This window comes from Nuphar pumila, chromosome 4 (genome assembly GCF_984573655.1).
Source record: "Nuphar pumila chromosome 4, dmNupPumi1.hap1.1, whole genome shotgun sequence".
NCBI lineage: Eukaryota > Viridiplantae > Streptophyta > Magnoliopsida > Nymphaeales > Nymphaeaceae > Nuphar > Nuphar pumila.
In genome coordinates, this window is record NC_143252.1 from 115,061,224 (window position 1) to 115,183,989 (window position 122,766).

Sequence of the window (122,766 nt, forward strand, 5' to 3'; positions counted from 1 at the left end):
TGTTTTTTCAAGCATACTTCAATCACCATTATTTTTGTGCTTATTTAAGTTGATGATATCATCATCATCAGAAGTTCATTGCTACAAGTTCAACGTCTTATTGATGATTTGACTTCAGAATTTTCTATCAAACTTCTATTTAGTCCTCCAAGTTGTGCAAACAAAGGAAGGTTTAATACTTTCTCAATGCAAATATATATATATATATATATATATATGACCTCTTGAGTCTACAAGGAAGAGACCAAACCCATTTTCACTCCTATGGCAGCCAATACTGTTATTTCAAAATTTTCAAGAGAACCACTTGCTGATCCAACTCTATACCGGAGTATCGTCGGAGCTTTACAATATGTCACTATTTCTCGAACATACTTGAGTTATGTGGTTAACAAATCTTGCCAATCTATGCACTCTCCAACCCAAGAGCATTGGAGTGTTGTTAAGAGAATCCTTCGATACTTAAAATATACCATCTCATATGGTTTTGTCATGCAGTATGTCCTTGGAGGAAATCTTTTTTCATGAAGCTCTAAAAATCAACAAACAATTGCTCCTTCAAGCACGAAAATCTGAGTAGCCTTCAACAAACAAAGGCTCTTGCAAGAGCAGCCTTTGAAGTCGTTTGGCTAACAACATTACGACAGAAGCTTGGTATTTCCAACAATCAGCCTCCAGTTCTTTTGTACAACAAATTGGGAGCAGCATACCTTGCTGCTAACCGTGTTTTCATGCTCACACCAAGCATATCGAGATCGACTTTCACTTTGTATTGGTTCAGCGAATATTCCTTACCATTTAATTTATTTTAAGTGAGGATCAAGTTGCGGACATACTTACTAAGCCTCTACCATTCTTTAAGTTCTTCCTGTTTAGTGATATGCTTCCCGTCATTGATGGCACGTTCAGCTTGAAGGAGGATATTGGAGCAGCAACTGTGAACACCCGATCCAATGAAGCCAATCCGAGTCTGCGTGAGGAAGATTTGGATAAGCATGAAGAGGATCAACATGAAAGGCAACAAAAATCGTTTTCTGATATGTCTTCCTATGATAAAGGGATTTCTGATATGTTAAAGGGAAAAATCCCTTAAAAGAAGCAAATGATAAAAAGGAAATCCAAAATGTAACAGCTTCTCCCAAACGTTGTAAACACAGTGTTAAATAGCCTTATAGAAGGGAGACACTCACGGCAGATTTAACGTGAGTGTGTTTAGGCCGTGGACGCAGGTTCTTTGAACCAAACCACGTAAACTGCGACCTACGTTTTCTTGCTACTTTTTTATCAATTGACTTCAGTTGGCTTATTAAAATGACATTTTATTTATTTTTTTTAAATGGTTGGATGCCACTTTTTGTATTTGTATTATAGTTAAGGCTAAATAAGTAACTTTAGCAAATCCAGATGACCCATAAAATGACACTTTAACCATTTATTTATTTTTTAATGATTGAATGTGACAGTTAATGTTAAACCAGTGACTTCCGCAAGAAAAGTGATAAAGGGGGTTATATCAGCAATATGCTGAAAACACAGGTGCATACTGGAAAAATTTTAAACATGGCAGTTAAATATAGTTTTGTTATAGGTTAAGCGGTTAAACATAAAATTTAATAATATATTGGAATAGTAGAAATGGCTATAACAGAACTTTCTTATATTTATGTTTAATAACTACATTTGTAGCGCTATTTTTTGTTTTCAGGCAAGCTGGGGTTAGGTAGACCCCTACCAGATTCATTTCACTGCAAATTTTGTGTACATTTAACAATCAATCTCAATGGGGGACCAATTATGCTATGGAGTTCGAATTAGAGTGAGGTCTTTGTCCATAGAACCTATCTATGCTATACAAAAACTCCCTCACTGGTTGAGGATGACCTTCAATAAACACTACAACAAAGCAGTGGATTAGCGATGACGTCATTCCGTCGCTAATTCGTCACTAACCAACTTAGTGACGGATTAGCGACGAAGTAGAGACGGATATCTTACATCATGAATTTTTCGATGCTAACTGGCGACGGCATAAATCCGTCGCCAGTTTCGTCGCTAATTGCGACGGAATAACGAACGACGGATTCTGTCGCAAATCCGTTGGTACTAACCGACAACCTCGGCTTGGCGACGGATTTACAGTCGTCGCTAAGCCGTCGCTAAATTATATGTATAGCGACGGATATATCCATCGCTAATCTGTCGCAAACAAGAAAAAAAATGGAAAAAATAAAAAAATATTTAAAAATTAAATATCGAGAACGCTACAATTTATATTTCCTGTACAATTTATATTTCCTGTAAAAAAAAAACAAAGTACACATAAAATTACATATTAAAGGAAACTAAAACAATTAATCATTCCACTTTAAAATTCACAAGTTTAATTATTTACAATTCAACAATTACATTTTCGAAACAAAAAAAAATAGAACAAATTCAACACATTAATCTAATCATCGCCAAGATTTTATGCGTCTTCTTGTTCATTGCCTTGATCTGTCTCTTCAGCTCCGCTACGCTGATTATCGCCAACAACCTACACAAGAAAAGAACAGTCAGTATTGATAAACAAAATATATTGAAATAAATTATACACTATATGTGATTCTATCATGTGCTCATATGTGTTCTAAGGCAGTAAAAAAACTCTATATGTGATTCTATCATTCTCATATGTGCTCTAAGGCAGTCAAAAAACTCTATATGCGATTCTATCATGAATGATATGTATTCTAAGGCAGTAAAAAAACTCTATATGTGATTATATCATGCTCATATGTGTTCTAAGGCAGCCAGAAAAACTGTATATGTGATTCTACCATACTCATATGTGCTCTAAGGCAGGCAAAAAGCTATATATGTGATTCGATCATGCTCATATGTGTTCTAAGGCAGTAAAAAAACTGAATATGTGATTATAGCATGCTCATATGTGTTCTAAGGCAGTCAAAAAAACTTTATATGTGATTCTATCATGCTTATATGTGCTTTAAGGCACGCAAAGCAAAAAAACTTTATATATGATTCTATCATGAATGATATGTGTTCTAAGGCAGTAAAAAAACTCTATATGTGATTCTAGCATGCTCATATGTGTTTTAAGGCAGTAAAAAAACTGAATATGTGATTATAGCATGCTCATATGTGTTCTAAGGCAGTCAAAAAACTGAATATGTGATTATAGCATGCTCATATGTGTTCTAAGGCAGTCAAAAAAACTTTGTATGTGATTCTATCATGCTCATATGTGCTCCAAGGCAGGCAAAAAACTTTATATGTGATTATAGCATGCTCATATGTGCTCTAAGGCAGACAAAAAACTCTATATGTGATTCTACTATTCTCATATGTGCTCTAAGGCAGGCAAAAAGCTATATATGTGATTCGATCATGCTCATATGTGTTCTAAGGCAGTCAAAAAACTAAATATGTGATTATAGCATGCTCATATGTGTTCTAAGGCAGTCAGAAAAACTTATATGTGATTCTACCATGCTCATATGTGCTCTAAGGCAGGCAAAAAGTTGTATATGTGATTCTAGCATGCTCATATGTGTTCTACGACAGTCAAAAAACTGAATATGTGATTATAGCATGCTCATATGTATTCTAAGGCAGTCAAAAAAACTGAATATGTTAAGGCAATCAAAGTTACATGAATATGTGTTCTAATATATTATAAGATATGCAATAATTGAAAATGAAATACTTACGGTCGATTATCAATATACACTATTCGAATGAGTCTTCTTGTGCCAGTCTGAGAAGACCCTGCATCTTGTGTTGGCTCTTGACTTGTGTGATCAACTGGTGTAGGTGGGTCGTGTACAGGGGAAACATCATCTGTAAAAAAAATATGTTAGAAATTCTCAGAATGCGTATTTCAACTAATCAAGCATCTAATTAGTTAAATGATATACCTATCACAGGAGTTCGTGAAGATGAAGGTTGGGCCTTACTATTACTGGATGAACGACCACTGTAACCTCCACGAACCATATTCTAACAAATAACAAATGTCATACAATACATTCAAATAATTCGCATCAAGTATTACAATACATTCAAATCATTCGCATTAAGTATTGCAATACATTCAAATGATTCGCAACAAGTATTACAATACATTCAAATCATTCACATCAAGTATAATACAACTCATTCATTCGCATCAAGTATTACAATACATTCAAGTCATTCACATCAAGTATTACAATACATTCAAATCATTTGTATTAAGTATTACAATACATTCAAGTCATTCACATCAAGTATTGCAATGCATTCAAATCATTCACATCAAGTATTGCAATACATTCAAATTATTCGTATCAAGTATTACAATTCATTCAAGTCATTCACATTAAGTATTGCAATGCATTCAAATCATTCACATCAAGTATTGCAATACATTCAAATCATTCGTATCAAGTATTACAATACATTCAAGTCATTCACATCAAGTATTGCAATGCATTCAAATCATTCACATCAAGTATTGTAATGCATTCAAATTATTCGCATCAAGTATTCAAATAATTTAAATAATTCAAATCATTCACATCAAGTATTGCATTGCATTCAAATAGAGGTTTGTATTACAAGATTTTGCTCATTAGCTTGAGAATTCTTCCTCGTCACTTGTTTGACTTTCATATTCTTCTTCTTCTTCGTCTTCATTGTTTACCTATCCACTTGGTATATCATTTGGATCACATTCTTCTATGAATGTTTCATCGACCAATTGAGATATGACATGCATATCATGCGCAACATCGTGACCATAAGAGAAGTCATAGATATCATCTGATTGATAGTAATCACTGTCTTCAGCTAACTTGTCTTCCTGTAACTGATCATACTCAGGGTATAGTTTGGACTTCACTTTGCAAACTTCCCACCATTCATTTCTATCTGACTTTTTTATACTCAGATATGAAGTATAATAAACATGTTGAGCTTGCAAGGCTAATATGAATGGTTCATATGTTCCAAACCTTGATTTATGATTCACTTCCACAATGCCTGAGGCTTTGTCGAGTCTTGTTGCAGTTGGATCAAACCAATGACACTTGAATAAAGTTACCCTATTATTTATGCCTAAGTAAGTCAACTCCATTATTTCCTCTATAACACCGTAGTAATCATGTTCATTTTCACCGTAGCTGCTACCCTTGACACACACGCCACTATTCATCATTGATTTGTTTATACCATAATCTTTTATATGGAATCGATAACCATTTACGATGTACCCGTTGTAGCATTGCACATCTTTGGTCGGACCATTTTCTAAATCACATATTCCTTGATCTTTAATATCACCATGGCAGACCTACGCACAAACATAAACAATGATTGTGATCACGGCCAATTAAGTAACTTAGTGTTGTTTACAAGTACAAAATTTATGTTAGCATCCTTACCAACTGTTTCAACCACTCCACAAACTTAGTTTCACGTTCTTTTTGTACTTCTACATTAGTGAGATATGAAACTTCTCTTCGCAACTCCTGATTAAATCGTCTGCAAACCACAAATACTTATATTATCGAACCATGTGTGCACGTATAGAACATAAAAGGATTTATAATTGTATTGCGTCTACATATACTTACTCGATGTATGGGTTGATCGCTGAGCAATTAAAAAGAATATAGATGTGTGTTGTGTCTTGCTCTCAATCTGTCAAGAGCCTTGATCGACAACTACCAAATGCATGCCCAAGTGGTTGAAATATCGACAGCTTGTCAGCTACAGTTACTTGTTCTCTATCATTGTTATGAGGCGGGCATGTGTAACGTGTTGGAATGTGAGGTTCAAAGTACATAGATGAGAAATTTGAAATCTCTTCTAAAGTGTACGCCTCACAAATAGAGCCTTTTACTCTTGCTTTATTACGAACCTTTTTTTTGAGGTCAAACATGCATCTATCAAAAATATACATTTCAAATTTGAAATATATGTCATTAAAGAGACAAATATAAAAAAACATATACCTTTCAAATGGGTACATCCATCGATATTGCATAGGGCCACCAACCCTTAGTTCATATGACAAATGTATAATCAAATGTTTCATAACATCGAAAAATGATGACGGAAAAATATTTTCTAGCAGACAAACAGTGGTGATGACAAAGTCTTCGAGATTATTTACATCAGATACTACGACTTCCGATGCGCACAATGTTCTAAAAAATTTACTCAACTCAGACAATACTCCCCATATAGGTTTATCTAACATATCATGAAATGCTAAGGGTATCAATCGTTGTATAAGGACATGACAATCATGGCTCTTCAACCCATATAACTGTCCATCATCAATCTTCACAGCCCGAGCAATGTTAGAGACATATCCATCTGGAAATCTCAATTATCTCAACCATTGACATACATGCTTTATTTGATCAGGTTCAAGCACGTACTTTGCCTTAGGTTTCAGTACTTTGCCATTATACTCTTTGAGTGCCAATTCTAGTCTTTTACATATTACTTTTAAATCCATACGGGCCTTCAGATTATCCTTTGTTTTTCCTTTAACATTCATTATTGTATTGAACACATTATCAAACACATTTTTCTCCACATGCATCACATCCAAATTATGTCGTATCAATAGGGTCGGCCAATATGATAGTTCTCAAAAAATAGATTTCTTTGTCCAATTGTGATCCTTCTCAAATCCACGGAAGGCTATTGGATTGCAGACATCTGTTAATACATCTGGAAAGTATCACAATCTTCTTAAAATCTCTATGCCAGACAATCTTGTGGATGGACCTTTCATTTCAGTTGTGCCTGCTCTAAACACATTCATTTATCGTTGGAACGGATGGTCGCTGGATAGAAATCGACGATGACACTCAAACCAGTAAGGCTTTCTTCCATGCGTCAATCTAAAAGCTTTGGAATCCTCCATGCAGTACTGACATGACAACCTCCCATGTGTGCTCCAACCAGATAACATACCATATGCAGGGAAGTCACTGATTGTCCATAGAACAACGACCTTCATATTGAAATTTTGTTTTTTGTGGGCATCATACGTGGTAACACCGTCATCCCACAGTACTTTTAGTTCATCAATCAATGGCCTTAAATATACATCAAGATTTTGGCCAGGTGAGGTCGGACCAGGGATCAACAGAGACAAGAAAAGATTTGGACGTTTCATACACAAGCTTGGTGGAAGGTTGTATGGAGTTACAAATACTGGTCAACATGAGTATGAAGTTGATCTACCCCCAAATGGATTAAATTCATCTGTACATAGATCGAGTCTAATATTTTGCACTTCCATTACAAAGTTCTGATGAGTACGATCAAAGTGCTTCCAAGCTTCAACGTCAACAGGATGTGTGATCTTGTTTTCATCGTGTCGAACTTTATTTGCATGCCATCTCATGTGTTTAGTTGTCCTTGAAGACATATACAATCGTTGCAATCTAGGAGTGATAGGAAAGTAGTGAAGCGACTTGTATGAAACTTTCTTTGATCTCGTGCTATCATTGCCTCTTGTCTTTGGCTTGAACCGAGGATGCCCACATGACGGGCATAATATGTTGTTTTTCTGATCCTTGAAATACAACATGCAGTGATTTGGACAAGCATCAATCTTTTATACCCCATACCTAGAGTGTTAATAATAACTTTCGCACAATAGAAATTTTGTGGCAATTTCTCATCTTTGAGCAACATACTCTTCACAATCATGCACAAATGATCAAAACATGATTGACTCAAATTATACTCGAACTTCAAACTCATTAGTTGAAGAACTGCAGACAAGATAGTGTGACTCTCGCAACCGTTCCAAAGTGGCTCATCAGCATCTCTAAGTAAATCATAAAATCTACTAGCTGCATTGTTTGGTGATTCTTCATCTACTGCAGTTCTTACATCACTAGGACTCATAGCAGAACCTAGTTCTGTTTCTGCGACATCAAATATCAAATCCACATATGGATTTTTGTGCACCATATTCACCTGTGCATCAAAATTGTTTCTAAATTCTTCTCCATGAAACATCCAATTCTGATAATCACTCACAAAACCCTTCCTGTATAGGTAATGTCTAACACCATGAGGTTCTACAAATCGATTATTCTTACAAATCTTGCAGGGACACCTAATCTGACATGTGGGATCTACTGTACTGACACTTGCCATTGCAAATTCAATAAAACTTTCAATACCATGCATATATTCATGCGATAACTCATTGTCCACTATCCTACGGTACATCCATTCATGGTTTGCAGTCATTTTATCGTATGATGTTACGAATAATAACCTAACTAGTTAAAAGAGAACCATCAGAATGCTATGATGAAGAAAATATCAAATTTATCATGCAATATATGATGTCATATAATAACAAGAATTATGATGCTTGCATTGATAACTTAATATTTTCATGTGCAAACTATTAATGACACGATACATTCATTTGAAGCATGCTTTCATTATACAATTTCACATGGAAGCCATAATCAAATTAAAAGTAATTACATGCAAGCATGGATACAATTACATCAAACATTGCAATACATTGAAATCATTCATATCAAACAAATGTCAAAAATGTACCTGCAACAAACACACTCCAATATTTCACTAACTACTACCATGCCTAGCATGGAATCCGTACTCCAAAAATAAGAACACTTCTATTCTCATACATTAAAATCATGCTCAGCATGATCTCCGAACTCCAACAAAGCAGCTCTAGATATTAACAACTAAGTGAGTGTGTGAACAATAAAGTGTTACATCCAATAAATTAAATAACATGTAATGCGCTTGCATCACTTACTCACCACGAGTATTTACCCGATTTGCATTGTTTTTGTCACTTACTTACCACAGGTGACTGAGCACAAGCGGGTTCCGTTGAGAAATCTGCAAAAAACACTGTTTTAAAATGAAGTCACCACCTGCCGAAAAAAAAATGAGGCAAAGGAAAACATCTTGCATAGGCCTTGAGAAGCCAAGCACCCAATGACCTACCAAAACTGTAGGGGGTTGATCCCCTGCCGGAAAACAGAAATTACCTGAGCGTCTCCGGGCGATGGCGAAAGGCTGACGAGGATCGGTAGTCGACGAACAGTGGACGGTGGGGGCCGGAGAGAGACCGACAGGACAAATAGGGCGGCAGGAGGAAGAGGGCAGCGAGAGGGAGAGGGCGGCGAGCGAGAGCGGGAGCAGCGAAAGAAGAAAAGAAAAAGAGGGTTGGGATTAGGGGTTATGCGATATTTAGCGACGACTTAGCGACAGATTAATTTCGTCGCTAAGCCATCGTAAATCAAAACACGAAAATGGCGACAGAATATATTTCGTCGCCAATTTCGTCGCTAAATCGCGATGGAATATTTTATGTCACAAAAGACGTTGCTAAATGGTGCATCCATTACAACAAAACATTCCCTCGCAAAATTTGTCGCTAATTAGCAGCAGATTTTGTGAGGGGATATATTCCGTCGCTATTTTCGTAAATTTCATTGATTATAGCGACGAATGTATTTCTCTCGTTAATCCATCACTAACTAGCGACAAAATTATTCTGTCGCTAAATTCCGTCGCTAATCACCTATTTTCTTGTAGTGAAACTTGATAAGGTGTACTGCATTGTCCTATTGACCAGTTTCCAAAATAATTCTGGACTTAGCATCGATCAATTCAAAAATGTTGAGCCCCCCGCACTGATTTTTAAGGACTTCCCAAATTTGTTGGCTGGCCCACCGACGTCCTAGGCCTCTAATATTCTAAGTGATTATCTTCATCACGGTGAGGAGAGGGTGGGGAATCAAAATCTACTTGAATGGCTCGACGTCGATGCAGGCAGGTTATATGTGCCCATGCCCCCCCCCAGGAACACGCACTGTAGCTCCAGTGCGTGTTCCTGGGTCCCCACTGAGCACCATGCGATGCTCAGTGGGGTGTACGGGGGAGCCATACACCGCCATATATCCTATGTACGACTCCCCCATACACCTCACAGTGCGCCACACGACGCTCAGTGGGAACCCCAAAACACGCACTATAGCTACAATGCGTGTTCTGGGGGTGCACACACAACACCCTCTCCTCGACGATGGTCTTCTTCGACATCTAGTCTACTCGCATTATCTTTATCTTCAACTAACATTGGTATTGAGGGCTCTCTGTTAGGTGGTGGAATATCCTGTCTCTGATGGCCACTCCATTCTTGGTCCATCTCAAGAGACTTGAGCTTCATTTTATATAGTTATGATCTCTCCCCTATAAGCTTTCGTTTGAAAGAAGTTTCTCTCTTCTTGAAAGTTTCAGTTGAGAAGGACTATAGCAGACTCAATCGCATCAGCCAAGGTAGTAGGCATGCTCATCAACGCTCGAGTCCGCAGTCTGTCCATCAACTCGTGCACGAACTTAGCTGCCATCGCCTTCTCCTTAGCGAACAAGTTTGGACAGTACCGCTCCAAGCTCCTAAATTTAGTAGCGTAGTCCATCAAACTCATGCTTCCTTGAGCAAGCTCAAGGAATCGATGTTGCATTTGTTTCCGAGCATAGGAAGGAAAATAGGTGTCTAGGAACTCCTCCCTAAACACCTCTGAGGGAATCATGTCCAAATCGGAGTACTTCACCCTTCGTAGAGTGTCCCACCACTTTTTGGAATCACCCTTTAGATAGTACATATCAAACACAGTCTTCATGTCCTCAAGGACAGGTAGGACGTTGAACGCTCGCTCGATCTCCTCAACCCAGCTCTTAGCTGCTTCTGGATCGGCCTTCCCTAAAAAAGTTGGCGGGTCCAACTTCAGGAATCTCTTGAAGAAAACACCACTTGTGTTCGGAACAACCTTGGGTGAGTATTTTTTGTCATGAATATACATGCATTTACATGTGTGCATGGGCATGCTCCATAATACGAATATATTTTTGGTAAAAGATCTTGATTAACTGATTCATGTTATCACCATAGTGATCTGAGTCGTGTTGATTAAGGATTTTTTGGACCGTATTAAGATTCATTATTATGCTTGTATGTGAATTTCTGAAATATCGATTCTACCAAAAGGTAGGTCGTTATGTTTCAAATTTACACAGGGTGTGATAGTAGATGTATATTCCAACTATGAAGCATGTTCGTACCCAAAGGTACAATGCTGAATTGCTTCTGGTTACATGATCTGTTAGTTTCACCAATTAAAGTCAATTCCTTGATAATTGAAGAGACAAAGCAACTATGAGTATTATCGTTTTCACTAAAGTGGAATGATAATGGCTCAACTATGCTTATCTCAGAAAAGGCAAATAATAAGGGGGTCTCATATTTACCTTTTCAATATAAATCTCGTATAGAGCGATTTAGCTTCCACTCATGGTATATGCCACAAAAAATATGAGCCATCAAATCATCTTCAAAAACTGGTTTGGCGGCAACTGCCAGTTGATATGAGATTCTTTTTGCATCCTGAATATATTCTTCAATGCTTTGAGTGCCTTTCTTTAACTCAAATAATCTATTTTTCAATTGCATAATTCAAGCTTGAGACTGAGCAGCATATGCAAGTTTCAAAGAACTCTAGACCTTATAGGACGTGGAGAGACCCACAAAAAGAGTGTTGACAGATTCAAATAGCGATGATAAGATTTAACTGAGTAAAAGTTGATCTTGACGATTCCACAATATGAAATCTGGATTGATTTCTTCTGAATTAATTTTGAATTTCATAGGACATGACTTTGATCCATCAACAAGATTAATAAGGTCATACAATTTTAAAATAGGCAGAAATTGGAATTCCCATAACAAATAATTGTCGATCATTAATTTGATAGTTAAAAATGATGAAGGTTGGATTGAAAATTTGTTTTGGGTAAAATCATACCGAGATTACCTGAAGCCTCTGACTGATTTCTGGACTGTTGAGTATTGTTGGAGAACGAAGTTGAGTTTGCCATTGATGCAAACGACTATAGCTATGATACCATAAAACCAATCAACACTCACACAATGAAAATAAAATACAGTAAAGAAATTGCACAGATGTACCAACGATTTAACGTGGTTCGGTATAAACCTACGTCCATGATAATATCTCTTTATTCTAAACTCATGAATATAGGTTCTCTATTAATCTCTTTATATGTGTTATATTGAGAGTCCAATATAACTAACATGATATGAGGATAAGGAGTCTTAGTCTTAGTCTTAGCCAATGGTTTAGCATCATTATCATACGATTTTGATGAAACCGACTGTACACTAGACAATTTGTGCACTCCTCTCAACAGAATTATCATAATCTTCAGGGAGGACATTTGCCTTATCTTGTTCTTCATCAGGACTCTTAGAAACCATTTTTCTCAATGAGACTCTGATGGAAGAATCTGGAATCATAACTCTAATAGGAAAGATAGGTGATGGTGGGTGGTGGTGGTAAAAAGTTATCATGGGGTGGTGGTGGTGAGATAGATGGTGGTGATGGTTAGTGAAAATCATGGGGAGGGTGGTTTTCTACGAGGTGGGTGGTGGTGGGGGTGATGGTATGGATGGTGGTGGGTGGTGGTGAGACGGAGAGAGGGCTCACAAAATTTTTCTAAAAACATTCATCCACCTTCCCCCATAGAGGAATATTTTATATCAAAAAGTGTATTTTTTAGAAAAACTCCTATAGTGAAAAGTCTCTCGTTTGAAAGGGTTAAAGAATCCATACAAATTTTTTTTATTTTGTATCAATTTTCCTACATCTTTCTCACTTTCAAATGTGCCCCTTCATGGCTGCATTAAGGAAAATGTGACGGCCAAGAAAACCACATTCTAGTGAGCTCCACACATTTGAAATGAGGACCAAGAATGAACTAGACACCAAATTAAAATGCTAAATAAACCAAAAAAATAGTTTTATGTTATGTCATATCTTTTGAGGTACTCTTGAGGCACGTTTGGAAGTGAGAAAAACTTTGATAGAAAAAGAGATTTTTTTCTATGAGAAGTTTTGATATGATAACTTTTCTAAATGAAAAGTTTTCTCGTGTTTGTGCAGCATGAGAAAAAAAATTCGTATCGTCGATGGGTGGTGGTGGTGATGGTGAGATGGTGGGTGGGCGGTGGTGGTGGTGGTGAGATGGGTGGTGGGAAGTGTAAATCACCATTTTCTCTAGTAGAAAACATTCTTTCACCCTCTTAGAGGAATATTTCATATCAAAAGTGTACTTTTTAGGAAAACTCTCAGCGAAAAAGTCTCTCCTTTGAAAGGATCGAAAAATCCATACAAAATCACTTTTCCTGCATCTTTCTCGCTTTCAAACGTGCCCTTGGTGCAACTTTTATTTTTAGCTTTTAGGCTAGTTGAACTAGTTGTTGGATGAGACTATCCACACCCTAACGGCTAGCGTTCCAACTGTTAATTTGACTAGATGTTAGCTAGTTTGACTAGCCGTTATAGTGAACTAGTTGTTAGAAGTTCTTTATAGTTATTTTGTGCATTGTGAGTTAAAAAGTTAGAACTCTCTAATTCTCTATCAGTTATTTTGTGCATTATTAGTAATTAATAAATTATATATATTTTTAATTTTGCGCCTTCTTGCCCTCACTGGCTTGTGTTCTTTTGCCATATAGGATTGGGTTTGTGCCCTTAATGACTTTGTGTGCTCACTTTTATTATTTCATTACTCTCTTTATCTCGAAGGTCTCTCGTATGATAATCTACGTTGAGAAATGATAAAATCAATCATGCTAAACACTTAAAAATGTGATGTTTTTTAGCTCATAAAATCATATTTTCTCATCGAAAAATGTGATCCAAAAGTAGATTCACATTAAATCAATCATACTAAACACATCTAACGGTTCAGATCTATCATAAAACACTTAAAACCTATAGAAAAGAAAGGGGCAGAACGATAAATGAGCCTAATATGTTCAGAGTATATGTATATATAGGAAAATGGGTCCATGCTAAACCAATTTGGTGCTAAACTGCATGCTAAATGTGTTTTTCGGGCTTCTCCAGTGTTTTTTATGCGGCTCCGGCCCCATAAATGTGTTGGGCATGGTCGATTTACTAAGAATCCACACCTGGATCATGTGTTTTCGATAAAAAAAAATGATGTTTGGATCCTCTAAAATTTACAAAGATTTTGGACAGTTGATTTTTGGAACTTTATAAAACCCACGTTGAAATCAAACGCTTCAAGAGCTGATCCCTCTCAAATCAAGTACATAGATCACATCTTAACGGTCAGAATTTAAAAATAAAATAAAAAAGCCTAAAAAACATATTTATCACACGGTTTAGCACCAAATTGATTTAACACCTCTCTCTCTCTCTCTCTCTCTCTCTATATATATATATATATATATATATATATATATATATATAAGTCTGGGGTGGGCCTTTCAGGACTTATGCAGCCCCCTTTTGACATTTTGGCCATCTGTTTAACTATTGGAATTAAATTGGGATTTTTGTATACAAAAAGCATCAAAACTATACAAAATGATACTTTCATGATTTGTCTGTGTGATGCCCCAGCCCCTCACATTCCATGTTAATATATTTGTTTAGAAGGGGGGGGGGGGAGTGCTGTAGAGGAATTTTCTGTTCGGGTTTCGAAAATAGCGGCGGGTTCCGTAGCTAATGAATCCATCACCTCTTCTCTTGTGAGACTAGTTGTGTGCTGTTTGGGTCATTTTATCAGCCACCAGCCACCGTTTTCTCTCTCGGTTTCAGATATATTTTAATCCAAAAATAATTTGTATTAATTAAAAATAAAAAATTATGTGTCCTCGTGTTTTATTTTTTCAAAAAAAAAATTGAATTTGCAAGTTGGTGTCACGTGTACGTGTCCATGTATCTTTTGACATAGGTATCATTAGTTCGAAAAGGAAATTTCTATCATTCTTAAATGTAAACCAAGTTTCTGACCTTTTGAATTGGTTAACTTGCAAGCTTGATCTCCAGCTTTAATTAAAGTCGCCATAAAGCAGTATGAAGCAAAAGCAGAAAGTACCATTTGTCCGGTAGGAGCAGCCAGTGCACGTCACCTTGTGTTGGAACGTTGCAGTTTCAAAACCCAATGATATAGTTGTAACTGGTAACCCCAGCTTGCCTTTAAAAAAAAAAGTCTTAACAAATAAAAAAAGGGGTAAAAAAAAAAAGGTATATGGTATATAATTAAATTCCTTTTGTTTCTAAGTTCCTCTATTGGTGGATAGGGACATGTATTCCTCCAGCCAAAGTTATGCCTGTGGATTCCTTCCCCAAGATTGTTGCAATCTATCATTCCTGAGTAACCTAGGATGCCCTTTAGTAGTGGTGTCAAAGGGTCAGGTTTACCCCGACCCGACCTGAACCAAACCCTATAGGGTCCGGGTATGGTGACAAATAAGAAAATTGATTAAGACTCAGGTTTGAACCTGAAGGTCCGATTAATACATGAATCCGGTTATAGTTTGTGAAATTTTATACCTGACTCAGGCCTGACCCGAGTTCCGATTACGACTCACAAATTTTTAATGTAAAAATGATAAAAAATATTAATTTATCGGGTCCGGGTATGATTTTTCTTATAGTAAACCCAATTAGATCCGAGTTCAGACCCAATACCATACTAAAAAATCTGGTCTAAGTCTAGTTCCACCTGAGTCCGAACCAAACCCAACCCGTTGACACTCCTACCCTTTAGTTGAACAAACGTTACATGCCCAATGCGCCCGATTATATTATATAAAGGCTTTTAGTAGCTGTCGTGGCTGCCACTGAAAGCCTTTTTTTTTCTTAAAGCGGCACACGCTGTTGACTCTTTATGAGTTTGAGGTTACGCCCTTAGCTATATATATATATATATATAGTATTTCTAGCTAATAGAAGCTTTAAATTTTTAAAAATTTTAAGTTTTTTTATGACCAAACCCTTTATATGATCTACAATCATTATTTAGTGTAAAACAAGTTTTGGATCATGTGATTATTTCTTACATGTAGATTTTTTAAAATTTTAAAAAATCAGTGGTTCACAATATACCAATTTTTCATGACTTAAAAAACTTACCTTTTATATAAAAAAAACTCGATCCAAAACATGATTCCTATCCAATAAACTATGTTAATTACAAATATAAGATATAAAAATCCCAAACTCATATCCATATAATTTAAAGAGTTTATATTCACTAAAAATGCATGTAAAATACTTGGTTCAAGCCGGGTGGAGTTGGATATTCGATAAACTAACCAAACCGGGCATGCATATTTCATGGGCCAAGTTTGAATCGACTAGAATAATATTCAGGCCTGCTTTTTCTTATACCCACACTGGGTATTTAGGTTCGGGTTACGTCATATACTCGTTACAAATACATGAGCTAGGCCCGGGTTGGACCACGGCAAACGAGCTGACTCGATGGACCTGAGCTGCTTAATTAGTTTTTTAGCAGTTGGTTGCATAGCAACTTCATAACTATTACAATTTACCTAATTAATTGCATCGATTATATGAAAAGTAGAAAAATAATTAGATGGATACATTTAATTCATTATTTTTGGTATTATAGAAATTAATTTATTAACTTCATTAAAAATAACAAATAAATGGGTTCGGGGCTGGCTGGTTCGACCCTTTAAACATTGGGCCGGGTCATAGGCTGCTCTTCAAACCCGAGTTAGTCAAGAACCGGGACAAAACCTGACCCTTTAATAGATGGGTAAGACCATCTTAGCTTGGCCAGACTTAAAACCTGACGAGCCGAGCTCTAAATGGGCCTGGGCAGGCCGGATGCCCATCCCTATTACTCAATTACCTGACATTCAATATTTAGAAAACGGAAGTCCCTTTTCTCAGATCTATATGGGCAAAGAGATAGGATTCGGTCAGTAGTATTTTAGAGGAGACCGGGTCCAGTCTCGGATCAGGATATGGATGCGGATCCGGTTTACGTGGCCTGCGGGATCCACCAACCGCGTATGGACGGAGAAAATTTAAAAGCGGGACGACAAGAGGAACCTTATAACCTCGACGTCTACGGTAACGAAAACGTGGCAGCGCGGGAAAGCCCCACTAGGGTGGGCCCCACAAATCCACCTCACCGACTCTATCGAAGCCATTCGGAACGAGGGCCAAGAAGGAACCTAACACGCCAAACTAAAAAAATCGAAAAAGAACCAAAAAACTACCGATAGCCATCAAAGCTGGAAGAAGCGATTGTTCCTTGAAGTGGCTGAAAGGAAAATAATATCGAATTCGATGGTTAAAATGAAGCGCGGCTAAGCTTAAAACTAACGGAAACAACCCGCGTGTCTTCCCTCGGAGTTCCTTCCTACCGATACTCGCCGGATTCCCACGCTCTCTCTCACCGGGAAACCACCATGGCGACGGCTCCGGCGTGCCCGGAGAACGCCTTCCTCGTCAACTCGACGGTGTGCGCCTGCCTTCCGGGATACCTGATGGACGCCTCCGGCCGGAATTGCACTCTCTTCCCGAGCTCCGGCGTCAACGTGACGGTGGGGACGGGGGTTGACTACTCGAGAATCTTCCCCAATTCGATCCTCTCGTTCAACTCCCTCAGTAGGTTCACCCAATCTCAGGCCCTCTTCCTCGAGATCACGTTCTTCGTCGCGCTCTCGTGGTTCGTCTTCTGCGTCGCCCTCCGTTTCGGGAGGATCGACGGTGGGAAAACGCTGTGGTTCCGGTTGAGGCATTGGATCAGTCAGATGGACGTCTTATACTCCACGCTGCACTGGCTGGTCAGGTTCAAATTTTCCTATTCGTTTTTCCTCTTTACGGGGTCGATTTGCACCTGCGATTGCTCAATTAGGTGAATTTTTAGGGTTAGGGTGCTCAATTTGGATACGTCCGTTTATGGGTTTTCTTGTTTCTTGAGAGTAGCATTTGTTTGTGCGGCGGATAATTTCGTTGATTTTGTGGAGAAAATTCGCTATTCTTTGTGGCTGTGGTCGTTGGTTTTAGAAGGGATGCTTTTGAAGTTGTTATTTCGAAGTGAAAAATGGAAGTTCCAGGTAATGTTTAAAGGGAAACGGCGGATCAATTACGGACGGAAGAGTATCTCCATATAGCATATGCAACTTTAAAGCTTCCAAGTTTCACTCCTCTCACTTTCAATTGAAAGACATTACCTTTGCATAGTTTTTCTGAATAACCGCTATTACCGTAGGGTTGTATGATAAAAGATTCCAATTTGATATCATTCAGTTGACATACCTAGATTTGGGAGCTGCAAATTTTGCAAATGGTCGTTATTGAGTAGGCTAGAAAAGTATCAAGCATTATTTTGTGAGACCTCCAAACTTACAGTACAGTGCTTTGAGTTTGTTATAGCAGTCATTCTAGTGCTCCTTATCTGGAAATGGTTGTATTTGACTATTTATTCCTGCTTCACAAGTTGTGTCATAGAGAAACTTCTAGCTGTTTAACTTCTTTCTGTAGGCTCTGAAATCCTAGAAAATTTTTGAAGGCTTCTGTATGTTATTTGCAACATATGAATGATGATATATTTTATTACATAAAAAAACACTACTTTTTGCTGCTTATACTTACATCTCTTTTTTCTGTAGTTGCCTTCTTTCCCAAAATTTGTCTTGGTTACACAGTTGGAGCCAATGTTATTATTTGTGACATTAGAAAGCCCTTCTAGTTAGCAAAATTCTGCCTTTGAGTTTTGATTTTGATTAGTATTTTGGAGTTCCATGTGGTCTGTGGGAAGCTATTGACCTTCGCTTGCCTGATATTGTTGCTGGTTATTGTTTATGAGAGAAGCTCATTGACTTATTTCATTAAAAACCTTATTTTTTTAGAGGAATGTTTGACTGGCCATGTTATTTTTAGTAATCTATATGATTTCTATTTGGTTGATTGTATCTGATTGCGGTATTCAGCTGGAGTACCGCCTCTAATGAACAGTGACATTTGCTGCAGGATGATCAGAAGCCTGTAATTAAGCACAAGACAGAGATGGGGGGGATGTTTTCTATTGCTGGTGCAATATTGTTTTTTGGTTTAGTTTCTACGTGAGTAAATGCAATGGTTTTAATATAGCCTTGTGTTTCAATGACATTTATGCATATTGGCTTTGGAGTTTTGCTTTTTTTGACCTTTGAGTTATTAATTGCTGCATCTGTGACTTACTTGGCCGTGCTATTTCTCTTTGCAGATTACTTTACCAGATTATTAGCAAAAGGACAATTGAAGTTCACAATGTTAGACCTGTAAATGCACCGGATTTGATGTCCTTCGTCAATGACATGGAATTTAATCTTACAGCTATATCTAGTATGACTTGTTCTCATCTACGTGGTCTTGGAACTTTGGTATCAGGAACTCCTGGCTTCATTGACTACAGAGTTTCACCTTTGTCTAAATTTGTGAATGCAAACTGCTATAACACAAGTTTAGGACCTACAGTAAACCTTAAATGCAACAGTTGTAGTGTTACTAGAGACAGGTATTTCATTTCATGGCAGTTTGTTGATCTTCCAAGTGAACCAGCTACTGCTGTTGGTTTCCAGTTTAATATTACTGCAAAGGGTTCTGGTGACTCTAAGCATATTAGTTTTGTCAGTGGGACTCTGACTTCCGACAACAATACAAACCAGCCAACAACATTCCGAGGGGTGGAAGGGAACATATTTCAATTCCACTTGATTCCTAGAATATATCACAATTTGCATAACCTGAGGCTTATTCAGCCACTGTTTCGTGAATTTATTCCTGGTTCAAATTTTATTGAGGCAAGCCAGCTCCAGAGGTCGCTACAGAATCCAGGTGATGGATTAATTAATATGACACTATTTATCAACTTCCTTTCTGATTTCATTGTTGAGGTCAACAATTCAAACATTGTTGGGCCAGGTGAGGATTCCCATGATCATGACTATTATTTGCAGATCTTTCTTTGTTAGTCTGAAGAACAAAAAATGTTCTATTTTGTGTTTTTTGTTATCTATGACATTGAAATACTGTGGCACAAAGTATTTTGCTTGTTTTTTTTGTTTTTGTTGATAAATTTGTGTTTTTTTTCATGTTATGTCAATTCATGATGTTAAGAGTATGTTGGTTATATGGCTTATCTCAATTCTCAATTGATATAGTTCTTGCTATCTCTGCAAGCAGTTCACCAAGCATTCTAAGGATAACCCTTGATCATGCCCATTGCATATCAACACTGTCTGATTGATTATTTTCTAGTTACAACCAAAACCTATGTTAAGATATTTTGGAAACTAAAAATCATAGTTGCTATAGTGGAAATCAGAAGTGGGAAGAGCTGCAAAATTAGAAGTGAGAAATGATGATTATAAATTATAGTACGATTCTGGAAGTGAGAAATGGATAGGAAGTACTATGGGATCATTTGATAAGCGACAAAGTTTTTCGGAAGAGACATAACATTTGTGTGTGAAATACTGAGAAATTGATCGGAATAAGATCAAAACTTTAAGAAATGGTGATAATAGTTAATAGGCTATATTAACCTATTAGACAATATCTAAATCACTTAATTTAAAAGAATAACATGAAAACATACATCTAACAAAGCATCTAAGGGAATAATTATGTGTGCAACATTTCAGATAAAAATGGCATTTATAAGAGTAAGCTTACTTTTGACACCAAACATTGAAATGATAAGAAAAATTTGTGCAACAAGTACTATTACACATTCTATAACATATATTCAAAATCTAAGAAATTTCCAATGAGTCCAATAACACTAGTTACTTTATGACATGAACAACAAAAAAAGATCTCGTGGACTTAGACTTTCATAGTTCCACTCCTCGTAACAATATGACATCGATGCCAATCTAAAGTAGAAAATCTGTTCATATTTATAAAGAATACATATGGGTACTTTTAGAACTATCGACTTTTTTAGGCTATTAATACTTTGATTTAATATGAAAAATTTGCTTTTAACTTTTAAAAAAATTGGGATCCACTTTCCAGGAGTTGCAATACTTGGGTATGAGAATGACGATTCATGTATGTGAAGAATCGTGATTTCTATACCCCATATTTTACCAATCTTGTCTTTGTCACAAAATGGTACGGATCCCAATGCACTCCAGATGAGACTTGTTTAAGTATTGAAAAATCTCAAACTTCACATATCAATTGGTATGCTGTGACAGTTGAGGTTCAGGAACATCATGTGCATGTCTAGTATCCTATACAAAAATACAGAGAAGGCTTGCTTTGAGCAGACTCGATTAAGTTAATTTTTCACATAATCAGTTCATTGAGAATTTCATCATCATTACATGAAACAAAAGCTTATTTAGTAAAATGCAAATGAGCAAGAAAGGGAAAGTAACGCTTTAGAGGATGTATGCGATGAACAAGCAATACAAGTTAGTAAGACGGAAGAAGGGAAGTGTTACAGGAGGAAAAAGAAAATGCAGAAAACACCTGAGCAAGTTTTTTCCTCCAATACAGCCTTCAATTGTCAAGCTGCAAACATTGTTGAGTGATCCATTAATGGATGCATCACTTCTTTCATGCAAGGTGCTAGTTAATTTATCATCTTCAAGTACTTCTTTAGCAGACTGCCAGAAATCCATGACTGCAATTGCCAATGAGCGAGCTACTTTTCTCATCTGTCCAACTGTAGGATTTCTAAAAGCAACCCAACGGCAAACTTGGGCTGCAGCAGCTATCTTCCAAATACGTTCCTAATCAATGCATGAGAAAAAAACAATCAGTTATCTTAAGAATGTTCAATACATGAGAAAACAATGATGAAAGCTGCAGATTACAGATCTAAAAGGTGTTATATGGAAGCAACCATACTTTACAGAAAAAACTAAGTGGAAATGCTGAAAATAAGCAAAAAATTACACAATACAAATCCAACCATAAAGAAGAAACCTGCAACTACCATCCTTGAAAAAAACAAACCTGCATGAAGTCATTCGCTAACCATGCCATTTCCTAAAGAACAAAATCCCAGTGAGACTTCTTCCTTTCCATTAGAAATGTATAATCTGTTGACAACTCCCCGGTCCTCTTTAATGTAGCCTGTCTATCAACTTTCCAGTTACTTCATGCCTAAAAACAACTGTAGTTGACATGGGTAGAAGAGTTTCCGACTTTACCTTTATGGCCTGGGACTCTTCCGAAATAATGTCTTGATGCATTTTCTTTTCCAGCTCTGTTTTACTGCTTCCATTATCAAGCACTATAACAGCTGCTGAATGCTCCTCAGCAAGAATAGCCCCAGGAGGTGCAGAGCTGGAAGGTACAGAAGTGCAAGGAGGTCTAACCTCAGAATTTGACATATACATACGTATATAAATATAATATATAAATATATGAATATATAAATATATGAGGATATATATATATATATATATATATATATATATATATATATATATATATATATATATATATATATATATATATATTACATCCATCTTAGCAGTCTCTAGGGGATTGCAATTCCTGTGCTCAAAGTGGGGATGCTTGTGTCCTTAGAATCATGATTCCTAATTGATTCCTCTTAATTTTGAAGTGGAGTGCATTGGTTCAAAATCCCAATGACTTGGAATTTGACTTACTTGGGGTTGACTTGAGATTTTGGCAAGTAGAACTCACATTTGTTTTGTAAGTTTATAGTTTGTGTATGTGTGTGCATCTATGTCACAGGGATTCGGCTAGCAGGGTGCCGTACCCACGTCGACGTGACTCGACGCGGGTGCGACACCGGGTGCGGTCAACCCGATCCTGGGTGCGTTGACCGCACCCAGGGTCATTTCGGTTCATTTTTTTGGATTTTTTTTTTTAAAAATTGCCCTACGAAATGGGTTGCGGAATTTAAAAAAAAAAATCTGCTGACAGCTGCTTGATGCTGCTCTTGTTTTATAAAGGGGCATTTGTGTCCACAACATCTCACGAGCTTTGTTGGCATCCCAGATTCCCATGCTATTCCTGCCTCCAAACAATTAATTTGCAGCGTTGGAAAACACACTGTTAACTTGGAAATGATGATCCATCTTCCTCAAAAATTAAAACCAAAATTCAAGAGCCTTTTGAAGTCTTTATCCTTCAAGGCTTCAACGATCCAGATCCTTCTTCGTCAAGGATTTTCTCTCTCCATAATAAATGATAATGATGGTGGTAGCCTTGGTGGCTATTAGTATTCACTTTTCTCCTGACGAGATGTTGTAGCCTTGTGTAGACCTCTCTTTTCCACATGTCAAATCCAATAAATTTCTTTTAGTTGTCATCTGTGTACAACTGTATATAAAATGAAATTTGAAGAACCCTAAGCAGTGGCGTGGCAGTGGAGCCGTAGGCCTCGTAAAGACTCTCTCCAACAAACCACATCAAACCTTTGCTAATATTTTTTTTCGTGAAGACCAGGGAATTTCAGACATGATTGAATCATGACAGTCAGCAGAACGCAGCAGGCTGGGTCGATAACTGGACCCCGACCCGCGCCGGGGGAACCTACGGTATATATATATATTTTACATTTTTGCCCCTGATGCACCCCCGCAACCCCGCACCCGGGTTTTTTGGAAGTGCCGAATCCCCGCACCCGCACCCGCACCCATGTGACATAGGTGTGCATATAGTATATGTTCAGCTAGTTAGTATTTATGTGATAACCCGAGTTAAAAAAAAATGTTGGACCCGGGTCGGATCCAGATTTGGACCCGACCCGGATCCAAAAGGAGAAGCGGTCGGGCAAAGCCTTACCGCCTCCCTCGGGTCTTCAATAAACAGCGAGATAGGGGGGGGCTCAAATACGAAACCCCTTCCCCTCTCCTGCTCTCTCATTCTCCCCCCGACTCGTCTCTGCACCCTCTCTCTCGTTGGAGACCCCTGTCAACCCGCCACCGCCTGCGACCTCCCTCCGATACCGCTGTCGATGATCTCCAGGTACACTCTTTTTCTTTCGTCTTTCTTCTTCTTCTTCTTCGTTTCCCTTTCTCCTTTTCCTTTCTTTTCTTCGGCAGGGGGCTCCGCCCCCCTGTCACTTGTTGTGTCGATAGGGGGCTCCGCTCCCCATGTCCCTCTTGTTTTGTTGGCAGGGAGCGAAGCTCCCTGTGTCGGCCCACCTTTTTGACAGGGGCTTCCGGCAGGGTCCTCAATTAACTAAAAAGGACCGTTAAATATATATATTTATACGAGTACGCATTTAACTCAAGGACGCGGTTTCGCGATCCTTGTCCTTTACTTTGTCGTCGTGCATCGCGCAAAGGTTTTCCGTTGCACTCCTGCTTACAGTCTTTTACTTTGCCATCGTGCATCACGCAAAGGTTTTGCGTTGCACTCCTGCTTATAGTCCTTTACTTTGCCGTCGCGCATCGCGCAAAGGTTTTGTGTTGCACTCCTGCTTATAGTCCTTTACTTTGCCATCGCGCATCGCGCAAAGGTTTTGCGTTGCACTCCTGCTTACAAGCCTTTGCCTTGCTGTCGTGCATTGTGCAAAGGATTTTGCGTTGTACTTCTCCTTACTGTCTTTGCTTTGCCGTCGCGCTTTGTACTTAGGCTCTTGCTTTTGCATGTGTTATTACTGTCTTGCTATTACAGATGACGCGCAGGTTTTCGCTCTTTGCGTATGCCTTAAAGGCATATTCGGGCATTCACTGTTCTTTCTCTCCCTTTAGCGACAAGAGTTCAATCGGGAGCTGGCGATACACCTTCGTCTAAGGAGAGGGATACCTCGCAAGGATCCTGACTCTTCGTGTACGCAATCCTGCAGAGTCGACTTGAGATTTTAGGGAGCTGCACAAAAGCATCAAAAACTGCCCCAAATCGAAGCATTTGGAAGGATGTGATTGGCTGGTTCTGTTCGTTTATTCGGCATATCTCGGGTAATCCCGAATTGGGGGTTCGAGCGAACTTCTTAACAGGGGTTCTGTTGAGAAATCTGTATCCCGTCTATCGAGCCCAGTATCGAGTCATGCGAGGCATGTAGATACCCCGATAGCGGATGAGATTCTAGAAATCACATGCATAATGTTAGCACAAGGTACTGCTGTTTTAAAATATAAACATTACATCTTTGTTAAACACTCCTGTTGAGGCTTCTATTGAGGAGCTATACTCCTTTCATCCTAGAGTACTTGTAGTCGTGCACAACACGTCTAGTACTGCGATGATCGGATGAGACGGTCGTGCGACCTCGAATAATGCTAAATGCACAATGTTGTAATCACATAAATGACCTCACATTCGCCTTCACAGGCAAGATGCTCGAGTGGTTTAAAGACCACAACATAGGATGAGTCGTTAGTTAAGCAACCCCTAACGCACCCATTCGCTTCTGGTTGTTCTGTCAAGGGAGAGGACAGAGCGGTACAAAACTCCAATGGACAGGTTGTTAACAACCACCCCATGGGCAATGATTCAGCCTCCCCAGTCATTGGAGTTAAGGGGAAATGGGCTACAATAGTTAGCTTAACACTTCTGCAGAAGTTGGATGCATCTGTGACACTGCTTTTTAGCCTTTGGGGAATCCTCTCTCGGCTAAAGCCGTCCACTTTGGAGCAGACTCAACTAGCTATTCGGGTTATTGAAAATACATAGAATAACAGATGCCCGAACTAGTCTCAGTTGTTTCTACGTTTTGGTTGCGCGTACCCGCAGGCCAGTAATATTGAAACATAAAGTCTGTTCACACTGGTCGCTTGCTTGCTTGCTCGGTAGTTCAGTATGCTACTTGTTGAGTTGTACCCGCCTGTCGAGGCGTTACTCTAGTTTGTTAAACTACTTACGCAGTTCTTTGCTAAGTAACATCTAGCTTCTCATATTAGTTAAATGCTTATAATAATAACATTATGCCAGTTGCTACATATTAGCATCTGATTTGCTTTACTCCTTGGTCGAACTGTTTGGTGCTTATTATAGCGTAGCACTTGTTGGCTTGCATCTCTTATGATTGATGTGATTGCATACAACTCGTAATCTACGAACTGGTGACAACTAGGATTGATGTGACCGCTTGTCTTATAAGCTGCTTACATATTGTGATATAACTATTGTCGTATGATTGCTTATGTATGGCTTGTGATGCCATGGTTTATGCCTTACGATTAATTTAATTACTTGTTGATGGACTGAGCTGTTTGATGGTAATTGTATGTATTACGAGCATTGTTATGAGTGCTTGTCTTATTCAGTTGTTTTGTTTGGCTGTTGGATAGAGTTAGTTACTCTTCGCATATAAAATCAGCTGGATTGCCATATCTGCATGTTCTCGTGTGTCGTTTCCGCATGCTTTGAGGATTGTAATGTTCCTTGTGGCAATAATACGATGCATAGTGTTATATGCTTCTGTGTGATGTGATTGATATGCCACGTGATAAGAAATGTTGGAAGTATGCGATAATATGTTCATGGCTCATGGAACCTTATTGGAGGAATGGGTGATCTTGTGTTTTGTTTTACCATGTAGAGTGATACGCTGCATATTGCTGATATACATGCTTGTGCCCATATTGGTGGCTATTGAGCCCAAGAGCGGTCAATTGTTCGGAGCAGTCGATTGTATTGATGCATGTATCACTGAGTATGATATCTGTTGAGAACCTGATCTCAAAAGGATTATCTGCGTGGGCGTATATGATCAAGATCAGGTAACTGGCTAGAGTGGTAGATTCTCTATGAGGATGTACACTGTCCACGAACGGGTAGCCGCAAAGACGGTGAACTCCTGTGAGAAAGTGTATGGTCCGAGACCAGATATACCATCTAGGGCGGAATTCCTTGTGAGGTTATACATTTCCCAGACCAGGTGATTCGACGTTGATCTTGTTGATGGTAATAGTGCCTATCGACCCTAAGAGCGGCCATTTGTTTTGGTGCGTGTATCGCAATGATTTTCATTGGATATGTTATTTGTTGAGGACCGGTTTCCCAAGGGTTTCGTTGTGAGGGTATGTATGATCAAGACCAGGTGATCCAGCTAGAGCGGTAGAATCTCTGTGAGGATGTACACTGTCCACGAATGGGTAGCCGCAAAGACGGTGAACTCCTGTGAAGAAGTGGTGTATGGTCTAAGACTGGGTATACCCTCTAGGGCGGTAATTTCTTGTCAGGTCGTATATCTCTCGGACCGAGCGATCCGACGTGGATCTTGTGTTTTTGCTTACCATAAAAAGTTATGGTGAGCTGTGATGATCTTCTGAGATTGTTTGAGTTAGCCAGTTATAAATCTATAGTTTGACTTTCTGTTTTAGCATGATGACATGCAAGACTCAAATGTGAAAATCAGATAGTTAGCGATTTTAGATCATGATCATGTTTTGGACCTTCTACGAAAGGGTGTGGTTTTTGAGAAAGTATGACGCCTTAGTGAGTCATAGCCGGTGACAGTTGGCCGCGTAAGGTCTTGAGAGATGAGAATAGATAAAGTTTGTTCAGGACAAAGCGTTTGTTAGAAGTAGTGAGAGCGACAAACGATGTCCTGATAATAATTAGATGCGGAAACCCCGTTCCAGGAACGAGAACAAGCTTGTTGCGTGGTAGTTCACAGCTTACGATAAAATGGATCGTATGCTGCGTTTGTCAGTTGCATTGCTTCCTTGCTTTGAATTTCTTACTCGCTTGCACTACTTACGCGTTTGCACTGCTTACTCGCTTGCACTACTTACGCGTTTGCACTACTTACCCGTTTGCACTGCTTACCTTGTTGTACTGCTTACCTGTTTAACTGCATATCTGCTTTAAACTGCTCAACATACTGAATTAAATGTACTTAATTCAGTTTCCTGTAGTCTCTCTTGTGCACCTACTTGTTTTTCGCGAAACTAGCTCATTCTATTGGTACATGTGATGATTAGGTACACTACGGGCGATGACACGATTGCAAGATAACTTCAAGACTTCTTCTTCCTGCTCTTAGCTCGCGTCTTGGACGCTTTGGGTTTGTAACAAATTTTTCTTAGGATACCCTAACTTTGTGAGTTTTGGTTCTTTTAGCTAACGTGCCCAAAGTTGTCAGCTTGCGTCTGATTTAACAAAAGAAAAATCTTTCGTTGATTTCATAAACAAACTCTGAAGGAAAGAGATATTTCTAGTCTCTTGCCTGTTTTTCTGAAAAGGTTCACAAGTTTGAAATTTGGGGCGTTACAACTTAGTATCAGAGCTAAGGGAAGCAAGGATTCTTGACCATTGAGCATCCGCATCGTGCTATGAGTATACCTTTCCTCTTGCTTTATAGATGTTTTTAGCGTTGTTAAGCTAAGTGGCTTGACGTGTTTTCACTTATGTACCAACGTTGCTGTGTTTTTTGTAAACTACTCATGTTACGCATGAATAGTACAAATGTTTTTGGCTTCTTTTTTCGAGTTTCCTGAGATTTTTGATCTTTGGTATCCCTTGTGTTACTTCAAGGATGGTAGGAAACTCGAACGAAGATTCTGCTGATGTATGGTCAGATATCAGGGAAAAATACCCTGACTTGTATTTTGACCAATATATGTAATAGAAATTTCGCGGACGAAATTCTTTTAAGGAGGGTAGGATGTGATAACCCGAGTTAAAACAAATTGTTGGACCCGGGTCGGATCCAGATTTGGACCCGACCCGGATCCAAAAGGAGAGGCGGTCGGGCAAAGCCTTACCGCCTCCCTCGGGTCTTCAATAGACAACGAGACAGGGGGGGTCCAAATACGAAACCCCTTCCCCTCTCCTGCTCTCTCGTTCTCCCCCCGACTCGTCTCTGCACCCTCTCTCTCGCTGGAGACCCCTGTCAACCCACCGCCACTTGCGACCTCCCTCCGATGCCGCCGCTGCCGCCGTCGATGATCTCCAGGTACGCTCTTTTTCTTTCGTCTTTCTTCTTCTTCTTCTTCTTTCCCTTCTACTTCTTCGTTTCCCTTTCTCTTTTTCCTTTCTTTTCTTCGGCAGGGGGCTCCGCCCCCCTGTCACTTGTTGTGTCAACAGGGGGCTCCGCTCCTCATGTCCCTCTTGTTTTGCTGGCAGGGAGCGAAGCTCCCTGTGTCGGCCCACCTTTCCGGCAGGGGCTTCCGCCCCCTGCCTCCTGTGGATTTTCCGGCAGGGGCTCCTCTTCGTTGTTCTTCCGGCAGGGGACAAAGCCCTTTGCCTTCTGCTATTTTTCGCCAGGGGGTTTTGCCACCTGCCTCCTGTGGTTTTCCGGCAGGGGGCTTTGCCCCCGTGCCCCCCATCTTGTTCCTGGCAGGGGGCTTCGCCCCCCTATCTTGTGTTTCCCGGCAGGGGGCGAGGCCTCCCTGCCGTTGTTTTGTCTTCGGCAGGGGGCGAGCCCCCTGCCAATGTTTTTTCTTCGACAGGGGGCTTCGCCTCCCCTGCTTTCTTTGGTTTCCCAGTAGGTGGCGAAGCCCCCTGCCTTCTTCTTGATTTTGGGCAGGGGTGAAGCCCCCTGCATCTCCTTTGTTTTCAGGAAGGGGGCTTCGCCCCCCTGCCTTGATCTAGTGGCCGGCAGGGGCAGAGCCCCTGCCTGTCTCGTTTCCAGTTGGGGGCTGCACCCCCTATCCTGTTTCCGGTTGAGAAAGGTTCGGCAGAAAGCCTCTGCTCCCTCCCCTACCTTTTCTGTCCTAGCAGGCAGGGAGCATGAGCCCCTGCCTCTGTGGCTTTTTATCGGGAAGGGTGAGGCCCATGCCTCTTGCACCCTTGCAGGCAGGGTGCAGTGCCTCTGCCCGTGCCTTTGCATCTCTGGCGTCTGAGAGCAGGCCTCCCTGCCTCTGGCACCTTGGTCAGCAGAGTGCAGAGTTCTTGCCTCTACAGCCTGCAGGCAGGAAGGCGTGCTGCCTCTGTTGCTCTTCTGCATTCTGCATTCTGCAGGGAGTTGAGCTCCCTGCCTACCCTCATATCGGGGTCTGATACTGCTGCAGGTCTTACCAGACCCACTTCTCATTTGTATTTTGGCATGCTAACCTTTTTAGCATCACAGGTTGAACGGTGGATCTTTCTTGCCTTTTGTGGCTTGAGCTTGTGCTTACCTACGCCGCTGGCATACGAGGACCGCAACCCCTCAAGGTAGGGGAAGATTGCATAGAAGAATTGGACAATTGAATTGAGTTCAATTAACTAAAAAGGACCGTTATATATATATATATATATACAAATATATATATTTATACGAGTACGCATTTAACTCAAGGACGCGGTTTCGCGATCCTTGTCCTTTACTTTGCCGTCGCGCATCGCGCAAAGGTTTTGCGTTGCACTCCTGCTTACAGTTTTTTACTTTGCCATCGCGCATCGCGCAAAGGTTTTGCGTTGCACTCCTGCTTATAGTCCTTTACTTTGTCGTCGCGCATCGCGCAAAGGTTTTGCGTTGCACTCCTGCTTATAGTCCTTTACTTTGTCGTCGCGCATCACACAAAGGTTTTGCGTTGCACTCCTGCTTACAAGCCTTTGCCTTGTTGTCGCGCATTGCGCAAAGGATTTTGCGTTGTACTTTTCCTTACCGTCTTTGCTTTGCCGTCGCGCTTTGCGCTTAGGCTTTTGCTTTTGCATGCGTTATTACTGCCTTGCTATTACAGATGACGCGCAGGTTTTCGCTCTTTGCGTATGCCTTAAAGGCATATTCGGGCATTCACCGCTCTTTCTCTCCCTTTTGCGACAAGAGTTCAGTTAGGAGCTGGCGATACACCTTCATCTAAGGAGAGGGATACTTTGCAAGGATCCTGACTCTTCGTGTACGCAGTCCTGCAAAGTCGATTTGAGATTTTAGGGAGTTGCGCAAAAGCATCAAAGACTGGCCCAAATCGAAGCATTTGGATGGATGTGATTGGCTGATTCTGTTCGTCTATTCGGCATATCTCGGGTAATCTCGAATTGGGGGTTCGAGCGAACTTCTTAACAGGGGTTCTGTTGAGAAACCTGTATCTCGTCTATCGAGGCCGGTATCGAGTCGTGTGAGGCATGTAGATACCCCAATAGCGGATGAGATTCTAGAAAATCGCATGCATAATGTTAGCACAAGGTACTGCTGTTTCAAAAGATAAACATTACATCTTTGTGAAACACTCCTGTTGAGGCTTCTATTGAGGAACTATACCCCTTTCATCCTAGAGTACTTGTAGTCGTGCACGACACATCTAGTACTGCGATGATCGGATGAGACGGTCGTGCGACTTCGAATAGTGCTAAATGCATAATGCTGTAATTACATAAATGGTCTCACATTCGCCTTCACAGGCAAGATGCTCGAGTGGTTTAAAGACCACTACATAGGATGAGTCGTTAGTTAAGCAACCCCTAACGCACTCATTCGCTTTTAGTTGTTCTGACAAGGGAGATAACAGAGCGGTACAAAACTCCAATGGACAGGTTGTTAACAACCACCCCATGGGCAATGATTCAGCCTCCCCAGTCATTGGAGTTAAGGGGAAAGGGGCTATAATAGTTAGCTCAACACTTCTGCAGAAGTTGGATGCATCCGTGACACTGCTTTTTAGCCTCTGGGGAATCCTCTCTCAGCTAAAGCCGTCCCCTTTGGAGCGGACTCAACTAGCTATTCAGGTTATTGAAAATACATAGAATAACAGATGCCCGAACTAGTCTCAGTTGTTTCTACGTTTTGGTTGCGCGTACCCGCAGGCCAGTAATATTAAAACATAAAGTCCGTTCACACTGGTCGATTGCTTGCTTGCTCGGTAGTTCAGTATGCTACTTGTTGAGCTGTACTCGCCTGTCGAGGCGTTACTCTAGTGTGTTAAACTGCTTACGCAGTTCTTGTTAAAATATGTTGTATATATATATTTATATATTTAGATTATGACATATACACATATATATTGACATATATATGTCTATATGTCTATCTATATATATAAATATATATATTTATATTGTAATACCCGATAGGGGTATTTATGTCATTTCACATGTACACGCATATCCTAGATATGCTTCCTTTTCTTTTTCCTTTCTTATTCTTTTTCCTTTTTTTGTTTTTTTTATTTATTTCTTTTTATTGTTAAAGGGGGTCTCACATAGAGACGTTGGACCCCCCTCCAACGGTCATAAATATGATCGTTGGAGGGGCTCCAACGTCCCTATGGGAGCCCTTCCTTGGGTCCCTTGCTGTGTATAAATAAGGGGCATGGCCCCATGTATCTCTTAAGCTTCTTGTGAAGCATTTAGTGAATGAAATATATTTTTTTCTTCTTTGTGTGCTTGACCACCTTTTGTGGTTTATTGTGTGCCCTCTAGTGGCCTCTTGTGTATGTGCGTGCTTCCGTGCTTGCTCTTGGAGTTCTTGCCTCTCTCGATTGACACTTCATTACATGATATCAGAGCCTTGGTTGAAAAAGCTTCATCGGATCCTCTTTTGACAAGCAATATCCTTCTCCTTCTTGCCTTCATAGTCTTCTTCTACAAATGGCAAACAAGGATGCAAAAATCGATCTCTCATTCAAATTGGATGGGACCAATTATCGCATGTGGGCAGCCGCAATGGAGAACAATCTCAAAGGTAAGAAACTTTGGGGTTATGTATGTGGAACCGTTCCGGAACCACAATTGAAGTTGACTAAATTTGAAGGTGATGAGGAAAAAGCATTAAATGAAGAAGAAAAGGAGAAGGCTATCCTTGACTATTCTTCTAAAATAGAAGATTGGGAAAGTGAGCATGCTAAAATCTTAGCATGGTTCATGAACAATGTCGAATTGAAGATTTGTGCAAATCTTGCCAAATTCAAGAAGGCTAATGAAGCTTGGTCGTTTATGAAAGGCATGTACACTCAAAGGGACCTTGCTAGACACTTTTTTCTTCAAGAGAAGGTAAGGGCTACCAAGCAAGGTGATATGAGTATTAGGGACTACTATAGTGCCCTATCCTCTCTATGGGATGAACTTGTCCTTCTCGAACCGCAATGGGAAGGTAGTGCTATTGCCATGAGGCAAGAGCAAATGGAAAAAGAAAGGTTCTTTCAATTTATTCATGGGCTTCGCCCCGAATTTGATCAACTTAGAGGATCCCTTCTTCATAGGGCCTCTACTCCTCTAAGTGATATTTTAGCCGATTTATGTCAAGAAGAAACTCGTTTGGCTTTAAAACGAGATGTTGATGAAGTTCATGCCGTGTCTAGACCCGGCAACAATGTAAGAACATATAAACCACCACATTTTTGGAAGAATAATGGTGGTGGAGGAAGGAAAATCGTTTGTCATAATTGTAATGAACCGGGCCATATTCGTCCGGATTGCCCCAAGTTCAAGAAGAAGGTGGCTTCCGTTGGTGAAACTCCTCCAAACGCCAATGAAGATTCAAAGAAGGATGGAGACATAAAGGAGTCCATCGCTCATCTAACTGAAACTCTTCAACAATTCATAAAGATGAACTCTTCATCATCGTCTTCACCCTCCACGTCCGGCGCCGCCATCTCCTCTTTTCCAGGTATGACCTCTTGGATTCTTGACTCGGGTGCCTCATTTCATATGACCCCAAATGCATCACTTTTGTCAAAACCAAGTCTCAATAAATTTAAATCATACGTCTCCACTGCCGATGGGACATCCTTGGGTGTTGAAGGCATTGGAAATCTTGAGAAAATCTATGACCAAAATAAAGAATTTTTTGTTCCCAAAATCCGCATTATTCCAAAGCTTAACCTAAATCTTTTTTCCGTGTCTCAAATTACCGATTTTGAGTGTAATGTCTCCTTTTCACCTACTCATTGCTATGTGTAGGATCTCCGGTCCGGGAAGCGGATTGGGCAAGGCCATAGAAGAGGGGATCTTTACTATATGGATTTTTTGTCTTTGCCATCCAAATCATTTTGTAATCATGTCCAAACTAAAGATATTGAGACTTGGCATAAGAGGCTTGGACATCCTAGTATTTCCAAGTTAAATCTCTTTCCATTTTTGGAAAAATTTTGTAATACAAATACATTTACATGTAATGATTGCATTCTTGGAAAGATTCACTCTCTTCCATATTCACATAGTAATTTTGTGTCAAAAAGACTTTTTGAACTTGTGCATTCCGATGTATGGGGGCCGGCACCCGTTATGTCCAAAGGAGGTTATTCTTACTATGTCTCTTTTATTGATGATTTTACTAAATAAATCCGATGTCTTCACTAATTTTAAAGAATTTCATGTTCTTATTCAAAACCAATTTTAAAACAATATAGCCATATTTAGATCAGACTCGGGAGGAGAGTACATGTCTAAAGATTTTCAAAATTACTTTAAAATAAATGGAATTGTGCACCAACGTTCTTGTCCTAAAACTCCGCAACAAAATGGTCTTGCGGAAAAGAAACATAGACATTTAATTGAAACCACAAGAACTCTTCTTGTGTCAAAAAAAGTTCCCAAAAACTTTTGGGCCGAAGCCCTTCTTACCGCAACATATCTTATAAATCGTATGCCTTCCTCCTCTTTAAAAAATATTTCACCTTTTGAAAAACTATTTCAAATTACTCCATATTTTAATAGACTAAGAATCTTTGGATGCAAATGCTTTGTACTTAGTCAAGGACAAGACAAATTGTCTCCTAAAGCTCTTGAATGTGTATTCATTGGCTATGGTGAGAATAAAAAAGGCTATAGATGCTATGATATTCGAAATAATAAATTGTATGTGTCAAGAAATGTGAACTTCATTGAAGAACAAAATGGTTTCGATATCCACACATCTAGGGAAGACATTGATTATTCTTTTCTATTTGACTTAGCTCCTAGACTTGAATCCCCTGAGGCAATTATTTGTGATACTACTTGTGATGGCATCTTACACTATAATGATATCTCACAACAAGATAATGGTTCCCAAAATGAAAGTCTAAATGATATAAATGTATATACCCGGCGGTTAGGAAATGAACATCAACCTGCTATTGACAGATACTCTCAAGACTTCTCCTTAGAAGAATCTATTGACAACAATCCACCTAGGAGATCTTCTCGTACTAGTAGGCCACCACAAAAATTTGTGTCTTATGAATCCTTTTCTCCGAATTATAGGTCTTGCCTTATGTTAATACATTCATACCATGAACCTTCGTCATTTAAGGAAGCTAAAGATCATCCACATTGGATTGAAGCTATGAAAATTGAGTTAGAGGCTCTTAATAAAGCCCAAACCTGGAGCATTATTCCTCAACCACTAGGAAAAAAGGCAATTGGGTGTAGATGGGTATATAAAGTCAAAACCAAATGTGACGGATCCCTAGAAAGATACAAAGCTCGCTTGGTTGCAAAAGGCTACGCCCAAGAATATGGGATTGATTATGAAGAAACCTTTGCTCCTGTAGCTAGGATGACTAGTGTACGAACCTTAATTGCTCTAGCTTCCATTAAGCAATGGCCGATATATCAACTTGATGTTAAAAACGCGTTCCTAAATGGAAATCTGTGTGAAGAAGTTCTTATGGATCCTCCGCCGGGTCTTGAAATTGGGAAAGGAAATATTCTAAAGTTGAACAAAGCTCTCTATGGTCTTAAACAAGCACCAAAAGCGTGGTATGATCTTTTTAGCAAAGTAGTGCTTGATAATGGCTTTTCTTCATGTTACACCGATACTGCTTTGTTTGTTAAATCCTCTAATGGATACATAACTATCTTATTGCTATATGTTGATGATATGATTATCACAGGTAATGATAAGAAAGGTATTGACCTTATTAAAAATATTCTTAAGAAAAATTTTGATATGTTTGACCTGGGTTTTCTAAGGTATTTCTTAGGTATTGAAGTTGCATACTCCCCCAAGGGGTATGTCCTATCTCAGATGAAGCTTGCCTCTGACATTATTGCTAGGTCTGGGCTGACAGATGACAAAAGGGTGGAGACTCCAGAAGTCATCAATGCCAAGATGAGAGCCAGTGATGGCACTCCTTTAGCAGATCCCACGCCTTACCGTCAACTGATTGGATCTCTAACATATTTATCTATCACCAGGCCCGACATTTCTCATGCAGTTCATAGTGCAAGCCAATTTCAGACTGCTACCTCTACTATTCATATGGCAGCAGTAATGAGGATTATCAGATACTTGAAAAATTCCATAACTAAGGGAGTATTCTTATCCTCTTCTTCACCTCTTACTTTACTTGCGTATACTGACTCCGATTGGGGGGGTAACCCCGATGATCGTATTTCTACCACAGGTTATTGTGTGTTTCTTGGTGATTCACTTATCTCATGGAGGTGTAAGAAGCAACATAAAGTCTCTCTCTCGTCTACCGAAGCAGAATATCGTGCGATGGCCACTACCACAACTGAAATTGTATGGTTAAGACGCTTGCTTAAAAGTATGGATGTCTCCTTCTCAACTCCTTCAAAGTTGTGTTGCGACAACAAGAGCTCTATCTATATTGCTAGCAATCACACCTTTCATGAACGAACAAAGCACATTGAGATGGACTGTCATTATGTTCGTGATGAGTTCTTACGGGGCACCATTCAACTCCCATATGTTCCTACTGAATATCAGCTGGCGGATTTCTTCACCAAAGCCTTGCCATCGCCTCGCTTCTTATTTCTCCTTAGCAAACTCTCGGTGATTTCCCCTTGTGTTTGAGGGGGGGTGTTAAAATATGTTGTATATATATATTTATATATTTAGATTATGACATATACACATATATATTGACATATATATGTCTATATGTCTATCTATATATATAAATATATATATTTATATTGTAATACCCGATAAGGGGTATTTATGTCATTTCACATGTACACGCATATCCTAGATATGCTTCCTTTTCTTTTTCCTTTCTTATTCTTTTTCCTTTTTTTGTTTTTTTTTATTTATTTCTTTTTATTGTTAAAGGGGGTCCCACATAGAGACGTTGGACCCCCCTCCAACGGTCATAAATATGACCGTTGGAGGGGCTCCAACGTCCCTATGGGAGCCCCTCCTTAGGTCCCTTGCTGTGTATAAATAAGGGGCATGGCCTCATGTATCTCTTAAGCTTCTTGTGAAGCATTTAGTGAATGAAATATATTTTTTTCTTCTTTGTGTGCTTGACCACCTTTTGTGGTTTATTGTGTGCCCTCTAGTGGCCTCTTGTGTATGTACGTGCTTCCGTGCTTGCTCTTGGAGTTCTTGCCTCTCTCGATTGGCACTTCATTACAGTTCTTTGCTAAGTAACATCTAGCTTCTCATATTAGTTAAATGCTTATAATAATAACATTATGCCAGTTGCTACATATTAGCATGTGATTTGCTTTACTCCTTGGTCGAACTGTTTGGTGCTTATTATAGCGTAGCACTTGTTGGCTTGCATCTCTTATGATTGATGTGATTGCATACAACTCGTAATCTACGAACTGGTGACAACTAGGATTGATGTGATCGCTTGTCTTATAAGCTGCTTACATATTGTGATATAACTGTTGTCGTATGATTGCTTATGTATGGCTTGTGATGCCATGGTTTATGCCTTACGATTAATTTAATTACTTGTTGATGGACTGAGCTGTTTGATGGTAATTGTATATATTACGAGCATTGTTATGAGTGCTTGTCTTATTCAGTTGTTTTCTTTGGCTGTTGGATAGAGTTAGTTACTCTTCGCCTATAAAATCAGCTGGATTGCCATATCTGCATGTTCTCGTGTGTCGTTTACGCATGCTTTGAGGTCCTTTTTGAGAATCGTAATGTTCCTTGTGGCAATAATACGATGCGTAGTATTATATGCTTCTGTGTGATGTGATTGATATGCCACGTGATAAGAAATGTTGGAAGTATGGGATAATATGTTCATGGTTCATGGAACCTTATTGGAGGAATGAGTGATCTTGTGTTTTGTTTTACCATGTGGAGTGATACGATGCATATTGCTGATATACATGCTTGTGCCCATATTGATGGCTACTGACCCCAAGAGCGGTTAATTGTACGGAGTAGTCGATTGTATTGATGCATGTATCACTGAGTATGATATCTGTTGAGGACCTGATCTCAAAAGGATTATCTGCGTGGGCGTGTATGATCAAGATCAGGTAACTGGCTAGAGTGGTAGATTCTCTATGAGGATGTACACTGTCCACGAACGGGTAGCCGCAAAGACGGTGAACTCCTGTGAGAAAGTGTATGGTCCGAGACCAGATATACCATCTAGGGCGGAATTCCTTGTGAGGTTATACATTTCCCAGACCAGGTGATCCGGCGTTGATCTTGTTAATGGTAATAGTGGCTATCGACCCTAAGAGCGACCATTTGTTTTGGTGCGTGTATCGCAATGATTTTCATTGGATATGTTATTTGTTGAGGACCGGTTTTCCAAGGGTTTCGCTGTGAGGGTATGTATGATCAAGACCAGGTGATCCAGCTAGAGCGGTAGAATCTCTGTGAGGATGTACACTGTCCACGAATGGGTAGCCACAAAGACGGTGAACTCATGTGAAGAAGTGTATGGTCTAAGACCGGGTATACCCTTTAGGGCGGTAATTTCTTGTCAGGTCGTATATCTCCTGGACCGAGCGATCCGACGTGGATCTTGTGTTTTTGCTTACCATAAAAAGTTATGGTGAGCTGTGATAATCTTCTGAGATTGTTTGAGTTAGCCAGTTATAAATCTATAGTTTGACTTTATGTTTTAGCATGATTACATGCAAGACTCAAATGTGAAAATCAGATAGTTAGCGATTTTAGATCATGATCATGTTTTGGACCTTCTACGGAAGGGTGGGGTTTCTGAGAAAGTATGACGCCTTAGTGAGTCATAGCCGGTGACAGTTGGCCGCGTAAGGTCTTGAGAGATGAGAATAGATAAAGTTTGTTCAGGACAAAGCGTTTGTTAGAAGTAGTGAGAGCGACAAACGATGTCCTGATAATAATTAGATGCGGAAACCCCGTTCTAGGAACGAGAACAAGCTTGTTGCGTGGTAGTTCACAGCTTACGATAAAATGGATCGTATGCTGCGTTTGTCAGTTGTATTGCTTCCCTGCTTTGAATTTCTTACTCGCTTGCACTATTTACGCGTTTGCACTGCTTACTCGCTTGCACTACTTACGCGTTTGCACTACTTACCCGTTTGCACTGTTTACCTTGTTATACTGCTTACCTGTTTAACTGCATATCTGCTTTAAACTGCTCAAATACTGAATTAAATGTACTTAATTCAGTTTCCTGTAGTCTCTCTTGTGCACCTACTAGTTTTTCGCGAAACTAACCCATTCTATGGGTACAGGTGATGATTAGGTACACTACGACACGGTTGCAAGATGGCTTCAAGACTTCTTCTTCCTGCTCTTAGCTTGCGTCCTGGACGCTTTGGGTTTGTAACGGATTTTTCTTAGGATACCCTAACTTTGTGAGTTTTGGTTCTTTTAGCTAACGTGCCCAAAGTTGTCAGCTTGTCGTCTGATTTAACAAAAGAAAAATCTTCCGCTGATTTCATAAATAAACTCTGAAGGAAAGAGATAGTTTTAGTTTCTCGCCTGTTTTTCTGAAAAGGTTCACAAGTTTGAAATTTGGGGCGTTACAATTTACATCTGAAAGCTGTCCTTAGGTACCCATATAAAAGAAATAAATGAAGAAAAGGGTAGAAGGAGAGGAGAGAAATAATAAGATGAAGAAGAGGAGTATGGGAGAGAAGAACAGGGTCTCTTTTGGTCTATCCCCCTCATTCCATTATTTGTTTAATAATAAGTATAAAAAATAAAAACAAAACCATCATACATTTGTATAATACATGTTTACACAAAGTTCAAACTACCTTCAAAACAGTCAACTCAAATAGGGTAAGAATGTCCCTCTTTCAACATTTTGGGGTAGATAAATTGTTAAATTATATGTATGTAATTTCCTTTTCGAGTCAAGGGTATTTTGGTCTTTTCTCCTTGTAATAAAATATCCACTAGGGATAATAGTTCTAGTAGTTTTATTTTTAAATTTTTCTTTTTGTCTTTTATTAAAAGACTAGGGGCTCTTTGGGCATTGACCCAACGAGTCGTTGGGAGCTCCCAACCACTCTTTGGAGCTCCCAACAGCCCCTCCTACATGGGCTTCTTTGTGTATAAATAGGGGTTAAAACCCCTTTGTTCTTTAATGTTTGTGTTAAGCATTTGATGAATAATATCCTATATTTTTACACTCTTGTTATTGCCTTATTGGCTTTTGTTTAGTTCCATAGTGGACTTGTGAATGTGCACGTGTGTAAGTGTGATCTTGTAAGCCCTTGGTGGCTAGTGTTTTGTGCTTCCGCGTATTTCATTACAAAAAACATATATTATTCCCAACTTGCTAAGAAGTCCTATGTGGCCTCGTTTTGTTGACTGCCTTTGTAAGAATCTCAACTAGTTGATCTTGACTTCTCACATATGCAAATCTTGAGTACCCTTTGTTCAATTTTCTCCCAAATAAAATGACAATATTTGAATGCTTTGTGCTTTCGTGATGCACCGAATTTACGGCAAGATGTATGGCTTATATCTTATTGCAAAAGAGGGTCATGGCTAGAGCTACCTCAATACCATCTCATTCAGGATTTATCTTTATCCATGTTCCTTCACTGGCACCAAAGGCCGGGTTCCATACTCTGACTCCACACTTGGTCTAAATAGCACATTTTGCTTTCTAGTCCCCTAGGAGGCAAGATTTCTATCCATAAAGGCACAATAACCAGTAGTAAAACTTCTATATCTAATTATCCAGCTTTTTTATTTCAAGCTTGCATCTTTTCTTTTAATATGCAGAAGTTGTCATACACTTGAATTTAATTTAAGTAATGTTCATAATAAATTGAAAGATTGTATTTGCTGTTCTGATAAAGTTTATGGTTTTTGCTTTTCTATTTTCAATCTTAATGCTGTTTTTTGTTAGCGTCTTTCTGGTTTTACAAGACTTATAAGTAGTGCTCTTATTTTGTTAGGTGTTACCATTTTTTATGTTTTCAATCTACATTTATTACTTGAAGTTTCTTATGATTTCTTAACATATGCAGTCGGCTTTCTTGCGGATGTTGGTGGCCTCTATACCTTCAGTACTGCTATTTTCTTGTTCCTTTTGTTGAAAGTAAGTTTCTGACTCTGATGTCATCTGTTATGCTATCCTTATTTGTTTCTTCATATTCTATATATTTGTGGTCATGGTAAGATATTGTTCGTGATCATGGTAATACATGGATTTGCATTAGAATTTTTTGTGGTAGGCTTGAGGTCTGAATATGGAATTACTGTTGGGAGACGGTTTGGTCCAAAATGGGGAAATTGGTTTTACTTTCAAAGCATATTTTGCACTTGGAGGTGAGAGCTTAGTTCATGGAAATCAAGGGCTTCTTTTGGTAAATTAGATGAAATAGGGAATCTATTTCTGTAAGAGCTCAGGATTCTAAAATGGACTAGCATTTCTAGAATCCATGAAACTAGCAAAATTGTGAATTCCTAAATTTGCTGGATTGCTCTTTTTGATCATTATCAAACTCGTAAGTTCTAAAATTTGAAAGTGTCTTGTCTAACGTTCATTTGTTATAGTTTGAATACAGATTCAAGAAACTCCGTCATGAAGATGTTAAATTTCGAGATATTAGAGCAAGGCGAAGAGCCCAACGGCATTGGGATAAGGTATTTATTTGGAATGTGCGGCAACTAATATTAGTTTGAAAAATACTTTATAGGTAACATTTGTGTTTTCTTGCATTATACAACTAACTAATACCTACATTTGTCTAGTTGAGGAAGTATGTAATGTACACATGGGGACGCAGCATGCCTGATGGAAGGAGTCAACTTTCTGGACAAAAAAAGGACTCTCTTCGAAGCGTGATGCTTGAATCTGTTCAGGGCCTTGGATCTTTGCAAAAGAGAAAGCAACAACCTGCAGGGATTTATTTGGATCCTTATAAACAGGTAACTGCATCTTTTAGTTGTGCCTCTGTGTGTATTCTAAATTGTGATGCTTAATATTTTATATACAATCTCCTTCGGTTGAGAGGTCTGAAAGCTCCTTGTGTGTGTACAGAATACTCTCCCAGAAAACACTCTTATTGAAGGATGTTTACCATCTTCAGAGGTTGCCTATGTGAGTTTCAGCTTCTTTATGCTTCTCTTTTATCATTTCTCTTAATTATGTGTCATCTATGTGAATACAATCAGTATATTATAATGTAGAGTGAGAGTTTTCCTATATATAGGATGTTTATGTCCTTTTTCTTATTTCTTTATATTCTTTATTGAAATGTTGATAAACTAAAAATTTTGGTCCTCTTTTTATTGTAATCTAGCTATTGGCTGTGCCAAATATTACATATTCATTTTTTATCTAATAAAGTACCTGAAAGAATAGAAGTTAGGGACATAGACACCATTGTCCTTTGTCTTATGTAATTTATTGTAGTTATAAATTAGAAGATATTAGTCATTTTTGTTTATTCTTTGTGATAAACCTCATCATAGCGGTTGACACTCTTGTAATAGTATATTGAAACACACACCAGATACCACCGTTTATTAATGCTCTCAGAACTTCACACTTGGAGGCTGTCAAGAGAATCTTGAGATGCATAAAAAAGGACAATTGCAGAGTATTTATAAGTGTACAACAAAATTATGGTTCTGTTCCATGGGTGAGTCGTATATACATATTCTTGTACCGACTGCTCATGTGACTTCAGGATAAGGCATTTTGGTTCCCGGTTTCTTATGCTCACATTTAGTGTCTTGAAGTAGTGAAAAGCAAAGGACCATAGCAAGATCCAGCATGGAAGCCAGGTATCGGGCCATGGCTTCAGTAACTGTAGAGATTATCTGGAGCCAAAATTTGCTTACATACTTGCACTAGAATATTGGATGATCTATGCTGTATTATGATAACAAAAGGATAATCCAGTACAGCACAACAAGGCCAAACATATTGAGATCGACAAGTATCTTATGCATGAAAAGATTGAGGATCAAGAATTAAAACCACAGTTTGTTAGCACACAATTTTAAGTAGCTGATATCATGACAAAGCCACCAACTACACAATTGCAGGATTGACAGCAAACTGTAAATAGCCTCAACTATACTCAGTTTGATGGGAGCTGTTAGGGATAGCATGTTGAGACGTGATCCAAATCCAGAACCAGATCAGACGTCCATCTAGGCAGACCGGTAGCATTTACCTCATATTGGTATTTGGTATAACTTGTGGTGCGAAGTCAAAAGTTGGATAGAGGTTGAATTAATAATATATTGGTTTTTGTAAAGGTAGGTATATTGGGAAAATGAGATCAAGTTAATAATGGCTTAACTAGCCATGCACCTAAAGGATCGTGCATCCTTGTCCCGGACATAACCATGTTTGCTTAGGTCTATAATTAGGCCAGGCTTTTTGCTTAAAGCCCATGCTAGAAGGTATATGTATAGGGCCAAAGTCTGTATGTATGATGTGCTTGTCTCTTTTATCGGATGACATTGGGAACTCTCCATTGCAACAATTTGTGTTCTTCTTTTCTTCCCCTTATTTTCCATTGTGCAATTTAGATGGAAAAAAACACATGGTATTAGAGCTGTTTCAACAATATGAAGGTTCTCCTTGATCTTTGACATTCTCAACTCTTCTTTTCTGTCCAAATCCTTCTGTGTCCCATTTTTCTATCTCATTTTCCTACTTTCCTTCAACCTAATAGCTTTGCTTCTTTCTTCTGTTCTTCCTCTTTCGTCGTCATCTGAAATATGATTTTCTTTTCTTGAAATTTCTTTTGTGCCTGCCCCTTTTCTCAAGTGATCACCCTATGAAGCTGTATGTCAATTGCAATTGGGTTTCCCAAACATGGTTGTTGCCCAATGCAATTGGGCTTCCTCAAATATTCATCTTTTTTTATTAGCACTCTGAATCATGGATCATCATCTTTGTTTGTAACACTATATGCAATAGCGCACTAAGACTTATTGATCTCAATTTTTGTTCTCTGATTCGTGTTTTTTTTGTTTTTCTCATGTGATTATTGCTAAATGTATCTGAATGTCCTTTTTAATTTGACAGCTGCTTTGATTAGTTAATTAGATGGCTAATCTACTGATATTTCTAGTTATGAAGTTGATTGTTTGAAAAACCCAAGTCCAGTATTCTTGTTTGCTGAAGAGGAGGTCTGAATTTGCTTTATGTATTGTCTGATACCTTTCATCTAATTACTTTGTATGTTATCTAATGCCGTTCATCTGATTACCTATTGATGCATCTCAAGGTTGCATCACATGAAGTGCTTGACATGAAGAAGGTGAAAGAGAGGGAACATACCTCTAACGAATGTAAGAAGGATCCTCTACCTGAGCTGCTGCATTCTAACGACTTTGTGCAACCCCTTCCACCTGTTCCAGGTAATCCTGTACAGTGAATTGCATTGGTTGCCTTCTTCGATAGCAGCTTCTTTGAACCTTTTTGTCCAACTTTACTAGATTCAAAATAATATGAAATGATCGCATCTACTAAAGTTTCAGCATAGGTTATAGCTAAAACTTGTTAGCCTTGCTTTATGTGTAATGTACAATATGGTCTTTGAGAATATTTTAGAGGGGCTTGATCACACACACATAATCTTAAGAAACAATGATGTGATTCATGCTTTAAACAAATCTATTTGTAGTGTAAAGGAAGCTTCAAGGACTTGCTTCCAAAGCTTTCATTAATACACTTAAGGTGAGATAATGCCAAAGGGCTGCAACTGACCGTTCTCTTTTCCTGGATAGAGGTGTGGTGGTAATTCTTTGATATGTTGATATTATTAGAATTGGTAGTTTGATTGCCTTGATCAATGATATTAAAAGGTTTTTGCATGAAAAATTTCTAATGGACCTGGGAGTGTTGGGATATTTTTCAAGTTTTTAAGTGGACTGACAAGATAACCAAATCAAGATGTCACAACAAAATTATGCTATGGACATCTTGAAAAGGTTTAATGTGGCTTCATGCAAACCTGTGGGGTACTATGTGCAACGAATAAGCGGCTTTTCAAGTATGAAGGTAAACCATCGAAAGATCCCTAAAAGTATAAAAGCATGGCAGGAGCTTTTCACTACCTTGCTATTATGAGGCTAGACATTGAATATGTTGTAAATGAAGTTTGCTAGTTTATGCATGCTCCGAGCAGGTCTAAATGACACTGAACAAACACAATCAAGATCTTGTAAAGAGCAAGAAAAGTCTGAAAATAGACTAGATCCCAGCAGATTTTCCCTTTCAGCAAGTTTTAAGGTCGCAGGTACTTCTCCTATGCAAGAACATGGCTCTGATACCGTATTTGAGTCAAAGGATGCATAGAAGAAGCAACGAGGGTGAGAGGATGAATATGTAAAGAGACTTCTATTTCTTTTTTTTAGGGATTACAAAGTATATAGGGGTCAACTTCCCCTTTACAACATTCTTCTTGACTAAAGTACCCTTTACAACATGAATAAATACAATAGAGAATAAAGCACTGAAAGCGGACATATTTGACCTTTATTAACTTTGACTCTATTCACATACATATACAACTTTATATTACAACTTTTAACTCATAGTGATGCATCTCTCGTATCTGTTATGGTGACAACATATCAAGCCACCAATTACGCCTCGATCTGTGAAACAAATTTCCTTTACCAAGTCACACTCATATTTGGGCAGAAGCATCTTCCTCAACAAATGGTACATACACTTCTATCTTCCTCTCGGACCAAATACATGTGTTTGATCCACATTGTGCATTCTTAACATATATTCCAAACCATTGTCGTTATAGAACCATAATGTCTCATAGTCTGATACACTTCTGATGCCTTCAAACATATCGCTCCCATACATTGTTGGAGGAAGAACAAAGCAAAAACCTGATCCACTATTTTGCATGGGTTATTGAAGAATGCAACAAGATCTACCCCAATCAATACCAATTCTTCTTCTTTAGTAGGATTAAAAATGAAAGATCCAAGGTTAGCTTAACAAGACTCTTATGTGCCTCCACACATTTTTCTCTTATGCTAACGAATAATGAAGCCAGTTCAACTTCTTCCAGGACCCTGTCCATGGCCTCTCTGTAACGACCCCAACTCATACCCCTTAAAAGAGTACGGATTTTTTTTTAAACCATTGCGGAAACATTCTCAGAGACCCGAAGCCTTTACAGTTCCACTCCTCATTGGATAACCCAACCAACCACAAGGGATCTTACACTTATCATTCATACCATAACAAACCAAATTTTATTAATTAAGAAATAGTAGTTTCGAGACAATTGCATAAAAAGAATCAGAGTGCATGAACAATTAAATGTAAATAGAAAGTAAGGAAAAACAGAGTCACGTTGTCCATCTGTGAAGCTGTCTAGCAAACGTGTAACACTCTAGCTCTCTCAGAAGTGATTCGCTTAACTGATCCCCTAGGGCTGTGAAAAACAACAAAAGTAAGGTGTCAGAAATTCGAGGAATTCTGCGTACGAATCTCTCTAATGAACTAAATGAGCATAAAGAATACATATAAGAATTCATGCAATAACTTAGAGAAAATGCAATTACGACAAATCAATAATTCAATTAAGTATTCATGCAATAGAGACAATTATTAAGTATGAGAAAACATTTAATAAATAACATAGATCACAATTTAAGCAATACAACCATTTAACATCATTAGTGAACAACATTATGCATTCACCAACATTTAATAGTTAAGGAAACAGGTACACATACATGATCTAATGCATAGTAGGAATATGCATGGTTTCAGTGTAATGCATGAGTAAATTATTACCTCTTATTAGAATTTTCTTTTTATATGCATGTCCCTATTAAATACACACAATTTAAGTTTTTTTTTTTAATTTTCGTTACCCGCGGATACACCAAACGGGTAAAATTCTTGAAGTCAAGTTAGGTTCCCAAGGTAGCTTAGCACACAATTTGTATTTTATTACTGGGTTCCAAACTTAGCCCTCAACCGAAACAGCCTTCGAAATATTAGACCGCCTATCTAATGCCGGGGACACCAAGGACCACCCATCCACAAGTGTCACTCTTCTTTGTATACCAAAACAACTGTGTCTATACACCACTCCCAGGCAAAGCGACAGACTCTCCCTAAAACCGTGGCTAGGAGAAAGAACCTCAATATTGGGTTCAGGGGCAACAACAATACACATGGAGTTTTTGTGTTCTTTCGGTTTCTCCAAAACCGTAACTTGAAGAATCCCGTACTCCCGACAAGACATCTCAGAAAGTACATTATGTTAAAATGTAAAGCTGTACATATATGTATATATAATAATATTATATATATATATATAAATACATTTTTCATTTCTTTCTTTTCTGTAATTTTTTTTCCTTTATTTTTAGTTTTTGTCTTTATGTCATCTAGTTCAGTTTGAACTAGAATGACAGACTTGACTAGCAATAGAGTTGTTGGACTGTGTCCAATAGCTCTATTGAGTCCTCTTTCAACTGTGTATATAAAGGGGTGCAGCCCCTCTTGTATTTTATTCCAATGCTTCTTAAGCAATTGGTTTTTCATATCAATAAAGAATATATTTTTATTTTTATTTTCTTTCCAATTATACCCTTTTTAAGGGTTATGCTTTAGTGTCATTCTTGACACTTGCCCTTGTTAATCTAAGCTCGTGTTTCGAAGATCCCCATTTCATTTCATGGTATCAGAGCCGCGGAAGTACTAAATCTTGAGGAAAAGCTGCCTCGGTTTCCGTGCCCGTTTGCAAAAGTGTTCGTCACTTGAAGAGAAGTGTTTTATCACTTCATTGGAGAAGATTTCACATCTTGTTGTATTGTTTTTTTTTCTTTCTTTTTCATTTTCCTTCTTGTTTCTCTTCTATCCCTATTCTTTCTCTCCTTGTAATCGATGGATGACAATGATAAAGTCACCATCATGCCTATGAAACTAAGCGATACTAACTATGTAACATGGGCTTCAATCATGAAGCACCATATATGGGGAAAAGGCTTATGGGGGATTGTGGATGGTTCCGATTCAGAACCTAAGCTATCTCTTACTAAAAAGGAGGGAGATAAAGAGGTCCCTCTATCGGAAGAAGAGAAAATCAAGGTTATTGCCTCATACGAGAAGAAATGAAAAGAATGAAGAATATCTCATGCGAAGATAATGTCATGGCTTATCAATAGCTTTGACATTAAAAAATGCTGAAGTCTTGCCAAATTTGATCATGCCGATAAGGCATGAGAATACCTTAAGAATATGTATTCCCTTAAAGATATTGCACACGTGTGCAACCTCCAAGAAAAAGTTCGAATGCTGACACAAGGAGACAAAACTATTTGTGAATATTACAATGGGTTGTTCGAACTTTGGGAAGAACTTTCCCTTTTAGAACCAAAGTGGCATTGTGCCGAAGACATTGAGCTTCGTCAGAAACAACTCGATGCTGAACATTTTTACCAGTTTATCACTGGATTAAGGCCAGAATTTGAAACCACTAAATCGGCCCTACTTCATCGGGGAAAAATTCCTTCTATTGTTGAAACTATTGAAGAGTTAACAATGGAAGAAAATCGTCTCCGGAAAGGTTCTTTAAAAATTGAAGATGATTCCGTTTTAGCCGTGTCTAGACCAGGAAATCATGTTCGATCATATAGGCCTCCTCACTTTAACCGACAAAATGGTGACTATGATAAGAAGAAAGTTATTTGTCATCACTGTCATGAACCGGGACACTACAGGCTACAATGTCCCAAACTTAAGAAGCTGAGAGAAAAAAGAGCTGCAATTGCTGGATCGGAGCCTAAAGATCAGGATGCACCAGTTTTCCTGGCCCAACTAATGAAGATTCTTCAGCCTCTCATCAAAGGTGCCTCTTCCTCATCTGAAGCTTCAACCGGCGCAGCAACCTCATCTTTTTCTGATCTAGGTAAAATTTCTTGGCTTCTTGACTCTGGTGCATCTTTTCATATGACCCCAAATAATCAAAGTCTATCCAAATGTGTTAAAAATAAAACAAGTGTGTCAAAGGTCTTTACTGCTGATGGGACTTTTCTTGAAATGGAAGGAATAGAAAATTTTGAAAAAATTTATAAAACAATTTTTTTTTTATTCCAAAAATTAGACATGTTCCCAAATTAAATTTAAATCTTTTATCTGTATCTCAAATTTCTGATTATGGGTGTAATATTTTTTTTTCTTCTCATGGTTGTTGGGTACATGATCGCCAGTCAGGCAAGCTGATTGGGGAAGGCCATAGAGAAGGATGACTCTATTACATGGATTTTTTGGAAATGCCGAAGAAAGTTTTTTGTTATAATATTCAAAAAATAGAGTTGGAACTGTGGCATAAGAGACTTGGTTACCCACATATAGCCAAAATCCAATATTTTCCAAATCTAGGAAAATTTTGTAACTCTGAATCATTTGATTGTAAAGATTGTATTCTCGGCAAAATGAAAAGATTACCATTTCAGAACAGAACCTTTTTCTCTTCAAGACCACTTGAATTAATACACTCGGATGTTTGGGGTCCTGCACCAGTAATTTCTAAAGGAGGATTTGTTTACTATGTTATTTTTGTCGATGATTTCTCCCGACATACGTGGATGTACTTTCTCAAACATAAGTCTGAAGTATTTTCATACTTTCAAACTTTTCATAATATGGTTAAAAACAAGTTTCAAAATGATATTATTATTTTTCGCACAGATTCAGGGGGAGAGTTTTTATCCACAGATTTTCAAAATTATCTTAAATTGCATGGCATCACACATCAAAGATCTTGTCCTTATACACCTCAACAAAATGGACTGGCAGAACGAAAACATCGCCATATTATAGAAACCACTAGGACTTTATTAATAGCAAATAAAGTCCCGAAAGACTTTTGGGCAGAAGTTGCCTTAACTGTCACCTATCTCATTAATCGGATGCCATCTTCTTCGTTACAAAATATCACTCCCATTGAAAAACTTATGAACATTTCTCCAGATTACTCTAGACTAAGAATATTTGGGTGCAAATGTTTCATATTTACTGACAAAAATGATAAACTTTCCCCTCGTGCGATTCCCTGTGCCTTTTTAGGATATGCTGAAAACCAGAAAGGTTATAGATGTTTTAACTTCAAAAATAATAAACTATATGTGTCTAGAAATGTTTCCTTTCTTGAAAAGGAGAGCTTCTTTGATTTTAGAAAATTAAAAGACGTCACTGAGTACTCCTTTTTGCTAGATCTAACATCAACATCTGATGAATATGACCTTGACTGTAACTTTGATGATGATCAAAGAATTATTGATCTTAATGTTGAAAATGAAGTTCATAGAGATACTAGTATTCAATATTCCAGGCGACAAGAGTCTAATCCTCCATGTGCACTTGAGAAATATTCTAACATTCCAACTAGACAATCATCCCAAATCTCGAGGCCTCCAGGAAAGTTTGTATCATATGAGTCTTTCTCACCCACATATAGGGCAATTATTGCATTAATTCACTCATATGAAGAACCATCCACATATTTTCAAGCAAAAAACAATATCAAATGTATAGAAGCCATGAAAGCTGAATTAGATGCACTTGAAAAGGCTTCTACATGGAATATTCAAGATCTTCTTCCAGGGAAGAAAACTATAGGATGTCGATGGGTTTATAAAATTAAAACCAAGAGTTATGGTACTCTTGAAAGATATAAAGCCCGTTTAGTAGCCAAAGGTTATGCCCAAGAATATGGGATTGATTATGAAGAAACTTTTGCTCCGGTGGCTCGTATGACTACTGTCTGAACCTTAATTGCCTTAGCTTCTATCAAAAAATGGTCTATTTTTCAAATGGATGTCAAAAATGCTTTTTTAAATGGAAAGCTAGTTGAAGAAGTATATATGGAACCCCCTCCTGGTCTAAGTATTCCTAAGGGTAAAGTCCTTCGCTTAGAAAAAGCTCTTTATGGACTTAAACAAGCACCAAAAGCTTGGTATGATAGGTTTAGTCGTGTTATGATTGATATTGGTTTTCAATTCTGTTTAACTGACTCTGTTTTGTTTATTAAGAATTCTGATGCAGGGATCATTGTGCTTCTTCTCTATGTGGATGATATGATCATCACCGGAAGCGATAAACAGGGAGTTGAAACAATCAAAACACTTCTTAAATCTCATTTTGAAATGACTGATTTGGGCTTGTTGAGATATTTTTTAGGCATTGAAGTTGCTTATTCTCCTACAGGATATTTATTATCTCAGACTAAATTTGCTTTTGATATTGTTTTCAGGTCTGGTATTACTGATGATAAGAAAGTTGACACTCCAGAAGTTGTTAATGTTAAAATGAAGATTGATGATGGAGAACTTCTTGCAGACCCTACTCCTTACAGACAGCTTGTCGGGGCACTTTCCTATCTATCCATTACCCGACCAGATATAGCACATGTTGTTCATACAGCAAGTCAATTTCAACATGTTCCTACTTCTGTTCATATGGGAGCAGTCATGTGTATTATCAGATACATCAAGTCCTCTCTTTCACGCGGACTTTTCTTATCTTCCTCTTCTTCTCTTGATTTAATTGCATATACTGATGTTGATTGGGGAGGTGATCCCAATAATAGACACTCAACCACTGACTTTTGTGTCTTTTTAGGGGAATCATTTATCTCGTGGAGGTGTAAAAAGCAGCAGAAGGTATCTCTCTCATCCACCGAAGCTGAATACAAAGTCATGGCAACCACGACCATGGAAGTAGTTTGGCTCCGACGACTGCTTGCTGACATGGGAGCTGAAGCAACAAAGACTTCACAAATGTGTTGTGACAACAAAAGTGCGATCTACATTGTCAGTAACAGAACATTCCACGAACGCACCAAACACATCGAAATGGATTGTCACTACGTCAGAGAGGAATATCTACACGGGATAATTGATCTGCCATATGTCACTTCAGAATATCAGTTAGCAGACTTCTTTACAAAGCCTCTCGCTGCTCCCCGATTTCACTTTCTCTTAGACAAACTTTCGCTCATTGTACCGTAAGTTTGAGGGGGAGTGTTAAAATGTAAAACTGTACATATATGTATATATAATAATATTATATTATTATATATATATAAATACATTTTTCATTTCTTTCTTTTCTGTAATTTTTTTTCTTTTATTTTTATTTTTTGTCTTTATGTCATCTAGTTCAGTTTGAACTAGAATGACTGTTGCTAGTCAAGTCCTGTCCAGACTTGACTAGCAATAGAGCTGTTGGACTGACACAGTCCAACAGCTCTTAATAGAGTTGTTGGATTGACACATTCCAACAGCTCTAAATAGAGTTGTGTCCAACAACTCTATTGAGTCCTCTTTCAGCTATGTATATAAAGGGGTGCAGCCCCTCTTGTATTTTATTCCAATGCTTCTTAAGCAATTGGTTTTTCATATCAATAAAGAATACATTTTTATTTTCTTTCCAGTTATACCCTTTTTAAGGGTTATGCTTTAGTGTCATTCTTGACACTTGCCCTTGTTAATCTAAGCTCGTGTTTCGAAGATCCCCATTTCATTTCACATTACACTGTTCATTTTTCTTTGTCTTATTACTAATAGTTTTTTCATTAATTTGCAATTCAGTATGCCAAATTAATATCATAAATTTGCATTTCCAAATGCGAGACTCATCGTGGGACTCCCGCCCGTGAAAGAATGCAGAACAATACAATATAGAGAAAAAAATGTCCAATGTGATTTTTGCGATGCATAAACACAAGTAGAGGAGCAATCCCAGCTCAGGGCTCACCAGGCTTGGGATGATCCATTGATCATTGATGCATCATATGCAAAAATCAAAAACAATCATGCTATAAATGCAATGATGTCTATGCATTTTTAATATACACACTCATACATATCGAATAACAATGTGCATGCATTAAACATCTATATGCATATGTTCACAATATTCGTATGCATGTGCCTTCATAAAATCAATCCACATACAGGCTTTCATCCATGAATCATCTCGATTTAGAACAAGTGAAGCATTTATGCACTTATGTACATGCGAAATACACATGCAAAATACACGTGAGTTCACGTGTATATATATATATATATGTATTTGAAACAACATTCAAATCACATAATACTTAAGCATATCACATAAATTCAAACATAAGGTAATTCCTCATTCATGGCATGTAGCATAACATAATTTGAACGTTTATATGCATATAGACTCTAAGAATTCCAGATTTACGAAGAACACAATGTAAAACCCACGTAATATATATATATATATATATATATATATATATATATATATATATATATATATATATATATATATATATATCGAGTCTGGACCCGACTCGGGCCCGTCCTCGTTAGGATTTTTAAAACCCAATGCAGGGGAGGATTTGTTTAAAAACAAACCTTCTCCCCTGTGCGCCGCACCCCCCACCCTTGCCGCTCCACCTCCCCCCTCGACAGGATAAGGGAAACCCCTTGAGGGTTTTCCCGAATTTCACCCCCCCCCCCCCCCGAGCTCTTTAAAAGCATCGCAGGAGGGCAGAGAGGGCATGCCTCCCTCTCGAGTCTCCACCTCCTCGCGCCTGCCATCCTCTCGTTCCTTGATGCACAACGCCGATGCCGATCGGCAACGCCGACCACTGCCGTCGATCCTTCCCCAGGTACGCCTTTTTCCCACTTCTCCTCCCCCGCCTTCTGATCCTCTTCCCTCTCCCTCTGTTGTCCCGTTGGATGGACAACGGGAGGTCGACAACCATGCCGCGCCCTCCCGCTCCCTCTGAATCAATCGGAGGGCTGACAGATGGCCTACGGGCCCCTGTCGTCTCCCCCTCTCTTGAGGTTGTTGGAGAGCCATCAGGGGGCCAGTCACCCCTGCGACACCCCCTCCTCTCAGGTGGGCTATCGGACGACCGACGGGAGGTCGAGTGTCCCCTTGTCTCACCCTCCTCCCTCTTTTCCCTCTCCTTGAGGACTTGCCGAGAGGCCGACAGACGGCATACGGCCTGTGTCGTGCCCTCCTATTCCCTCTATGCCTACCTGAAGGGTGGCAGGGGACCGACACCCCCCCTGCCGCACCTTCCCCCTTGTTTCGCCATTGTTCCGCCAAGCAGGGACCGGGGCCCCTGCCATTCCTTGTTTTGTCAGGCAGGGGCCGAGGCCCCTGCCATTTATTTCTTTCGTCAGGCAGGGGCCTAGGCCCCTGCCGTTTGTTGTTTTGGCAAGCAGGGGTCGAGGCCCTTTTCGTTCATTGTTTTGGCCGTCAGGGGCCTTGGCCCCTGCCATTCACTGCTTTGTTAGGCAGGGGCCGCGACCTCTGTCGTTCGCTGCTCTGTCAGGCAGGGGCCAAGGCCCCTGCCATCCGCTGTCCTGTCATTCGTTGTTTGGTTAGACAGAGGACGATACCCCTGCCACTCATTTGATTTCGCCGACAGGGCATATCTTACCACTGGCCTTCTGTTCTTTTTGACAACTACATCATAATAACTCTCACACTCTTGCAGATTTACGCAATAGGTCCCGTTCGTGCTCCGTGGCCCGACCATCGTATTATCCTCACGCGTAGGCGTACGCAGCTACACAACATTCCGAGGTAGGGTAAAGTCGCACAAAGGGCAATAGATGAACCTAATTTAGTTGAAATAATTAAGATGCTCATGCTAGACATGCTTAGAGTTATATTACTTCTGCATTGCGTATTTTCTTGTTTGCATGCTCATGGGTCGAGGTACAATTTCATTCTTCGATTATTATTTTGCATAGTTGTTTATGAGTTTGAGGTGGGGTTTCGTACTTCTTGAAATACATATACCCTTGTTTGCTTACATATATTTTTGCCTGCATGTTTCCTTTGAGTGAGGTACGACTTCGGGTCTCGTGTATTTCTTATGACCTTATGTGTTTGCCTATCTAAGTGGTCAAGGTATGGTTTTGGTACCTCGTGTGTTACTTATGTGCTTTTTCCTCGATGTGCGGCATCAGAAGTTGAGAGTTGCTTGTTGTCATGTTATAACCTGCATATGCTCACATTTATGGTAAATATGTAACTACATAAATGTAGTCTTGTGCCTATCCTGATTTCATTGTTTTCAAAACACTAGAAGTTGTGCTTGTGCATTGCAGTTCTTTAAAAGAGGGTTTCCTTCTGCGAACCCAGTGATCTTCAAATTTGCACAGCTTTTGCAAAGTTAAGTTTTAAGCCTCGCAGGATTGCGAAGTCACATTTGGGCCCTCCCAAGTCCACACACTTGGGAGAAATGTTTTATAACCCTGATTCGAGTTGCGACCCAATTCAAATTACCCCGATCAAGAGCATGAGCGTATGAGTGAGTGGGGTTCTGTTGAAGGACCCATTCTTCATTTATCAACCTAGTGTTGCGTGTCGTGCGAATCATGTTGATACTATGATAAATTTTGAATGCAAGATGGATAGTGATGTGTCTTTGTGAATGACTCAATGTGGCATTGTGGCTTTTAAGGATGAATCGTGCCAAATGAGTACTCCTATATTCTTTGGATCGTTATGAAGTTGTGTGTTGGGTGTTCCTTTTGAGAAACCTACGCACCCCCTTTTTGGTGTAATGTACTTTGTTGATCGGACGAGAGATCCGAGACGACCTTGTATCATGAAATATGCAAAATATTATTGAAATGAATTCAAGACTTATCTTGCCAAACTTTATTGTATTACTTCTTTTACAGATAATATCCGTTGGAGTTTCTTTTGTGAAACCATCCCCCTTTCGTTGTAGTCGTACTTATGACATGTACGACCATACTTTTTGACAAGTACGTCTTACGTTGCGATGATTGGATAAGTAGGTTGTGTCAACCTCGATAAGTGCAAATAACAAAATGCTGAGATCACCTAAATAAGTGATGATTCCGCCTTCACCAGCAAGATACTTGAGTTGGGTCGAAAGACCAGAGTATGTAGAAATGGGTCTTCAGTTAACTACCCCTGATGTACTCATTCGAACCGCTGACTCCCGTCAGGAGAGAGGACGAGAAGGTACAAAATCTCCGATTGACAAGCCATTAATGGCAATTACGAGCAAAAGACTTGGCTTCTCCAGTCATCGGAGTTAGGGGAAGAGGACTACCACAATTATCCTAGGTGGTAGCTCTCCATGTTTAGGATGCATCCATTGTTTATGCTGCTTTGGGGATTTCTCTCTTGGTCACCGACTGTCCCCTTAGGTGCGGACTCAGTCAACTATCCGGGTTATCAGAAAATACATAGCATAATAAACCCCCGGATCAGTCTAGGTTGTGTTTAGAGTCGTGCCTTGTGCATACCCACTTGACCAGTTAATATCGAAACATAATTTAAATCCGATCATACAATTTGTTGAGTTATGCATGTATGAAGGTTATAGTGTGCAACGGGTTCAATACTTATGGAATTGTGGGTATGGTTGATGTAGCATTGTATTTTTCTAGTTAAATTTCTTATGCAGTTCTTTGCTTGTAATAGCTAGCCTACTTGTATTAGTAAAATGCTTGTAATAATTTTAGCATCGTGCTCATGATAGTTTGCTCCATGACTCTGTTGAAAGCAAATTGCTATTTAATTGGCTGTCTACTGGACATATTAAATTGCTCTGCTTAATTATGTTCTATATCGTCCTGTATGTGCACCTACCAGTTTTTCGTGAAACTGACCCATATCATGGGCAGGTGATGTATATGTGATATAACCTGCGATGGCACGATGGCGTGATGAGATCAAGATAAAGCTCTTTCCCTGACGTTTCGCTCCTGAGGATATGTAACGCCCCAAAAATCTAGGACTTGTAACTTTTAGAATAATTTAGGAAGCTTTGAAATCATACAATAATTAGAGTTTAAATAATACTTCAGCGGAAAATGATATTTTTAAAACCACAAGTCAATGGACCTTGAGCGCATTACAGCGTAAACTTTCCTTTACCAAATTCCGCACAACTATTGAAATCAAAGGGTTTTAAAATGCAATTTCAATGATTTAAAATTTGTTTGTTGAAATCAAGAAGAAGTTTACTAAAACAGTTTTAGTAACTCAAGGTTTTATAAAAAGAGAAATTTGAAATACACTTTACACCAAATTTACCAACATGTCCTCAGGAGCGAAACGTCAAGGAAAGAGCTCTATCTTGATCTCATCACGCCATCGTGTCATCGCAGACTATGTTACCTATCTAAAACCTGCCCATAAAATGGGTCAGTTTCACTAAAAACTGGTAGGTGCACAGACATGACAATATTGAACATAATTAAGTAGAATAATTTAATATGTAGTGGACAAACAATTATATATAACAATTTAATTTCAACAGATTCACAGAGCAACTATCATGAGCACAATGCTAAAATTATTACAAGCATTTTACTGGCACAAATAGACTAACTATTACAAGCAAAGCACTGCACAAGAAAGTTAACTAGCAAAATACAATGCTTCATCAACCACACACACAATTCCATAAGTATTGAACCTGTTGTACCCTATAACTTTCACACGTGCATAACTGAACACATTGTGTGATCGAATTTAAATTATGTTTCGATATTAACTGGTCAAGCGGGTACGTACAAGGCACGACTCTAGAAACAACCTAGACTGATCCGGGGGTTTATTATGCTATGTATTTTATGATAACCCGGATAGCTGACTGAGTCCGCACCTAAGGGGACGGTCGGTGACCAAGAGAGAAATCCCCAAAGCAGCATAAACAATGGATGCATCCCAAACATGGAGAGCTACCACCTAGGATAATTATGGTAGTCCCATTCCCCTAACTCCGATGACTGGGGAAGCCGAGTCTTTTTCTCGTAACTGCCATTAATGGCTTGTCCATCGAAGTTTTGTACCTTCCTGTCCTCTCTCCTGACAGGAGTCAGCGATTCGAATGAGTACATCAGGGGTAGTTAAGTGAAGACCCATTCTACATACTCTGGCCTTTCGACCAATTCGAGTATCTTGCCGGTGAAGGCGGAAACATCACTTATTTAGGTGATCACAACATTTTGTTATTTGCACTCATCGAGGTTGCCACAACCACTCATCCAATCATCGCAACGTAAGAAGACGTACTTGTCAAAAAGTACGGTCGTACTTGTCAAAAAGTACGGTCGTACTTATCAAAAAGTACGGTCGTACTTGTCAAAAGTACGACTACGATGAAAGGGTAATGGTTCCACCAAAAGAAACCCCAACAAATATTATCTGTAAAAGAATTAATACAACACAGCCTCACAAGATAAGTCTTGAGTTCACTTCAACAACATTTTTCATATTTCATGATGCAAGGTCATCTCGGATCTCTCGTCCGATCAACAAAGTACTTAACATGTTGTGCATGTATAAAAGTACGCTATACTGAACCAGGGAGGTGTGTGGGCTTCTCAAAAGGAACACCCAACACACAACTTCATAATGATCCCAAGAATAAAGGAGTGCTCATTTGGCACAATTCATCCTTAAAAGCCATAATGCCACATTAAGTCATTCACGCAAGGCACAACACTATCAATCTTACATCCAAAATTTATCTTAGTATCGACATGTGACACTAGATTGATAAATGGGTCCTTCAACAGAATCCCACTCATCCATAGGCTCATGCCCCTGATCAGGGTTATTCGAATTGGGTCGCAACTCGAATCAGGGTTATAAAATATTTCTCCCAAGTGTGTGGACCTGGGAGGGCCTATATGTGACTTCGAAATCCGACAGGACTTAAAACTTAATTTTGCAAAAGTTGTGTATTTTGAAGAGCCCTGGGTTTGTAGAAGGAAATCCTCTTTATAAGAACTATAGCGCACAAGTACAACTTCTAGTGTTTTGAAAACAAGTGATAACAGGATAGGCACAAGACTACATTTATGTAAGTACATATTTACCATGAGTGTGAGCATATGCAGGTTATAACATGTCAACAAACAACTCTCGACTTGCGATGCCGCACAGCGAGGGAAAAACACATAAGTAATACACGAGGTACTAAAACCATACATTGACCACTTAGATAGGCAAACACATAAGGTCATAAGTAATACATGAGACACGAAGTCGTACCTCAATCAAAGGAAACGTGCAGGCAAAAATATATGCAAGCAAACGAGAGCATAGGTATTGCACGAAGTACGAAACCACACCTCAAACTCATAAGTAACTATGCAAAATAATGATCGAAGAATGAAATTGTACCTCGACCCATGAGCATACAAACATGATAATACGCAATGCAGAAGCAATATAACTCTAAGCATATCTAGTATGGCATCTTAATCATTTCAACTTAAATACGTTCATCAATTGCCCTTTTGTGCGACTTTACCCTACCTCAGAATGTTGTGTAGTTGCGTACGCCTATGCGTGAGGATAATACGAGGGTCGGGCCACGGAGCACGAACGGGGCCTGTTGCGTAAGCTGCAAAGGTACGTTATTAGTATGCATTTAAATGAATAGGGAAAACGACAATAAAGGACTGGGGTTTCAGCTTCTCTGCAAAACAAGGCAGGGATCAACGGTTCCTGCCGACTCGAAACAGAGCGGGGTAGGGTCTAATGACCCATGCCGGCAAAGGAAACAGGTGCAGGGGTCATCGGCCCCTGCCGGATATTTAAAGAGGGGCAGGGGCCATCGGCCCCTGCCAGACGACTAAGAGAGGGGCAGGGGCCATCGGCCCCTGCTGGGTTTTCGAAAATGGAGGCAGGAGCCGAAGGCTCTTGCTGGCTTTAAAGGAAGGGCAGGGGCCATAGGCCCCTACCAAAAAGAGGAATGGCAGGGGCCGATGGCCCCTGTCAAAAAAATGAGCAGAGAGAGGGGAGTGCAGGGGCAAAGGCCCCCTGTGACTTTCAAAAGAGGAGGCAGGGGCCAATGGACCCTGTCGTTCATGGAGAAAAAGGGCAGGGCTGCTGGTCTTTAAAAGAGGAGGGGGGGGGGGGGGGCAGGGGCCCCTGTCAGGCTTGAGAAAAAGAAAATGGCAGGGGCCATTGGCCCCTGTCTGATGACAATACGGGGAGACAAGGCTCTTCCCCTGCCTACTCGAAATGTGCGCTAGGGCACCCCGTCCCCATTGGAAAACTAGTAGGCAAGGGCAAAGCCCCTGTCTGAGCAACACGAGGGCAGGCAAAAAGGCAGGAGGGGGTGATAGGGGTGTCACCCCTGCCTACCGACCGAAAAGAGGACGGCGACAAGGCATCGCCCCTACCGGCTGGTCTGAAAAGGAAGGGGAAGGGAGTGAGCAAGGAGAGAGATCGGCTTACCTGGGGCTGCCGAAGAGGAGGTGCCGAAGAGGAGGTGCCGACGAGGATGTCAAAGCAGGGGAGTTGGGGGGACTCGAGGTCGCCGAAGAAACGAGAGATGGGAGAGGCGGAAAGGAGAGGTCGCTGGCGGCGGCGGTCGCTGGTGGCCACAGAGGAAGGAGGGAAGGCGAGGTGGCTGGCGGCTTTGTTCGCCGGCGACAGCAGTTGCGGGGGGGGGGGGGGGACTAAAGGAGACGGCGGGGTTTGCGAGAAGGGCCCTCGGGGCAAGGGCGAGGAGGAGGAGAAGAGAAGGGAGGTGTGCCTCCCCTCCCCTCCCGGGATGCTCTTAAAGAGCTCGGGGCGATCTTCGGGGAAACCCTAAAAGGGTTTCCCTTATCTTGCTGTCGAGGGGGGGGGGGCTGCGCGGGTGAGGTGCGGCGCACAGGGGGGGTTTTGTTTTTTAAACAAAACCTCTCTTGCGTCGGGTTTGAAAAACCTGAACGAGGGCGGGCCCGGGTCGGATCCAGACCCGACCTGGCCCGGGTTCGATTTTTTTTTTTTTGAAAACGCGGGTTTTACAGGATATGTTGATAAATTTAGTATAAAGTGTATTTCCAAAATTTCTCTTTTAATTAAACCTTGAGTTACTAAAATTGTTTTAGTAAACTTCTTTTTTGTTTCAACAAACATAATGAGTTGTAAAAAGCTCATGAACAAATTCTCAATCATTGAAATTTCCATTTGATTTCAATAGTTGTGCGGAATTCGACAAAGGAAGGTTTACGCTGTAATGCGCTCAAGGTTCATTGACTTGTGGTTTTAAAAATATCATTTTCCGCTGAAGTACTATTTAAACTTTGATAATCGTATGATTTCAAAGCTTTCTAAATTGTTCTAAAAGTTACAAGTCTTGGATTTTTGGGGCGTTACAACTTAGTATCAGAGCGACAGGGAAAATAGTGATTTTTGACCATCTGACATCTGCATCGCACAGTAAGTATTGTTGATTTTATTGATTTGTACTTAATTTGATTAACATATTTTGCTTCAATTTAGATGCCATATAATGAGATGAGCGAGACAATAAATGTCTTGACCGGAGCCATTATTCATCTACAATCTATGGTCCAGAACCAGAGTCATAGTGTGGCTTGCAAAAACACCTTCCAGGGGCAGTGCGATAAACAGATAGATAACCATCAAGTTCTCCCGAATCTATTGTACCCCTGAGATTCCATTGTTTGTTCTTTCTGTGGAAAGGTGGACCATTTAGTGAAAGAATGTCGCCATAAGCGAAAGTACGATAGGTGGCAACTGACCACACAAGGCTTGGAGCAAGGTAAGCAAGTTAAAGATATTCAGAACAAAAAGTCAGTTGGTAGTAAGGAAGTTAACAAATGCTGACTTGCCAATGATAGAATGCAGGGATCTCCACCTAAGAAACAAAAGCAAGGCAAAGGAATCAAGCTACATCGATTGTCTAGTCGAAAATGCTCGAAGTATAATTATGGTCATCCTGGACAACCATGTCGTGAAATCAAACAAATGGATTGAGGCCATGAATGAAGAAGTGGAAGCACTTCATGAATGTCAGACGTGAAAAATTGTTTCCAGACCCCCTAACAAAAATGTTGTTGATTCCAAGTGGGTTTATAAAATTAAATACAAACCCGATGGCACCATAGAATGATACAAAGCAAGACTTGTTGCAAAGGGGTTTACACAGGAATATTGCCAGGATTATGATGAAACTTTTAGTCCTGTGGTCAAAATGGGGACAATAAAAATTATATTGTATTTAGTTGTCAAACATGAATGGACATTTAGTCAGTTAGATGTCAAAAATGCATTCCTTCATGAAGACTTGAAGGAAGAAGTTACATGGAACAATCTCCAGGATATGCTGAGGCAGACCCAAGCACACATGTATGCAAACTAAAAAGAGCCATATATGGTTTGAAGCAGGCCTCACGCTCGTGGTTTGAAAGTTTCTCCGTAAAAGTACAAAAACATGGGTTTTGCCGATCTCTCTTTGACCACTCATTGTTTATATTCAAAGGTAAAGGCATCACCACCTTGTTGTTGATATATGTTGATGATATTATTGTTACAGGGAACTCGATGAGCCACATTGAAGAAATAAAGAGACTCTTAAGTCAAAGGTTTAAGATGAAAGACTTAGGAGATTTGCGTTATTTCCTTGGAGTCGAGGTAGACAGGAAGGATGGTTGTCTGACACTGATACAACATAAATACACACTAGATTTGTTGAAGAAATTTGGTATGCAAGATTGCAAACCTTTGTCTACACCGAGTGTCTTACATCAAAACTTAGTTCACAGGATGGAGATTTGTACCTAGATCCTACAAGATATCGAAGTGTAGTTGGTATGCTTCAATATCTTACCTTTACTCGCCCTGACATTGTTTATTCTGTCAATCAAGTATCGCAGTTCATGCATGAGTCGCGAACATGACACATGGATGCAGTCAAGAGAGTGTTGAGGTATTTAAAAAGGTACCATTGGAGATGGATTGGTATATAAGAAAAGTTGGATAAGAGGAGACATATATGATGTCACGGTCTACAGTGATGCGGACTGGGCAGGAGATCCTGATGAAAGGAGGTCGGTTTCCGAGCATTGCATTTTTCTTGGGAAAAACTTAGTATTCTGGAGTAGTAGAAAACAAAAGGCAATAACTAGATCAAGTACTGAAGCTGAATACCGATCAATGGCTGCTGCAACTGCTGAAGCTACTTGGATAAGGCATTTGTTGAATGAATTGGAGGAACGGATCTCGAAATCTATCTTATTGTATGATAATCAAAGTGCCATCAAAATATCTTTTAATCCTATTTTCCACAGTAAGACAAAGCATATTGAGATAGATCAACACTTCATTCGACAGAAGGTTGAAGACAAAGCGATTGAGCCTCATTTTATCCCTACGGAAGACCAAGTGGAAGATTTAATTATAAAGGGTTTGATGAAAAACAAATTCTGGTTCTTAAAGAACAAGTTGTCCATGGTACAAGACCATGCACAACTTGAGGGAGGCTATTAAGTGTCGTGAACTTAGTTTGGGTCTGTTCCAGACCCGAACTGAGATTTGCGTGATTGACATGATTACTAGGATATGCTTGTAATTTTATGTTTTGTTGTAGGACAGTTATGTCCATAATCAAATTACCTTGTAACCTAATATATATAAATATAAAGTATCATCAGGTCACGCACGATTGATGAAAGCGTGAACCTGTGCAGCCCAAAACCTCTCGGCATATCCTTCCTCTACTTCAGCGTCTTCTTCTTCTTCTACCTTTTCTACTTATTTTTTCTCCTATTGCAGATCAGGAGAGGTGAGGACTCAAGTTCTATCACCGGGATACGTCAAAACCTATTGCCCTAAGTTGAAAAGACCACCTTATGAAAGGAAGGTAGCTTCGGTTGCACAAGAGTCAAGTGAGTTCAAAACTACACAAGAATCATCTATTGGGAACATGTCCTTGACTCAAGTAATAGAGGCTCTTTAACCCTTACTCAAAGGAACTTCATCAACTGGAGCCGCAGTTTCTTCCTTTGGCATCACTGATCCCGATAAATCTCTTTGGCTTCTTAACTCAGGTGCCTCATTTCACATGACACTAAATGGTGATATCTTATCTGAATGTTATAACTCAAGTGGGTCAAATGTGTTTATTGTTGATGGAATATCTCTTGAGATAAAAGGAATAAAATTTTTTGAAAATATTTCTCAAAATTTAAATAGGGTTTCTATTTAAAAAATTAGATATATTCCTAAATTAAATTTAAATATTGTCTGTTTCTCAATTATCTAACTATGGGCGTAATGTTTCCTTCTCCTCTATTGGTTGTCGGTGAAATGAAACAAGATGTGCACAATTACAATGCCAACGAAGGGCTACACAAGTGCACAAATATAATATGGTCTCTAATGAACCAATTATAATCTCATAAAAGAGATATCTAAACCACAAAGGATCTTTGTATTGCCAACAAATATGCTTAAAAAAGCATACTTTACACGAAGTGGTGAGGCTCTATTTATATAGCCTCACATACAAGAAAGAGAGGTCGTCCAATTGTCGTTGGACTACCTCCAACAGAATTTATGATCATTGGGAGCAGTCCAACGACTAGTTGGAATGCCTCCCAACAGTCAAGTTTGACTTGCATTTAAAAAACAGAAAAATAAAATTAAATGAAAAGACACTACAGTCCCTATTGAACTGTATTTTATTACATATCGTGAAATAACCAAAATACCCCTGATATACGTATGTTATATAAATATATGTATATCAGTTAGATACAAAATCATATACACTATATTTTGACACTCCCCCTCAAACTTACGGTGAGATCACATAAAGTTTGTTAAAAAGAAACAAAAATCTTGGTAGAGGAAGAACTTTGGTGAAGAAGTCTGCAATCTGAAACTCAGACTGAACATATGGTAAAGTAATCGTCCCCTTTAAGTATTCTTCTCGAACATCGTGCAATCCATCTCAATATGTTTTGTTTGTTCATGAAATGTGTGATTGTTAGCTATATATATGGCACTTTGTTTATCACAGCATAACTTTGAAGGTTCTGAAACATCAATAAGGATCTCATAGATGCAACCTCGGTTGTTGTTGTAGCCATTGCCCTATATTCAGCTTTTGTAGAAGATAAAAACACTTTCTGTGGTTTTTTGCATCTCCAAGAAATGAGGGAATCACCTACAAATACACAAAAACCCGTACTTGAGTGATGATTATTGGGATCTCCTCCCCAATTAGAATCAGTGTAAATAATAAGATTTAAAGATGATGAAGATGATAAGAATATCCCTTTAGATATAGTTTTTTTGATGTATTGAACTATTCTTAACACGACACTCATGTGAATTGATGTTGGCGCTGTTAGAAAGTGACTTGGAATACATTGGGTTCAATAATGAACCCATACTTATGCACGTGGAGTGCAAATATACCCATTAAAGGGAAACAACATAAGCACATAATGTGCTAACACATAAAACCCATAAAAAGGGAAAAATATGACATAAAGTCATAAGTTGCATATCATTGAAGAATAATGGAGAAGGGGTAAAAACCCCATTACAATGGAGCATAAGCTCCCTCAAGAATTCCAAATACAAAGGGGAAATCCCCTATTTATAAGCATGAAAAGGGACCACCTTGGGGGCTCCCAAAGGGGACGTTGGAGAGCCCCCAACGGTCACATTTGTGACCGTTGGGGGCTCCCAACGTCACTTTTGGGAGGCCCCCAATGTGGTACGAAATTCAAAAATATAAAAAACAAAAAATAAAAATAAAACAAAAATTACAATGCATATTCCAATTGGAATATGCGTAAAATGCTAATTTACAAGAATACCCTTGAGGGTATTTTAGGAAGATAAAATATATATATTTATATATATATATATTGTAATGCCCCAAAATTTTTAACCCAAATTTAAGAGGATTTTTTTTTTCTTTTATAACAGCGTAAACAAGAAATAATATAGGATTAAGCATTTCGAGACATTACGGTGGAGAGAAAACCCAACACATTTATTTCATTTCAATATCAATGAAAATCATCAGAGTTTTAAATGATATGAACAATTAAAATTTCATTAAACCCAAGCGATCTCTGGAACAATAAATCCAAAATTCTCGATCCGATGCCTCATCCCGCAGTCGCTCATAAACCCATTTCTTTACCTGAAAAATAGTAAATTGATTGGAATTAGACTACCACGTCTAAGTAGGAAAACTGTAACTTTTCTTGCAGGTATATCATGTGTCAAGTATGTGATGTGAGTGTAAAGTGTGAATCTTTAGCATATACCAAAGTACGTAAAGCGAATTATGCAATAGCAATAACAGACATACACCTAAGTAAGTAAGCACGTTATACAACAACTATAATTAAGCAGGTAAAACTGTTGTGCAACAACAATAACAGTAACATGCACAACTTTCAAGTAATGGTTACAATATGAATTCAATTACTTCATATTCACACATTTCAGGAATTGCATTTCATCACAATTACTTCATATCCACACACTTCACGATTTTGTTTTATAAAAAAGCGCAAAATATAAAGCATGCTGAAAGAATATGCAAATGTCTCTTTAATTACTCCACTCACTGTGATACCTAACTGTTCTAAATAGTGATTATTTTATCTTATCCCGCGGGTACACGTGGGCCGAGGCAACCATCACAGAAGAGAACGTTCGGGGGTATATTATTCAAGGTCATTTTATTAACCCGAACATTCTAACTGAGACTGAAATCCCAAGGGAGCGGTCAGTGACCGAGAGAACCTCCCAAAGGCCAAAACAAAAACAGGATGCATCCCTAACTTCTGCAGAAGAACAAGGACCTACCACCTAGGACATATTGGTAGTCCGGGTCCCCCCCCAACTCCGAGGACTGGGGACCATCGAGTCACTTTAGCTCGAAACAGTAAAACACATGTCCCCGGAGTTTTGTACCACCTACCCTCTCCAAGGTAAGCCCGAATCTGAGTGGGTTAATCTTTTCATTTAGTTATGTTCCCGAAGTATGGGGCATTTCCCCAACTTCCTTCTACTATCACAGCAGTAGAATTCCCAACCTTAGTCATTTTACCAAGGGGTATAAGCCAGTCCCAATCCTTTGTCATATTGATTTCATAACCCACCCAAAGTGCTCCGGTGCCTTTAAACCAGTCAAGCACGAATGCCCTAGTGCCTTTAAACCAGTCGGGCAACAATATTATATTTAAGTTTCTTATCAGTATTATGATCATTGTTCTAATTGCTTCGGTACCTTTAAACTGTAAAGTACCAAGACCCCGGTACCTTTAAACCAGTCGGTCGCACAACCTTTATGATTAAGTTTTCATCATTCTTCTTGCCATAACACAAAGGCTAATAGCCCAAATACCCGTATCGGGTATTAAACCCATGTTGCCCATTAGGCAGGGTTTTCTCCAAGTGTCTGCCTCGCGGAAAGGCACATGTACATATGTCATTAAGTGCATCATCATATGTTTGGAACCAATATAACTTCATTCCTCAACACAGTTAACATGCTGCATACAAGCAATTCAAATCATACATTTTCTGACAAAAAGCAGTTTAAGCACGTGGTATTTCATGTAGATCAGTCACCACACTAGAGAAAAACGCGACTTAAAGAACTCTATAAAGTCTAACCCACAACAGGGTACCACATATTGAACCGCACATGTTTACATGAGAAAAATCGAATTAGCTAGAGAATAGAGAACCGTACATTTAAAGGAGGCAAGCATATCATAGCATCTCCTTAGTAAGCACACAAAGAAACAACATACATCAAATTAATAAGATCTAAACATAAACAATTTGGCATAATATAGAGTGCAGCATATAAGTAGGATATCTTTTCCTTTTTCTTCAGGCTAACATAAGAAAAATTAAGTCCATCAGTATCATCAAACATACTTGCTAGTTTGCCAGCAGCATGAATTTAAAAAAAAAAGAATCAACTTACCTTTGCATACACATGGATCAATGTAGCTCCTACACATGACGTGTATATAAAAAGACAAATTATGAAGGTCCAGCAAACCAAATCCTTTGCAACAATGATATTAATCAAGAAAGCCAACCAAGTGCTACACAACTGTGATTATTACACAAATACACAGTAGCATAGGAATTTCCTAACCTTGCATAGGAAAATGGGGTCCTACAATATCGTGCTATTATAAAAAACATGATTGTTCAATACAGAATGCAGATCAAACATAGACTAACTTCGAAATTTGTTTTAACAAATATCTATTTCTAATGCAAGATTTAAACTATTCTTAAAGAAAGTAACTGAAATCTGATAACAACAGAAATATATGAATATCCTTGACTCCATGAACTGGAGTAGCTTCTTACAGAGGAATATTATCGACCAACAAGAACAACCGTCAATAAAAAGGAAACTAAAGACCAATCAAGGAAGTATGCGTATTACAGATTCTTTATGCGTATATATGTATATAGGTATATATATATATATATATATATATATATATATATATATATATATATATATATATATATATATATTTTAAAACAAATCAGAAATTACCAGTCGACATTATGTTTCATGAAGCTAATCAAGAAAACCTGCCTGATATAGTATCATTATATGTTTTTCTTTTCTTTTCTAAAAAGAATAGGTAAGACAAAAACCAAAATCTGCAGTTAACATTTCCTGCTAGCTATCTGAGGAATCGAGAATCTGATATAAGTTTACATAAGGTAAAAAGAACAAGTGCAGGCTCAAGAAATGGGATTTATCAAGAAAACTCCCAACCTTCCAAGAATGATTATTTCTATCAGTTTTGAGCTTAAAGAATCTTTTAACTTCAAATAATCAGTGCAACCAATAACTCAAATCATAAGTAACCAACAACTAAATGAATTAAATTTTGGACCTCTGTCCACTATGTTCTGCAGGTTCAGGGACCACCACCGGGAGGTAAGCTACATTACAAGAATGCATATAGGCCATACTGTATCTAATATGTTCCAAACAGATTTATTTATTTTTATTTACTATTTATTTTTCTGGAAATCTAACTTGGGGTGTGAGACTTCATACCCATAACTAAGTTTAAAATGACAGTGTTGTGATAGACCTAAACTGCATATCATAATATCAGAAAAGGATAACTATTCATGATGATGATCATGGCGAAGGAGAAAACAATGATAGTGGACTATACCAAAACGGGTAAGTAATTTTATCAAGAACACAAAAAAAAGAACAAAGAGAATCTTTGCTTATTCAACGCAAGACAGACCCCAGACCCTACAAACCATAATCAATCCTACTGTCGAAAATCCTAATTTAAGGATTTCTCGACACCTCCACCCTCAAATCCCCCTTTTTCAACATCAATCGAAAACCCCCAAATCATGGATTTGGGGTTTCGGTTTAGGGTTGACAGAAACCCCCAAATTTGGGGATTTTCCTTTTGGGTTCACACGCACACACCCGAGCACATTCCATAGCCAAAAAAAAAATCACAGCACCCTACCTGTTTCGGCGAGAGGGAGGAGGCTGCCGCGATTGGGAAGGTCGTCGGTGTCGATTGCTCCACCATCGCGCGAGAAATCGAGAGAGGAGCGAGAGACCGAGGGTAGGGGAAGACAACCAGGCTGCTGCTGCGAGAGGCGAGTCCGCCGACCTCGATTTCTCCATTGCCGAGCAAGGGTTCAAAAGGACAAGGAGACAAAGACTGTGGGAGGAGAAAGAAGAGGAGAGTGGGAGGAAGACCGAGAGAGGAAGAGCGCAGGGCCTCCCCTCGCCCATGCGTTATTTTAAGGGTGCGGGAGGTGCGGATTAGGAAACCCTAGCAGAGGGGGGGGGGGAAAGAGAGTGGCGCAGGGGAAGTTTTAAAAGAAAACCCCTGGCCATGCGAGTTTTAACCCTAACGGGTTGGCAGATCCGGGTCCGGGTCCAAGACCCGAGATCCAACCGTGTGTTGGATCGGTGTGTCTCAAACGATATGGATCCTCAACAGCTTTGCAGAGTGGATCCGAAGGTCGGATCCAAATAGATCCAACTCGAATCCACGCATTATATTTATTTTATATTATATATATATATATTATTTGTTTATCTTTTTGTGCAATTATATATATATATGTACTATTATACATATATATACATGTGATTCCTTTGGGGATCCTCATTTGACTTATCCGGATCCATTCATGGATCTGAATCTCTTTCTTAAGTGTTAAAGTATTATGTTTTTAATTTTTTTGAATGTAATCCCAAATAAAAATTTTATTTGGGTGCAATGATGTTGTTATGGATCTCCCATAAACTACTATGGAGTCAAGATCCATCTTGTGCATGAAACCCTTTATGAAATCCAGAGTTTTCTTCACACCATGGATCCAAATTAAGATACTTGGATCCAGACAAAGCTAGTATGGATCCACACATAATTTCGATTGGATTCTACCCTATTTACCTCTTCAATGTCCAGGATCCGAATGTGGATCCAACCATCACCAGTGCTACTTCAGATCCCTCTAATATGTTATAGGTCCGATATAGAAATTCTTATTATTAAGAATTTGATTTACACTTCGTTGATCCGCTTCATTCATCCTGGATCTGATATCAAATATGATCCCGATAATGAGGATCCATTACCAAAAATCCAATCCATTTGGCCGAAATCCATTATTAAATATTCATTTTAAGGTTCGTGGTCCGATATCTAAAATCCGAATGGAATATCGGAGTTCTAAACAAGATATTTGGGATCCAATATTGAAGATCCAAATAGGTTATCCAAGATCCAATTACGAATAAATAATTAAAACAATAAAATATTCTTGTATCACCTTAATGACTTAAAATCTAAGTTTATTTATCTGATAAAAATCGCGGGTATTACATCCTTTCCCCCTAAAAAGAATTTCGTCCTCGAAATTTCATTGTAGAAATGCCGTAGAGATCGTAGTCCGTGGGAGTTGTTATCGACAAGGATGCACATATATGTGCAAGCTCCCAACATATAAGGAGCAGGACAACACACAATGAGTTTCTAAGAGACGTTTAGAGCTAAAATTTGGTCTTGACAGAATTCATACATGATTTCTTTGATGGCAAAATGTACTAAATGACAGAAAGGTCTTAACCTGAGACAGTTGGAGTGTATGTTCACTACTTCCTACTTGTTTTAGTCACAAATGATAGACACAACATGTTATTCATTTAGATTGTTCTGATTATTGAGTGAAGTTTTCCTTTATTTTTATCATAATCACATTGTTGTTTGTTGTCCTCGCTATTTCTAACAGACTCTTTGTCCTGATTAACCTCTATTTATTCATACTTCTCAAGGCTTTTCACGGTTAGTTATCTCCAATCGAGATCTCGCCCAAGGCATAATTCTCTCACAGAATGACTCATCTATCCACAAAAGACATAAACATAACATTATATCAAGACCTAAAATCAATAATGATCTAATTCTGCTATAACCAAAGCCAAATCTCTTGATCTCTAATAGGCTATATCAATTAATCTCAGCAGATTCTCCTAATTTGACATGACTCTTTATTAATTAAAGATTAACAAGATCCACGTTGGATCACCCGGTTTGGAGAATGCACGACCTCCCAAGGAATTACCGTCCTAGATGGTATACCCGGTCTTGGACAATACACTTCCTCACAGGAATTTACCGTCTTTGCAGCTGCCCGGTCTTGGACAATGTACTACCTCACGGAGATCTATCGCTCTAGAAGGATTACCTGATCTTGGTCAGACATACCCTCACAGTTAATCCTTAATGGAAAAGTTCCTCAATAGGTGCCAAAATAGTGATACTACAAATTACCGCTCTCAAGATCGGTAGCCACCAATATGGGCACCAGCATATATATACTATCAATATGCATCATTACTTCATTTGGCACATAAATCATAAAATTACTCCTTTCACCATTATGGTTCCATGAATCATAGTTCACTATTGAACTAAAGCATATATCGCATGATTTCAAAATTTCAGATCACGTGGCCTTTCAATTATATGATATAAAAGCATATTATCCTATACCCCATATCATTACCACTCAGAGCATTTCATTTTCCAAATCTAGCCTCGAAGCATGAGTTCTATACCATGTGCTCATCTATATATCGAGAATCAACTAAACCTCAAGATACGTAACTTCTACGTAGTTCGAGTTATGCAAATAGGATTTCAATCATATATGTATCTGAGACATTCAGATCATTTTACGTGCATTGATAATTCTTACATCATATCACATTCGATTATTTTGACGTGAAACGCACGCACATATCTACTAAGAAATTTAGTCAAACCTCCATAATACACACATCAATCAAGCTATGCAACTATGTAGGCGTGATACATCATTCACCTAGTAGGTGGATACTAATGATTTATAGGCGTGATATGTCATTCATCTAATAGGTCAAAATTAATCAATTGTAGGCGTGAATTCACCTATATGCTAATATTAGAATCACAATAAAAGAACAAGTAATATAACCAATAACAAAACAAAATAAATTATACTCACAGAGCGCTTGCAGGGTGTGGCACGACCGTGATCTTTGATTTATTGTTCCCAAGCTCTGATACCATTTGTAATGCCCCAAAATTTTTAACCCAAATTTAAGAGGATTTTTTTTTTCTTTTATAACAGCGTAAACAAGAAATAATATAGGATTAAGCATTTCGAGACATTACGGTGGAGAGAAAACCCAACACATTTATTTCATTTCAATATCAATGAAAATCATCAGAGTTTTAAATGATATGAACAATTAAAATTTCATTAAACCCAAGCGATCTCTGGAACAATAAATCCAAAATTCTCGATCCGATGCCTCATCCCGCAGTCGCTCATAAACCCATTTCTTTACCTGAAAAATAGTAAATTGATTGGAATTAGACTACCACGTCTAAGTAGGAAAACTGTAACTTTTCTTGCAGGTATATCATGTGTCAAGTATGTGATGTGAGTGTAAAGTGTGAATCTTTAGCATATACCAAAGTACGTAAAGCGAATTATGCAATAGCAATAACAGACATACACCTAAGTAAGTAAGCACGTTATACAACAACTATAATTAAGCAGGTAAAACTGTTGTGCAACAACAATAACAGTAACATGCACAACTTTCAAGTAATGGTTACAATATGAATTCAATTACTTCATATTCACACATTTCAGGAATTGCATTTCATCACAATTACTTCATATCCACACACTTCACGATTTTGTTTTATAAAAAAACGCAAAATATAAAGCATGCTGAAAGAATATGCAAATGTCTCTTTAATTACTCCACTCACTGTGATACCTAACTGTTCTAAATAGTGATTATTTTATCTTATCCCGTGGGTACACGTGGGCCGAGGCAACCATCACAGAAGAGAACGTTCGGGGGTATATTATTCAAGGTCATTTTATTAACCCGAACATTCTAACTGAGACTGAAATCCCAAGGGAGCGGTCAGTGACCGAGAGAACCTCCCAAAGGCCAAAACAAAAACAGGATGCATCCCTAACTTCTGCAGAAGAACAAGGACCTACCACCTAGGACATATTGGTAGTCCGGGTCCCCCCCCAACTCCGAGGACTGGGGACCATCGAGTCACTTTAGCTCGAAACAGTAAAACACATGTCCCCGGAGTTTTGTACCACCTACCCTCTCCAAGGTAAGCCCGAATCTGAGTGGGTTAATCTTTTCATTTAGTTATGTTCCCGAAGTATGGGGCATTTCCCCAACTTCCTTCTACTATCACAGCAGTAGAATTCCCAACCTTAGTCATTTTACCAAGGGGTATAAGCCAGTCCCAATCCTTTGTCATATTGATTTCATAACCCACCCAAAGTGCTCCGGTGCCTTTAAACCAGTCAAGCACGAATGCCCTAGTGCCTTTAAACCAGTCGGGCAACAATATTATATTTAAGTTTCTTATCAGTATTATGATCATTGTTCTAATTGCTTCGGTACCTTTAAACTGTAAAGTACCAAGACCCCGGTACCTTTAAACCAGTCGGTCGCACAACCTTTATGATTAAGTTTTCATCATTCTTCTTGCCATAACACAAAGGCTAATAGCCCAAATACCCGTATCGGGTATTAAACCCATGTTGCCCATTAGGCAGGGTTTTCTCCAAGTGTCTGCCTCGCGGAAAGGCACATGTACATATGTCATTAAGTGCATCATCATATGTTTGGAACCAATATAACTTCATTCCTCAACACAGTTAACATGCTGCATACAAGCAATTCAAATCATACATTTTCTGACAAAAAGCAGTTTAAGCACGTGGTATTTCATGTAGATCAGTCACCACACTAGAGAAAAACGCGACTTAAAGAACTCTATAAAGTCTAACCCACAACAGGGTACCACACATTGAACCGCACATGTTTACATGAGAAAAATCGAATTAGCTAGAGAATAGAGAACCGTACATTTAAAGGAGGCAAGCATATCATAGCATCTCCTTAGTAAGCACACAAAGAAACAACATACATCAAATTAATAAGATCTAAACATAAACAATTTGGCATAATATAGAGTGCAGCATATAAGTAGGATATCTTTTCCTTTTTCTTCAGGCTAACATAAGAAAAATTAAGTCCATCAGTATCATCAAACATACTTGCTAGTTTGCCAGCAGCATGAATTTAAAAAAAAAAGAATCAACTTACCTTTGCATACACATGGATCAATGTAGCTCCTACACATGACGTGTATATAAAAAGACAAATTATGAAGGTCCAGCAAACCAAATCCTTTGCAACAATGATATTAATCAAGAAAGCCAACCAAGTGCTACACAACTGTGATTATTACACAAATACACAGTAGCATAGGAATTTCCTAACCTTGCATAGGAAAATGGGGTCCTACAATATCGTGCTATTATGAAAAACATGATTGTTCAATACAGAATGCAGATCAAACATAGACTAACTTCGAAATTTGTTTTAACAAATATCTATTTCTAATGCAAGATTTAAACTATTCTTAAAGAAAGTAACTGAAATCTGATAACAGCAGAAATATATGAATATCCTTGACTCCATGAACTGGAGTAGCTTCTTACACAGGAATATTATCGACCAACAAGAACAACCGTCAATAAAAAGGAAACTAAAGACCAATCAAGGAAGTATGCGTATTACAGATTCTTTATGCGTATATATGTATATAGGTATATATATATATATATATATATATTTTAAAACAAATCAGAAATTACCAGTCGACATTATGTTTCATGAAGCTAATCAAGAAAACCTGCCTGATATAGTATCATTATATGTTTTTCTTTTCTTTTCTAAAAAGAATAGGTAAGACAAAAACCAAAATCTGCAGTTAACATTTCCTGCTAGCTATCTGAGGAATCGAGAATCTGATATAAGTTTACATAAGGTAAAAAGAACAAGTGCAGGCTCAAGAAATGGGATTTATCAAGAAAACTCCCAACCTTCCAAGAATGATTATTTCTATCAGTTTTGAGCTTAAAGAATCTTTTAACTTCAAATAATCAGTGCAACCAATAACTCAAATCATAAGTAACCAACAACTAAATGAATTAAATTTTGGACCTCTGTCCACTATGTTCTGCAGGTTCAGGGACCACCACCGGGAGGTAAGCTACATTACAAGAATGCATATAGGCCATACTGTATCTAATATGTTCCAAACAGATTTATTTATTTTTATTTACTATTTATTTTTCTGGAAATCTAACTTGGGGTGTGAGACTTCATACCCATAACTAAGTTTAAAATGACAGTGTTGTGATAGACCTAAACTGCATATCATAATATCAGAAAAGGATAACTATTCATGATGATGATCATGGCGAAGGAGAAAACAATGATAGTGGACTATACCAAAACGGGTAAGTAATTTTATCAAGAACACAAAAAAAAGAACAAAGAGAATCTTTGCTTATTCAACGCAAGACAGACCCCAGACCCTACAAACCATAATCAATCCTACTGTCGAAAATCCTAATTTAAGGATTTCTCGACACCTCCACCCTCAAATCCCCCTTTTTCAACATCAATCGAAAACCCCCAAATCATGGATTTGGGGTTTCGGTTTAGGGTTGACAGAAACCCCCAAATTTGGGGATTTTCCTTTTGGGTTCACACGCACACACCCGAGCACATTCCATAGCCAAAAAAAAAATCACAGCACCCTACCTGTTTCGGCGAGAGGGAGGAGGCTGCCGCGATTGGGAAGGTCGTCGGTGTCGATTGCTCCACCATCGCGCGAGAAATCGAGAGAGGAGCGAGAGACCGAGGGTAGGGGAAGACAACCAGGCTGCTGCTGCGAGAGGCGAGTCCGCCGACCTCGATTTCTCCATTGCCGAGCAAGGGTTCAAAAGGACAAGGAGACAAAGACTGTGGGAGGAGAAAGAAGAGGAGAGTGGGAGGAAGACCGAGAGAGGAAGAGCGCAGGGCCTCCCCTCGCCCATGCGTTATTTTAAGGGTGCGGGAGGTGCGGATTAGGAAACCCTAGCAGAGGGGGGGGGGGAAAGAGAGTGGCGCAGGGGAAGTTTTAAAAGAAAACCCCTGGCCATGCGAGTTTTAACCCTAACGGGTTGGCAGATCCGGGTCCGGGTCCAAGACCCGAGATCCAACCGTGTGTTGGATCGGTGTGTCTCAAACGATATGGATCCTCAACAGCTTTGCAGAGTGGATCCGAAGGTCGGATCCAAATAGATCCAACTCGAATCCACGCATTATATTTATTTTATATTATATATATATATATTATTTGTTTATCTTTTTGTGCAATTATATATATATATGTACTATTATACATATATATACATGTGATTCCTTTGGGGATCCTCATTTGACTTATCCGGATCCATTCATGGATCTGAATCTCTTTCTTAAGTGTTAAAGTATTATGTTTTTAATTTTTTTGAATGTAATCCCAAATAAAAATTTTATTTGGGTGCAATGATGTTGTTATGGATCTCCCATAAACTACTATGGAGTCAAGATCCATCTTGTGCATGAAACCCTTTATGAAATCCAGAGTTTTCTTCACACCATGGATCCAAATTAAGATACTTGGATCCAGACAAAGCTAGTATGGATCCACACATAATTTCGATTGGATTCTACCCTATTTACCTCTTCAATGTCCAGGATCCGAATGTGGATCCAACCATCACCAGTGCTACTTCAGATCCCTCTAATATGTTATAGGTCCGATATAGAAATTCTTATTATTAAGAATTTGATTTACACTTCGTTGATCCGCTTCATTCATCCTGGATCTGATATCAAATATGATCCCGATAATGAGGATCCATTACCAAAAATCCAATCCATTTGGCCGAAATCCATTATTAAATATTCATTTTAAGGTTCGTGGTCCGATATCTAAAATCTGAATGGAATATCGGAGTTCTAAACAAGATATTTGGGATCCAATATTGAAGATCCAAATAGGTTATCCAAGATCCAATTACGAATAAATAATTAAAACAATAAAATATTCTTGTATCACCTTAATGACTTAAAATCTAAGTTTATTTATCTGATAAAAATCGCGGGTATTACATATATAAATAGAGATATGTATACATATATATATATATGTATACGTATCTTTATATATATATATATATAAATATATATATGTACATTTAAGGATCAACATATTTTAACAGGCGCATGCTGAAACTGATTTGTAGTATGTACTGCATGCGCAATGTCTGGCCTAGTAATAGATAAGTACATTAGTAATCCGATAAGTTGCCTATAAGGAGTTGAATCATCTAATAAAACTATGTCTTCAGCTCCTATTTTAGCATTTATCACTTCAGGAGTGTCAGCATATTTTGTGTCAGTGATTCTCAAACATGCAACAATATCAACTGCAAACTTTATTTGAGACAAAATGTATTCTCTTGGCGGGTATGCTACTTCAATACCTAAAAAATATCCCAAAAAACTAAGGTCAGTCATATCAAAAGATTTCTTAAACATAATCTTAATTTCTTTAATTTCCTTCTAATTATTCCCAGTGATGATCATATCATCAACATACAAGAGCAAAATGATAAGCGAGGTACCTGTAGATCTTACAAAAAGAGCAGTCTGAGTATAACATGATTTAAATCCAAAATTTAACATAGTTCCACTAAATTGATCATACCATGCTTTAGGTACTTGTTTAAGCCCATATAAAGCCTTTCGAAGACTAAAAACTGTTTCATTTTTAATAGTCAGACTAGGGAAATGATTCATGTAAACTTCTTCATTTAAATTTTTATTTAAGAAAGCATTCTTAACATCTAACTGATATATAGACTATTTTCTAATGGATGCTACTGCAACTAAAGTCCTAACTGTGGTCTTGCGAACTACTGGGGCAAATGTTTTCTCATAATCTATTCTATATTCTTGGGAATACCCTTTTGCAACTAATCTTAGTTTATATCTTTTTAAGGAACCGGTCACTCTTTGTTTTGACTTCAAATACCTATCTACGTCCTATTGTCTTCTTTCCCTTAGGAAGATGTTGGACTTCCCAAGTATAGGCTTTAGCTTCTACCCATTCTTCTATGTCTTTGGCTTCTTTATAGTTGGATAACTCATGATATGAATGAATTGCTAGAAGACATGCCTTATAGTTTGGAGAGAAGGATTCGTAGGAGACAAACCTATTTGGAAGTCTATGTCTTCGTTCAGAACTTCTAACACTAGTTTCTTCAATAATTGTTGGTTGACTATACTTCTCAAAAGCACATGAATGTTCTCCATTATCTTGTCTAGAGTATTGTATAAGATTATGAGTTGGTTCTCTCTCTTCACTTGATTCATCATTTGACCCAACATTATCACTATCGTCATTATCGATATTTTCAATATTGGACTTAGGCAATAAGTCAAACAAGAAGGCTTACTCGGATTCTTCCTTAGGTTCTTCAAGATCAAATCTTTTTTCTTTTTTTAATAAAAGTTACATTTCTAGAGACATAAAGTTTATCATTTTTAGAATCATAACATCGATAGCTTTTTTAATTTTTGACATATCCAAGGAAAACACATTTAATAGCTTTAGGAGAGAGTTTGTTGTATTTTTTAATAAGCAAAAAACATTTACATCCAAAGACGTTTAATCTTTTCAAATCAGGAGAAATTTTAAAGAGTTTTTCAATTGAAGATTTGTTTTCCAAAGTTTGAGAAGGCATTTGTTAAATCATTGAAGTTGCCCCCTTTTTTTATTCTTGAGGTCTGTACTTACCGCGGTCACCTTTTTGAGTTTGGGGCAATCCAATCTTATGTGTCTCGGTTCTTTACAATAATGACAATTAATTTTACCTGGTATCCTTTCTTGTATCGGTTCTTTACAATAATGACAATTAATTTTACCTGGTATCCTTTCTTGTATTCTCTCCCATTATGTCCTCCATTGAATTTTTTCTCAAAGTGAGGTGGTTTATAAGTTTTTACATAACTTCTAGGTCTTGATACGAGAAGTACTTCATTATTATACTTGTACATTCCAAGTCTTGTTTCTTCTTGACAAATTTGAGCAAGGGCCTCTCTTATAGAAGGAGCCGAAGTCCTACGAAGCAAAGATAACCTAACTTACTCAAATTCGGGTTGAAGATCATATAGGAAAGAGAAAAGGTTTTCTCTTTCAACTTGTTATTTTCTCATCTCAATTGCCGAGTCTTTCCATTTAGGTTCCATCATAGCCAATTCATCTCAAATAGGGGATAAGAGACTACAAAAGTCTCTTACACTCTTATCCCCTTATTTGGTATTACGTACTTTGTCTTGGAGATAATATAGTATAGCCATATCTTTTTGAATGAATGTGCTCTTTAAGAAGATCCATGCATCATATGCTTTTTTGAACTTGATGATGTTGGTTGCGATCTTGAACTCCATGGTATTCATGAACTATAAGAGTATTTGAGTGTTGTTAGCCTCCTAATCCTCCATTTTGTCTTGATACACTTGTAAAGCTTTGTCCTTTTCTTCTTCAGAGAGGACTTTGATTTGATCTCTTTTTCTTGTTAACTTTAGTTGGGGTTCATTAGTGGTTCCACTAACAAAGCCCAATAGCTTTTTCTCCTTGATATGGTTTTCCATTGTGGTAGCCCACATCAAGTAGTTGCTTTCGTTAAGCTTGTATGAGATGATCGAGGCGGATTCTCTTTCACCCGAAAAGTGGCAAGGCAAACAAGCTGCCAAAATAGTTAGAATATGTGAGTTAAACTGAAAACAAACAGAAAATATCAACATCAAACTTTTTGTTCAAGCACATTTCATAATTAGAATTTTGACTCAAGAGAGAAGTAATAATATATTCTAGACAGCTAAAGTTATGTGATTGGTGTGATCCAACAGTCCAGCGCACAAAACATGTACTGTTTGGATCATCACCTATTCACTGGCATTCTGGCCATCAATAGGAATCAGGGCAGTGCTCATACCTGCCCCGCCTCCCCCACCCTCCAGAAAAAAAAGAATTGAAAAACCCACATTAGTAATTACACGTAACAAAAACATATCAATCAACTGCAGCCTAGCGTCTAACTGCAACCCAGACATGTTATTTCAGCAATAAAGCTACATTAGATGGGAGAAGCTTGATGATGATTATAAAGCCAAGCTAGAATTGCGTTAAGTTGGCCCAAATTAAAATTTGAAATTGTAGATGATATGCAAACTGCCAAGGTTTTTAGAAGATAACCTAAGCCTAATATAGAAAATATTTGGAATTTCTGGAATTTTGAAAACTTATGCTTAATTTTGAATAAATGTGTACTCCATGAATAAATGACATGAAAAGTAAAATGAAAAATTATTCCTGAAGTAATAAAACATAAAAAATAACCAATAAAATAGGAAAACATGGACAAAATAATGATGCTGAAGCACTAATGTGGGAAAAGCAAAACATGCATGAAAAGTTGGAAATCAAAGAAAGAAAGCAACAAAAAAATTGTACATAACTACATAGTCTACATGTCAAGCTGTGAAGACTTGCAATAATTCAATAATTCAAAGTCAAGCCAACAGATATCGACATCATTATTTTCGGTATTTTCAGATCTGACTAATGTAGAACAGTAGGGAGGAAGTAAGAAGAGTATGCAACATGCTGTCACAAAGGTAGGCAAAAGAGCTTAAACCCCCCAATGGCAGAAAGATCTTGTGTGTGTGTGTGTGTGTGTGTGTGTTGTGTTATATGCATGTGTATGTGTGTGTGAGTACAGAATTCTAGCTGTGTGTGTCCGTTCAGAATTCTAGCTCTTTTAGACTGTTGTCCCACTAATAGCTCAAACTCTCCCCGAAAGGAGGCCTACAAGAGCCCAAGGCTTTGATAACATAAAATGAAACAAGATGTGCACAATCACAATGCCAACAAAGGGCTACACAAGTGCACAAATACAATATGGTCTCTAATGGACCGATTACAATCTCATAAAAGAGATCTAAACCACAAACTTCAATAGAACACAATGTAAAAATAATGATCTTTATATTCCCAACAAATATGCTTAGAAAAGCATACTTTATATGAAGTGACCTCACATACAAGAAAGGGAGTCCAACGGTCGTTGGACTGCCTCCCAACAGTCAAGTTTGACTTACATTTAAAAATAGAAAAATAAAATTAAATAAAAAGACACTACAGTCCCTATTGGACTGTATTTTATTGTATGTCATGAAATGACCAAAATACCCCTAATATATGTATATTGTATAAATATACATATATCAGTTAGATACAAAATCATATACACTATATTTTAACAGTCGAGTGTAGGATCCCAAGTCAGGGAAGTTGATTGGGAAAGGCTATAGAGGAGGTTTATACATGTTTTTTTTTAAATACCCAAGAATATCTTTTGTTATAATGTTCATAAACTAGATTTGGATTTATGACATAAAATACTTGGCCATTTTAATGTATCCAAAATTTAGTATTTTTCAAAGATGAAATTTTTTTGTAATTATTAAAATTTTACATGTGAAGATTGTATTCTTGGCAAAATGAAGAGATTGTCATTTCAAGAAAGAACCTTTATCTCTACACGACCACTTGAATTAATACATTCAGATGTTTGGGGCCCAACACCTGTTGTATCTAAGGATGGGTTTACATAAATCTAAAGTTTTTTCATATTTTCAAATATTTCACAATTTGGTCAAAAATAAATTTGAAAATGATATTTCTATCTTTCGCATTGATTCAGGGGGAGAATTTTTATCTAAGGAATTTAAAGATTACCTAAATTTAAACGGTATCATACATAAAAAAAAATTGTCCTTACACTCCACAACAAAATGATTTAACTAAAAGAAAACATAAGCATATCATGGAAACCACAAGAACTTTTATTGTTCCGAACCAAGTACCTAAAGATTTTTTGGCTGAAGCCACATTAACTGCAGTTTATCTCATTAACAGAATGTCATCCGCCTCTTTAAAAAATGTATCACCAATTGAAAAAAAATTTAAACTAATTCATGATTATTCTAGATTAAGAGTCTTTGGGTGTAAATGTTTTGTTTAAACTGATAAAAGTGATAAATTTTTTCCTCGTGCTATTTCATTTGTCTTTTTGGGATATGCAAATAACCAAAAAGGCTAAAAGTGCTTTGATTTTAGAAATAAAAAACTATATGTTTCAAGAAACGTATCTTTCTTAGAAAAAGAAAGGTTTTTTGAAATTGAAAAGTCTAAGGAAATAGCTGAGTATTCTTTCTTATTGGATCTAATTCCAAAGTATGACGATTATGAAGTTAGAAATGATATAGTAAGTAAAGAACCATCTATGAGATTTGAGAAGAGCAAAGTTGTATCCAATATTCCAGGCGTAGCAATTCTAAACATCCATGTGCCCTTAAAAAATATAATGATAATGAAAACCGTATAGAAATACAAACCATAAGGTCATCTAGAGTATCAAACCCCCCCTGGGAAATTTGTGTTATGATTCATTTTCACCTAAGCACCAAGCCTACGTTGCTTTAATGCATTCCTACATAGAACCCTCAACGTATGCTAAAGCTAAAGGACATTCCGAATGGGTAGAAGCTATGAAGGTAGAGTTAGACTACTTGGACTATTCAAGATATTCCTTCAGGAAAGAAACCTATAAGTTGTCGATGGGTGTATTGTTAAAAAAAAAAAAATATATATATATATATATATATATATATATATATATGTTAGGTTAGTATCTAATTAGTAAATAGTGTAACTAGGTTAGTTTTATTTTTGTTTATTTTTAGTTTCTTTTTAGCTAAAAGAGGCATTGGAGAGAGAGCCCAACGGCTCTATTGGAGCCGTTGGGATCTCTCTCCCAATGTCTCTTTTGGGAGACCTTTGGTGGTGTGTAAATAGGGGTGAAACGCCCTCTCATTTGTAAGCTTCTATGGGTTATCGATAAGAATATTATTTTTTTTATTCCTTGTTCTTATGCTCTTTAGTGGGTGTTTGTGAGTGAACCTATTTGTGGTTCTTTTTGTGTTTTTGTTGGTATTTTGGTAGAACTCTTTTGAGTATCCACTTTTGGTGATTTAAGTGAATATTTTTTAAGGAACTCATTTTCTTACATGGTATCAGAGCTTGGTGATTAAGCTGAAATTGTTTTTGGTACATCAGGAAGCGTGCCACTCTAAATTTGAAAGTGTTGAAGCTCTCTTGCAATTTCTATTTGAAGTGCTCGTGATTGGTTGCGTTTGCTTGGTGGTAGAGTACTCGTGACTTTCGCCTTTACTCGTTATTTTCTCTCCTCTTTTTTTGTTCTTTTATTTTGTTTTATCCTTGTAAAAATGGATGACAATGAAAATGTCACCATAAAACCCATTAAGCTTCATGATTCAAACTATGGAAGGGCTTCAATTATGAAGCACCTTGTGTAACGCCCCAAAAATCCAGGACTTGTAACTTTTAGAATAGCTTAGAAAACTTTGAAATCATATAATTATCAGAGTTTAAATAGTACTTCAGCGGAAAATGGTATTTTTAAAACCACAAGTCAATGGACCTTGAGCGCATTACAGCGTAAACTTTCCTTTGTCGAATCTCGCACAACTATTGAAATCAAATGGTTTTGAAATGCAGTTTCAAAATTTGAGAATTTGTTCATGGGATTTTGCAACTCATTATATTTGTTGAAACAAAAAAAAAGTTTTTAGTAACTCAAGGTTTAATTAAAAGATTTTTTTTTAATACACTTCATACCAAATTTATCAACATGTCCTCAGGAGCGAAACGTCAGGGAAATAGCTCTATCTTGATCTCATCGCACCATCGTGTCATCGCAGAGTGTATCACCTGCCCATAAAATGGGTCAGTTTCACTAAAAACTGGTAGGTGCACATACAGGACGATATAGAACATAGTTAAGCAAAATAATTTAATATGTCAAGTAGACAGACAATTATATAGCAATTTAATTTCAACAGATTCATAGAACAACTATCATGAGCAAAATACTAAAACTATTACAAGCATTTCATTGGCACAAGCAGGCTAATTATTATAAGCAAAGCACTGCATAAGCAATTTAACTAGCAAAATACGATGCTACATTAACTACGCACACAATTCCATAAGTATTGAAACCCGTTGCATGCTATAGCTTTCATACGTGCATAACTCAACAATTTGTGTGATTGGATTTAAATTATGTTTCGATATTAACTGGCCAAGTGGGTACGCACAAGGCACGACTCTAGAAACAACTTAGACTGATCCGGGGGTTTATTATGCTATATATTTTAAGATAACCCGGATAGCTGACTGAGTCCGCACCTAAGGGGACGGTCGGTGACCGAGAGAGAAATCCCCAAAGCAGCATAAACAATGGATGCATTCCGAATATGGAGAGCTACTACCTAGGATAATTATGGTAGTTTATTTCCCCTAACTCCGATGACTGGGGAAGCCGAGTCTTTTGCTCGTAACTGTCATTAATGGCTTGTCCATCAAAGTTTTTGTACCTTCCCGTCCTCTCTCCTGACAGGAGTCAGCGGTTCGAATGAGTACATCAGGGGTAGTTAACTGAAGACCCATTTTTACATACTCTGGTCTTTCGACCCAACTCGAGTATCTTGCCGGTGAAGGCGGAAATCATCACTTATTTAGGTGATCTCAACATTTTGTTATTCGCACTCATCAAGGTTGCCACAACCTACTCATCCAATCATCGCAACATAAGAAGACGTACTTGTCAAAAAGTACGGACGTACTTGTCAAAAGTACGACTACGATAAAAGGGATATGGTTTCACCAAAGAAACCCCAATAGATATTATCTGCATAAGAAGTAACACAACACAATTTGACAAGATAAGTCTTGAATTCATTTCAAGAATATTTTGCATATTTCATGATACAAAGTCGTCTCGGATCTCTCGTCCGATCAACAAAGTACTTAACATGTCGTGCATGTCTAAAAGTACGCAACACTGAAAAAGGGAGGTGCGTAGGCTTCTCAAAAGGAACACACAACACACAACTTCATAACGATCCAAAGAATATAGGAGTGCTCATTTGGCACGATTCATCCTTAAAAGTCTCAATGCCACATTAAGTCATTTACACAAGGCACAACACTATCAATCTTGCATCCAAAATTTATCTTAGTATCGACATGCGACACTAGATTGATAAATGAAGAATGGGTCCTTCAACAGAACCCCACTCATTCATAGGCTCATGCCCCTGATCGGGGTTATTCGAATTGGGTCGCAACTCGAATCGGGGTTATAAAATATTTCTCCAAAGTGTGTGGACCTGGGAGGACCCAAATGTGACTTCGCAATCCGACAGGACTTAAAACTTAACTTTGCAAAAGTTGTGCATTTTGAAGAGCACTGGGTTTACAGAAGGAAATCCTCTTTAAAAGAACTATAGCGCACAAGCGCAACTTCTAGTGTTTTGAAAACAACTGAAATCAGGTTAGGCACAAGACTACATTTATGTAAGTAACCATACCTTGACCACTTAGATAGGCAAACACATAAGGTCATAAGTAATACACGAGACACAAAGTCGTACCTCACTCAAAGGAAACGTGCAGGTAAAAATGGATGCAAGCAAATAAGGGCATATGTATTTCAAGAAATACGAAACCACACCTCAAACTCATAAGCAACTATGCAAAATAATGATCGAAGAATGAAATTGTACCTCGACCCATGAGCATACAAACAAGATAATGCGAAATGCAGAAGTAATATAACTCTAAGCATATCTAGCATGGGCATCTTAATTATTTTAACTTAAATAGGTTCATTTATTGCCCTTTGTGCGACTTTACCCTACCTTAGGGAGTTGTAAGGTAGTGATCGTCTCCAAGCGTGGGTGACGACGACTTAGGATGTGGGGGCAAGCGTGATGTGTTGCACAAGCTGTGAAAAAGAAAGGTTAGCATTTTATAAAAGAAACGAGAGGGGCAAGGCAGGCGTCCAGCTCCTACTGGAACAACTAAGGGGTGTAGAGAGACAGGGCTCCCTGCCGAACAAGCCATCGCAGGACAAGAGTTATGCTCTCCTGTCGAAAGGAAAGGTCGAGGCAGAACTGGGGCAAGCCCTCTGCTGGAGAATTGCCACAAAGGCGTGGAAACCCAAACAGAGGCAGGGACTGAAAAGAAGACATTATTATCTTCATTGTATGTCTGACCCGATCCATTTGTATAATGGATCAGGTCCAGATCCAGTTCATGTATTGTAAATTATTATTTTGTAAAAGGGTATTTTCGTACCCTAATGTTTACACTTTATGTTAAATAGAATGAGAGGGCAGTCACGATGGACTGAACCCTCCTTTCAGCTGGAAATTTCTCTCTCCCTCTCTTCTCTTCTCTCATCGTAGATTAGGGTTTCATTCTTTCATGGTATCAGAGCAGGGCGTGGATCTGCGTGAATCTGCGTGAAGAAAGCAAGGCGTGGATCTGCGTGAATCTGCGTGAAGAAAGCACAGCGTGTGCATCAGCGTGGATCTGCATCAACGTGGATCTGCATCAGCTATCTGCGTGAATCTGGGTGTGAATACCCAGCGTAAATACCTAGTGAAGAATGTCTGGTCGTGAATCAGCGTGATTTCAGCCTGCGTGAAGAAAGAAAGCCCAGCCTGCGTGAAGAAAGCCCATCTGCGTGAATCTGCGTCTGCGTGAAGAAAACCCAGCCTGAGTCTGCGTGAGCAAATCCCAGCGTGAATCCACCAGCGTCAGCAGAGTGAACTTATCAGCCGTGAATCCCAGCGTGAATCTGTGTGCCGTGATTTGAATCTGTGTGGTAAATCTCTGTGAATCTGTGTGGTATTGTGGCCCTCAAATACCTAGCGTGAATCTGTGTGAAGAAAATCTTTGTGAAGAAAATCTGTGATTTCTTTCAGCCGTGTGTTACAGCATCAATCTGTGTTTTCTTTTCAGTCGTGATTGCTTCTTTGTGAAATCAGGTTCATCAGGTTTAATCCCTGCTGTTTTCCTGCTGTTTTTCCTACATTTAATCTCTTGATCTGTGGTTTAATCCCTGCCAATCATTGTTAATCTCTTGATCTGTGATTTCCTTTTCCTTTTTGTTGTTTTTCCTGCTAATCACTGCTAATCATTGTTAGCCATCTGTCATATCTTATCTGTCTTTTTCTGTTAGCCGAGTTCTTTGTTCTTCATACCTAAGTGTCAGTTCAAGCATATTCATCAAATGGAATTTACTCACAGGCAATCATGCCTGTCCTCAAGTTTTCTTGGTCAACTAGTCTCTGAAAAATTGAATAACTGTAATTTCTTGACCTGGAAAAGACAGATTATTCCGTTTATAAAAAGTCAGGACCTTTCTGGTCATCTGGATGGATCGGTCCCACCGCCTCCAGAATTTCTTTCGCAAGAAAATGTGGATGATAAAGGCGAACAATCTGTTGTTTTTCACAAGAATCCAGAATATGTTGCTTGGATGAAGAGAGATCAATCGCTAGTGGCATATATCACTTCAACTCTTTCACAGGAGGTCCTTATTGCTCTTCCTGATGATTGTTCGGCAAAGGAACTGTGGGATATGTTAGTTCAAACATATTCACAAATTTCTGAGGCAAGAATTATGTTTCTTAAGCGAGAATTTCAAATGCTGAAGAAAGATTCCATGTCTATTATGGAATACCTGAATAAAATGAAAGGCATCACAGATCAGTTGGCGGTTGTTGGATGTCTCGTCAGTGAAAAAGATAAAGTACAACAAACCTTGAGTGGATTGGGGCCAGATTATCATGTTATGACGACAACCTTATTATGTTTACCAGAACTTCCAAAGTTTGAAGATCTTCGTGCAAAACTGTTGCAATATGAGATGAATCTGAAAGGTTCCTCTGAAGCTTTTCATGGGAATTCCGGAACACAAGATGTGCTGGCTATGGGAATGAGTTATGGTCAAGGTAGAGGAAGTTCTTTTCGAGGAAAAGGAGGACAAGGGAGAAATAACTATGGAGGTCGTGGCATACTTCCAACACCCAATGTTCAGGGACAAAGACCCATTCCCACCTGTTTCCTATGCAACAAGAAAGGGCACATTAAAGCGAACTGTTGGTTTAATCCTCAAAACAAAGGGAAAGCTCCACAAGCAGAGGCTAGAAAGGATGGAGAAGTAAAAGAGTTGTTGTTGGCAGCCTTGGCAGGATTGAATATGAAACAAAATGACAAAGGAACTTGGTATGTCGACTCTGGAGCAGCTACTCATGTTACAGGTGATGTAGGTAAACTCTTGACTCTTACACCTTATGTTGGAAAGAATAGCATTGTCACAGGAGATGGATCACATCATGCCATCTCACATACTGGAAATGCCATTATACACATGTCAAAGTCCTCTCTTAAACTTCCAAGTGTCATCCATGCTCCTAATATTCAAAAGAACATTGTTTCTGTCTTAAAGCTTGTTGATGATGCAAATGCTTCAGTTGAATTTACTCCCTTTTCTGTTTATGTCAAGGATCTTCGCACGAGGAGGACATTCGCTGAAGGAAAACGATGGGGCAACATGTACATCTTCCAAGAAGATCCTTCCTTCATTCATTCCAACTATTCATCCTTGAAGCCTCACCAAGTCTTTGATTCTGATTTTTTATTTAATGTTTCTGAAAGTAATAAGCCAAGACTTTGGCATAGTCGTCTTGGCCATTGTGGTCGCCATTTTATTGAAAAACTTGTCATGAATAATCTTATTCCTAAGTCCAGTCTGAGTTCAGAAGTCGTTGATACAAAATGTTCTAGTTGTCATCTATGTAAGAGTCATGTCTTACCTTTTGCTTCCATTAATAAAAGAGCTTCAAGGCCATTTGAGGTCATTTGTTCAGATGTCTGGGGTCCTGCTCCAATTACTTCTTTTTCTGGCAGTAAATACTATCTTATTTTCGTTGATAGTTATTCACGTTATACTTGGATATTCTTTATGAAGCACAAATCAGAAGTTTTTGGATTGTTCCAGAAATTCCACTCTTTCGTTCAAAATCATTTCTCTACCAACATTCTTAATTTCCAGTGTGATGGAGGAGGTGAATTCTCCTCGAGTGACTTTGTTAATTTTCTTCAACATAATGGGATAAAGAGAAGAGTGTCTTGCCCTCATACACCTCAACAAAATGGGATTGCTGAGAGGAAGCATCGACATATTGTTGAGACTGCAATGAGCATGATGCACGGGAGCAATCTCCCTACATCATTATGGACGGAGGCCTTCCACTCCACAGTTCATGTGATAAATCACTTGCCCATGAATATCTTAGAAAATAAGTCACCATACTTCTCTCTTTTTGGCATACAACCTGATTATCATGAATTACGTGTGTTTGGGTCTGTTTGTTATGTGCACATTGATAGCTCACTCAGGCACAAGTTCCAAGATAAAGCTTTGAAATGCAGGTTTATAGGATATGCCGAAGATTACAAAGGGTACAGGTGTTATGATCCCCTGAGTAAGCGTGTCAAAATATCAAGGAATGTTATTTTCGATGAAATGAACTTTGCTGATCAGGATAATAATTCAACTATGGTGGATACTGATAACTCAAGCTCCAGCATTGAGGTATACTACCCATGGTTAAATTCAGAACTCTTCTCCAATGGTAGAGTAGAATGTCCAGAAAATTGCAGTCAGAATGAGCCACATGAGGATTCAGCCAATGAGACTCAAACGGAGGAAACTGTCACATATGACTTGGAGCCAACAAGGTATAAGGGAATTGTGTACACTCGGCGAGAGAAAGAGCCCTCATTCACTTCTTGTTCGAACACGGATCCATCTGGATCATCCGTTTCGCAGCAAATGGATATCAGAAGATCTTCACGGATTCGACATCCACTTGACAGGTGGGTAAGTTATAAAAATTTTTCAATGGATTTTCAGTTATTCTTGACATCCATAAGTAAAGTGGATGAGCCTCTTATGTTCTATCAAGCTGCGAGCTCTAGAAGATGGGTAGAAGCAATGAATGAAGAAATGTAGGCCTTACATGAATGTGGCACATGGGAGATTGTGCCTAGACCACTGAACAGAAATGTCGTTGGGTCAAAATGGGTGTACAAGATAAAATATAAACCAGATGGGAGCATCGAAAGGTACAAGGCTCGACTGGTAGCCAAGGGATTCACACAAGAGGAAGGCCAAGACTTTGATGAAACTTTTAGTCCTGTTGTCAAGATGGGGACTATTCGTATTGTGTTGAGTTTAGCCATTAAACATGGATGGACATTGAGCCAGCTGGATGTGAAAAATGCTTTTCTGCACGGGGATTTAAAAGAAGAGGTCTACATGGAACAACCCACTGGATATGCAGAACGAGACGCCAAAAAATATGTATGCAAATTAAAGAGAGCACTCTATGGTTTGAAACAAGCTTCTCGTTCCTGGTTCGACAGTTTTTCTCTAGAAATACAACGGCATGGTTTTTCTAGGTCTCTTCTGGATCACTCATTATTCATTCACAATGAACAAGGAGTTACTACCCTTCTGTTGATATATGTTGATGATATCATCATCACAGGGAATTGTAAAAGCCACATTGAGCAGGTGAAGAAGTTATTAAATCAGAGATTTAAGATGAAAGATTTGGGAGAGCTGCGATATTTTCTTGGGGTAGAAGTTGATAACAAGAATGATACACTTACCCTTACTCAACACAAATATACGCTGGACATTCTCGGCAGAGCAGGCATGACAGATTGTAAGCCATTAACAACTCCAAGTGTCATTCATCAGAAATTGAGTTCACAAGAAGGGGATATATATGGAGATCCCACTAAGTATCGCAGTTTAGTTGGCATGTTGCAATACCAGACTTTTACTAGACCCGACATAGTATATTAAGTTAATCAGGTATCCCAGTTTATGCATGAACCTCGTGTGTCACATATGGAGGCAGTCAAACGTATACTTCGCTACCTAAAGGGTACAGTGGGTGATGGGCTGGTATACAAAGGCAAGGAAGAATTAGATCCAGGTGGGGGCCATGAGATTATTACTTATGCTGATGCTGATTGGGCGGGGGATCCAGACGAACGACGATCAGTATCTGGTTATTGCAGCTTCATTGGGCCAAACTTGGTATCCTAGAGCAGTAGAAAACAAAAGGCGGTTGCTAGATCGAGCACTGAGGCCGAATACAGATCAATGGCCACTGCCACGGCCGAGGGTACATGGATAAGACATCTTCTGACTGAAATGGGAGAGCTGATTATTCGATCACTATTGCTGTGTGACAATCAAAGTGCCATCAACATGTCATTCAATCCCATTCACCATAGTCGAGCAAAGCACATTGAAATAGATCAACATTTTATCAGGAAAAAGGTTGAAGACAAAGAGATTGAGCCCATGTATGTGTCAACAAAAGAACAAGTTGCTGATATCCTCACTAAAGGGTTAACAAAGGATAGATTTTGGTTTTTGAAGAACAAGTTGTTCATGGTCCAACACCATGCACAACTTGAGGGAGGCTGAAAAGAAGACATTATTATCTTCATTGTATGTCTGACCCGATCCATTTGTATAATGGATCAGGTCCAGATCCAGTTCATGTATTGTAAATTATTATTTTGTAAAAGGGTATTTTCGTACCCTAATGTTTACACTTTATGTTAAATAGAATGAGAGGGCAGTCACGATGGACTGAACCCTCCTTTCAGCTGGAAATTTCTCTCTCCCTCTCTTCTCTTCTCTCATCGTAGATTAGGGTTTCATTCTTTCAGGGACTTCGCCCCCTGCAGGAAGAATGTGATCTGAGGCAGGAGGGTGCTACCCTATGGCGAAAGACCCCAAAGGAGACAGAGTAGCGAATGGCAGGGGCCGCGACCCCTGCCTGCCAAAACAACAAACGGCAGGGGCCTCGGCCCCTGTCTGACGAAAGCAATGAATGGCAAGGGCCTTGGGCCCTGCCTGACAAACACCCAATGGCAAGGGCCTCGACCCTTGCCTGACAAAAACAACCAACGGCAGGGGCCTCGGCCCCTGCCTGACCACCGATGATTGGCAGGGGCCCCGGCCCCTGCCAACAGAACAATGGCGAACGAGGGGGGGAAAGGGCATACCTTTCGAGGTCACCGGCAGTGGTTGCAGCGGCGGCGGCGATCGGACCAGCAGGAGGAGGCGTCGGCAGGCAGACGAGAGAAGGAGCGAGGGGAGGTGTCGGTCGGGGCTGCCGGCGAGGCTGTCGCCCGTAGGGAACGAGGAGGGGGAGGGGGTGTATCGATCCTCCCTTCCCGCAACGCTCTTAAAGAGTTCGGGGAGGGGCAATAAACGAGGAAACCCTCAAGGGGTTTCCTTATTCTGCCGAAGGGTGGAGTGGCACGGGTGAGGTGCGGCGCACAGGGGAGAGGATTTGTTTTTAAACAAATCCTCCCTTTGTGTCGGGTTTTAAAACCCTGCCGATAACAGGCCCGGGTCGGGTCCTGACCCGACCCGGCTCGGGTCGATATTTTTTTTTTTACGTGGGTTTTACACCTTGTATGGGGAAAAGGATTGTGGGGACTAGTAAATGAGACTGATTCAGAACCCAAGCTAATCCTCACCAAAATAAATGGAGGGAAAGTGGTACCTCTTACGGAGGGCGAAAAAACCTATGAGAAGAAGTGAAAGTAATGGAAAATGGAGCATGCCAAGATTATGTCTTGGCTAATTATAGTATAGACATTAAAAAGTGTTCTAGTCTTGCTAAATTCGAACAAGCAAGCAATGCATGGGATTAGCTTAAGAGAATGTATTATCTTAAAGATATTGCATATGTCTGCAACTTGCAAGACAAGATACAAAATATGACTCAAGGAGACAAGAGTATTAGATAATACTATAATGGATTGTTCGAATTATGAGAAGAGTTGGCTCTTCTTGAACTGAAGTGGCATTGTCTCGAAGATATTGAACTCTGCCAAAATCAAATAAACGCGAAGCTTTTTTACCAATGTATCAATGGTTTAAGATTGGATTTTGAATTCACTAATTTTGCTTTTTTTTCATCGAGGAAAATTTATCTCAATAGAAGACACCATAGAAGAATTGAGTATGGAAGAGAATAGGCTTAAAAAAGTGTATCTCTGAGAGTGATGATGACTCGGTTCTAGCCGTATCTAGACCGAAAATTTTTGTTCGTACTTATAAGCCACCACAGAATGGGAGGCCAAATGATGAACATTATAGAAAGCAAGACAATGAGTATGAAAGAAAAAAAGTTATTTGCTACTATTATCATGAAGTGGGACATGTGAAAACATATTGTCTTAAATTGAATAAACATTATGAGAAGAAGGTTGCCTCTGTTGGACCTCCACAAGAGTCAAGTGATACAAAAATCTCATAAGATTCATTAATTTCTTTGACACAATTAGTGGAAGCTCTTCAACCTCTTCTCAAAAGAGCATTCTCATCAACTGGAGCCGCAGTTTCTTCCTACAGCTTCTCCGATCCCAGTAAATCTCTTTGGCTTATTGGTTTTGGTGCCTCTTTTCATATAACATCAAAGGGTGATATGTTATCCGAATGTCATAACTCAAGTAGATCAAATGCATTTATTGTTGATGAAACATCTCTTGAGATTAAAAAAAATAGTAAATTTTGAAAACATTTCTCAAAACTAAAAAAAAATCTATTAAAAAAATTAGATATATTCCTAAATTAAATTTAAATCTTTTATAATGTTTCCTTCTCTCATAGTTTTTGAGTGCAGGATCGCCAGTTAGAGAAGCTGATTAGGGAAGCTCATAGAGAAGGAGGCTTGTACTACATAAATTTTTTGGAAATACCCAAGAATTCATTATGTTGCAATGTTAAGAAATTAGATTTAGATTTGTGGCATAAGAGGCTTGACCACCCTAGTATATCCAAGATTTAATTTTTTTCAAAATTGGAAAATTTTTGTATTTCTGAAAATTTTACATGTGAAAATTGTATTCTTGGCAAAATGAAGAGATTACCATTTCAAGAAAGAACATGTTTCTTCTCGACCACTTGAGTTAATACATTCGAATGTTTGGGGTCCAACACTTGTTACATATAAGGGTGCTTTTTGTGTATTATATAATTTTTGTGGATGATTTCACGAGACACTTGGATTTATTTCCTTAAATACAAATATGAAGTTTTCTTACATTTTCAAATATTTTACAATTTGTTCAAAAATCAATTCAAGAATGATATTTTTATCTTTCGCATTGATTCATGAAAAGAGTTTTTATCAAAAGAATTTAAAGACTACCTAAATTTAAATGGTATCACACATAAAAAATCTTGTCCTTACACCCCTCAACAAAATGGCTTGGCTGAAAGAAAGCATAAGAATATTATAGAAACAACAAGAACTGTGCTTATTACAAACCAAATACCCAAAGAATTTTGGGTTGAAGCTACATTAACTGAATACCATCATTTTTTTTGAAAAATGTATCTCCTATTGAAAAACTTTTCAAACAAGTCTCAGATTACTATATATCGAGTCTTTGGGTGTAAATGTTTTGTTTTTACTGATAAAAATGACAAGCTCTCTCCCCGTGCTATTCCTTGTCTCTTTTTAGGGCATGCAAATAATATGTTTTGATGTTAAAAATAACAGGATATATGTTTCAAGAAATGTGTCTTAGAAAAAGAAAGTTTCTTTGAAATTGAGAAAACTAAGGAAATAACTGAGTATTTTTTTTGTTGGATCTCATTCCTAAGATTGATGATTGTGATATTGATGTAGATCAGGAGGCTAGTGACGAAGAACCTCATAATATGAGTAAAGAACCATCTCATAATGATCAAGGTTGTATCCCATATTTCCAGCGTAGTCATTCTGAACATCCATGTGCTCTTGAAAAATATACCAATGATGAAAAATATGTAGAAACACAAACTAGAAGATCGTCTAGAGTATCAAAAACCCCTGAAAATTTTGTGTCTAATAAGTCTTTTTAACCTAAGTATTAAGCCTACATTATGTTGATAGATTTCTATATAGAACCCTCCAATTATGCTGAAGCAAATTGCCCCATAGTGTAGAATTAGACGCCTTAGAAAAAAAAATACTTTGACTGTCCAAGGTATTCCCCTAGAAAAGAAACCTATAGGGTGTCGATGGGTATATAAGATTAAAACCAAGAGTGCTGAAACTCTAAAAAGGTACAAAGCTAGATTAGTTGCTAAGAGATACTCTCAAGAATATAAAATAGATTACGAAGAAACCTTTGCACTAGTTGCCAGAATGACCACTGTTAGAACCTTAGTAGCTCTTGCCTCTGTGAATAAATTGCCTATATATCAAATGGATGTTAATAATACATTTCGTAATGAAAACTTGGTTGAAGAAGTGTATATGGAAACACCGCCTGGTCTAATTATTTCTAAAGAAAAAACTATTCGTTTAGATAAGGTCCTGTATGGTCTTAAACAAGCACCAAAGGCTTGATATAAAAGGTTTAGTAAGTTATGCTTGATGTTGAATTTCAATTTTATCTGACTAACACAACTTTGTTTGTTAAGATTTCTTATGCAGGTATTCTTCTTCTTCTTTTCTATGTAGACGATATTCTTATCACAGGAAGTGATAAACATGAAGTTTAACACAATAAAAGGCTTCTTAAAATACATTTTGAAATGACTGATTTGGAGTTTTTAAAATATTTTTGTGGTATAGAAGTTGCTTATTCTTCTAGAGGTTATCTGTTGACTCAATCTAAATTTGCTCTAGATATTGTTGTCAGGTCTAGTATCTCAGATGATAAGATTGATGATGGAGAACCACTCAAAAACCCAACACCTTACAGACAACTTATTGGGGCACTGTCATATCTCTTAATTACAAGGCCTGACATTACACATGCAGTTCACATAACGAGTCAATTTCAACATGCTCCCACCACTGTTCATATGAGAGCAATTTTGCGTATTATTAGATATATCAAAACTTCTATTTTTCGAGAACTTTGCTTGTCTTCTTCTTCTTCCTCCTTAAATTTACTTGCTTATATTGATGCTAACTGAGGAGGTGATCTAAATAACTGACACTCAACCACTGGTTTTTATGTATTTTTAGGTAATTCATTGATTTCATGGAAGTGCAAGAAGTAGCAAAAAGTTTATCTCTCTTCAACCAAAGCAGAATATCGAGTCATGGTTACAACCACTATGGAGGTGGTCTGGCTAAGGAGATTGTTGGCTGACATGGGCGCTTAAAGTATAGGAGCTTCACGACTGTGTTGTGACAACAAAAGTTTTATCTACATTGTCAGCAACCAGACTTTTCATAAACGAACTAAACACATTGAGATGGACTGACATTATGTACGAGAGTAATACCTACATGGCACTATTGATCTTCCATATGTTACTTCAGAATATCAATTGACGGACTTTTTTACTAAATCTCTTGCTGCTTTTAGATTTCACTTTCTCTTAGACAAACTTCCGGTTATTCAACCGTAAGTTTGAGGGGAAGTGTTAAATGAAATAAATGAGTTACCCATGACAAACAAGGAGTTTAAATGAAAGAAATAGGCTAACATTTTTTAGCAACTACATGTCATCAAAGTGACACTATTTGAGGTACTACATGGGAGGAAACTACCCATTATACCTTCTTACTTGAGTGAAAGTGCAAGGACCAATGTGGGTAATACGACTCTCATTAGAAGAGATCAACTTTTAAAGCGCCTTAAGCAAATACCTCTTGGACACCCAAAATATGGCATGCAACCACTTGAGAGCGTGGGGATGACATCATCAGGTTCTCAACTACTTGCCTTGAGGTCAAGTTAAAATTTTAAGGTGGGAATGTTACATTCACTTTTGACTAGTCGGCTAGCCTGGGGGTGCCCACTTGGGTCGGCATGGATATTCTTGTAATTTTTGTACTTTCTTTGGGTTTTTATATTCAGCTGAGACTTGGGTGACATAAATGTAATATCTTAATGTACCAAGGGTAATTAGGTAGGCTGTGGTCTATATAAGACCCAACCCAAATGATCTAGCTCATTTCAAGTTGTATTTTTGTTTTTGCTTAATGAAATGAAGAGAACTTCCTTGAGAGCTTTCTAATGAAGGTTTTCCTTCCTCTAGCCTCTGACCACTTGAGATTCTCGTCTAACGATCCTCAGCCATTCCTAAACCACCTAATCCAATCACCCAACTAACCCAAGACCAACCCAACCTCTCTCTCTCTCTCTCTCTCTCTCTCTCTCTCTCTCTCTCTCTCTCTCTCTCCAAACCCCCAAACCCTTGATCCCTTACTTTCCACTCTTAACTTTCTTTCAACCCAACATCTTTTTCCTCCTAATTTTCCTTTGAATTTTCATCAACCTCAAGCATTCAAAAGTGAATGCAACATAATCTCAACCCTTTAGGGTGTATTTGATGCCCTGGGCCTCAGGGTAAGTTTCTTACCTGGGGGAAAAATTTGTGTGGTTAGGGGGGAACTTCTTCTCCAACATCAAATGTGCCCTTATGGCTCTCGCAGAAGAAGGCTCTGCAGAAGAAACACAGTGGCATCCTCTTCCGTGGAAGACAAGTTTGATTTCTCATACCAAATCTTTTAGCTTGGAACCACCGAGGTGGTATCCCATGTGGTAAGAGGGGTCCTGTGCCAAGCTGAAGGCCCATGTTCGAATCCCTCTGCCACATGGGGCTTAAGAGATATCTGGTATGGGTCTGCCTAACCCCAGCTTGCCTTCCAAAAAAAAAAAAATTTAGCTTGTATCTCTCTGATTTATGCTGCAGATGTTGTCAAGCTCATTTGCAAATGACACTCCGTGCTCCCTGATTTCTAGTAAGTTATACCTTATACTTTTGTGTGTTGCAGAAATTACTGTTCACAGCGGGTTGGACATGTTTGAAATGCAGAGGAACCTCCAAAGCCTGTATGAGTACAATGTCAACTTGAGGGAGAACTTTTTAGCAGCTCAATCCCTTCTGGTAGACTTGATGCACAAAGTTTCTCATCCTGGTGATGATCACCGAGAATGATGCATGAATTCCAATGAAGATGTGGAAATTGTTCCTATACAAAGGTTATCATGATTTGTTGCAGCTGGACATGATGCATTTCTGGCTTTTCTCTGAATCAACTTTATGAAGAGTTGGTGCTGATCAGGCAAGAACGCTGATGGGGGGTTTCTTCTCGTAGGCAGGCCCCAACAGATCGAGTGTTGATAAGCACACGTCTGTTGTATGATTACCTGCAATGCTCACTTTTTTTGCTGCTGTATGTAACTATGTAACGCTTGATAGTCCATCATGTATATTAAGAGTGAATCCTTTGTAACTATGTGATTTTAATGTAGGGTTGTTTTTTCAATCTGTTACATAGTTTGTGACTGGATGCTCAAAGTTCCGGACCTCCATGAAAAAATTACTGATCTTCATCCTTAATCCTTCTTGATGATGCTCACTAGTGTAGAATGTACTTGAGCATAAATCGATGCAATCACGCTCATGGTGTTGTTGACTGGGTTGGTCATGATGAGCTCATAAATGGATCGTGTAGTGCTCACAATGCTGTTGACTGGGTTTGGCAGAAAGCTTTCAGGCAGTGTTCATGTGAAATCTGAGTCTGTTTTGTGGGCTTTGGTTTGGTATATAGCTGCGCATTTTTCTTTTCTTTTTTTCTTGTTTAGATAATAAGAGAAAAACCGTCTTGGACACCAAGTTCATTGGCCTAATGTAACATCCTGATTCATGACCTCTAAAGTTAAGGTTTGGTTGGTATTACTTCTCAGAGGAAAAACATACAGAGTTCACATAGTAAAAAATGACAAATTTTTTGTTTTAATAAACACAAATTTCTTAACAAGGTTCATCATTCTCAATCTCAGAATCTTCTTTAAGTTTCACACTTTATATCATACTAAGCATGTAACAAGGTAGTGTCTCTACATTGTTAAAACATTGGCGTCCCACTCTCCATGATAGTTGTACTTTAGCCGCGAACAAGATATCCTTTTCTATAAGTTGTCACTCTTGAGATTTAAGGAGTTAAGTATATTAACCTCAAGTTAAATTTAAAATACATGATTGAACTCAAGAGACTCAAGGCTAATTACAATTATCATCACAATGCATGTTATTCAAAAAGTATAACATAGATATGTTGTTAAAAGATAATCTTTCTTTCTAGCATGCATAACATATTAAAACCGGCATATGCATACATGCATCTCATTGTAATTAACTCATGCATAATCATACTACGCATATCATGTTCAAACTTAAGAGATACATTTTTAAACATGCTAACACAAAGTTAACGAGCAACGTAACATGATTTATTCAAAACTAAGGTTACTTATAATATCTCTTACCTGATAGTAGAGAACACATTATCTTGGCAATCTAATCTCTTGTAAGGTCACTTGGATCTGTAATTCAAACCAGATCTATTGAGTTAATTTAACTTTAAATATAAAATTACTAAATTACCCCCATAAGGGTTGGTTAGATTTCTCTTTCTTGACTCTCTGGGTTGGTTGTGGATACAGAACCAACTAGTTGCTTTCTTTGTTATGTTTTCATCGAGCCAAACCTTGCTCGAATTCGAGTTTGGAGTGCAAAGTTATGCTCATTTAATTGATTGAGGTTTGGGGCATGCTCCAGGGTATTTTGATCTTTTCACTCAACTCGGTTCTAGCCGATCACTATACTAAGCCCTCTGGTTTCCTTAAACCCACTAAATCGTGTCTGCTCTGAGTTTGGATTCATAGGGCCCAAATTACACTGTCTGCATTGAACCTCTCTTCGGTTGTTCATTTCGGACTTGGATCTAAAGTGATTCACACCAGAATAAGAGTTGACACTCCCTATCTTGTCTTGTTGCACAAAAACTGAGACAGAGAGAAAGGTCTCTCTTTCCCTCTCATGTTCTACCATGACGAACAAAATCGAGACAAAGAGTGCATCTCTCTGTCTCATCTCGATGGACAGAGCTAAGACAAAAAGGAGGCATCCTCTCTATCTCTCTCTGTCATGTCTCGACAAACAAGACTGACTCTCTGTCTCTCCCTGTCCTGTCTCGGTGGACAAGATCAAGATGGAGAAAGCCCCTCTCTTTGTCTCTATCATGTCTTAGTGGCCAGGACCAAGACAGAGAGAGCATCCTCTCTGTCTCTCTTCCTAGTCCAGTCTCAGCGGACAGTGTAATACCTGTGAATTTTATCGGATAAATAAACTTGAATTTCATATTCATAAGCTAATACGAGGATATTTTCATTGTTTTAATTTTTATTCTTATTTAGATCTTGGACACCTTGTTTGGATCTTCGATGTTGGATCCCGATTATACTGTTCGAATCTTCGATAATGGATCCTGATAAATATCTAATAATAGATTTCGGTCAAATGGATCGAATCTCTGGTATTGGATCCTCATTATCATGGTCAAATTTGATATTGGATCCAAAATGTATTATGTGGATCCTTAAACTTTTGACCAGATCTTAAAAGGAAAAAACATTATATTAAGTCCATAACATTATTTGGATCTTAAAGGCTTATGCCCGAAAAGTCTGAAACCAAATTACCTTATTTGGATATTGGACATTAGAACTTCAATATATATATATATATATGGATTCGCAAAGAGTAAATAGGATTTTTATGAGAAAATTTTATTGAAAACATAACAATGAATGTTTGGATCCACATTACTTCAATTGGATCTTGGATATCAGGTATTTCAAAATTTCACTAGAGATTGTACGTTGGAAGCAAGAAGGCCCAAATAAAGATAAAAAAATTTCATATTATATCATGATTGAGAGCATTGAGTGGATCCATATCGCACCAACACTCAGGGATTCAAGGTCCAAATTAAAGAGATTCAGACCCATGGACCCAAACAGCGTAAGTTATCGTATATGGGTCGCAGGCAACGTGTGGGAGTGGTATAGAAAAAAAAATGTAAATCCTAAAAAGAGTTTACTCTTAAAGATGAAAAAAATGGGGCTGTGTGAATATCGTATTCACGCAGCTCGAGGTGGAAGAGGGGGTAACCGACCCACCTTTCCCACAATCTCCATCTCCCTTCTGTTTCGTCCTTCCCAACGATCTCTACGTTTCCCACATCCTCCCTCTCTCATGCTCCTCTTTAAAACCTCATCTCTCTCTCTCTCTCTCTCTCTCTCTCTCTCTCTCTCTCTCTCTCTCTCTCTCTCTCTCTCTCTCTCTCTCGTTATGCTCCTTCTCCTCTATTCTCTCTCGTTATCTTCCCCATCTTTGCATGGTGCAGCGAAGTTATCTTCCACATTTTCAAACTAGATCTATTGAGTTAATTCAACTTTAAATATAAAATTACTAAATTACCCCATAAGGGTTGGTTAGATTTCTCTTTCTTGACTCTCTGGGTTGGTTGTGGATACACAACCAACAAGTGTTATGTTTTCATCGAGCCAAACCTTGCTCGACTTCGAGTTTGGAGTGCAAAGTTATGCCCGCTTAACTGATTGAGGTTTGGGGCATGCTCCAGAGTATTTTGGTCTTTTCACTCAACTCGGTTCTAGCCGATCCCTATACTAAGCCTTCTGGTTTTCTTAAACCCACTAAACCGTGTTTGGTCTGAGTTTGGATTCATAGGGCCCAAATTACACTGTCTGCATTGAACCTCTCTTTGGTTGTTCATTTCGAACCTGGATCTAAAGTGATTCACACCAGAATAAGAGTTGACACTCCCTATCTCGTCTTGTTGCACAAAAACTGAGACAAAGAGAAAGGTCTCTCTTTCCCTCTCTTGTTCTACCATGACGAACAAAATCGAGACAGAGAGTGCATCTCTCTCTGTCTCATCTCAATGGACAGAGCTGAGACAAAGAGGATACATCCTCTCTATCTCTCTTTGTCATGTCTCGACAAACAAGACCGAGACAAAGAGGGCATCCTCTATGTCTCTCCCTGTCCTGTCTCGGTGGACAAGATCAATATTGAGATATCCCCTCTCTTTGTCTTTGTCCTGTCTTAGTGGCTGGACCAAGACAGAGAGGGCATCCTCTCTGTCTCTCCGAGTCCAGTCTCAGCGGACTGTGTAATACGTGTGAATTTTATCGGATAAATAAACTTGAATTTCATATTCATAAGCTAATACAAGGATATTTTCATTGTTTTAATTTTTATTCTTATTTAGATCTTGGACACCCTATTTGGATCTTCGATGTTGGATCCCGATTATACTGTTCGAATCTTCGATAATGGATCCTGATGAATATCTAATAATAGATTTCGATCACATGGATCAGATCTCTTTTATTGGATCCTCATTATCATGGTCAAATTTGATATTGGATCCAAAACATATTATGTGGATGCTTAAACTTTTGATCAGATCTTAAAAGGAAAAAATATTATATTAAGTCCATAACATTATTTGGATCTTAAAGGCTTATGCCCAAAAAGTCTGGAACCAAATTACCTTATTTAGATATTGGACTTTAGAACTTCAATATATATATGGATTCACAAAGAGTAAATTGGATTTTTATGAGAAAATTTTATTGAAAACATAACATTGAATGTTTGGATCCACATTACTTCAATTGGATCTCGGATATCTGGTATTTCAAAATTTCAATGGAGATTGTACGTTGGAAGCAAGAAGGCCCAAATAAAAATAAAAAAATTTCATGTTATATAATGTTTCAGAGCTTCGAGTGGATCCATATCGCATCGATACTCAGAGGGTCAAGGTCCAAATTAAAGAGATTCGGACCCTTGGACCAAGACAACTTAAGTTACGTATATGGGTCGCGGGCCACATGTGGGAGTGGTCTAGACAAAAAAATGTAAATCCTAAAAAGAGTTTACTCTTAAAAGATGAAAAAATGGGGAAAAAAACGGGTCTGCGTGAATATCGGATTCACGCAACTGGAGGTGGAAGAGCGGGTAACCGACCCACCTCTCCCACGATCTCCATCTCCCTTCCGTTTCTTCCTTCCCCACGTTCTCCACGTTTCGCACATCCTCCCTCTCTCATGCTCCTCTTTAAAACTCCATCTCTCTCTCTCTCGTTATACTCCTTCTCCTCTATTCTCTCTCGTTATCTTCCCCATCCTTGCACGGTGCAACGAAGTTATCTTCCCCATTTTCAAACCATATCTTTTGAGTTAATTCAACTTTAAATATAAAATTACTAAATTACCCCCATAAGTGTTGGTTAGATTTCTCTTTCTTGACTCTCTGGGTTGGTTGTAGATACAGAACCAACAAGTGTTATGTTTTCATCGAGCGAAACCTTGCTCGAATTCGTGTTTGGAGTGCAAAGTTATGCTCGTTTAACTGATTGAGGTTTGGGGCATGGTCCAGGGTATTTTGGTCTTTTGACTCAACTCAGTTCTAGCCGATCCCTATACTAAGCCTTCTGGTTTCTTTAAACCCACTGAACCGTGTTTGGTTTGAGTTTGGATTCATAGGGCCCAAATTACACTGTCTGCATTGAACCTCTCTTTGGTTGTTCATTTCAGACCTGGATCTAAAGTGATTCACACCAGAATAAGAGTTGACATTCCCTATCTCGTCTTGTTGCAAAAAAACTGAGATAGAGAGAAAGGTCTCTCCTTTCCTCTCTTGTTCTACCATGACGAACAAAATCAATTCAGAGAGTGCATCTCTCTCTGTCTCATCTCGATGGACAGAGCTGAGACAATGAGGAGGTGTCCTCTCTATCTCTCTCTGTCTTGTCTCGACAAACAAGACCGAGACAGAGAGGGCATCCTCTCTGTCTCTCCCTGTCCAGTTTTAGCGGACTGTGTAATACCTGTGAATTTTATCGGATAAATAAACTTGAATTTCATATTCATAAGCTAATACGAGGATATTTTCATTGTTTTAATTTTTATTCGTATTTATATCTTGGATACCCTGTTTGGATCTTCGATGTTGAATATTGATTATACCGTTTGAATCTTCGATAATGGATCCTGATGAATATCTAATAATAGATTTCGATCAAATGGATCAGATCTCTGGTATTGATCCTCATTATCATGGTCAAATTTGATATTGGATCTAAAACGTATTATGTGGATCCTTAAACTTTTGATCAGATCTTAAAAAGAAAAAACATTATATTAAGTCCATAACATTATTTGGATCTTAAAGCCTTATGCCCGAAAAGTCTGGAACCAAATTACCTTATTTGGATATTGGACATTAGAACTTCAATATATAGATGGATTCACAAAGAGTAAATTGGATTTTTATGAGAAAATTTTATTGAAAACATAACATTGAATGTTTGGATCCACATTACTTCAATTGGATCTCAGATATCTGGTATTTCAAAATTTCAATGGAGATTGTACGTTGGAAGCAAGAAGGCCCAAATAAAAATAAAAAAATTTCATGTTATATAATGTTTCAGAGCTTCGAGTGGATCCATATCGCAGTCATGGTCCAAATTAAAGAGATTCGGACCCTTGGACCCAGACAGCTTAAGTTAGCGTATATGGGTCGCGGGCCACGTGTGGGAGTTGTCTAGACAAAAAAAAAATGTAAATCCTAAAAAGAGTTTACTCTTAAAAGATGAATAAAAAGGGAAAAAAACGGGGCTGCGTGAATATCGGATTCACGCAGCTGGAGGTGGAAGAGGGGGTAACCGACCCACCTCTCCCACGATCGCCATCTCCCTTCCGTTTCTTCCTTTCCCACGATATCTACGTTTCCCACATCCTCCCCTCTCTCATGCTCCTCTTTAAAACCCCATCTCTCTCTCTCTCTCGTTATGTTCCTTCTCCTCTATTCTCTCTCGTTATCTTCCCATCTTGGCACGGTGCAGCGAAGAGAAGCCCCATTTTTCACGTAGCCGCAGTAGTGGAGAAGGAAAAGCTTCAAAACAGTAGGGTTTGCTATGTTTTTTTTTGGGTGTGCCTGTTTCAAGTATGTGGGTTATTACAGCATAGCCCATCTGTGGGGGTTTATGTTTGGGCAAACGCAGAGTCTCGATTTCGCGTGTATGCTATACCCTGAACAATGGAGTCTACATGCTTGATTTTTGAGAAATTCCATATGCAAGCACGTATTCATCATAATTTGGGCTAGTGGACTCGGTGAAACGTAAAAATCAAACGTATTCTAGCCGGACCATGAAATATAGTTCTACATTCTATTTATATATATGCTTGGATAAGAAGATATTTAATTGCAATCTGCGAGTTTCGATTTTTACACACATTTTATAGTAGGTGCAATGGAAAAAAAAATCTGGGTTGCAGGGTTGTTTGTTGGTATTTCCCATAATCTATTAAATAGAACTCGGTGTAGTGCCCTATGTTTTACCATTTAACATTTATGGGTTAAATGCAATGGCTGAATGATCATCTGTGGTAAGTTTATTGATAGAAATTAATTTCCTGTGAGGATCCATGATATAAATTATATTTCTGTGTTAAGTTCCATGTCAAATTCTGATCTGCAATTTTTCTTTGGTTAAATATGATCCAATTTTTTTGCTACAACTGATCTGTGTTTGATATTACATTAAAGTTTGTATTTCCCTTTCTTCCTTGCAGAATCTGTGTTACGGTTGATGTGTGTTTGTTTTGTTTCACAGTCCTGTGCCATTTAAGTCCAGATTTGTGCAAAGAAAAGGAAAATGTGCACAAGCAGACTTGTATTTTTCCTGTGTGTGTTGCACAGAAAAAAAAACACAGAGGTTTGTGTCAGTCCATACACATCCCTGCTGTACATATAAAAGCACAGGGCTGTGTTCGTAGTTCGACAAACCCTGCTGTGCACGAACCTGGATATAGCTATATTTTGTTTTCCTTATTTTCATCCTAGCTTCTGGGTTTGATTTAGGCTTAGAATTTCGTGTTTCTACATAAAGGCTCAGACCCGACGTTAGGTGTTGACAACCTGCGTTTTTGCATAGTTAGTATTTGCCTACGTTTTTGCTTGAGTGGAATCGTGATATATATATACATGTGTATATATATAGGTAAAATTCTAATCTTGAATTTGTCACCTCTTTTAAATGTTAAATCTGAAGTACTTTCCATGCCTATATCTGTAATGAGTAACTGGTTAGTTAAGAATCTATATTATAACTCGCTAAGCATAGACTTGAGCACTTAAATCTTGCTATTGTAAATACTTCTAAAGCTAGATAAAGTTTGTTACATTCATGTATATTTCAGCTGCATATTTTAAATCTCTACAACTAGGCTAATATATGTATGATTCATTGGTATTTTTAAATTTCTGCAACTAGGCTGCTATAAGTATGTTTAGATTGCAACTAGCCCGTGGAATCTAGTGTGGATGATAGTTCCTTTGTTTTACAATTAAAGACACCAAAAGGTGTTTATGATTTTAAGTATTGTCTCTACCATATGGTTAATCATATTGGTGACATGGCGAGGGTGGCAATATTCGATCACAACTCGTGTTACTATTAAACATGGAAATGATGTTCGGGTTTAACCCTGTGGAAGTAAGTTCATAAGTGAGTTGAAAATTCAAGTGAGTCTTAACGATATCTTATAAACAAAGTTTATACCTCTTCTTGAAGGTACAAGTCATGGATAAATAGGAGCATGTAAAGTACCAAGTCTGGTACTTGAGCATCTCGAGTAGATTCTTTATGTTTTTAGACATCATATAAATGAGAAACTTAAACTTAATATTTTTTTCCGACTTGTTTAAAGGTACCGGGGCATTCGTGCTTGACGGTTTAAAGGTACTGAAGCACTCTGAGTGGGTTTACTCAAGTAAATCGATAAAATGGGTAGCATGTGTAGTGAAGGTATGCATGGTTGAAAATCTACTACTACCTTAGTAAGATTCAAATTTTTTGGGAAACTTTATTATCTTTGAGTGACTTGGTTCAGGTTAGGGGAAACTTTGATAAGTCAGGTATTAAACTTAATAAGATAAGCAACCCACTCAAATTCGGGCTTAACTTAGAGAGGGTAGGTAGTACACCACTTCAAGGACATGTGTTTTTAGCTTTGAACGACAATGACTTGTTGGTCCCTAGTCCTCGGAGTTAGGGGACCCGGACTACAAATTTTTGTCTTAGGTAGTAGCTTCACATTTTTCTGCAGAAGTTAGGGAAGCATCTTATTGTTTTAAAGAGGTTCTCTCGGTTCAACTGCTCATTTAAAATTTTAGTTTCAGTTATACATTCGGGTTAATAAAACATTAATGCATAATAAACCCATGAATGTTTTCTGTTACGATTGCCTTGGCCTGCGAGTACCCGCGAGATAATTCAAGGAAAATATTAAATTTAACTTCTTATCACTCAAACAGAAGATTGTGAGCTTTATACATGAACATGTTAACTTATGATTAGTTAATTGAGTATGTGATAATTATTTAAACCTATGATTATTTATTTGATTAGGTGATGATTCATTATATGCTTTTTCGTGAGTTAGAATTGTGATATACAATAAATTAGTTTTCTGTTACTTATTCTTCTATGTCATGCTTAGTATCATGCTTTACTGTCCATAGTTATTCAATCACATTGCATACTTGTTACATAGTACACCTGCAAAATCATAGCATTCTTCTACGCAGACGGGTTGTAGTCTGCTACAAATTATTTTACTATTTTTTTAGAAGAGTAAAAGATCAAGAGCGGTTACGAGATCGTGTGCGGATCAAGATATATTATTTTTATTATGTTCTCAAGATGTTTAAATTTAATTTGGTTATTGTTAATTATGTTATTCAGTTATTCAGAACTTTGAACTTATGGTTTACTTTTTATTAAAAATGAAAAGAATGTTAGTTGCTTTGATGATTCCTGTGACGTGCCTGAAATGTTTAACTCGGTTAACTTGAATAATTTCATTGTTAAAAAAAAATTCTTAAAATTTGGGTTAAATTTTTGGCGTTACTGACACGACCTAGATAGAGAGAGCCCCTCTCTCTGTCTCTGTCCTATCTCGGTGGACAGAGTCAAGACAAAGAGATGTGACTCTCTCTATTTTGTCTCGACATACATGGTCGAGACAAAGAGGGCCCTCTCTTTGCCTTTGTCCTATCTCAGCAGACAAACAAACAAGGCCAAGATAGAGAAGACCCTCTCTTTGCCTATGTTCTGTCTCAGTTGATATAGCAAAGATAGAGAGAGGTGGCTCTCTCTGTGTCCCTCTTTGTTGTCGCCGACAACCACTCGGTTGCCAGTTTTATTATATTTTTATTTTTATTTTCAATCGTTATTGGCCTGATTCATCAACCGATCTTTCTGTCTCCCTGTTCGAAGTGGCACCATCGACAACCATGGTGGTTGGGACATTGGGTGTCAGTAGTGGATTCCTACCTACTGTCTCTCTCTCTTTTAGATATCACTGGCAACCCTTTGCTTGCCAGATTCCTCTATTTATTTTTTTTGCAACGATACCAAGACAGAGAGGACATCCTCTCTGTCTCTCCCTGTCCACTCTTGACAGACAGGATTGAGACGGAGAGAGTGTCCTCTCTATCTCTCCCTGTCCTATTTCGGTGAACAGGATTGAGACAAAGAGGGTGTCATCTCTGTCTCTCCTTGTCCTATCTCGACGGACAAGACCGAAATAAAGAGAGCCCATCTGTCTTTGTCCTATCTCGGCGGATAGAGCCGAGACAGAGAGAGGTCTCTCTCTCTCTCTCTCTCTCTCTCTCTCTCTCTCTCTCTCTCTCTCTCTCTCTCTCTCTCTCTCTCTCTGTTCAGTCTCGATAGACAGGGCTGAGACAGAGAGGGCCCTCTCTCTGCCTCTGTCCTATCTCGACGAACAGAGTAGAGACAGAGAAAGATGTCTCTCTCTCTGTTATTGCCAGCAACCACTCAGTTGTCAGTTTTATTTTTTTTTCAATCATTACCAGCCCGACTTGTTGGCCGAGATAGAGGGGTTCCTCCACCTATCTTCCTGTTCGAAGTGGCACTGCCGACAACCATGATGGTTGCCGGCGGCTGGGACCGAGGGAACCACCCTCTATCCCACCCCTCTTTCTCTCTTCTTTGTTAAGAAGAGGAGTCGACAACTACAATGGTTGCCAATAGTGGGTTCCTACCCAATTATCCTTCTCGTCGTGGGTGCAGATTGGCGATCTTCAGATGTCAGCGAATTCATTCCATGCGGTGAAGATTGGGTCTATCTGGGTCCCGGTCCGGCCGCAACACTTCAAGTTTTCTTTTCCGTCGTCTACTCTGGTTATGCCAGCCCCATCTTCGATGTATGATGGCATCTCCCAGTCGTTGAAAGTTCTGCCAGGGGTGGGCCCCAAAAAATTTGGCTCTGCCATCAATGTTTCCTCTCCTGAAGATCTATCGCTCATTATTTCTCCTGCATAGAGCTCGATGTCCGATTCTTATTGCGGCTATTCTCGAGGCGGATTGGCGGTGCGGTTGGGTAGGCATGCTCGTGAGGAGCATAGGATAATTTTTCTCTCATCGCCATCGAAAGTTCTGTAAGGGGTAGGCCCACAAAAATTTGGCTCTACTAGCAATGTTTTCTCTCCTAGAGTTCAGTCAGTCATTATTTCTCATGCTTGGGGCCCAGTGTCTGCTTTTATTTGTGCCCCTTCCCCTAACTCCTTGGAGGCAAGGCTCGGTACGCTTGCGTGTGGTGGGCAAATGATGATTTTGCCATCGTCCCTCATTATTTTTTCCTCCAGATGCTATGATTATTTGGTTATCAATCTTATCGTGTTTAATGCTAGAACCAACCTAGCAATCAGATGCATGTTGCTTAGCTTCCTCTTCCTGTATCGCATTATGTCTCTGAGGTTTTTTCCTCTGCCCAGACTTTTGGTCTTCCGCCAAATAATGTCTTATTCAGCAGTCCAACGTGGGGTCAGGGTAGCCACTTGTTTATGCTTTTGCTTTGGCAGCATCCCAGTTCGCAACCCCTGGGTGTCGAGGTTGCCGACACAGCTAAGTTGCTGGATATCTCTCTCTCGTCTTTGCAGCTGCAAGTTATAGCTGCTGACATGGATTCTACGATTTCAACATATCTGCTATTATTGGGTACTCCTTTTGCCACTCCGATGGATTTGACTGCGAGCAGATTGACATTTTTAACGGTCACTCGAGGTCGTCTGTTAGTGTCGGGGGTGTTTGGCAAATCATAAATGGTCAGCAAAGGAGGAAGCCTTCCTCAATTATTTCGGCTACTGATGCTAGGTCTCCAAGAAGGTCATCTCGGTACCACCAGCTTCGGGTTTTCCAGATTTTGTCATGAAGACTGTTTGTTAGAATATTAGGGGCTTGAATTGTCTCACAAAATGCCTGTTTTTGGCTAATTGGGTTAGGGGGGAGAAGCCCGACCTGCTTGCTTTATGTGAAACTAAAATGGAGGCCATCCTGCTCGCGGTCGCCTCTAGTATCTGGCGGAGAGCTGACTATTTCTTTAAGCATGTGATCAACCATGTCAGAGGTATCCTTATCTTGGGGAAGCAATCTTTAAATTTATCTCAGCTGGATGTGAGTCTTTTTTCTCTGTCTGTTGCTTTCAACTTGCAGGCAATTGGTAGCAGGATAGTGGTTTCTGTTGTTTATGGCCCTAATCTCGTCGCCATGAGGCCTGCGTTCTGGGATGATTTAGATAGGGTTGTCATTTCTAGCGTGGTGTGTCACCTTCTTATAGGGGATTCCAATTGTTTGCTATCTATTCATGACTCTAATAACCTAGCCATTTCTAATCCCTCTATACGAGGTTTTCAAGACTTTGTTCATCGACATCTCCTATACCCTATTCCTTTAATCGGAGACCGTTTCTCTTGGTTAAATAGGCGGTCTCGCCCATGCTGTAGGGTCCTTGACATGATCTTTGTCACTCCTAATTTACTGAACCTCATTCCCGACGTTAAGTGTGTGTTGCTTGCTCCTTCAATCTCGGACCATGGGCAGATCATCACTCATTGGGGGGGTGACTTTCATTCCATTAGGAGCTTTGTGTTTGAAGAATGGTGGCTCCAGGAGCCAGATTCTTTCTTGGAACAAACCTTCTGATGAGTATTGAACGACGCTCCGGGTTCAAAAGAAGTTTTCTCGTCTAGCTAAGGATATCAAAGCCTGTCTTCATAGTCAGAATGTGGAGAAATTTCAACAAATGGCTGCATGGGATCATGAGATTTCTGCGTTGTATCAGTCTATGTCTTCCCTCATCTCTCTTTATGATTTACAACTTCTCAGTTTCCAGGACAGGTCCTTAGAGTTAACTATGCTCTTGAAAAGCTGGAGGGTCACAAAGGAAATTCGTTGGAAGCATAGGTCTAGGGTGAAATGACTTGTGGCTGATGATGACAACACTAAATTTTTTCACTTATATGCTTTCCATCGTCATAGGAGGAAGGTCGTTCCTTCTATCTCCATTGGGGGTGTTCTCTATCTTAATCAACACGTTAATTTGATAGTCTCGTTATATTTTAAGGCTTTATATTCTGCTTTGTTAGCTGCAGAGGGTGTCTTTGGTAATGTCCTAGTTGGGTCAATTCAGCATGAGCAAGCCCGATCTATATAAAGGAGGTTCTCTGAAGATGAGATTTTTAGAGCCATTAAGGATCTGTTGGGTTGGAAAGCTTCGGGCATTGACAGGTTTCATGTTGACTTTTTCAGAATCTTTTGGGACTATGTTAAATCGGGCGTGGTGAGCATGTTTGATGAGTTTTATCGTAACTCCTGACTGCCTTATCATTTTCACGTAGCTATTATTTTGCTCATTCTGAAAGATGATGAGGCCACTGATATTTCTCGATTTCTCCCGATCTCGGTTACGAGTGCTTTATATCAGATGTTTGTCAAGGTTTTGGCGAATAGGTTGAAATCGGTGGCTAACCAGATTTTTTTAGACTCTCAGTTCACCTTCATCCGTAATAAGAGGGTTCAACACTCGTTCATCATGGCGTTCGAGGTTGTTCATTCATTGCAGCATAGTGATCAACCTTATTTTGTCCTTAAATTAGATTTTCATAAAACTTTTGATTCTGTGCATTGACCCTTCTTATTTCAAATGTTATCAAATTTCGATATTGATCGTCGTTTTTTTGGTTGGGTGAGGGAGCTGGTCACAAATGCCCAAGCCATGTTAAATATCAATGGTGTTAGATATCAATGGTGTTAGAGGAGACCGGTTCAAGCTGAGGCGGAGTCTGCGGCAATGGTGCCCCCTCTCGCCTTTGTTGTTTAATGCAGTTGCTGAGGGTCTTGTGGTTTTGCTTAAGCGGGTCGCGGCATCGCGTTTCATTGATCATTTGTAGGTTCCAAACTTCCCTGGTCATATTCTTACTTATGCTGATGATATAATCATTTTTTATCGTGCAAATGTTCAGCACATGCTTAGGTTCATGCTTATTCTTCAGTTCTTCCTCTTTCTGTCCAGGCTTTCTCTGAATGAGAACAAATACTCTCTTACCATGTTCAATGTTCAGTCCAATATGCTTGCAGCTGGGAGGAGGATTTTTAATTGCATTATTTTTGAGTTACTTATAATGTACCTAGGCTTGCCGTTACAAGTGAAGTGCCTCTCTTTTGCTGCATGGGCTCCGACGCTTCAAAAAGTGAAGCACAAATTACTATCGTGGTAGTTGTCTTATCTCTTCATCGCTGGCCGTCTGACTTTAGTCAGACATGTTCTTTCCACTATTCCAGAATTTTTCATGTCTATGTTTGTAATGCCTGTGGGAGTAGACAAACAGCTGATGCGCTTGCTGGTTGGTTTTCTATGGTTTGAGTGTCAACTCAAGGGTAAGCGTCACTTGATTGGTTGGCGTTCGATGGTCTTACCTCGACGTATGGCTGATTTAGGCATTCATGTGCTCAGATTGCAGAACATTGTTCTGATCGTCAAGCAATGTTAGTTGGCCCACCAACCGGATAACCCTTGTGCTTGTTTGCTTCTTGCTAAATATGAGGCTTCTGCTCTTATCTCGGTTCGTCTGGGAACCTGGGGTTTGGCGTTCTCACACTTACGTAAATCGTGGTTGAGGGTTTTAGCCTTTTTTAGAGACCATTTTGAGGACTCCAAAAATTTTGGTCAGTGGGTGCTAGCGCCAAGCAAGGAGTTTCTCATCTCCAAAGTCTATATTTTGTTGCTCCCTTTGAGGGCTGATTGGTTGCCCGAGAATGTACTTTGGGCGAAGGGCCCTTCTTCCCGTTCTCGGGTCCTGGCTTGGTTAATTTTACATTATAGGATTCAGACCCACAGTAATTTAAAGATGGGCATTCAACTCCCAAGTTGGTGTGTGCTTTGTCAAGTTGGGGAAGAATCTATGTTTCACTTGGTCTGATCTTGCCCAATATTTGTGGAACTCTTTAGCATAACCCGGAGGCATCCATAAGTGTTTGTTAAGGAGGAGTCCTTTGCGCTCGATCTGATCTTGGGTCCGGTTTGTATTAGGCGTAGCATGAGGTGAAGGTTAATCTGGCGGACGTGGTTGCTTACCTCTTGGTGGTTTGTTTGGATGGTGCGCAACAATGCTTATTTTCGTTAAATTTCGGTTAACATTCATAACCTGGTGCATAAAATCTTGGTGGATGTTTATGCGATCCTGCGTATGCATCTTAGTGATCTCTTGCTTCCTCTGGCTGCCACTCTCCCTCTTTTGCCGCCTTCTGGGCCAGTGGCTCTTGTGTGAGTCCATTTTGTCTGTTTGATGTTCTTTTTTTCTTCTGTTTTCTTCTATTTGTTTTGGCTTTTGCTCTTGTTCAATTCATGGGTTCAACATTTTGTTGATCTTCATGAGGGGTAATGTTGAATTTCTTTCGGCTCTCTCTCTTTCAAATATCACCACCCAGCAATCCTTCAGTTGCTGGATTCCTCTTTTTTTTTTTTGCAATGATACAGCCTATGGCTGTTGGTTCTCTTTCTGAGGAACCACTTTTCCCACAATGCGTATTTCCTTTTTTTATGTTTGTTTTTTAAGTTGGCCTTCCCCACTCGAAGAGTTTTTACACCTAAAAGCCCAGGTCTCTTTTGCTTGCCAGAGAGTACACCAATCTTCAGCCTCACAACGAAGGGCATGAACTTGTGGGTTTCAAATTTGTGATGTCCTGCCAAGTGTCAACTTGGTAATGTTCATGAGTGCTCTTACCAGATGAGCGGGGATCATGGGCACATATAGCTGCCCTTGATGATTTACCATTTTTTGTTTTTGATAATTCAAGGGAAATCCATCCCCTTACTGCACATTGGCTGGCCTCTGGTTGGTAAAACCCTTGAGGTCCTCCCTTGCTCACCGGGGAGTATACCCAGCTTTGACTTTGCAGCAAAGGACGCTACCCATGGGTTTCCAATGTCAGTAGTGGACTTACTGGGTCTGGTCAGGTCCAGTGGCACAAATTGAAGTAAGAATAAAGTCATGTTTACATGATTCCCATGTCTCGCAAAAGACCTCAATGGAAAAATCATCCACACCCGGGGCTTTACCCGATGACATGGACCACACCACCCTTGTCACTTCTTCTAGGTCAAAACAGTTTTGAAATGGCAATTCCTTGACTGCCCAAAGGGGTTTGACATAGTGGGATGGGGGGCTAAGCTGCTAGGCAGATGGTCTAGGTTTAAATCTCATGGGTGTCACCCCTTGCGCAAGCCGAAGCGTGGTAACTCCATGGGGGCAATGAGTAAGCCTATGGAATTTTATGCTACCAGAACAATGTAGAGCCAGCATGACTAGGTCTCTGATCCTGTGAGTGGTTTCTTCATGTAAATATAAAAAAAAAAAAACTGACCTGACCCGGGCATGAAGTCTCCGGTATAAGTTATAAAAAATACCAACCATAAGGTATGATGAGTCGACCTGAACCCAACCCACGCCTGAACCCGACCCCAGTAAACGTGGGTTGGGTTCAGCTATAATTTTTGTTGGATGTCCAACCTGACCTGGCTTGACCCGAGTATTCTACATGTTTCTTTTTTTGGATAAACGAAGGCAAACCCCCCATCACCAGCCGCACATTGGCTGGCCTTCGGTTGGTAAAACCCTTGAGATCCCTCATAGCTACCGGTAAGTACATCCAGCTTCAACCTTGCGGCAAGTCTACATCTATTTTTAGTAAAAATAAACTCTTAAAATATATGGTGCCATTCACTTTCTCAATCCTAAAAAATTCGAACTCAAATTCTGAATCTGACAGCATTAGGTTGAGTGGATTTGGGTCTACTTTAGATACTCCACCTGACAGCTGTAACTGAATCTAAAACTTCATTATCATCAACATAACAGACACAATGTGTAGCCAAATAGACTCCAATAAACGTGGGTTGGGTTCAGCTATAACTGAATCTAAAACTTCATTATAATTAGGGTTGGCAATCGGGTCGGGTTGGCGGGTCAGCATACTTCAAGAAGAACCCGACCCATTTATTAAACGGGTCGGCTGTGGCAAACACGAACCTAACCCATTTATTAAACGGGTAACCCGACGGCACGACACAGTTAACCCGTTTAATAAACTGGTCGGGTAAACGGGTTGGCGGGTTGGGTTTGGGTAAATGTGTTGGCGGTTGGGGTTCGAGTAAACGGGTTGGCGGGCAGGTCGGGGTCAGGTAAACGGGTTGACCTGCCCGCCTAACCCGTTTATTAAATGGGTCAGCCGGGTTGGCGGGTTGGCATACCCCTAACACGAACCTGACCCGTTTAATAAATGGGTTAGGTGAGTTGACCCGTTTACGACATGAACCGTTTAAGCCAAACCTGAACCCGGCTAAGAAGTGGGTTGGCGGGTCGTGTCAGATTTTGCCACCCCTAATTATAATCCTGATTCGACCTCATATACGTTTCAAGTAGCCACGTAGGGTTGTCAATTGATTGGGTACCGGTCCCATCAGGGTATACCCAAACCCGCCCAAATAACAAACTGTGGTTTTGCCAGGTCATGAAAATGAAATCCCAAACCCGGATTTACATAATTTCAAAACTTTACTTTTACTAAAAATATATGTAAAATACTCAGGTTGGGTGGGATACCTGGTGAAAATCATTAACTAAAACTCAGTCAGCATATTGCTTGAGTCAGGTTCTGGTCAACTGAAATAGTTGGGTGGGAAAACTTTTATGCCTATACCCAGAAATTGGAAATCAGAGCGGGTTGTATAAAAACCCAACCCATTGACAGCCCTAATGGGGCAACTTAAGGAGGGACATTTTGGAGATTTTGTAGGTAGTGTGGGACGTTGTCCGTCACTGAAAAAAGCACGGTCAATGGGGGCGCATTCGCCACCTTTATTCTCTCCCTTCTATCTATCTGAGAGTGACCTCTCAACAATCTCTGTCTACATCTCTCTCTCATGCTTTGACTTATCCCAACCCTTTGGACATCCTTTTCTTCCCCAATCTCATAAAATTAAGACTGAATTAGACATCATTTTTTTAATATTCCCAAAATGCCCTAATCAGTTCCATTGAGAGTTCTCATCCATAATTTTATTGGTCCGAGATCACGGGTGAGTTACGACTCGGTTTTGGTTTTGGAGTCCTTAGAACAGAGTCACACCAATTCTCATGTAGAATTGTGCTTCTCAATGTGATATCCCATATTTTCTAGATAATTAGGAAATCGTGGAGGAAGAAAGTTGTCATGCACTGGAGTTACGACTCTACTTGACCATTGTAAGGTTTTCTAAAGTGTAGAAATACGTATATGGATCTCAACGTTCAAGGCCAAACTGGATGTGGGGTTTCATGCCAGCTCCTTTGGTCATGCAAATGGATTAGAGGCAGAGCCAAAAATTTAAGCTAGGGTGGACACAAATTGTAACATTTCAAGATTTTTAACTACTAAAAACACGTAAAAATTAATTTTTTTATTTAATAATCATCAGCATAAACCTTTTTAGTTTTGGTTTAAAACTTTAGACACAAAGGCGTAGCTAGGGGGGGCAGGACTGGGCTGGGCTGTAGCCCAGTCCTGCCTCCTGAAACAGTTAAATATATATATATATATATATATATATATATATATATATATATATATATATATATATATATATATATATATATATATTTAAAAGCCCAGCCCTGATTTCATATGAAATAGATTTTTATCCATTTTTGTAGCCCAGCCCTGACTGCAGCAAATAGTTTGATTCGTCCATATGAAATAGATTTTTATTAATAATTATAGCCATTTTTTATTTTATCTCAAAAAAAAAATCAGGGGCGCTGCCCCCAACCCCCGACTATCACACAAATTTTTTTTTTTGCTACACCCCTATTTGCCCCCCTCACATGAATCCTAGCTACGCCACTGTTTAGACAAGTTACATTTCACATGAAAACAATTATACTGAATTTAAATGTGGATAACATGATTGATTTAAAATACTTCAATTCCAAAAGAATATAGTATTACAAAACTAACACAATAGTAACATGTATCCGAATTCAGTACCTGAAAAAGAAATATGATTGACTCATCGATGCCGTCACAATATTCTGCATCCACAGCTAAACCTATAATTACCTGTATGCTTATAAAATGAGTCAGACTTGTCAAAGTCTACTAGGTCTATACCAAAACATATGGTGAATGTACAAAACTACTACAGATAGCACATTTAATGATATAAAATAATCAATTAACATAATTACAAAGTAACTAAGTTGGTGTTATGTGTCATTCACTACTATGTCATCATATTTATCTCAATCAGATTTCTATGATATAAAATAGTTAAACATATTGCCTTCATCTGCAAGGTGTTTAAGTAGACGTGATGTTTTATTTACTAATGTGTTCGACCCATTCAATTATAATCTCCGGATAGAGTCCGTAGTTGATATATTTTCAACATATAATTATACTACAACAATTAAAATAAAGTCAAATCCTTAGTTTCTCAAACAAGCTATATCAAAAAGCTTACAATCAATCATAAACATTTTATTTAATAAAGATATATTATATCTTAAAAATAAGTTTTTTGTCGGATTTTTTTATCTTGAAAATGTACATTATCACAGGCTCGTCCTTGCCAGACTACCTGTTGTTGGACCGGTACATCCTCACAGAATCGTCCTAGCCAAACTTCTTGATATTGGATCTGTACACCCTCACAGACTCATCCCTCCCGGACTTTCTGATGTTGGACCTATACATCTTTACAGTTTTGCCTTAAATGGACCATTTGGTCTTGGACATGTATAACCTCATAAGATCCTCCTCTTAGGAACCGTTCCTCAACGAGTTTGAATTTATCAAGTGCATTCCGTTATCATACATGCTTAAACACAGTTGACCATTCATCGGGTCAATGGCTACCAATTTGATTATCAAAGAATAAGATTATCGACTACCACTTTGGGACACCAATACAAATCAATTCAGATGAATATACACAAGGTCATGAGCTACTTATCTGGGCTCAAATATTCAATGGATCACATATCCAAATTAACTATCGCATATTTTAGTTCTATCATGATGTAATTCAATCATTTTATGTATGCATCAATCCACATGCATCAAATCAATTATCATATCATAACATTGCATTTCATATTATTCGTATATTCATAAATTGAACTTCAAAACATGCGTATATAAATTCAAAACAAGCATATTTGATACATCAAATTAATTGTATTTCATAATTCAAAACATATGAATGTAAATACAAATAAGTATATATCAAACATATAATTTTATGCATACGTACGTGAATATGCATATAATACGAAACATTTAAATCTCGAGCATACATAATTTCTATATACGAGGTTCAAGTCATGCACACATAATTCAAGTCATACATACATTTTTCAAGGTATGGGTTATTTCATGGATACACTATATGTATATAACAATATAAAAACTCAATTAGGAAATACACAGTTTCAATGTAATAGATGTTGCATTACAATCACATAAACACTAGAGTTAGTGTAAGTTTACCTTACATCAAAATGTGCGAGGCTTGTAAAACTTTAGTGAGAACGACGGTTGCTGGTGGTGGTGTCCGACACAACCACCAAAACTGATGGTGTCGGTTCAACAGAGGGGCTGAAGCCGGCATGTAAGGGAGTACCAAACTCAAAGGCTTGGTTGGCCTGAGCACCACTTCGCTGGGGTCCAGCCACTCGACTGCACCAAGGTGCAGTTTGGTGTAGTGGTGGTGGAGCAAGGCAAGGTGGAGGTGGTGGTAGAAGTGGTGGCTGCCACCACTTTCCTTTTGCAAGAGAGAGGAGAGAGTGTTGTAGTGAGAGAAAGGGAGTTGCAAATGAGGGTATTTATAGGAGAAAAGAAAGGAAAAAAATAAGGGATTTAGGGGATAGTGATTTGAGAAAGTGACAATTTTACGGGATGTGAGAGGACTTAATGAGGGTTTTAGAGAAGAAAAAAGAGAGGGAAAGAATGAGTGAAAGGTGAAGGAGTTGAGAGGTGATGGGTGATGGATCCAAATGGATCCCAACTCATCTCTTGGTTCTTGGATCCAAAATCAAGTTTGGATTTGGTTTAGGTCGGGTTTGCTAACAAGGAATCCAAAAGACCTCAAATTCGACCCAAATAGGATTGTACTCCTATAAAAAACCCTATTTAAAAAAAAATAATATTTAATTGTTATTTAATTATTTTACCCTCAAAATTCTCATAAAATCCTATTTTCTAAAAATAATATATTATTATTATTTAATCATTTTCTCCCAAAATTCCCAATTTAATTTTTCAAATAATTGCATGAGACACTGAATTGCTAAATATTCACAATTCACCAGAGTAGATCAATTTTGAATCAGTAAATCCTAAAAAATTTGCAGACTTTACACAAATACACAATAAAAATAAATAATAAAATCTATAACAATAAACTATATTAAAAAGTGCAAACAAATATGTCCTATTCATAATTAGGAACCTTAGTTGAAACTAACCAATATGTTTTCAATAATAAAGAAAATTATTTAATAATTACAAAATATTATAATAACATGCATGCATACTTTAAAATTTAGCTTTATTTGATATAAAAACCATTTAAACTCTGGTCATGTAAAGGCTTCTCACTATGATAATGTGATGTGCCAAACGGTTTCCATGCTTCAGGTTTTACTCTAGTTACAGAGTTTTATACATGATTACACAGTTTTTTCACAACTTAACCAATTGCCAATTGTTTTTGCCATCCAACTTCATGAAAAAACAAAGAAAGATTTAACATTTCTTCCTCATAGTTAAAAGTAATGCATAAAAGCGTATCAAATGAAACATGATAACAGAGTCTGCGAGAGCACGTCTTTTATTTTGGTTGTACTCCTTCGACTCCATAACCTTTTCCAACGTCTCTTGTTCCCAATCCTCTATCGTTTCTATAAAACAAAAACTTGTTAGAATCTACATACAAAAGCCACATCCAATTCACCAAGTCCATTCACCTCACCTTGATCAAGCTTATCGCTATAAATATCGATCTTCTCTCCTTTTCGCTGAATGTTCAAATCATGCGATAACTTGCACTTGAAACCCTTTGCGCATTGACCCACTTTGTAAAAACATTCCCACTATGTACTTGGGATCAACCCCTTCTCCATTCTCACCGAAATGAAACCCCATGAAATGCATGACCCCAATAAAAACCAACAAAAACGGGAAACACATGAAAAATCAAAGCATACCGACAGTAACTTTGGGCAGGCTCACAACAATTTTGAAGAGATCATTCAATTCAACTTGTTCTGTCTTAACCTTTTCCTCTTTATTTTTCTGAACCAAAAAAAGAAAAACAACCCCTGAATCACAAACCATTGACAAAAGTAGGAAAAATAATTTGTTGGTGTTGGGGTTCTAGAGAGAAGAGAGGGAGTAGGTTGGTGAGGATGCCTTGGCAGCAATCTTAAAGCGGTCGGGCTTCGGCTGTAAGGACTGCTGCAGCGACTGAACATACTTCTGGACATTCTTGCCCTTGTTCTCGTTCTTGAGAGCAAAGGTCTTGTACTCAATGTTCTTTTGCCTCTTCGCTAACTCTGCTTTCAATGGTTGCTGCTTCGACGACATCTCCCACTCACCCACTATTGGATTCTCCACCCACTATCAAAAAAGGATCATCTAAAAAAACATCCAAATCATAATGTGAAGAGAGAGAGAGAGAGGAGAGAGCCCAAGTGGGGTCGCACTTCATAGCCTCCTATAGAGAGAGAGCCGAAAGAAACATCAACATTACTAAGGCAGGAATCAACAAAGAATTGAGCCCGCAAGCAAACAACAAACCCAAAACAAAGGGCCAAAAGCATGAAGGCAAAACAGAGAAAAAAGAAAAACACAGAGATCAACCAGGGTCGTGAGGAAGAAAGGGCGGCTGAAGGGGACTGGATAACATGGGAAGAGAGGCGCAAAATTGCATACACATCAGCCAAGATGCATTGGACGAGCTTATCTAAGGCAACCGGAATTTGACGAAATATTGCATCGTTGCGAGACATCCACACAACCCACCTGAAAGTAAAAAACCAAGTTCTCCAGATCAACCTCCTATAGAGAGAGAGAGAGAGAGCAATAAGGGGGTGAATTTGGGAATGAACCCCCTTTGGGTCTAGGGATGACAGTGGATCGGGGCGGGGGATAAGGTCTCCACCCCCGCCCTGTCTCAAAATCCGAACCTCCATCCCCGCACGAGAATGAATTTTAACCTCCACCCCTGCCTCCATCCCCGTTTCAAGTTCTCCATCCCCGGTCCAAACATGGGCGAGGCAGGGCGGAGCCCCGTTTCCCCTCGGTCTATAGTCATCCCTTGAAGGATTGAGGATGGGGCGGGGCAAGGCGGGGATTGGGTCGGGGACAGGGCAGGGTAAAACGTAAGTTCATCCTCGCCTCCATCCCCACATGGGAATAGATTTTAACCTTCATCCCGCCTCCATCCCCATTTCATACCCTTCATCCCCAGTCCAAACAGGACGAGGCAGGGCGGGGTCCCATTGACCCCCAGTCCACTGCCATCCCCATTTGGGTCCCATGTATTACGCGGGTCAGGGTGAGCATTGTCCACCCTGACTCATATCCCTCTTGAGGAATTTCTACAGTTAGGGTGTGCAGTGCCCACCCTTCACATTATGTGGTTCCGCCCCTAAAATGGAGGATCTCATACTTGAGAATTCGAGATCACCAAAACTGTCAAACGTATGATCTTACCCTATTGAAAAGGGGGAATGCAAGTAAAAAGATAGGTGCAATATGATTGCACTTATATTTGTGCATTAAGCACCTTATCACCCTTCATCTTGGGGACAGGCCTGTCAGGTGTGGGGCCCAAGACCTGATGGATGGTGCTCGGGTCCTTCATGCACAATTTTTGTGCAATCATGTTGCACCCAATTCTCTCTCGGAATGCAAACGGATAGAATTCTAATCAGCTAAATACATAGAAAAGTGGGATCTGAATTAGGTTGAAACAGTTAAAAAACATAAAAAGTGGCATACTGAATCCGGTCTGCATGCATCTCTAGTTTGTTATTGTAAGATCTTAGATTCGCTTGGAGCTGAGATCCGAAACAATCAAACATATGGCCTAAGGAGACTTTGAAAGTAAAAAAAAGACTATGAAGTGGCTCAAGTTGCGGGGCCGATCCAGTGATTGCAGTCATACGAAACACAAAAAATCATTTTTCTCAGCCATTTTCAGCAATTTTTGTGCTTTGTGTGGCCCAAGTACTTAGTAAAGTGCCCGCCCCGAACAACGGATCATGCCTGAAGT

General features: G+C 38.8%; 1 protein-coding gene and 2 long non-coding RNA genes across 8 annotated transcripts; 1 reads left to right on the top strand and 2 right to left on the bottom strand.

Moving 5' to 3' along the window:
• Positions 1–17,299: 17,299 nt before the first annotated feature.
• Positions 17,300–105,741, top strand: LOC149840701 (uncharacterized). 6 transcript variants are annotated; one of them, XM_090003266.1, is made up of 9 exons: positions 17,300–17,734; positions 18,924–19,015; positions 19,159–19,856; positions 40,863–40,933; positions 41,392–41,481; positions 41,590–41,766; positions 41,879–41,938; positions 44,088–44,220; positions 105,658–105,741. In XM_090003266.1, the coding sequence occupies exons 1-9, from the start codon at positions 17,357–17,359 to the stop codon at positions 105,711–105,713; spliced, it is 1,755 nt and encodes a 584-aa protein (XP_089859392.1). In that variant the 5' UTR covers positions 17,300–17,356; the 3' UTR covers positions 105,714–105,741. The 6 variants fall into 6 exon arrangements, with proteins under 6 accessions (XP_089859392.1, XP_089859390.1, XP_089859391.1 ...); XM_090003264.1 differs by lacking the exon at positions 105,658–105,741 and adding an exon at positions 97,971–98,463; XM_090003265.1 differs by lacking the exon at positions 105,658–105,741 and adding an exon at positions 97,971–98,463 and having other exon boundaries at positions 19,159–19,769.
• On the bottom strand, positions 65,671–69,467 carry LOC149840702 (uncharacterized). Its single transcript, XR_016431582.1, has 2 exons — positions 69,163–69,467; positions 65,671–65,807 (listed from the first exon to the last, which is right to left on the bottom strand). It is a non-coding gene; the product is annotated as an uncharacterized LOC149840702 (long non-coding RNA).
• Positions 72,412–76,168, bottom strand: LOC149840703 (uncharacterized). Its single transcript, XR_016431583.1, has 2 exons — positions 75,864–76,168; positions 72,412–72,548 (listed from the first exon to the last, which is right to left on the bottom strand). It is a non-coding gene; the product is annotated as an uncharacterized LOC149840703 (long non-coding RNA).
• Positions 105,742–122,766: the final 17,025 nt, after the last annotated feature.

Excerpts from the sequence above, each read along its gene's own strand:
- LOC149840701 (XM_090003264.1), top strand. The coding sequence starts at position 17,357 with ATGGCGACGGCTCCGGCGTGCCCGGAGAACGCCTTCCTCGTCAACTCG. Across the intron at positions 40,934-41,391 it reads TCTTGTTCCTTTTGTTGAAA|TTTGAATACAGATTCAAGAA; the intron begins GTAAGTTTCTGA and ends CATTTGTTATAG. Across the intron at positions 41,482-41,589 it reads CCCAACGGCATTGGGATAAG|TTGAGGAAGTATGTAATGTA; the intron begins GTATTTATTTGG and ends ACATTTGTCTAG.